Source organism: Salarias fasciatus, chromosome 15 (assembly GCF_902148845.1).
Source record: "Salarias fasciatus chromosome 15, fSalaFa1.1, whole genome shotgun sequence".
NCBI classification, from domain to species: domain Eukaryota; kingdom Metazoa; phylum Chordata; class Actinopteri; order Blenniiformes; family Blenniidae; genus Salarias; species Salarias fasciatus.
In genome coordinates, this window is record NC_043759.1 from 8,540,603 (window position 1) to 8,684,781 (window position 144,179).

The following is a 144,179-nucleotide window of genomic DNA, read 5'->3' on the forward strand; positions in this document are numbered from 1 at the left end:
TCAGCAATGCATTAAACTAAAGTGGATGGATTCACGAGCAACAGTATTGGTGTGATATATGTTATAGCATCTAAAATTAATTATTTCAAACTTTTCAATTGCTCAGATCCCAAATTCTTCAGGAGAAATGTTTTGACACAGTCCTTAACCAGCCATTTAGATCTTTCCATTTCACCTAGGCACTTAATCCGACTCCACCTTAGGGGTAGAATAAGTCAGGTGGGCCAAAACCCAGCATTTATTTAGAGAAAAAAAAAGGTGTGGGGGGGCGTTGGTAGCCTACTTCTTCTGCAACTTGTTGGCAACTCCTTTGACCAATCCCACTTCAAGCAATTGAAGCACTTACTGAAGGTTTCTTTCTTATGTCTGAATTCTTGCTTGTGTTGTACGTCGCTTTGGACAAAAGCGTCTGTAAATGAAATTGTGGAATTGTAGAAAGATATGTTGCTTTATTCTGAAGGCCCGGTGCTCACACCGGATATGCTCTCGCTGCTGGCGTAAAGACTCTTGACTGCCTTCCTTGGCGCTTCCGGTTTCTAAAACAATTTCCTTTTTCAGTTTCTGAAGCTCGCTGGAGATGTAGTTTTTAAGTCTGTTGTCCCCGAAATGAACACATGACAAGGTTCTGTCACTCTGTCTGTAAAACTGAGTTAAATCTCCATCCCATGAATTCCTGTCATGCACAATCTCCAGTGTTATACAAACACTGTATGTTTGTCTGTTTGTACTTCTATACAATATTACAATTAGAATATAATAACCACATTAAATACTGTTCATATATTATCTTACCCTTCAACTGTGCTCATATCTGAAAATGTGTTCTATTTTTTTTTTATCTCGAAATATCAAAAGGGACACACTTTAAATTGACTGGTGTGTGTGTGTGTGTGTGTGTGTGTGTGTGTGTGTGTGTGTGTGTGTGTGTGTGTGTGTGTGTGTGTGTGTGTGTGTGTTTGTAATTACCTAATTACTTAAGGAAATGTGAGAGACTAGCTTTAGTTTTCTGAAGCCTTCACCAGGTCTGTACAAATTTCACTTTAATGAGCAGATCAGGAGAACTGCAAAGGCTGAACAGTTCAGAGCTGAAGCTGGAGAGACTGAGATGGTTTGGGCTAAGCCATACAAGGATTTTGTTAAAGGAGCTGCGTGCCAGGCAGGTGGAGAAGAGGAAGATCCATGGAGTGATGGAGGAAGCAGGTCAGCATAGTAACAGCAGAGGATGCAGGGCAGGAAGGCAGGAAGGCAGGAAGGCAGGTGATTTGCTGTGGTCACCCCAGAATGCAGATTTACACTAAATGTATGGCCCCACACCAAAAAACAACAACAACAACAACAACAAATAAAACCAATAAGTCTTAAAAAAAAACTATTACATAATAAAAAAAACTGTGGGTACATTCTGGACAGGTTGACAGTCCATCAGGAAACATCTTCTTTAACAGCATAGATATCAGTAATGACGGACACTCTTAATTTCAGAAGGACTTGATTTATTTTCAAGGACAAACTGGCAGGTTAATTGGTCACCCTAAATTACCCCTAGGTATGAATGTGTGAGTGAATGGTTGTCTGTCTGTATATGTCAGCCCTGCGACAGACTGGCGACCTGTCTAGGGTCTACCCCGCCTTCGCCCACAGCATGCTGGGATTGGCTCCAGCCACCGGAGACCCCGAAAGGGAGAAGCGGCAGAAAATGAATGAATGAATGAATGACAAACTGGCAGTCTTTGAACAAACATGGAAACCTTTCATCACATTTCTGAAATGGTAACACCAATGGTTGGTCAATAAACTAAAAAACTGATTCTAAAATGATAGCACCCAGGAAAGGGGGTAGGGTGCGCCTTTTTTTTTTAATGAAGGTCTCATGTTTTTAAGATTTTAAGGGTCAGAGGTCTAGTCAAGACCAGAAGGGAGCAAGACCAAGTCAAGACAAAGACCAGAGCATCCCAGTACCAAGTACAGGACAAGACTTCAAGGGGTCTGAGTGAAGACCAAGACCTTGAAAATGTGATCTTGACTATACGCTATATAATATTATTAATAAGCTGTATTTCTATTTAGATTACTTAGATCTTAAAGATTCTAAAACGTTTAAAACGTTGGTTATGTTGTGTAATGAATGGAAATTCCATCGTGCTGTTTTGAAAACGTTCCTGTGTTTGGATGGAGAAAGCAGATGTGGCGCTCATATCTGGCAGCTGGATGTGAGAGCGCGCGAGGATGGACGGCAGTGTTTTTCAAGAGGCTGGCTGGGCATTTATGAATAGGAGATCCTGGAGAGTCTGCGTCATCCCATTGGCTCGCTCCTCCGCAGTGTGCCTCCCCTCAGGCCGCCGTGACGGGGGAAGGCTCTCCTCTCTCCTCTGCTCTCCTCCTCACCGCGGATCTCCTCCTCGCGCCTCCCGCAGGCACCGGGCAGGTCCTGACCTCCACAGCCACCCACCTCTGCAGCGTCTGTCGGCTCGGTCTGGTTTGTGTGCAGCAGTGAGGAGGAAGAGGAGGAGGACGAGGAGGAGGAGGAGGAGGAGGAGGATTTCTGTGCTACTGTTTGGTCCTGGATGGGGAGGAGCCAGTGCGCGCTTCTACGCTGCAAAGAGAAGGCGCCGTGCGGACAAGGTAAGATCCCGTTTACGTAATGTGAATTATTGTGTGTTTTATCTGCAGCTCGAAACAGACTTCAGATGCACAATCAGGCTGCTTTGTGCGCTCTATTTTTTTTCTTTTTCTTTTTTTTTTTATTGCTCTGTCCGTCTGGGATACGTGGAGGAGGTGAAGGTGAATGCGTATTAACCATGCCACTCCCTGCGATGGCACACTGATGCCCCGAGCAGACCTCTCACTGCAACAGCACGATGTGACAATCACTGTAAATTACCCTCAGAGATACATGGCAGAGGATCCGCGTGGCCTCGCTGTTTGATTCCTATTTTCCTCTGTGATGTGCCTGCCATGAAATCCCCGGGCCTGTGGTCGAGGTAAACACATGGATCAGTGCAGCGGACTTCAAAGGCTCGCCTGCTTTCCTACAACAATACAGGCAGAAGCGCGTGTCGTTTACAAGGTGACTGTTGAGCATCGCCGAGGCAGATTAAACGCCTCCAGAGGTCACCGACACCGCGCGTCACATGGCGGCCGCACAAAGTGGACGGACGTGTCGTTCGAAGGGGGGATGCCGGGGCGCAGGGCGCAGGTTGCGCGTGCAGGCTGAGGTCACTCTCATGCCTCCAAAGCCCGCATTGCTGCTGTGGGCATCTGTCCAGCGCTCGGATGTGTATCATCAGGTTTCCCCTCCAAACATCCAGCTGGAAACTGAATCTTTTTTTTTTTTTTTTTTTTTGCGCAGCAACAGCCTGGTAACAGGTGGCACACAATCATCCAAATGCTTCCATCCAAAGTGAGGCGCGCGCCGAAGAAATTCAGACAAAATGTTCCTATTTTTTTTTTTTTCTAATATGATTATTTTGGTTTTTAAAGGAGAGGAAGCTGCATTAGGGCAGAATCCGGATTGTGTAATAACCCCATCTGTCATTTCCATTTGATCTGTTATCATGATGCGGACTGTCCTCTTACTTCTAACCCATGGTGGCAAACATGCGACCCGCGGGCCAAAACTGGCCTCACAGCCAATCCGTTCAGGCCAGCGTGTCACTCTGCCTTACTGCTAGAAAAGAAACGTGAGTAGGCTACTGAAGGAACCCTGCGAAGGATAATTTATAAAAACATGAAAATATGAAGGTTGCAAAGCTGAAAATGTTGTTTGTGGACATTTCACTGAAATCTGCATGTTTAAAAATTAAGTATTGTTACATACAGTTAAATGTGTCACATTTTTTAAAGATATTTTAATAAACACATTCATGACATTTTGACTTAAGATAAATTAAATATTTTTTTGATTAATTTGCAGTAATTTTAATTGATTGCTGATTTGACCATATGTGTCCACTGAACTGAGGTTCTGTTTACACGTCAATGTTTTTAAGGAAAAACTGAAAAGTTTTGTTGAGTTTTGGGTGTCTGTTTACATTATAACTTTGCTTGAAGCCTGTGAAAATGCACCTTTTTGGAAACTGCTTCCAAGGCGGAACTTTTCAAAAACACTCCAACTCTGTCACTGTAGAAACGGGGGGGGGAACACAACGTTTTGATACGCTGCTACGGCTACATGCTGTGGTAAATTGTTTTTCTGCACACGCCTTTGCTCAAAGCCCAAGCTTGATGTTTAAATTGAGAGGCAGGAGTAGCTCATAGGGGCTCCAGCTCTGCTTTTGTTGTGCCAATGCAAGAAACATTTACGACCAAATGGCAACAAGAAGCAATTGACTTACCACAAGGAGTATTAAAAAGATTTGTACTTCTGTGTATGAGGTTGCAGGATTCAAAAAAGCTAACCTGAAGCACTCGCTGCCTGTTTCGAGTCTAAAAAAAAATACAGTCATCAATTTCTTTGACCTTTACTGCCTTGTAAACTTGATGTCTCAGTTTGTAACACAGGCTTTGTTTAAAGTCTCAAAGCCGATGAGAGCTTATGTGAGATAACTCTACCAGTGTTTTACAGTTTCTTTAAGGCTTTTTCAAAGCTTCGGAGCTTTGTGAACACAGAGCAGGATACTGATCGTTACCTGACCTGTCGGGGTTTAAGTCGTATTCAGGAGCCATCAGCTGTGTGATATAAACCAGCAGCTTCAGGTTATGAAAGTGTTTCCCTAACCTCAGGACGACCTCTGTCCTCACGGCCACAAAATTAACTGAGTTACCCTCTTTTTTTTTATTTTGCTAGTTTTGCAATTTTCATCGAAAACTGCTCGAGTGTGTGTTGATTTTGTTGTCGGATTAAAGCTGGTGTGAGTCAGCATGTTGAATCATGTCATTAGACAAGAGTACAAGACTCCAGCCAGTGCAATTATGTAATGATGTCCAGCCACACCGTTGGCTCAAGGCTCAGGTTTCTCTTTGCCTGTTGGAAATGAATTAAAAATGAGTGTGTGCTGCCGTGAATTAAGGCCAAGGTGTGTGGCTGAAGCGTTTGTTTCTGTGTCCTCTGGCATTTTGACGGCACGAGGAAGGAGAGCCTGGTGTCACTTTACTGCAGAGAAAGTGATGTTGTTAATAAACACATTTTGTTTCACATTAGATAAAATGTTTCTGCTGGATTATAAAGAGCAGAGAATCAATCTTTGCAGAATTTCATTTCACAAACAGAGGCAGGTTATTTTTCTTGTGAAAACTTCAGCGTATCGATGGACTGCCTCATGTGGGACTCTGTTCAACATGAGTTATTTTCTCCATTAGCCCTGTTATTCTCGGAGGAACACTGTTTTCCTAAATATGTCACTGCAGGTTATGATTCACTCTTCAGTTTTCTACTGTGCAAATACAAAATCCACAACTTTCTGAATACTTAGAGGTTCACTACAGATATTCAGGGTCTTTAAACTCTGATGTTTTGGTTGGATTTCCATGCAGAGGTTTGTTTTCTGGCACTGAGAAAAGTTCTTGGGGAGATTTTGTATTTATTCTTTAATTCTTTGTAATCCCTCAAAGTGCCTTAAGAATCTAAGTTCCTTGAAAGACTGTTTGAAAGACTTTTTGTAAGTACACTCATTCATTCACATTAAAACCTTCTCTTGTTCCTAATGCAAGTTAATCTGAGACTTACTCCACAATTAACCATGAATCCATATTTACACTAAAAGCTGTCCTCATATTACATGTTCTGAATCCCAGAAAGATCAGAAAATACAGAAACATTCTCAAGATGAAATGAATCATCATCTGAGGATGTACACATGGTGTAAAAGGACATTAAATCTAAGAGGATCCTGCTTTTCTCCTCACAGTCCGACAAGCTTTAATGTTTACACTTAATTTTTAAGGACATTTTCTTTGCATCAAATGCTGGAGTTTATCTTCAATTGTTTTGCTGTTAGATGGGCCGTTTTGTTTTACGCAGTATTCTTGGGTTACAGTAACCGGAGCCTGGCACCGCCGTGTTTCTGGACCTGTGAGTGTGAATGACACTGGCAGCATTGTGTCTCACTGTAGTAGCGCTTCCTTACGTAACTAAGCTAGATGTGGCGGCTTCTACCTTTTTCCATTGCACACAATTTGTTGTTGTGTATCAATTTTTTTTCCTTGATATCTGATGTCTGCAGCTGTGATGCTAAAAAGCAAATATTGGTGGACAGACATGAGTGTTCCTCTGTGGGGTTTGACATGAAAAGTCTTTAAAACAAGCCCTCAAGGATTTAGATTTTTAAGTTTTAAATTAGTTTTCTATTCCTATTTCTATTTCCGTTACCACCCTCACATTATCAGATCAATGCAGAGCTCACGATACTTCTATATGTGTGGGTTTGTTTTTGTCCTCAGGGTTCTTCGATTTTCTCCTATAGTCTTCAAAAGAAGTTGTTTGTGTTTGATTGGTGACTTGAAATCGCCTACAAGTGTGAATGTAAATATCTGTGACTCTGTGCGTCTCTTTGCATTTGATCATTGGTGACCTGTCCGGGCTGTACAGCGTCTTCACCCCCTCCCAGCCCCTGCAAGTCTTAAATTCTTTTTATTAAGCTGTATAAACGATGGTTGACTGGTTTTTACTGACTCCTCAACAGCAGCTCTCGTTCTGTTTGTATCATAGCCACTGATCACAGACGAGCAAACAGCATAATCTTTATCCAAGTGTGTGTGTGTATACTTCGTGATGTAGGGGAAATGTGTGTTTGCGTGCAGTTTCTGATGGTTGGATGATCTGATCAAAGCTCATTGTGAGGATTTAGAACAATTTAAAGATGCCCTGCGCAGACTTTCCCAAAGAGGAACGTTGTTTCGTCCTTCAGTACAAATCTTATTGTGTTTATATTTGGATGTGAATGATTTCCAGCTGGGATTTTTTTTTTTTTTTTAAATCATTTACCTTTGAAAATGTTTTATTTCCTGTTAAAACAATTGTTCGTACAATCTGACTGCATGTGTATGGTCTCAGTCACTACTTTCCAATCTCTTTATCTTCATTTCCTCACAGTGGCAATTTATCTACGTCGTTGGGCACCAAATTGTGTCGTCTAATTGCTTGGTTATCTTGTCTTGTCGAACAGATCTACAAGTCCTGGCTTGCAAACCACTGGGAGCTGTAATTTACCACCACAGTAGTTTGTGTCTGTGTCTTTTTTTAAAACGTATGCGTGTGAATATTCATATGTGAGTGCATATGCGCACGTTCAACATGGAATGCAAAGTGTCCCTGGTGTGCAAAATAATCTCTCACGTGCGTTATGTGTGTGCTTTTGATGTCTTCATGTGTGGGAATTATTTCTATAAATAGCGAGACGGATGCTTCTGCTGTGGTCAGACCTTGTTGTGCAGGGATGCTCAGCAAATTTAAGAGGAGGGTTAGAGCGGAACTGATATATAAAGACGTTGCAAATGTTTTCTTCCAGACGTGCAGTTTTTCCAGCATACAGGTTTTTCTTTCAGGTTTTTGAGGAAAGTTTTTTTTTTTCTTCTTCTGCTGAAAGAAAAGTGTGTTTTCAGACTCTTAAACAAACACACCTGAACTCCAAATGCATTCAACTCAGTTTTTGGAGAAGGTGCCCTTAAGTGAGCAGATAGTGCCAAAAGCCTGGAAGTCCTTTCAAGACCTGCAACTCTCCCGAATGAAAACATTTCTGACTGACATGCAAGCACTCGACAAAAAGGAAAAATAGAAAGAAAAAAAAGAGGAAAAAGCTGTCTGCGTTCTGTCTTGTACTTCTCAATCCTTATTTTTCTTTTAGGGTGCGTTGGTAAAACATACAATATTTTCAGCAAAACTACAGAGGACGAGGAAAAAAACTTGCATGTGAAATATAAACACTAATCATTATGTTTCGGTGCCAAGTTCTAAGTGGAAGAGAACGTCTTCTCCTCACTCTTAAATTATCTTATATAATGATGTGCTGCTGCAAGAGAAGACGCATGTCGATTTTAACATCTCCACATGACTGAATATAATACAACTCCAGCTCCCCGACTCCACACAAGACAGCAGGTTCGGCACTGCAGTGTTACATAAATCCAGACTCCCTGTGCGTCTCAGCTAAGAGTGATGAAGCATGGAGCCCCTCAACCTCGCGTTGCCTTCTGAACATCGAAAAATGATTTGATGAAGAATAGAAATACAAGAAACGTCTTTGAAAGATGGTAGATTTGCCTTATCTTTCATTCCCAAGTTACTTAACTAATATTGTGGATTTTTGAACTGAATAATAATCTGTATTTATTATGACACTTCACGCCATTTGCCATGGTCTGATTTGACAAAGTGCCACGGAGACAGCTATTTTAATTGGTCTGGGGTTTTGTGAATCACCTCATGCTCTCTTTGCTCTCTGGGCCTGATTATGAAAGCCCGCCGCTGCCTAATGGAGGCAGAATGAGTTGTCTGTGCTGTCCATCACCCCCGCTCCTCCGCCTCGCCCTCCCCCGCCTCCCCATCTTTTCTGTCAAACCAGTCAGGACTCTTTCATCTCCCTGCTCTTTGTGTCTCACGGCTGTGACCTTATTGCTCATGTCTGAGCGTACGAGACGGCCGGCCCATGTAGCAGAGATCCAAACCTCTTCCTTTCAGCCCGGAATGTAAATGACTCTCTGGGGATTTCAGGCGAAGCTTCAGGAACAAAATGACACAGTTAAGTTTTGTAATTCCTGCTTTGAGAGACTGTTGAAGGTCATATTTTAAAATTAGTTTCCGTTATTTTGTCTGTCTCCTTGTTCAAAGCTGGAACTTCTGAATGTATGGAGAGATTTTTTGTAGGAAAACTGTTGAAAGATTTCTAATAGCGACAGGCAAAGGTTTGTCCATAACATGCATTAATGTGGAGTTAGAAATCTGTGTAACAGATCGGGTTTTTCTACATTAAATATGTATTTGGATGCCAGGCTTAGCTGAATGAGGGAGATTTTCTACAAGAACCCCGTTGAAAATGACTCTGTTTCTTATACTTCTCAAAGATTCTACATTAATATATTATGACATTTAATGTCTCTGCCTTCAGTTTTTTCTGTAGTTTGCAATGTGTGGGTTGAAAGAGCATCGATATCTGAAATGTGGCAAGTGGGATGAGAAAATGATTCTAAATTAATTTTGTAGTTATCTGATTGGTGTTTAAGTTGTGTCTCTAACATGTAAATTTTTTTTTGAATATGCCTGTAGCTAAGGTTGAGGTTGTAACGTCCTTGTATTGTTACACGATTGATGTATTGTTCTGTGCTGTTTGTGGCAGAGCTTGCCTTTAAAGCATTAAAAATGTTCAAAATTGAAAGATAAATATCATCCATACTTTGTCTTGGAGCATATTAAGTGCTGTAATATTATTTATTTAAGCAGTTTACATTGTATTTTTGTGCTCTGACAAATTAATGTAAGATCAGAAAACCAAAAGGCCATTATTTCCTTCCCTTTTGGTTTAAAAGAGAAAGAAACTCAAAGGCACAGTTTGTAGAAATGTTTATTTACATCAGGGGTGTCAAACATAAGGCTTGGGGCCCAAAAAAAAATGACACGGACAGCATACTGTGGAGCTGCTGTTACAACACAAAGTCCACTTCAGCTACATTTGGTCCTGGACCTTATTTGGTCCGTGGACCTTATAGCTCAAAGACACTTTAAGAAGCTACTACTCACTTCTCCTATTCTTCTACTGTCTACTCGAGCCTCAAGCTGAGCTGCACTTTGGGATGACACACTCCCAAATGAGTCAAATCAATCAGGGTGAAAAGGATGCTGTTGATATGTCACTCAAAGCATGCTACCAATAAAAATGGCCTGATGTGTTTCCTCTAAAACATTTACAAGTGCCTCACAATGTGTGTTTTGAAGCCTTATTGCATTGCTGAAAGTCTACTGAGGTTGAAAAATCGCTGATATGTCTATTCTTTTGTGGCTTTAATATTCATGTAGTTATAATTTATTACTTTGAATAATATGAAAGTGTTCCTCTAGGAAGGGTTGATAAGAAATGCTTCAAAGTTTAGAGAAGGTTTGATTTTGGTTTCATAACATGATGTGCTTCTGCTTCCAGGGTAAACTGCTCGGCTCGCAGAGGAGGCTCGAAATGACGGACAGCGGGACGGCTCAGGACTAATTCACTGTGTGAGCTACTGCAGAGAGGCGTATGAGAAAGAAGTCTGAAGACGGACCGAGCAAATCACATGATCAGACCTCGGAAAGGCTCCAAATTAGTGATGTTCCCTTCAGGCCGGGATTACCTCCTCCCCGTCTCTCCCGCTCTTCCTCCCTTCCGCAGCAGAGCAGCCGTCCAACGCCAGGAGTCTGAGCCCTGAGAGCTCTGCCTGCGCTCACCCACCCACACAAACACACACACATACACAAGCACACACACACACACACACACACACACACACGCACGCACACACGAATACACTCAGACCCTCACGCTCTGGCATACTGCTCATGGTCGTTGGCCTGCCCCCCTCGGCTGCTGCTCCTGTCGTAGTGTCAGACCATGAAGAGGCCCAAGCAGCAGACAGGGCCGCTCAGCTTCCTCAACTTCTTCAGTCGGAAGCCCAAATCGGAGGCGAGGAGCGAGCGGCCCGTGGAAGCCCGACCCAAAGAGGAGGTGGCCATCACGCTGACCCCGAGCGAGCATCCAGAGCAGGTGAGGCAGACGCCCTCTTCCTTTCGTCGCAGTTATTCGTCATTGTGCTGCTGAGTGACGGTTAGAGGAACACGAACGGAGTCCGGGCTGTAGATCATTAACTCGGGGTGTATCGCTTCTCTCTGCTTGCTTTCACACACTGTTACAGCTCAAATCCATTAGAATGTTTATTCAATGAATTGGTAATTTCTAGAAAGGATGTTGCCAAGAAACCAATCAGAGAAGGCTCCACAGTGCAGTCCACCCATGCACGGTGCACACTCGCTTTGGCTTTAAGCAATGGGAGCTTTCCTTTCTCAAATCTGCCTCTCATCTTGTTCCTGCATGGATGATGTATTTTAGATGATTTTAAAGCACATGTTTGAGTGTGGTCTGTAATTGTTCTCAGGACCTCAGTCGCACAGCAGACGACGCTGGAGAATCCACAGTTTCTGGAGCAGAAAGAGGAGGAGGAGGAGGCCCGGCGGCGGCCGAGGCGTGCGAGAGCGGCGACGCCACGGCCGGCGGCGTGGGCGGGGTCGGCAGCGGCTCCACCGGCGTCCTGTCGCTCTCCTCCTCCAGCCAGGAGCAGCTCCTGGAGGAGCACCTGGAGGAATGCCCGCTGTGCCTGCTCAGCCAGCCGCGCTGCCACTTCCCGCGGCTCACCTCCTGCTCCCACCGGGCCTGCTCCGACTGCCTCCGGCAGTACCTGCGCATCGAGATATCGGAGAGCCGGGTGGGCATCGCGTGCCCACAGTGCCCGGAGACCCTGGCGCCGCTGGACGTCCGCGCCATTCTGGACGACAGGGCACTGCTGGAGCGGTTCGAGGAGTACCAGCTGAGGCGGTTTCTGGCTTCGGATCCAGACACGCGCTGGTGTCCTGCACCTGACTGCAGGTTAGAAATGAGCCCGAAGCCCCGCCCGGGTACAGAGTGGTTATTCAGTCCAGCGTGGAACAAACAGGAATTGAACACACACACACAACAAAAACACATCTTATCAGTTAAATTGTAACCTGGATCAGTTCTACAGTGTAATGGGATACTCCCCAGCCTGCACTACATCCACCCTTCTACCACACTCCCTTAAAATCAGGCCAGCATTCTTTTCTCTAATCCTACTGGGAGGCAAACAAACATACCCTCCCCGATGCAGGCAATAATTAAAGGCCTTTCTTTACATATGGGCAGTTTATTGCCCTCACAGTGAAAACATAATTAAATGTTGAAATGAAAATAAAGGCTGCTCTGGATCGTGTAAACGAGCAAAATACATTTTATTGACATTTTGGGCCACAGAGTAACAATTCAATGTCATGTAATTACTGCAGCGCCCAAATCCAACAAAACAACACGACAGGCTTCTCATCCCACCTCTGGCTGCACGATGTGATTTTTACTGTCAGAGCGGATTTGATTTTACTTGGAGACGATAAACTAGCCGTCATTATACCTGGTCTGACCCGGCTCACCCTGAGATCTGGGCCAACTTGTCCTTGGATATTAACAAAAATATGAAACAATTCAAGAAGACATCATGATTGAATGAAACTAAAGTGTTTTTACTCATTCTGTCTCCTGTATCGCTGTATCCTGCATGGGGGTCGCCTGGCGCTGGATCTAATTTCAAATGTAATAGAGGATGATTTAAATGATAGAATAAACTTCAGTTCATGAAAGGTGACACAAACATGACATTTCCCGCCTGGATATAAAAAAACCGACCAGAACATCCAACTACCATAAAAATCAGTGTACTTTCACTGCCTGTGGTTCTCAGCAACTGACAACGATTGTAATATATATATAATGTGGAAAATATCACAACAGTATTCATGCAAATGTGCTACTTGACCGGGGGTCGACTGATTTATTCCTGTCTCATCTAATGTTGGGGGCTGGGTAACAGGATAGTGCCGCTGATGGGAAATCACAAAGTGCACGTGGTGTGCATGTGTTTCGTGCACATATGAGGTCTTCATATATGCATGCGGGGTCAGGACTCAGCGGAAGACCGTCTCCCAGGACTGTCAGTGCTGTTCATGATGAGTGAACGGAGTAGAAATCAATACGCCACAGTAAATGAATACGATATAGTGAAAAAAAGCCTGTATTTTTATTGTGTTTGGAGTTTTAGGGAATAGGGTGTCGTGTTGTTTTCTTAAGTCATGAATTGTCCCCCACACTAGAGGAGCCTTTTGAAGTGTTTGTTCATTATGTAAACCAGTTATTAACCGTGAGGATGTGTGTGTATTCGCATGTTCCCAGCGTACAGGCATTCCTGGAGGTCTTAGTGACAGAAGCTTAGCAGGAGATTACTCTGGCTCTGAGGAAGTGTGACACTTTGTGTGTTTTTTTCCTGCTATTTTGTGCACACTCCAATATTTTTCGTTCTATAAAATCATATGTGACGCTCCAGGTGGTTTTGAACTAAAAGCAGACAAAAGATCTCATTTTGTTGCTGCAGAAACACAACCTGCAATGTGGATATTTTCAATGTTTTAAGTATTTCGATGCTTTCCCTATTGCTCTGCAGAAATATTTGGATGCTCGTTAATGTGAGTTTACACAATTTCAATCAAAAAGTTCTCTTGAAAAGATAACAGTGCAGAAAAACGGGTGGAAATATATTGACTCTCCCAGAGGTATTTATTGTGTCTTTAGTATTAGTTAACTAATATAAATGTTCTAAATTCGCTCCCTCACTGTACTCCAGCTACGTTTAATATTAGGTCGCCAAACATCTTGTTTTAAAGTTGTAATTATGACGACTAAGCAGTAAGAATATAGTAAATCCATCCATCTTTTATATAATTCTATTCTTTGTTGTTCAGCCAGAATGCTTTGACACAGTCAGACGCAGTCACTTAAGATGTGGTCTGACACAAATGTGAAATCACAGCAGCGGTGTAATTATCCTCTCACAGGAGTGTGTGTGGCCGTCGGCCTGCTCGGGTCTACCCTCCTGTCAAACCCGAAAACCCACACAGGGATGGAGATACCGGCGGTGGAGCCTTTTAAGCGCTCCTTCACAGGAGCGCTCGGATCACTCACGCTTACTTTCACATGCTTTTGATCATCAATCACGCAATCTTTAGAGTATTGAAATTTATGCTAATATCCCTTCAGAGGAGCGAGATTAGGTCCGCAGGCGTGCGGCTTCTTGTTCTCGTTATAATGAGTGGAGCATGTGTTGCTTTCTGGAAAGACAGTCGACAGAAGCACAGCTTCTGAGCGAAACAGACGCGAGGAGATAAAGCAATAAATGTGGAGAGAAGTAGAATTAAACGCACACACAGACATATAAGATGCACTTTGTGATAAACTGGAAAAATAGCATAAATATTAAAACAGTAAACAATTGACGGTACCCTTGGCTGTATTTTACATTATTTATCCATTTATTTTTGGTTTTTCCTCCTCTTCCTCAGTTATGCAGTGATTGCTTACGGCTGTGCAGAGTGTCCCAAGCTGAGCTGTGGCCGCGAGGGCTGCGAGACGGAGTTCTGCTACCACTGTCGGCAGCTGTGGCACCCCAACCAGACCTGCGACCAGGCGCGGCGGCAGCGAGCCCGCCACACTTCAGGCGGCAACGACCCCTCCACGCTGTACGTCTTCAATGAAGACCCGGGTGGAGGTACGACTGGGTTGACCCTACTAAATGGATGATCTGCAAACCGAAGTGAAACGGTGCAAACGACGCGGCGTCTCACGTATCGACGGTGTTGCAGATGCAGAGGAGATCAAGGCGTGTCCTCGCTGCGGTGCCTACATCATGAAGACCAACGATGGCAGCTGTAACCGAATGAACTGTACTGTGTGTGCCTGTCAGTTTTGCTGGCTGTGTATGCAGGAGATCACCGACGTGCACTACCTCAGGTATCCCGCTCGCACATAACAAACACGCCGAGCAACCTTCACATGCATCAATGAGACTGTTCTCAACTCGAAGAGCAGGCACTAAAGTGGCAAAACAACAGAAAATGTAGTCACGTGTTCATTCTTTGTTGGATGAAGTGGTGGAGGCTTCATTATCTATATTTTTTTTCCACATAATGAGGCTTTAGAAAAATGGTTATTGAGGGAAATGTTGTGGTGTGGGTGTAGAAAAGAACCAAGATGAAGACGCAGAGTATGAAACAAAGGCTGGAGCACAAACACTCTGAAGCATCGGTACGGCACAAACTGTACGTGAATACACAACGGGAATGAAGAGACAACAAGACACAGCTGACAACAGAGAGAGGGAGGCGGTAACACATTCACACAACTCTGGAGGCTGACATGAACTCCAACTAGAAACTAAAACTGAAATAAAAATGGATAAACTGAAAGAGTTCAAGCATGTTAAAGATTGTAATTGAGACAGTTTTCACCTCCAGTTGAAAATAGAAGCTCTATTGTTCATTTTCATGACTCATAAGCCAAAATGTTTAGTGTAAAACAAAAACGAAACAATTATTGAAATAATCTTAAATATACGGATGTTTTTCTGCACCTGAATTTTATTTGGCGGGCTTAAAAATACAAAAAAAGCATGAAAGCACCAGAGCTTGATCCCTGCGTCACAATAACACAACAAGGAATAACACACACAGGAGTAAAATGTAAAATGCTTCACTTCATCTTGAACGTCTTAAACTTCATAACAACCTGCAGTAAAACGTGCTTCTATACATTTACAGCACTCTCTTGGTCTGTAAAGCAATATCCATTCAGTGATGAAATAAAAAAAACTGTGGCGCTCAGCAGGATGTGCTCGTACATCACTGTTTCATGGCGACACCGGTTTAAACACTGCGTCTGGGCCTCTATTGATTTTTCCAGTCGTGGAGGAAAGTCGCTGCTGACTTGTCATCAGTTATTCTGCTCCGTCGGTCCTCCATATTTTCATGCAGCAGAATGCGCAGATCCGCAGAAATTCATTGAGTTTGATCGCTGCGCTGGCCGGGGTCCGTTTTTAGCGTGGCAGTGAATGAGATGTGCAGGTAGAGGGTGAAATATTTATGAATGCTTTGTCATATCATGAGGCACATTGACCGTCTCCTCCGATTCCCTGGTGTCCCTGCTCCTCTCTCCTCGCCTCTGTCTGCCTTTCGTACCGCAAATTACGGCGAAGGCTCCACAGAAGGGCAAAGCTTTTAGCATCTCACTGCAGATCTGTCAGTTCAAAGCAACAGAACACAGTCATTTCACTTCACCATAAACCTCCCACACTCAGGACCGTACAACCCCCAAAGTACCTGCTGCAACACAAATTCATTCTTTATATGAATAAAATAAACGTTATGCGGTTTGTGTACTTAATATTTTCTTTCTGCCCCATTACATTTAATCTTTGCCGTATTCGTAACAGGAGTGTTGGCTCCTGAATAACAGATTTTCCTTTGTCTCGCAAATTCTTAGGTGAATATATAAATGAAATGAGTGTATGAATAGGACCAACACAACAGAAATGACAAATTATCACCTCTACATGAAAATTCAGGGCAGAAGAATCCATTTATTTTATTTTCTTCCGACCTTTTCAATCTAAATTTGCTCTGCTGTGTCCGTCAGTCCCTCAGGTTGCACATTCTGGGGGAAGAAGCCATGGTCTCAAACCCGCAAGGTCCTGTGGCAGGTGGGCATGTTGCTGGGAGCGCCGGTGGTCATCTCCCTCATAGCGGGCATCGCCATCCCAGTCATCATTGTAGGCATACCAATCTACATGGGCCGCAAGGTCAGTAACCGCCGTACGGCCTGGCGGCCCACATGTGGCCCTTCGGTTCTTCTTGAAAGGCCTCTGATCTCCTCCCACAGCCGTGCAAAACATGCACGTGCAGTTACGTGTTCACTGGTGGTCGAGGCTTCTGTCTGAATGCACATTTTAGAAGACTTGCATAAGTGGTTGTAAAAAATGAGAAACGGCATCGAGCAACGAATAGTGTTTACCGTGTGTAATTATTGCTTCATTTATGGCCCCCGCAGGTCCATGGCCGTTGTAAGAAAAACAATATCTCAGGAAGCAAGCACTACTTGACGGTGGCGAGCGGGGTCATGATGTCAGTGTTTGTGTCGCCGGTCATAGCAGCTGTCACTGTGGGTAAGGAACAAACAGAAAACACCGCATCTCCCGTCCTGCACAACACACTGTGATTCGATGCACTTTATCACATTCATCCATGCAGCGTACGACCAACCTAACCATGGGGGCATGATCTGATGCACTCCCTGCTTACAGTTGAAAAAAAAACAACAAGGTCAGACAAAGACGAGTCTCTGACTCTCTGCTTTCTGACAGACTGTTGTGTTACGTTGTGTGCAATCAGGAAAAGTTGCACATTTCACCTCCTGAAACATCGCAGCGTGCAATTTTCACACCTCCTATTTTCACAAATGAGTGTGACTTTTTAACAAAAGAGCTGGGAGGTGCGAGTTGCTTTTGTTACCTGCTCTCAACGCCGTTTCATCCCCGTTTGTGTTAATTTTCAGATGTCGAAGCTGAATTGATCTTTACAGAATTCAGGTTTAGTTTGCGGACAGTCAAACTACAAGCCCTAGCAAGGCCATTTCTGAGGTGACAACACAAATTTCTGAGCCATAAGTTTCCCCCATCGCCATGGTTAGCGTGCCATCATGCTCACCAGTGTAGAAGAAGGAATTAAACACACACCACACCACTTTGATGACTCATGGGTGCTGTTGGTCCGTGTATCTAACATTCACAGCTGTGACAGGAAATCCTGGAGGCTTCAGCAGTTCCCAGATTTACCACAGCCATCAGTGTGTAGTTCAGCTCACACTGCCTTTAGCCAGCAGCTCGCTCTCACCTCCCACCCTGCCTCCATACTCTGTCACTACGCAGTTTTAACTTTGAAGCTCAGCTTCTCTTCCGCCATATTCTTTATCTTCTACTTTGTGCACTCACTGATCGGTATATGAGTATTTTTTTTGTCTGGCATGTCGTTTCTCATCTTGCAGTCACGGCTCCCTTCCTTGCCGTGCACGCACTCGCGCACGCGCTCCATCATTCTGTGTGAACCGTGGACGGGCTGGCAGACTCATCTCCTGCCCTGATTTCCACCCGCAGTGTGGTCCCGCTGTGTTACTGATGTCCCTTTTGTTCGGTTGGCGCTCGGCTTTGTGCTCCCGAATTCCTATCTTGGCGACAAGTTGCATAATCACACAGCTCAGAGAGACTGCTGATGAACAAGATGTAGGTGTTCACTGCACTTTAGTCAGGGTTAGAAAGGAAAACTAGTGGGACATCGAAGATAGAAAAATCCCATGTGAATTTTGTTGTGATGATCCACTTGATTTGCTGAAATAATTTTATTTGAAGATACAGATGGGACTTTTAGAATGATGTGACATAATAACGGCTGTTGCAGAACTGCTTCTTCAGTTCTGATAGTAAAAAGGTTTAGATTTGAACCTGAACAGAACTGAAAAAAACTACAAGATGTGTTTTGTTTAAGACTCTGCTAATTTGGACTTTCCTGGTATAAAATTATGCTTAATGTAACAAGAGTTTAGATAAAGATTTCGATTAAAATGCAAATGGAGCTTTCCAGATTCACATCATGTGCAGCTCCTTACAGCCATAATGAAGCAGGAAGAGCTCCCTCTTGTGTTAGTTTTGGAATACTGTACTGTACTCTTAATAGTGTAGAATTTACTATCCAAACAGATGTTTATCTTAAAAGTGACTGAACACGTGACTGAGAGAATTGATAAATATCTCTTATTGAATGTGTAATGTGATTATCTGTGACTCATTTTACTTATGACCCGTGCTGATGCATGGTTGTCTTTATTTATTTTATTTATTTAAAAAAAGCACTTCATCTGCCCTGGTGCATCAACCTCCCACAAATTCTCATACCCACTGTCACCCTGATTTTCGTGGACAGAAACACATCTTGCTATGTTGTTTACAAAAAAGTGGTGTAGAGGGATAAGTGTTCTCTCTGCATGCTTTTCAAGTGGACAGGCCAAACTATGTGTGTTGGCAGTCTGACGCAGTTAACCAGGTTTGCAATGTATAGTTGGACTTTATGCAGGTGCTTTTCTGGTTATTCTTTCAGGTGTGGGTGTGCCGTTAATGCTGACTTATGTCTATGGGGTCGTCCCCATGTCGCTCTGTAGAACGGGTGGTGTCGGCCGCAGAGTGAACCTCCTGAAACACAGAAAATCCAACTGGAAGACTTAGCCAGCTGTGAGTGCTCACATCCTGTGGTTCATGTTGCGCTTTCGTTGTGTTCTATAAAAAAAAACTTGCTTGATTGTGATTTTTGGTCCAGTTTTCCACCCGATCTGATTGAATTTCAACTTCTCTTATAGATCTTCTATTCTCTCATGTAGTCAGTGATCACTGGACGGTCAGAAACAACTCCACGCTCAGCGACACCAGTGTTAGGAGGTCAGAGTCAGTGTGCAGGAAGTGGGCGTCCTTCCCCAGCATAGCACCACTCCTCCGGAGCTGGAGAGCTAAGTGGCTCTGGACGAAGCCACTAAACGCCACGGATACACCCAGCAGGACAGCCAGTCTGACTGCGAGTGGTTTATAGTGCCTGACAGCAAGCCGAAAGACACACAAGTGCTTCCGTTGAGGTAAATGACGCCTCGGGGGGTTAAAATCTCACTTCCGCTATTATTCCCTTCAATTTAATTCTGATTTTGCTTAATAATCGTACCAAACATACTCTATCGCTCTGGTCAGTGGATAGCAGAAAACCTAAATATGAACTCACTCAAAGACAAGCGCTCTGTTTGTGGGTAGGGTCTCCTTAAGGTACCAACAAAAGTGAAATGAGGTTGTAATTTTTTCCTAATAATAAAAAAAAGTCCTGTTGAATTCAAAAATCCTTGAGTGATTTCTTCTGTGACTAACTCAGTGCTACTTTTTAGCCATTTTTAATAGTGTTTTTTCAATCAGTTATTATAAATTGGTTTTACCTGCATGAAAAAACCATTTGCAGTTTATGCAAGTATAGAAATATCATATATGGCAGCTTTTTTTGGAAGCATTGGACAGGAATTTTCTCTGTTAAGCGACATGCAAATAGGAGGGTTGAACTGATTTAAAATGTTGACATAATTTCAGAAAATCTTATGATTTTACTGAATGAAGTAGATCTCAAAGTTCAATTGTGGGGCGAAAAAAATACATAAGTGAATGTAGCCAAAATTACATATCAGTTACAGTACATTCATCCATGAACACTCACTTCATGCAAAGGAGAGTGAGAAAATAAACTTAATCAGGGATCCAATAATTAGTGAGCCAATGTTATTTTAGTGGTTTTTTTTACAGTTGTCAACCAAGAGATGTAAGTGGCCATGAGTTAAGTTGTTGTGTGTGTTTTTGTTTCTCAAGTCAATAAAGTTACTCATCTCTGTTATGTAATTTGAATCATGGATCCTGTAAATATAAACTCAGTCAAATCCAGTTAAGATCATGGAGAACACCTTGCTCCCAGTATCTTTTTATGTTTTTTTTTTTTCATTTTAATACTTTAGCTGTATGCTTGAGTTTATGTTTCACAAGGATCCTGGGATATACTGTATTTTGCACAGCTGTTGTATATTAATGCAAGCCTTACATGTCTGTTGTTGCCACAGGGAAGGAACTAATATCGAGGTCCGCGTTGAGATTGAGACTCATCACAGAGGCGCCCGCCAGTCCAGCCTCAGTAGCATCCTGTCTAGCCGGAGCTTGTCGGTGGAGTCGCTGGACACTCGCAGTCCCAGTCCAAGACTACCTGTGTGCCTCAGAACTGGAGGAGAGGAGAGAGGGCGGAGGAGAGAGGCAGGAAGGGAGGGAGAAGCCAGGCGGGGAAGACGAGGGGACGGTCTACCCAGTCTTCGAAATAGACGGTGTATGAGGTCCTTCAGGGCAGGTTTTTGTACTTGGTTGGAGATCACGCCAGGCTTCATGGAAACGGACTCGCTGGATCAAGACCAAGGCCTCCTCCTGCTTCAACATGGGCCCCCTCTCACCAGATGCCTTCTAACTCCACCCTCTTAGGAAGATGCGGGTTTAAGAGAGCAAATGATGAAGATAAGCGCGAGTGTGTGTGAATGAGACAAACAGCATGACCTGAAACACCGGAGGGCTGAAGGTCAGGCAGGAGAGCTGACTGGTTCGGTCGTCTCTCTGTCCATGTTATCCTCTCTGAAACCACTTCACGCTCCCTCCATTATGAATCTTTTAATCAAGTCCTCTCTTTATCTGGCTGTTCTTTTTTTTTTAAGTGACCCCCCCCCATCAATTATCCTTTAAAAATAATGAGATCGCAACAAGCATGATTTGTTTCTGGGTGGGAATAAAAATTTTAACTGTCTTATCAATGAGAGACAAAAAGTTTCCTAAGCCATGCTGTAAGACGGGAAACTTTTTTTTTTTTACCTGAAGGAGTATGTTCAGTATTTTAAAATGCAGTGTACACACCTGAGTTTGGTCATTTGACCCAGATGATGCATGCTGCACTTCTTGATTACTCTTTTGTGAAAGAAGTCAGGTGGACATCTAAAATCTGGAAAGGTTCTCGCCTGTACCTGCTGTTCTTCGCTGGAGTCGAAGGTGCTCTGTGACTATGTGGCAGCGATTGTTTGAATTAATCCGAGGGCTTACAAATACCACGAATCCTAACCTGTACACAGATACACAGTCTTCCATAGGAACACTTTGGGGCCGGAGTCATTGTCGCATTGTTTTAGAGCAGCTTCTAGCCTTAACAGACTTTTCCCTTTTAATCCGAGGAGGACATCATATCCTCGTTTTTATGAAAAACAGTTATCTTCAATATAGGAGAAGGTGGCTGCAACACTCCACTGTTTTCTGAGGAGTTCTGACTTCTGAAAGCATGAATCTACAAATCGTCGCGTATCCAGAGTAACACATAAGAACCTACAGACACATCCAACCTTCCACAGCAGTCAGTGTAGTTGCAGTAGCGTGTGCTGCCAAAAGCATTAAACATAAACTAAAGATGCCCTCGAAATGATCACAGAGCACCAAAATGACAACAGCAGCATGCCACTCACAGGCTAAAACTGAAATAACCCCTCCCTGAGGATTTGTGAGAACTACATGGCTTTTACAGTACATGCACTGCTTAGCTTCCTGAGTGTGAAATATTTGAGATGTGAACTTGGACTTGACATGGTGACCTGTAAAGGGGTTGTGGACAATAATGAATAAAGATTTCACCATGAAGGACAGAACTTACTTCCCTCTGTGTCTCAGAAATGATTATTTATATGGCAAAGAACAGCAGATCTCTGTCTTCTCATATTCTGCATTTAAATTCTTCAGTGAACAGTGGATGATGCATCCTCAGCAGGTCAATATGGTTAATACACACACACACACACACACACACACACACACACACACACAAAGTCAACATATATAGACCCCTCATATGTGGAAAGAAAGTACACAGGCACACAGGTTGAAACTACTGGAGAGGGTCGATCATATACTTTATTAAATGTCGGGGTTAAGCCTACGCTTGAAGCCCCTACGTGGTAAGTGGTCTCGGTCCTCTTCGCCACATCAGTAAAACAAGCCCTGAAGGCTCCCCTGACAGCTGTTGGAATGGTTGGAGCCCAGAGGCTAAACGCTGCCTGGCAGTTCAAGCTTAAATGTCTGGAGAACCTTTGGGAGCTGCAGATATTTTAGGGGCCACACACAGTTCAGCAGGAGCACACGGTGTGGGGAGCGCTGAGAGTTCAGGGGCCGCAGACAGTTTGGGGCCCCAGAGAGTTGTGTGAGTCCTCGTGCACAAAGGACAGAGTGTTCAGAGTGCTTCCATCCTCCAAGTCTAGCACTCCCCGTCCATTTTCAACGCTCGTTTCATGGAATCTGGGTATGAAATGGTGGATAATTCAAGAAGAATATGGCTATTTCAAGATATTGTATTTAGATATTGCTCTAGAACACATCAAAAAGTTAGGTTAACTCCTCCCATAGCCCATCCTCTTATTAATTATTAAGGGTACGAGTACAAGATGGAAGAGAAATAGTGATTATAAGAAGAATATTGATTTAGAACTTGTGTGTACTGGCACATACTTTGCATACCCGTGGTTTACTTCGTGCTCCCCCGAGGAGATCGATCAGTGTTCTACAGATAGAGTGGCGTGCGGGTTAATGAATGCATGCATCCTACCACTCAGCCACTTTGTCTACTGACGCCATGCAGAAAGGCAAAGACACAGGAGACTGATTGCAGAATCACCTGCCAATTATATTTCGACAATCCTTGGTAGGGCAGATTTTGTAGCCGTCTGCTGATTGGTCAATGACGATCGTCACTCTACAAGTCCGCCGTATCTACATAGCTCTTCAGTAGTATAAACCCTCTGTTGTGCACATATGCTGCTTTGCACCAGAAAACTGAGGATTGACTACCAGAGAGTGAAGGACCAGTACAGCCGGAGTATGGCCCAGGGGGAAAACTGGCATTGGTTTGACATGATGGATGCTATTTATGGCCATAAGCTGGCAAGTCAGGGGAGAGAAGGTGACCTCGACACTGCCACAGCCCTACCCGACTCTCTGGAGGGGGACAGAATGCTTCATGCTCTGAGCTGTGCTTAAAATCTGGTGTTGAATGCAGTGCAGCCATGCAATGGCCCACCACTGAAATACAACTATTTCTTTTAAAGCTGATGTTCAAAGCTTTGCAAGCTCTTGTTTTGATTTGCTCGTGCAGCCAGCTGTACGTCCTACTGTGTCTAGTTCCCCTTTGCTGTTGAGTTTTTGAAGCTGTCTGAGTTCACGAATGGTTTGTTACATTTCAGAAAGACGTTTTTCACTTACAAGCGAAACTGAATCCACCTCCCCTTCTTCCTGAGGATGAAACCTGGAGGTCCAGTACCATTAGATACTGCTAATTAATCCAGTACTTCAATGATATTCTTGTTGGCACTTTTATTTTTAAAACATTTTACAAAATAAGCAATATTTTGAGCAAATCACCTTTAACACTATTGCAATGATTACATTGAAGAACTATTTGAGACTAAGCTGTCTGTGGATCAGTTGGTTCCAGGCCGCAAAGAAAGTTGTACATTTAAATTTCCACTAATCTACATTGTTTTATTTTGGAAAAGACTTCTTTTCCATCAGCATTTGTTTCTTCACTGAACAGTTCATTTCCCCTCAATACACAGTTAAGCCCTCGACCACATGTTTTTATATAACATCCTGCAGAAAAATTAACAAACTTTTTATACCACAATTGCATTGATTGTACCTTTTAACACTGTAATATCAAATTGGTGATCAAATTAAAGGTGCATTAAGGAGTTATTCAACTTTAAAAATACTTATTTTCCACCATAAATATGTTACACATTTTTAATGATGTGTACAATGTGCCCTGACATATTCATTGCAAGTTCCGCTAACAGCGGTAAATTGTCACTTGAAAGTTGCAGTGCCGGTCCGGCACCAGAATTTTTTGGGGGAGAATTTGAAAGGAATGGCGTAATGCACACTCCGGCTGGCCTGATTGAGTTAAGTTTCGTTTTGGCCGCCATTACTCCGCCAGATGCTTAGTGAGCAACAACTGAGCAGGATCTTCCAGAAAGTAAGAAAAGACTGGCTTCTAGCACTGCCACAGCTCCAGCACAGACTTCACCAGGAAAAAGAAACTTAAATCTTACTCGAGCGCTACTAAAAGAGGGAGGAGTTCCCCTCTTCCGTGCACGCGAGCCACAGGCACGAGTTTTTCACTAAGCTGCATTACGCCCAAGGCCTGCAGGGGGCGCTGTTTCACATAAACCGTGCAAACTCCTTAATGCACCTTTAAAAAAACAAAACACATTTGCAACAATTTCAGGAGGCAGCCATTTTGTCCTAAAACCACTTCCGCCTGGTTTTCAACAGTGTCACAGAAAGGATGTACCAGTGTTTGTAAATAAAAGGTCAAACTGTTAAATTTTATTGTGTATTGGATAATCAGCTCAGTGCTTTCAAACCCAGAGATTACTACTCTGCTTCGGTAACCGACAGTTTACAAGCAATGCAGCAGAAGTCCCGCACACATCGACACACAGTGGTGATGCTGACTTGAAAGCGCTGGCCAATACTTTTGTAGGAGTTGTTGGTTGAAAGCTTCCACAAAGCAATGCCGACTCTGTTCCTCAGAGGGACAAACACACGGTAGTTTATATCCTGCTTCTCCATCGCAAGACGCACTTTGTTACAGAGGTCATGAAAACAGTGGGGGAATGAATCAACCAGAATGAATCTCTAAATACAACTGCAGTTAACTAACCCTTTGTTTCCTCCGGTAAATTTTAAAAAGTTGCATTCTTCTCCTGGCAGCAGCTCTCATTTCTGCTACAAGTGTTTGTCTGGCAGCAATAAACCAAGAGAGAAGAAGGCACAGAATGCTGAATACGTTTAAGTTCTCCATTACTTTCCCAGGTAGTACCTTGTGGAATATCACAACTCAGAGCCAGGGTTGCCAAATCCTCACGGTAGTTTCCAGCCCAAGCACTGCTGAAAACCCACCCATTTTTATAAAAACCAGCCCAATTTGGCCAAACCCATGAGATAGCGCCAAAACATTACACACACAACAGAAAACACTTCTTAAGCATACAAACCTTCATATAGTGACCATAACGAGGATAAACAACTGTAGACAATGCAAGTAACACCTGTCTGTTGCCACAATACAAAAAAAAATGCATTTAAAAACCAGCACCTGCTCTCTCTCATGTGCACAGCACGGCTCTCACATGCACGCACACACGCGCGCACACACGCGGACACACACGCACATCCTAATGAAATTATCTTACCTTCATGAAGAATCGGGCTGAAATTCCATTTCTTCCTTTTTCATTACTTTGAAGGTTGAACTCGCCAATTAATAGGGAAACCAGTTATTCCAAAACACCGGCTCTGCTCCGGGTTCTACACACTTCTCCTCCGCTAGTTTAGCTGCTGCGTTCAGGTGACTGGAGCGAGCTGCGGAAAACTGAAACTTGGTCGTCCACATGAAGGCAGCAGTGACAGCTGGACTCAGGAGGGACTCAGGAGACACGTGAAGGAAGCGTGGACTATTTGCACAAAGGAATGGCTCTCAGACAGCTGTGAACCGGCTCTCGTCGTTCACTGAAAAGAGCCGTTCGAACTGCTCGTTCATTGAATGTCACAGCACTAGTAACTGTCTGTGGAGGATGACAGTGGTTGCTGCAGACTACTGGTTTTTCGTATCTGCCGCCTTGCAGTCGTCTCAGCTTGGCAGGTACACAGTGGAGGGGGGCATGTCGCGTTTCTGCAACGGCCGCGGAAGAGCGGACAGACGTGATTTCGGTGAAAGATTTCGCTATAGCGGAACTTGGGCTCATGCCCAAGTCTGATTTTTCCAGCCCAAGGAGTTAAAACCAGCCCAATTTTTACATGGCCGCCCAAGGCTCTTTTTCCCAGCCCAATGACTTTTAAAGTAGCCCAATTGGGCGGAACCCGCCCAATCTGGCAACACTGCTCAGAGCAGCGATTGGTTCTTATATCTAAATACGGCGCCCACTGATGACGTATGTGTATTACGTATGACGCATTTCCGCTACGTGGCCGCGCACCTGGACGCGTTCATTTTGGGCTCGACACTGCCTCCGTCTGGTCTCAACATGATCACTCGAAACGCCGGTGTGCGGCTCCCAGCAAGGCGCACATTTACACCTAGAACCAAGCTTTAAATCACAGATTGATATCAGATGGATGTTTTTGGACTGGATAAATTCTGCACGTGTACAGGTACATTAAAATCCAGAAAGGGAAGAACTCTCAGCCTGGTCTCAAACAGAGGCTAACCTAGCTGGAAGGTAAGAGTGCAAACCACGACACTGAGTCTGAATGTAATTTTGTTTGCAAAAATAAGAAATGAACAAAAGTTGAAGCTGAATCAGTTAAGTGTCTTGTTCTGTTTTCTTTTTATACTGAAGTTCAGCTCCGTTCCCATGGTGAATATCGCTCAACAGCATGAATCTAACTGGTATATAAAAAATAAGCAAAAACAACCAGGAAATTAAAAAATGAGAACATTTAAATGAATAAGACAATATTGAAAGAACAACATTATCTATTATACGTGTAGTTCTGCCTTTACATGAACGAAAATGAGTAGAAAGAATATACAGTTAATTAAAAAAAAGTTTATGTGACTAAACTGAAGAATTGAGCATCTTTATTGAAGAATAGTGTAAGAATGAACTGCAATCGGCAGAGGGCGCCAACAGCCAAAACATGAGCAGCAACCCCCGTTTTCTAGTTCTTTTAATATTTTTAGAATAATGAATGTCAATAAATCATAGTTTGAATTTAATAATGTTTGATAGAGGAAAATTATAAGTCAATTCTGACAAGAATCTGATATGTCAACAAAGTCTTTGAGAGCCTTTGTTCCGGGCAAAAATCATAAATCCGTTAAAATGGATATGAGCAAATAATTAAGAAAAACAACAGTTTGGCTAACTGTGAATCTTCCAAAGGTCGATAAACACAATGAAAAAATAAATGTGAGGGGGAAAAAAAAGTCAAATTGCAGATGACAGTGCTTCCAGTCATTAAAATACTTTTACGCAGTGTTTGTTCTTCTTTCAGACTGGAGCAGTTTGAGAGAAGCTCGTGAGCCCGTGAAGGTTAGCGGGACACGCCCTTAACTTTGGAGACGGTGCAGTGGGGACGTGTGTGTCCTCCATCCACCGGGGACAGGAGAGAGGCGGAGAGGCGGAGGAGGAGAGGCTCCGGGTGGGAACTTATTCTCTCTCTCTCTCTCTCTCTCTCTCTCTCTCTCTCTCTCTCTCTCTCTCTCTCTCTCTCTCTCTCTCTCTCATTGGCGGCTCGTCGGGCGCAGCCTCCTGCCGTGTTTACCTCCCTGTGGTCCGGATTACTGGGGGAATCCACCTGCCGGAGAGAGAAGGACACACCTCGTGATGGATGCCCTGAAATCCGCCGGCAGAGCCATCATCAAGAGCCCCGGAGTCCCGCGGCACACCTGGGGAACTTCCAAGCACGAGAGTGAGTGGCACAATATGCGTGTGCGTAAATGCTGCGCGCAGATCATTTTTTGGTGGTGGTGCAGTGTTACCTCCAGGAGAGGGAGAGGAGGGCGATGTGTGTGTGTGTGTGTGTGTGCCTTTGGCCGTTTCTCAGAGAGCTGCTGGACTCTTTATTTGCAGGAGAGCATTTTTTTTTGGTCTGTCCAAATTTAGAGGAGGTGAATCTGCTGCAGAGGGGATTTCAGTGCCTTTACCTGCAGTCTTGATGGGTGGTTAAGTCTAAACTGCAGATTATGTGTAGCTGATCAAAATTACAAGTTAAACCCACTTTGCACAGTGAACTTAGTTAACACAGTTGTCACAGAGCTGTGATATTTCTTTTTTCATTCAGCCTGATTAATTGAGGTGGTCAAAGTGTTGGTTCTGTACCTTTCAGACAGTTGAATATTAACTGGACATCAGAAATGATAATTAATCTAAAAGGTTTAAGGTCATGCATGATTATGTAGTGGTTGGTACTGCTGCCTCACTACAGAAACACCCCTGGTTCAACTCCAAGCATGGTGATTTTTCTGTGCAGACTTTGCAGGCTGTGTGTGTGTGTGTGTGGGCTGTTTCCCAGTTCTTCATCTCTTTATTCAGTTTAAAAATGTCTATTGTAGGTTAATTGGAGGCTTTAAATCGCCTGTAAGCATGAGTTTGTGTGATTGGTTTGCCTGTGATGGACTGTGGGCCTGTCTGGATTATTACCTGCATTTATCCATAGCCAACTTGGATTGATTCAAGCAAGTGGAATAAGAAATGGGAGGATCATGGATGATCTTGGTGACTTGTTAACTGTGGACTCCAGATGTAGACTATTCTTAGTGATATGATTGTCTATTGTCAGGTTCTTTTCTTGTGAAATCATTAACAAAATACACAAAAAGTGACACGCTCAAGTGCTTATCATTTACTGTGATTTCCAAATAAATGACTTGTTTTAATGTAGGGAACATGTATAATTTGTAACTATGATTGTGGTTATGTTAGACCTCTGAAGCTACATAATTTCGTACTCGAGCTTGTGGACTTGCAGTCATCCTTAACTATGACAGAGAAGCTTTGTACAAAGAGACTTGTGAAGTTTTGGCGTGGCGTCAATAAGCAACAGTTCTCCAATATTTATAAAGTATGTTTGGATCAGCACACACATGTGAATCAAGTCTTTCTCTCATGAATTCAGTAAAAAGCAGCGTTCGCTGTTCCCTGGATGATATAACGCTTCATCAGTGTCCTTGAACTGCACTGACATCCTGATAGACCAAAAGTCATTGCTCTGTTCAGAATGAGTATCACTTTTCCCTTTGAGAAAATCACTGAGGTATATAAGGCATATGGTATTTATGGTTAGCAGCATTTCCTAATCACAAGCATGATTTTAAAAAAAACAAACTACTGTAGTGGGTGTGCTGTTTGTAGTTTCATTTATATTTGCGCAGTTAATTTTTTGACAGTTATTTTTTATTCAATTAAATTCACTTTATAATGTAGCAAGTTCAGGTATGCCAAATTGTTTTTATGCACTTTGATGACTGGGTAAAGATGTGGACCCAAATGATTAATAATAGAATTTGATTTTCATGTTTTATTTGTAGTTATTTTATTTTTCTAAACAGTGTTTTTCTTACTTCATTTTCTGGTCATTACAAGTTGTTTATTATATTGTGAGGATCTTTTTGATAGAACTTTGGCATGTTAGAGTATGACTGTTTGTTATGGTGTCCCAGACTTTTATCAATATCAACTTGAAATTTGTAGGAAAAAAACAGTGGCGAACACAAAAACCTACTACTGTAGTGGCAAATGACTGAATATTAAAATAATATATGGGTATTACATATTCTGTATCTCAAAGTATTCTACAGCCTCAGTGATTATTTCCACATTGCTTGTGTTTGTCATGGTGTTATATTGTAGTGGTGTTTAAACTGTTGCCACGTCTCCTCTGAATGGTATCAGAGAGCTTTAAGGTTGTACTGCAGAAACAGTTTGGTTGTGTGTGCGTTTTCTGAGCTTCAATGAATTTATTGTAATGTAGATTAATTAAAATGATAAAGTAAACTTTAGTGCAAAATAAGTATTATGACAGTCGCAGGCTGTATGTGAAGACTGTTGTTCAAAGCCACTTAAAATTAGACAAATATAAAACAAACAAATAATGTTTGCAGTTTTTCATTGTCCCATTGTTCAGTTATTGCCAGAGGTGGAGCAGGAGTGAAGTGTACACGGACTCATAAACACAATTTCTAGTCAGTTTATTTGCAGATAAGTTGTTTGGTTATTTGAAGAATTCCCCCCTCCCTTTCCCTTCCTGTCACCTACACCTTTACATATACAACCTTTGTCTGATTACCGTCAACAAATGTCCAGATAATGCAACAAAAAGGTCTCAGAGTAATATAAATTACCTGCCAGCAGTATGCATAATTGACTCCTATAAATTACACTCCGTCACTATTGGCTTTCTTTTAAAGTGATTCGTGGGGAAAGAAATCATCAAAATGTGCAGCGCTGCTCCCTGACTACTACAGCGTGAAGTCGAGGGGCTGAGAGTGAAGGGTCAGAGCAACTAGCCTTGTCACACCATCAGCGATGGGCTGCTTTCCTGCCTCCGGCCCTGCTGTCTCCCTCATGTGTCTGCGCTCGTCTTGAACGCTTGCAGCCGGCAGCTAACGCTGCCTGTTGCCACTCTCTCCACTATAAATGCCAGCATCCTGCTTTTTGCCTCGTTCTGAATTCCTGCTCGGTGAATAATGAGCTGCCCATGCCAGTTTTCATTAAACACGACTGATTAACTCCACGGCCCGGATGATGTCCTTTATGCTCTGGAGGAAATGTTTGACATGAATATTGAATATTGGATTGAAAATGTCCTTATTGGAATATTAATTATGTTTTTGTTGTCAGCCGAAGCACAATATGTCCATGTTAATGCCGTCTTAAATGTGTTTAATTGCTGTCTTCTCATGAATGCCGGGGATGAAACTCCAGATCCTGAAAGCCCTGATCAATAGGAGTTATTATTTTCCTCAGCGCGGCCAAAAGCACTGCTTTCTGCTATAACCATGGCGACTTAATCATAACAAAAGCTGCCAAACAAATCAATGACATGAAAATCCTGAAAGACATTGTGTGTGACACATCGCTGGCTGGAGCTTCTGCATTGTACTTTTCTTCCCTCATTGTTGCTGGCGCCAGGGAAAGCAGAGTGACACCGTCGAGAGCCGAATCCCGCTGGATTTCAGTCGCTGATTGGGGGTAAAAGAAAAAGAAATGGGACGGAAAAACATGAGGGTGACAGTTACAAACTCTACAGAGAGGGAAAAAAGCTGACTGTTTTAATGTCCAGAAGCCACTTAGCAGGGAATTTGGAGTGAGGACAGTGTCTGCATGCCAGCTTGTGGCGATGCGTCAGAGCCGGCTGTGGGAATGCAAATAAGGTAACGTTGCAGCTGCTTGGCTCAGTCGCACAAATGAGGCGTGATTAAAGTTTGAGAGACAGTGATGAATTATTAGTGTGCTGTCAAACGATTGAGAAAATTGCATGCATAATGTGAATATGAAGTCACCTTTGTTAAATAAATACCCAGTAAATGGTTTTTGAGCTATTTCATTTCCACCTTGTTTGCCCAGCTACGCTATGTTTTGTTATTGAGTAAAATGACTAAAAACTTGTGCGAACCAATGATCAATTCACTTAATTGCAAATTTTTCTGTAAATAGTTGCATTGGTTCAAAAATGAATTGACACACAGCAAGTGCAATACTTTTAATCAGCATTGTTGCTTTTGCTCAGAAGCAGTTCAAGCCCTTCAACTTACATTTCCTGCAGCAAGTGTCCCCAGTATTAATCTTCCTGCAGCTAGCAGCTGTCTACTTGTGTGTAGCATTTTTTTAGTTGTTGCATTGTTTATGTTTGGGGGATTTGCTGACGTCAATCAGGGCCCCTGGTCAATGGAGGCCCTTCAGCAAGCTAAAGAAACAAAACATTACGAAGCCCTCTTGTCCAGCAAAACAACTATTACTTAACTTGTGTTTTTTTTAAATAGGTTCATTAAAGCTAGAAAGCCTCTGTTCTGAAAACACATTGATCAGTTGTTGACTGTTACACATTAATAATAAAAAGCAGTAATAATGTGCGATAAAGCAATCGTACAGGAAAAAGAATGATGCAGAGTTCCTAAAGAAATGAACCAATCAGAAAAGAACAACATGATATTTTGTCAGTTCACAATGCAACAAATGAGGAATACCGGTAGCTAAAGTTATAGCCGTGTAAAGCTGGTATGTGCTGGGTCACGTGTAACCCTTTCACCATCCCTAACTAAGGCGTCGTAGAGAAAATGTCTAGTTAAAATAAATGAACATGATGCATGCAATCTCACTGCTTTGTGAAAGAAATACATAAGCTTGACAAGCGCCGAGTTGTGACAGTAGCTAGTAACACACTGCTTTATGAAAAGATGCTTCAGGGTTTCCTCTGTTCTTTAAAGGCATTGTGTGATTTTTTTTTTTTTTTTTTTTTATGGTTGTTCCAACCATCAGTGCATCTGAGTTTCTTTTGAAAGACATGAAAACATGGCAAGAGATCGTTATCAAAGCATTTCTATAGTGCTTTGTTTTAAACTAGGCTGCAGTGTAAAGGTTAGTTGCGATTGAAGTATTTAATTGAATGACGATGTGTTATTCAGACATTATTAGTTCGACAGCGCCCCTCTCCGATCTCCTAACACCACTGTAAAGGTGAACTTGGACTAAACTGGTGTGCCACATCACATTTACCTTAAAATATTGTCCGTAAAATGTTCTATTTCTGCTACCTGGCTGTGGGACTTCAACTAAAGCTGCTCTTCAGACATGTGCTGCAGTTTTTTTTTTTCTCTTTTTTTTCCCCCCTCTTCTTTGCCTTCTGTGGCTGCTCATTGTCATCTGTCGAGGTCAAAGCCACTGGCAGGATGGACGAGGACACAGCGTGTCGCAGGAGCACAAACCATCCCTTTGGATCACGTCACACAAAAGCGGCGCGGACATTTCCTGCGCCTCAGAAGTCAAACAGGCTCGCCCTTGGCATCAAGGATGTCCGTGCAGCGCAATCTGCACCAGTTCGAAACGGTGTAGCTGTGAGGCGAAGCAATCCTTTTAGCCCATGTCCTTAGTGTTGCTTTTAAATAAATCCTTTTTTTAAATTTGATACGGTTTGTGCTTCACAGCTTGGATGCAGAATAGGCAAACATTCCAGTTTTACTTCCAGGTTTGACTGTCTAAAAAACAGGAATATTGTTAAGTTGTGAAGTTTATGGATTCAGCAGTTGTTGAGTTCAGCCGTCAGGGCGCCGCGGCGGTGAACGCAGCTCGTGGCTCCATTAAACCCGACAGGAGCCTGACTGAGCGACGTGCAGGAGGCAGTGGTGTCAGTAAGCACTGCCCTGGAGGAGCAATTATCTCTCGATGGCTCGTTAAGACTCAGGAACTCCTCAGTGAAGGCGATACAAGTGAGGGGGAGGAGGAGGAGGAGGAGGAACAGCTGCCCCAACCCCCTCTTTGGAGACTGATGGAATCAGACTGGGGTTGGTGTGTAGAAAATTACTCTGGATTTCCAGCGCTTTGAATGCCTTGAATAGGCCGATGAGCTGATGGAGGCGGATGGAGCAGTTGGTTTTGTTATGATGCAGGATGAAGTTCCTCTAACCGACATCCTCGCTTGCATGTAAAAGCCATTACCAGAGTAAAAATATGTTTATATGTTTGTATTTTGTCTATGGTATTAAAACATAATTTATTGAAGTATAATCAATCTCGTAATAGCCAAACCACTTCCAGTTTGCGAGCGCTGCAAACTGTCCAAAACATTACGTTGTTTGGGCACGATTAATTTAGCATGACGTCTTTAGGAAAAGGTTGTATTAGCATACAGACCGTGACCTTTTTCAGCAGTGCAGGAATTACATCGTTTACAGAGAAGAAACACAAATAGAGCACAACTGAGAGCACAGACACAAGCCTGTTCATTTGAAATGCATTTGTACCTGATGAATTAGAATGGCATTTTAACTAAAAAAAAAAAAAAAAAAAAAAAAGGTGATGTTTAGGTGTGATATCCATAACATGTGGCTGAAATAAATTAATCCATCTATCTTCTTCAGTGTTTTTTCTAATATAGGGCTTGGAGAAACTGCAGCTCAGGGGTTTTGAACACATAAGGCAGACCAGTAAAATACTGCCGTAATAACTTTTAAATTAAAAGTTTAAAGTTTCTCTTTGTTGTGACACATAGTACACACAACAAAAATGTATGTTTTTGCAAAACCAATACTAATGAAAATGACCACAATCTCAACATAAAGCACCCTTACTGTCGCTGATCCCAGCTGACTAAGGATGAAGGCAGGATATCCCAGAGACAGGTCACTCGTCCATAAGAGGGCAAACACTGAGAAGCAGATAACCTTGTGCAAAAACAGCCTTTATGTGTGTTTATATGTTCTCCCTGTCTGAGTTTTGTCCAGTTACTCTGCTTTCTGCGCAATAACATGAGTTTGAAGGTAACTGATGAGTCTGTATTGCCTGTAGATGTGAGTATGAGTGTGTGTGTGTGTGTGTGTGTGTGTGTGTGTGTGTGTTTGTGTGTGTGTGTGTGTGTGCGTGCAAGGGAGTCTGTCTTTCTGTTTGCCCTGTGGTTGAATGATGGCCCGTCCAGTCTGTACTCTGCCTTCAGTCATTGTTATCTGCAATTGGCTCAAATGCCACATGACCCAGATGTGTGTGTCGATGGATGGAGAGATGACTTTTCCTAGAATTATGGGGGTGCAGGGAGAACATGCAAATAGCCCCTAAAATGCTAATTACCAAGCCACTGTGTGACCTTTCAGTGTTTCAGTTTGTGATAAAAGGAATAAAAATCCACATAAATTGTATTTTGCACTGACCAAGTGTCTGCACACAGCATTTATACATTTTATTTATTGAAAGACAGTGTACACAGATTTGGAGCCGCATGGGCTTCCTGAATCTTCTGAAAATATTTTCTTTTCATTAGTTTTACCTTGACTTTGGGGATACAAGCATTTACAGGAAAAATACTCTGTCGCAGTGTTTAGCACCACGACTGAGTGAACCTTATGTTCAGATGCAGTTTTATATATTTATATGAAAATTAGCGGAGGGGATTTTGCATGAGTTCACGACCTCTGGCCTTTTTCCATTCCAGAAGCAGAAGCTACATAAGCGTAATCCCCCCCAACAGTCTGATTAGTGGGATTATTGTCAAAAGCCACAGCCACCTCAGTGACAGTTCTGTGCAGACGTTTCCATTTTTTAGCTCTTTGCTCAACTATTTTCTTCTATTTCACTTCATGAGGAAAGTGATGATTAAACTGAGGTAAATTTCTCTTGAAAACAGCCCATTTTCAAGCTCAAGGCTGTGTGTATTGCAGTACCTCTCTGTTAGTCGACGTCCATCAGTATTTGCATTGTCATGATAATTCAGTCATTCCTATGAAACCCATCCTCAAGATTCTGATGCCATCAGTTTCTCATACATCGAAATATCCACGTTTTTTTTTAGCCACCCCCAGGATGAATTGATTTTCCACTAAGGTGCACTCTTGTCCTGCCTTTTTCTTGTAGAGAACATGAATTAATAAATGCATTTTAGAAGCCAACAGTCTGATTCTTCAGAGCAGGTGAGGGTTCGCACATCGCTTCACTACACTAAAAGCTTGTTACTTGCCCTCTGGCCATTCTGGATTTTAGCAAAGCCTCATTCTTTCACTCTCATAGGTCTAGGTTTAATGAAAGCTTAGTAGGAGCCCATCTGTCTTGTTCTTCAACTATCATTTATGTTTTAATGCCTTAAAAATCCCAACCGGACCCAGAATTAACACCTTAATTCTCTATTCTTAAAATCATGAAGGATATTTAAAGGTCTCATATAATTAAAAATTGACTTTATAATGGTTTTCTAACAGTAATCTGTGTCCTCATAGCCTGTGTATGAAGCCCGAGAGGTGAAGACAGTCTGTTATTTCCTTCACTTGCTTCAGTTTTTAGTGAGTGTGTGCTCATACAGGCGAATCTGAGCTTTTCCCTTCATGATGTCACGCAGGGAAATAACCACTCACTCTGGTTAGGTTCGCTCTGCCTTAATGATACACGTCATAAATCCAATGTTATATGAAAAACCTCAACTGTTAGCAGGCACTAGTGTTAGATACGTGGTAGTTTCTATGAGCCATAATCATAAATTCAATGTAAACATTCGCTCACGGTACTCGAAAGCCACATCCTCTCCAGGGTTGCCAGATCTGACTCACGGTTTTCATAAAACCTGCTCAAATGTCAACCTCTGTAGAAACTCTGGCTCTGTAGGACCTCTGACACCTGTGTGAAATTGTTGAAACACTGACCATGATGTTAAAGCAAAACGGTTTGTATGAGGTTGCTGGTAAAAACCTATTTAAACTGAAGGGTTCAACAATGGGTGTTTGCATGCAGTGTGTTACAGGACGAGCTGTTGTTTTTGTAAGAATTGATAATGATCTTATCAAAACACTTTAAAAATATCTTATTGTAACTTAAGCTTGAAAGCCACGCTGTAATTGAGATCAGCTCAGAATCTCTATTCCCCTGTTGTTGTTTTTTTTTTGCCTGTTATATTTGAAACACTACTTTTATTTCTGTCGGCGCTCCACTCTACAGATATCGATTTTCAGACGTCAGCTTCGTGTTATTAAAAACCGCTCGACATCATATTCGCTATTGATTTTCTTTGTGAGGCCCTTGAGAGTTGCATTATGGGAAGTGTATAACATTTTCTCATGGCTCCCGGTTTACATGTGCTGTGCAGGGGTTACGTTTTGGTCGCGCACGTTTTCAAGGCCTTTTCATTTTATCATCTGCTTCTTCCAAGTGAGCGTTTTTCTCTCCCACAGTTCAACGCACGCATGGCTCAGCCGCTCTTCCCCCTTCGTGAACACCACCATGTGCCATCGGACGGCTGTTTTAGCGCCTCGTGGAGTTCTTTGTTGTGCCGCTCAGTGCAGCTTCTCTCAGGAGCGTTTTTAGCAACAGCAAGGTCCTCTGGTCCTGAAGTGAAGTGAATTATGCAACAGAGGGAAACTGAAAGAACCTATCTTGAGAGAGGTGCTTGTTCAGTCGACTGCAGCAGCGAACATGTCTGCGTGCACACAAACACACGCACGTTTTGAGACAGCATAGTCTGGAGATCTGACGGCTTTGCTTGATGTCTGTGGCAGCTGTCGTTAAAATCAGATATGCTGTCACTCTGGTGTGAGTCTTTATGAGCATGAGTTTGATTGTTATTTCCCAGTTTTTATGTGTGAGAAAGAGAGGAAGTAGGATTCCCGAATGCGTGTGAACGCGTGTGTTTCGTATGTGCAGGCAGGTATCGGCTGAACGCCCTCCTCCACTGGAGAGGCGAATCCCATATCTGCCTCCTGTACCTCTGAAAAATTCAACTTCCCTCATCGTTCCTCACACTCATCCCATCTCGGCACCGAGAGTCGAGGAGCTCGCTCAAAATAACCCCGGGCCGTCAAATTTGGAAATGGAAAACATCAGCAGCTCAGGAGAAACTGCGTGCGTGCCGCTCCAGTTAAAACAAAACACCGTGGAAGTTTCCTCACGCGGCAAGTTGTCTTGATGTTTTGGTTGTCGAACTGAATTAAGATGAGCTGCTGGTGTTGATCCCAGCTGAGATAAACAAATGATCTTGTAGCTGATTTCACTGTTCAGTTTATCGAGTGTGAAACCAGGTCACCATGATTGACTTCAGCTGGTAAACATTGCCGGTGGTTTTTGTTCATCGTTTTTGTCTTGAATTGTTCACATCTGTGTAAAAATCGTAGTTACAGGCTGTCAGTCAGTCGGGGGTAAACGCAGTGACTTTATTTGTGGTCATGTAGAAGATCAGACCTCTGCTTGACCAGCTCTGAGGTTGTAATTGGGAAATCCTCAGTTAAATTCAAATTTACTGTTGTTATTGTCTTTATTAGATCTAAAATGGTCAGATTTTGATCTAGCACCTTGGATAGCAGAACTACCGATCGTTACCTCACAAAATTGTGTGTCTAGTCCGCTTACGTCTTCAATAACAGTGCTAATTTTGCATGCCCACCCCTGTAGCAGATTGTTGAGGAGGCGGGTTGGACCCGTCTTGGCTGTAAATTGTACTGTTGTTTTTACTGTCATCGCCTGTTCCCTGAAGCTGGGTTTCGATTCGGTGATATTTCTCTTGTTTGAGGTATTGAGAGCTTGTGTTTCTCTGTTTGCATTGTGATAAACTGCCAACCTGTCTGGGGTTCACACTGACGGATGAATAAATATTTTGCATGGAAAAAAAAAAAAAGGTTAGACCGTGGCAACCCCATATAGATGGATGGATCCTATTGGGACTTCGCTCATGTAAAACATGTTTGTCAGGGACTGAATGAAAAAAGGGGAGACTCACACACTCCAGATCCTCTTCAGAGTGTTTTATGTCAAAAGCTTCTTTGACAGAAATCAAGCCCCATGGCTACCGCTCTGAAGTGAATCCTTTGACCCGTCACTCCCCGAGAAACCTCAAACTGTCGTTTTTATATTCTGCACATTAGCTGGAGCCTCATATTTACTGCTCAGTGTTGTGTAGTTGTTTGCAGATGATCTGCTAAAATTAGTTAACCAATTTTACATGGGCGAGAGCAAAAAAAAAAATCATGTTACTGTGGTCATAAGAGCAGTCAATATATCTTCATGCCATTTATAACATGGTGTATTATTGGCTGTCAACCTCGGGTTTTGGGCACTCTTGAAATGGATTAAACAGATCACAGGGGACTCGATGCTTTTCCTTCTCTGAGGCTGACAGAATTTTATTTGCACATCTTATGACAACATGCTGTGTAGAATCTAAAACAGATGGGGGAAGCTGGGGGCATAGCTCGTATTTTGAAGGCTCTCTAGTTGTCCCTCACCAATAACTTTCACCAAAAAGGAGCTCTTCAACAGTAAACAGTTCTCTGGAGGATATTTGCACTATTCAGACTGTTCACTTTGTTGTTACCATCCACAGTCTTTCTTTATAGTGTATATTCGTGTCTTTCGTGCTCTTTCTAATATGTACATAGAGCAGACACAACACAGCACGGAGACCCGAGCTGAGATATTTGTGTTGCTGCCACGAAAACAAGCTTCCTCATAGCCAGATAGCCTCAAAGTGTTTGGTTTCATCGTAATTTTGTAGCCTTTCCTCAAGGTAATCTGCACTACAATCCAATCGGGGAGGAGTGATGTATATTTAAAAAAGCTCATTTAAGTATCGGCATGGTCTCTTCAATCAGTCAACTCTCATGGTTGAAATGCAGCCTGCTCTGCCAACCGAGCCGTGGCCTGTCCCCAATTTGAAAGAACCAAATCTAAATGCCACTTTGTGTAGATTTTCTGCTCTCATGAGAAGCCAAATTCAGCTCTGGGTCTTTTGAGTCGCGTGCCAATATTGAAGACAAGGCATGAAGTATCCCAAAATATTTCTCAGTCAGTTTTGGGTCCTTTCCAAATGCAGAGCTGAAGCACTCACATTGATTACTCTTTTATCTCGGTACCCCAGAGATGCGACACCTGTGAAGCAGAGGTATTTGTCAGACCAGCATCCATCACTCACCTAGAAGGGTCTGAAGTGCTCCACCGCATTAGAGAGGGTTCCTGTGGGGCGCCCTCATCTATTAGCGCTGTGGTGAGGTGGTGAGATACACTGTCGCAGATGAGATCAGCAAGTCTCAGAGGTGACTTGTTTTGCTTCGGAGTGATAATGGACGGCGCAGTTAATGACTGCCACGGCCTCGTTTCCCCAGAATATACCTTTATATGGAGATTTGGAGACACGGGGATTCTTGTTTTCCTTTGTTTTTATTTTATGAGTCACAGTCTTACCATTCAGGAGAAGACAAGACATTAAATATAAATCACATTTTCTATGAATAGCTTTTTATGAAGCTCTTTGTCATTGATGAAGATGCTGAAATGGGAGCCAGCAGACTCCTGGGGGAAAAGATTTGTATCAGTATAGAGGAAATCGTGCCCTGTTTGAATTGCTAATGAAAACAATCCTTGCTCGGTGCTTAGCGATTACACTTCATGAATAAATAGCCACGAGGAAAAATCCACAGTATTGAAGTGTCGGCTCTGGTAATGTCTCCGCTTTATTTTTACTCGATTCGGAAAATGTTTATTCTTCAGTCAGCTCCAATGTACCTGACAGAGCGTGTGTGAACGTCCCCCTCTCCTCATAGGAAGACTTGAACAGTTTAAGATAAACAGAGGCCATATTGAGTAGAAACTGATGTGGTACTTCATGTACTCGTTTAACAACAAAAGCAGCCTTTGAATTATAATTACTGCTGAGTCAGTCAAATTCAAGGCTCAGCTAATGGACAAACACAGTGCAAGTCACCTCTGGATCGGCTTCTCTTTACGCCATGATAAACGACGACTGTCAGGACACGGGAAGCACTCTGGATGACAAACAGTTGCTCTTCTGTGTTTGAATAATTAGCACATAGTCAGTCAGATAAACGAATGGATTTACATAAGCCCTCCCTGAATGTGCCCTCATTTAGCCGAGGACGCGCAGCAGGTTTGTATATCTAAGTGTTAAAATAATCTGTCTCAGAAGCTTCTGCGTTAACTCCCTGTTTACCCAGAGATTTTAGATTTATTTCCAGCAAAACCACCCACATGCACCCACATTACAATGTAAATATTTCATTTTCTTGACACTGCATTTGTTTGTTGTTGCGGCTCACAGTCTGTGGTGCAGCAGTGTCAAACTCTTTCTAGTTCAGGGGCCACATGCAGTCCAGTTTCATACAGCAATATCAACATAGATTGATGCAAAATACAGTGAAATGTCCAAAAACACGGTGTAGCTTCAAAAAAGCAAATTTTGTTGGAGAACCGCACTTGCGCAGAATACTTTGCTACTTGTTTGACCCTCTAAAGCTGAAGTTTCTCTTGGTTTTGATCAAATGTTTCTCCAAGGACATTCTAATAATGAGTTCTATGTATGAGTTTACAACATTAAACATGCATGTAGATGGAGATAACGCCACCAAACAAATAGGCTCACCCTGCTTCTTACATGAATAATGAATTATTGACTCACTGTATACAAGTGATTTTGAGTTATTTGTATTCAGTACATCATGAGCGCACAATTGTATGGTTGTGGTTCGAGCTACTCACTTATTCCACTGGATGTTTTGTAGCTTAAAGCTTTAACGCCACATGGACATGTTGCATCCATCAATCCACCGCTCCATCCTATTCAGGGCAGTGGGATGATGGAGCGGACTCCAGGTTTCTGTACTTGAGAGCAGGTTATACACTGGACAAGTCATCAATCTATCACAAGCAAACGCCAGAAAAACAGACACACACAAACTCACACACTCACTTTCACAACTACGAGTCACCAATTAGCCTCATGTGTTTTTCAACTACAGCAGGAAGCCTGCAGAAAACCCACGCAGACCTCCAACTGTGCTCAAATGTTCTCAGTCCATGGAGAGAAGGTTGAAAACGAGGTTATTTTAAAATGCTATTTCGGATTTCCACAAATTTCTGAGTAAAATATCTTTGAATGCTGTTGGCTGAGTGTATTAAATAGGAGTTTTAAGCAGCACTAAATCGCTGCTACAGTATACAGCAAGTTCTCTCTCGCTCACTCATCCTCCTTGGATGATGTTTTCATAATATCTGCAGTACCTGCAATATCTGCAGGCCCAACAAGATCACAAATGTGTATGAACTGTAGGATGAACATAATATCAAGTGACACTGTAAAAGTTTAGACAATGAAGTAATTGTCCCAAAAAGTGAATTATCCACGTACTGAACTGGATTATATAATCTCACCAGCAACGATTCCCCATCATTTCCTTCAGGAATATAAAAAAATAAATCTATTAACTTAGCCTTAAGCAGTTAAACACGACCAAATGTGATGTTTTGCTGGTAAGTTCACACTCATAGATCGGTTTCCTAGTGAATTAAATCTTTCGTTTCCATCTGCGCTGAGTAAAGGTTATCGCTGCTTTGTTGGTTTGTTACATAATGTTTCTCCCTCCTCTTCAGTAGATAGAAGTGCTGTTTTAAATTACAGATAAGCAGTCTGCATCATCTCCGGTTTTATTTGGCTCTCCTGGGAATACATGTTGGTTTTTTTGGGTTTTTTTTTTTCCCCAGCATTTCCTGTGCTGTTATAAACTCTGAATCGTGTGTCCTGGACTCGTGCCATGCAGCTAAAATGCATTGTCTCTGTCTGGCTCAGGCTTTCTGCTCAGCATCTTCCCAACCACACACCAACTGTCACTGTCTGCAGAGTAAATATTAGCTCACTTCTCACACTGGGCCACGAGCTATAAATAGGCTTTGGGAAACCATCCAGGAACAAAACCGTAACGTCTGTGTTGGCTTTTTAATTTGAGGCGTGTAATAATGCGTGCCCGCACAGTCACCTCGGCGCTAATCCCATTTCATTCTCAGGACAATACTGAGGACAAAACATGCTACTCAAAGAGGAGACGACAAGACCGATGTACAGCTAACGTGAGAACGCCAGTTTGATCCTCTCTAATTAATGATTCACCGAGCCTTTGGAGGTCGCTTTATGATGGGAAAGTTGAGGCCTATGTTTTGCATATTAAGTGCAGTCGAAAGCAATTAGTATTCATGACTTAATTTCATTTTTTTTATCAGCTGTTAGATGAGAAGATCAATAGCAACCTCCTATCTGCACACTGAAACCTTATCTTGAGTCGCTTAGCGAGCCAGATTTAGTGAGTTTTAAAGGTGTGAAGCTTTTTAACAGTTATGGCTCCTTTTAATACTGAGAAAACGAAGCGATATTAAGTGGCATTATTCATCGTGGCAGTTTTTCATCATATCTCTGTTTCTGATTACGACTAAGCAGTACATGGTATCAGGAATTGAACAGCCTTCAGTTATTCCTTTTATGTTCACAATCTGTGCCCAACACTTCACACCAGCTCTGTTTTCCTCAGCCATGATTATTTGAGGGAATTCACACCATCATTATTAATAGCATGTAGGGTTTGAAGTGAGAGTAATCAGTGGTGGTTATGGAAAAAAAAAAAAAAGAACCTATGCTAAAAAGAGTTACACTTGAATCACTCTTAAGACCTTCAGGGAAAGTATCTGATTTCCAAACCTCAGCCTTTTTTCTCCGGTAAATTATTTTTAGTCAGCATAAAAGAAACAAAACCTTCAAAGTAGGAGCTTTTATAAGCTTGTCGACAGCGCTGCAATCAAACACACGCATTTAAAAGTAGGCACAAGCCAAATTAAATCTTATTCCAAGCTGCTTGCTTTATTGGCCTTGCTTACATTTTCCTTTTCTGGGAGCTTTGTGGGAAGAACACAAAAAGCATCTCATCGAATGTGAATTGGAATGAAACTTTCTGGGCAAATTTTGTTCAAAGCATTAGGAGACGAGGCCACTGAAGTAAAGCAGAAGGAAAAATGTGACTGAGTTTGGATAGAAATCCGTCGTAATGAAAGCAGATTATCATCCCTCAGAGTCGACATGCTTTTCTACAAGACACCATTCGACAAATCTAACTGACCACCGAGTAAATGAAGCCTGTGGACATCCACAACTGGTGGACGTTACATTGATTCAGGTGAACCATATGATATGATTTAATGGCCTGAATTTGATGAGAAGAAGCAACAAACCAGGTCAACGTTTCGACCGAACAGCCGGGCTGTAATCTGGATTTCAGTATCAATACAACCACTTCAGTTCCTTTTCAACGTTATTAACATCCATCCAGCCATCCTTTTTATACTTTTATACATTTGTATAGACTTTTATGCCAATTTGGAAGTTAGTTTGTCATAGCCAAAATTAAAATGAATTAACATCAGAAATAACTCAAAGCATTAACTTAATTTGGCCGAATGTTTTAATCTAAATGTTTGACTTAATGTGTGAAAGCCTAAATAACTGGTGTGTTGCCAGTAGAGGTGTCCCCGACTAAGAATTTCCATAGTCGAATCTGATTCGTCCGATTCTGCCAATAGTCGACTGATAGTCGAATCTATCATCTTGTTTGGCGGAGCGGGGGGAGCGGGGGGAGCGGGGGGGGGGGGGGGGGGGGGGGGGGGGGCGCTGCAGAGCGTGCCACGGGGAGTCGGAGCAGCGCAGCAGAATGCAGAGCAGTGCTCACACAGCACACGGAGCGTCGGGGCGCCTATACCCACAGCCGGCCCTGATTGCACGATTGCACTAATAATAATAAAAAATGCAAATAATGAAAAAAAAAAAAAAAAAAAGGCAGTGCAGCCAGGTAAAACAACACTTATTTTTTTCCTACACACTGAAACACAGACTGGAACAAAGTGTCGGTAACTCTAAACATCAAACAAATGAAGTATAGTTCAAATGACCAGAAACAAACCCTCTTCTAACAAACGGGCTAAAGCATGTTATTTATTTGTATCTATCATCTCTGCAGATAAGCTCACATTTTTTGGCTAAACAGTTTCTCACATTATCTGCTCAAATTAAATGAAAGGCTTAATTGCACTGTGTCGGTCCGTTTCGCAGCGCAACATCCATGCAAAAACAAACACTAAATTAAATAGAATTAGCCTTTTAGACAAATAAAAATAATATTATAATAATAACCTAAAATATTACAATTAAACGAAATAAAAGTCAGCATTAAAAATGAGAATTGAGTAACAGAACCGTCTTTTAATAGCCCAATTATCTGGCTACTTACCCGTTTAATGTGGAAAGCCATGTTGTTGTGGAGTGATATGAAAGGACACAACTTGCATTTGACTTTTTTTGGATCATCTTTGACTTGGTCTGAAGTTCTGTTTTTTTCCGACATTGTAAGACTTTTAAAGTTCAGCCAAATCACCACCGAGATGCTGCTCTGTGACGGAGCTCTGCGCAAAATGGGATTGTGCCACTCACCATGGTGGTTGATTCACAAACACTAAATAGATAGAATATTGAATAAAACTACAACTTAAGTAAATTTTTCCGCAGTGTATTTGATAGGCTAACATGTATATCAAATAGGCTTTATATCATGTTTATTTGGGGAAAAAAACCAAGCAATTCTATGTAAAATCAGTCATTCAGCACCCCCATACAGCTGGAATGGAATGGTCCTCGTTTAATAATCACATTTTTTCGATGCTTCGACTGCGTGATTGGTAGTCGAATCAGGCCCCTTCGAACGAATCGTCGAATCGTCGACTATCTGAGGACAACCCTAGTTGCCAGTTGAAACAATCCATTCAAGTTTATTTCTGTGATATGTGTTGTAGTAGCAGCATAGTGACTGAATCTTTTTTTTTTCTTTTTTACTCCGGTGCTCTGATTTTGTGCAGTGCACTCCATCAGCGGAGCGCGCTGAGTAATCCCACTGTTGTTTGAACACTTGCTGTGGTTTGTAGACTTCTTTTGATTTCCAGCCAAAGCGTTTCAGGAATTTAATTACCGGCTCAGAGGTTCCACCTCTGCTGCTGCTGCTGCTGCTGCCTGTGGCTGCATAACCCAGTCCACGGTTGGACTCTGAGATTCTATCTTTTGAAGACCTTGACAAGATCAGCAACAGAAACTGGGACTGCAGGGACCTTCAATATAACCATCCTGCCGGAAAGTACAAGAAAGGAGAAAGTTTTTCATTCTGAGTTCAGTTGGAGGAAGTTAAGCTGCGCCGGGTCGAGGTGAGCTGAAGGAAAAGCTTTACAAAAATGGTGAGAGGAATGAAATCTTCAAGAGAAAGACTTAGCTTGACTCGCTTCCCCCTCAAGGCAGAGTCAGGAAACCAGTTATACCCCAACCCCTCCCACACACATCCACACCATCCCAGCCCACCATCTTCCCTGATTGTGTGTCCTATTTTTCCTGTCAAGGTGGTGTCCTAGATTCAAAGTTTCATCAGACGAGTAAAAAACAGTGAGGCGAAGAGAGATCCGATCAAGACGTGTGGAGGATGGGGTGTCAGCGAGGTCTTAAAAGCAAGCTGAATGCTTCTCTGCTGGTTTAATCTATCCACAGGAGTCAAGTAAAAAATAGTGTGGAGAAATCACCCAAAAATAAACCAGTGTGTTCTGGAAAAGGGAAAAAGAAAAAAACCAAGCAAACGCTGATCAGATTTAGTTCTTTTCTCCCGCCGCCGCCGCCTGCTTGTTGGTGCTATGCCCTCTCTTGCTCTACATTTCCTTTTACGCATGCCCGTTTGTCCTATTTGTGCTATTATTTAACCATCAGCATGAGTATTCCACTGTAGAAGAATTCTCCCGGGTGCGTTTTGTGCGTCTCTCACTCCAAATTAAATTACAGAGCGTGGAGCTGGGAGACAGCTGGTGATCGCCGCGTGTCGCTGAAGGCGTGCAGAGCACATGGTACCTATTATACTCCAATAACACTCCCTCTAGTCCTACCAGCTACTGTGAAATGCTACACTTGTCAGCTGTTAATTCAATACAGCGTCAATGTATAACTTAATACTTCATGGGAAATTGTTCATTTAGTGTGTGACCCAACCGTGAGGATTTATTTTATTTTATTTTATTTTTTTTATTTTTTTTTATTGTGAATATGATGGAATCAGCTCTGCAGTTTCCTGAGAGTGAACATGTTGGCAGGCTTCAGTTTATTAGAGATGCAAACCTCACCCTCATGCCTCACCCTCCCCACCTCCCTAATCTTATTTTGTGCTCTTTTGAATTAAATCACCTTGATGAGCGCCATCCCAGTCACGCCTTCCCTTACGAGCGTTCACCCACACCATCGAGCGAGCGCTTCATCTTCACACTGGCCTTCGAAAAAAAAAGTTCCAAATTTCCACGTTTCTCTTAGTCTTCTTGAGGATTTTCTTCAACATGTTGAAATCCAATTAGCCACCCTCTGCTTGTTCCTGTCACTCTTATCAGTCCCTCTCCCTCTGTAGGCTCATGCAGGATTTATTAAAAATTTAAGCGTTCCTCTTTTCGGGGGGGATAATGTATTGGAAACCCTGCAGCATCAACATAAAGCTCTTAAATAATTCATGCGTGCAGCTTGGTAAAGACCCAACATTTGAGCTTTGTAAGGCTGTGACAGATTCACGGGACCCGACTCCGCCGTCGGTGTGTTGACCAGGACTTGATGCACTGGACGACCTCCTGCTTGGCTGTAAAACTCCAGCAGCTGCCTGAGTCCAACCGTCAGGCTTCCTGACACGATGCACGCGCATTTCTCAGTCCCAACAAGTGTGGAAAACTGGATTAAAAGTCTTTTCTAAACAATGGGATTCCTAAAAGCAGACTCCACAGATCAGAAGGACTGACGACTGCTGAGCTGCAACTAACTAGTAGAGTTTTCCACCTCAGCTGGTTACAAACAGTTAATGGCTGAATGCATTTTGGACATGCACTCAAGTGCTAATGTGTGTTTTCTGTATATGCTGTGGTAATTAATGTCAGAGTGAAAGTGGAAAAAAAAATTCTAATGTCTGCCCAACACCCTAATGTTGGTGGAACTATGCTTAGTAGTGAGTAAAAATGGTTTTCCAGACATACTTGTTCTTACCTAATCACCCATTTCATCTCTTTGTACTGTCCTGAAAGTTTGTGGTATTCTGTGCCTGACCTCTGACCTCCCGTGGAGCAGAAACGGGAGGTATTTGCTCTTTCATTTCACGGCGTAACTTTCACGCACGACTCTTCAGCGCGCTCCACTGCTCCTCCGAAATGGTCCCAACAACAACCTGCGGTGTGTTCTCCGCCGTCCACTTGAGCATTTGCGTCGAACAATAGCAAACGCTCTCTCTGGTTTCAGACCAGCGCCCATGGAGTGATTGAAGATTTGTTAATAATTCAGAGCTGTTGGACGCAGTGTAACGGGGACGCTGTTCGTCTTCACAGCTGCATGAGGTCTGCCAGTGACAGATGGCTCAACCCATGTGGAGGACACAGTGCCAGTACAACCAGAGTGTGTGTGTGTGTGTGTGTGGACATGATTTTTTTCTATTTCACAACTGAGTGCAGAGAATTGGTGCTTATTTTTGATGAGCAGATGATTCCTTTATTGTATTTTTGTATTCTTTGATGTTGTTTGATGCCTTTCCATGATGTGTAACAAATAGTTATGTTTCCTTGTTCCCCTGTTTGGTTTATGGCAGAATGCGGTTTGTTGCAGCATTTCTGCGAGTTATTTCTCCCCAGCTGCTCATCTGCATGGCGCCCGGGAGTCGCTGACGGAGAGTTTCAGCTGCAGTCCCTCGTTCTCTTTCCTGGAGTCAGTCGCAGGACTTGTTGTTCTGCCTCGTTAGTTTCAGAATGGGGGTTTTGCATGCATGATGCATTTTCTCCGATTTGTGCTGTTTTCCAGTACAGAAGTTGTAGGTTTTTTGGTTAATAAATCTGGAAAAGGATCAGAGTTGCAAAAACTGTGCCGCTTTATCGTCCAGACAAATGAGCCAAGTCATGTGAATGTCTTCAGTCTCATTGCATGAAACAGAATTTTCCCGGTCAGGCTATCCATTCACACGACTGTCTGCTCAGCTGTGACGCCAACCTGCCAACTCCCGTGTTTTCTGAGGAGAGAACTGAAAATAGTCTGCTTGACAAACGGTGCAGTCATCTGGAAAACTCCCAAACATTAAAGACCAATTTTCAGAACTCTATTGAAGGAACTGTTTTCACTGGTTTATGAATATTTTTTCAAGGATACCTCATGCCTCGATTAAGGGCTTATGTGTTCAATAATATGCAAGAATCAATCCAGGAATGCCTCAGAAAGGTCACTTTTAATTGTATTCTCTCCTTCAGTCATATCAGAACATTTCAATATTGAGCTGTCTCTTTTTTTTTTGTCCAAACAGAACTGCCAGAGAACTGGACGGACACGAAGGAGACCCTGCTGGAGGGCATGGTGTTCAACGTGAAGTACCTGGGCATGACTCTCGTGGGCCAGCCGAAAGGAGAGGACATGGCATCGGCCGCCATTCGCAGAATTGTCACCACGGTGAGTGCCAGCTCCCCATACGGCTCCAGCAGCCTCGTGAAGCAGCCATGACATGTTAGGCTTAATGAACCTCGGATTTCATCGCCCCGTGTTGCTTGAAATGAGCCTGGCAAACAGCGTTTCTTCAGAAATGTCAAGGTTTATTCAGCACCTTCATTTGAAAAACTGGATTTCATGGACAATACGGTGAAGATTACCACTGAACTGGTTCTTTTTTTTCTTTTTTAAATAAAAAGATTCTCCGTTTGTAAAGGAAGGCATGCATTGTATACACACGATGTCTCAACTTTATTCGTCTCTTCATAACAAAAGCCATGTTGTTTTGTGAGAAACGATGCTCTATTTGATAATGAGCCACGTGAACAACAAAGCTTGTGCAAAAATACAGAATGTAATTTCCAAATACCTAGTGCATCCATGAGGTGTTTCTTTAAATAGTTTCTTAATCGTTCATGATACTTGAGCACAGTAGTAATCACTCTTGCATGTGTCAAATATAATTGTGTAACTTCCCTGGGCCAAAAATCTTTTTTTGGGTGTGCATCATTAATGTTCATCAGCACAACCTCTCTCAGCAGATTCAGTGCTGATGTTGCATGCCTCTGCGTTTTCTCCCCAGACAGTACGCAGGCCAAAAAGCGTGTTTACTCAGGAAAACATTTAAAATCAGATGTTGTGTGAAATATTTAACTTTCCTTCTGGCATCACTTTCAAACTGAATAATCACTCGGTGTCATCTGCCTCCAACTTTCAGTGCTTTTCTTGCTGCGCAGCTTCACGTGGGTTATGTTTGTGCCAAGGTCACTACGTCTGCCTGCAAATACAGCTGCTAATCCCGGATTATCTGGGGTTTCACATGCGCTTCAGCCAAATCACTGTTGTGTTTACTTAACAAGAATGAGCCACTCGGAGGATTTCTGAGTGAGGTATTCACAAGACTGTTGCAAAGAAATTTGTAAATAACATGTCAAATTTATATCTCAAAGACCATAATTGCTGGTACATGTATTAATGTTTTCTTCTTATCGTCTGTCATTTTCACACACATGCATCACACACACCCCGTAACACCCCTGACAACGGGAACGTCTAATCTGTTGAAGTTTTTCTCTGAAGGATGAACAGCCCAGCACGCCAAGCCTAATCACAAACCCCCCGCCTCTCAATTAGAGGTTGAACCGAATCTAATGGCAGGATTAAGATGTAATTGATTTACACCAAGACAGAAAGAGAATCTCTGTTGTCCCAGCGTGTTTCCCTTGGAAACCAATCAAGCTGAATGGGATTACTCAATAACTGTATGACTTTCCCATTTGCTTGCATGCCTCAGTCAGACATGATAAGACAAGACGGAGGGACCAGACGCACACTGTAGAGGCTGAACTTGGCATATCTCAGGCTGATAGATTGGGTTTTTGCCTGGTGGCGTGACACTTTAAATATGACAGTAGAAACTATAGATGTTAGCACTTCCGACATGATGGCGCGTCCGGAGTCTGCGGCAGCACTATTTACACTTCGGATTGTAATTTTCCTCGTGTTTAAAGTGTCTCTGCAGAATCTGCTGTTGAGTTTTGTTTTCTACATGAAGAAATGGCACCAATTGTCTTTTTGTTTCTTTAATTATCTTCCATTGCTTCGTGCCTAATTTGACCTTCAAATCATCTATTGTGAAACTAAACTTCTTCCAGGGTGTGAATGTTTTTACACCTCAGCTCATTTATACTCAACCTGGTGTGGATTTAGCTGCTTTCGTGTGCTTTTTAACTGCACGTTAAGGGGGTCGTTGTCATTGTCGTTGTCAACCGGCGCTCTCAAAGACCACGAGCTCGGCACTATGGCGATATTTTCTGACTCTCCAGATGGCGCGGAGCGGCAGGGGGAGTCGATGGCTGCCAGCCCGACCTCCAGTTCGCATTCTGGGCTACACATTACAGCTTCTCTCCCCCCTCTCTCTCTCCCGCCTTTTATAATTTCCTTGCATCTCTGAGACAAAGCGCGCTGCTTAATTTTTTTTTTTTTTTTTGCTCATCAGAGCACTCCCTTAGTGGGGGTTTGGTTTGTTTACTGACAGTTAAGGTTGTTTTGCACTCATGTCAGACTGTCAGCGTCACTCCGCCTGTACCTGAGGCAAGACATCCTCCGTCGGATTTTAACGTCCATCTGTGTGTGCTTTTCCACGTCATGTCCACAGGCCAGAGCCAGCGCTAAGAAGTTTCGGAAAGTAACACTGACGGTGTCACCTAAAGGCATCGTCATCACCGACACCGAGACGGCAGACCTCGTAGAGAATGTCTCCATATACAGGTGCGTTTCCCTCCGCGCCATCAGCGTAGCGCCGGGTGTTGTGATCGTGGCGTAAAAGCAGTGGGCGAAGAAGGGATTTCTGTGAAAACGTGAGGAAAGTGGGCCATTTTCATCATTTGCTCATTGCTCGGGCTCCTCTTGCAGAATCAAATGAAGCAGTATCGTGCTTGGAGCTATTGTGACTCCCATGTTCGATCAATTCACCCGAAAACCAATAATGAGTGTCCAGAGGCGAACGGCTGCCTCAGTGTGTTCATGAAATCCAACCGTCTTTTCATTCTGACAAGTCTGCCTGTGCGTGTGTGTGTGTGTGTGCATGTGTGCGTGTGTGTGTGTGTAGCCAGCTCCCCCTCTCTGGATAGGTTTCTGTGATATAGATTGGGCTTCATGTCATCAAGGATTACAGTCTAAAGATCTTATGCCTGGACTGAGATTATAGAGCAAGCTGCGATAAAGACAGCCCCGTTTCTGTGTGTGTGTTTGCGCGTGTGCGCGCGCGCTTCCGTTCACACACTGGTCGGCATCCCTTTCTGATCCACCTTATCAGTGCAAACAGACCACCAGCCAGGGGAGCCTTGTCTTTGATCTCCTCCTCTCTTCCTTCCCCCCTTTCCTTTATGCTGTCTGGTCATAAATCTATTTTCTGTCCATATTATCTTAAACGGAGCTCTGACTGCAGGAACAGTGACAGCTAATTGCTCACTTTGCTTCTGGTCTTTGAGAATACTTTGGCACAATGGCATCGGAGAGAGTAAAAGGCCACATACGGCGCCGGGGTTGACTGAGGATGCATTTATCCATCCTTACGAGACCCCACCCCCACTCTCCTCCTTCTCCTCTGCCTCCTCCCCTTTTATCTTATTTCTTGCACATAATCCATTTGTTGGCCAAGAAAGCAAGTGGAGGGTGAAAGAAGCAGAAGAGTGGATCAAATCAGAGCTGTGTTTATTGAGCATAACGTGTGTATGTGTGTGTGTGTGTGTGTGTGTGTGCAGTGTGTATGGAAATATCTGCATATTGAACGTAAACAGAAGGAACAAGGATAGAAGAATAAGTTCTACTTGGCTAATGACATTAAAGGCATTCTCTCTGATGTATTGTTCTATCTTGCTTGCAGAATAAGGACAAGGTCTATAACACACGGGGGAGCTGATGTTTCTCCACTATATTCAGTTTCTGTTTACATTTATGCAATTCTGACATAGAAAACAAACTGCAATGATTGAATGTTGAGGAAAACCTTTCCTATTTGCTTCCCACAGCTGAGGAAGTCGAGAGATGTTCCAAATGGGTCATCTTGAGTGGGGCAGTCTAATAAAAAAGTGCTATATTAACCTTTAAATTTAAACTTTAAAAATGTTCTTGGTTCTGAAACAGACCATACGTGATAAAAATGTCCATATTTTCACAAAAGCAAACAATTACTACTGAAAATGACTCGAATATCAGCATAAAACCAGTTTTAATGAAAGCCTCTGATGCAAAATACAGAGAAATACCAAAAAAAATATCTCCTATAGCTGTTGCATTATGCATGTTAATCCAAACTCACCCTGACAGCGTGGTTTTGACGCTAATGCAAGCAATCTTTCATGAAAGTATCACCGGTATCTCAGCTCACGTCTCAGTGTTTTATGTCTGCTACTCTTAAGAAATGTGTTAAAAAGTCAATTATTTAGATAAAACCTTTACAATGTGTTTTTTATGGACCAGATTGGAGCCTCTTACAGGCCTGTTTTGGCTGACGGGCCTTATGTTGGACACCCCTGAGTTAAATTTTGTCTGCACAAAAATTGAATTGAACTGCAGATCTTACTGAGCAATAGTAACTCTGCATGCATGCATGAGTCTGCATGTAAACATTTCACCTTGGTTACAGATTCATTTCCCAACATGGCGTCAGTCTGTACCAGCAACATAACAATGGGCTTGTTTAAAAGACTGGAACTACTTCTTCTTCCAAAGAAATGCTTTTTGAACTAGTGGAGTTTGAATCATATATTGTGATCTCAAAGGTCTGGAGAACAGTGGCAGAGAAACAGAGTGTGTTCAGTGGTCTGATCGTGTCTGAATCCGATCTATCATAACAGTATGTGTGAATGTGTGTGTGATGTGGGAGTTTGATGAATGCAGCCACTTACTGGATCGGTAGACAAGTGTCTGGTTTGCTGTGCAGCATTGACGTTTTGGAGAGGCGTTCGAGCTCTCAGGGCTGTCCAAACCTGGTCTGAATCCAGATGTGGAATACTAATAATGTCCTTTCTGTTGTTTACCCTTTTTTAAAAATCAGCCTTTATTTAAAGCATGCAGACAGCGATCCTCTCTGTGAGCAGAACGCTACGAGGGCGTTCTGCCTCCATCTGGGCGAGTGTTACTGATTCATATTCTGACAAGAGCTCTCGGTGGCCAAGCAGCATATCAATCGGTGAAACGCAGGTCAGAAAACGACAGATGAAGCATTGATTGATGCCTCACCTGGAAGTGATGCCCGTTGTTCTGACCGGCCTTTAGATTTGTCAGATGCGTCTGCAGGAAGGAACTTAGAATAACGCAGGACACGACTGAGCTCATAAACATTTGTGAAAATGCAGAACAGAGAGCTCACCCATTCATTTTACAATACATGTTTGTTTTTCCGATTGTTTTTTCATCAGCGAGCGGAAAGTTGAACCAAAGTGTTTCATTTTTCTGTTCAACATCACACCTTTTTATTCAGTATATAAAAAAAGAGAATATGAGGCTTTGATGTATGAAGGTCTATTGAAGCTTTGTACTGTAAATATTTAAATATTTCCAATGATATTCCCTCCTCGCCTCACAAATGGCGGTGCAGCGCGCGGCGAGCAGATCAAAGGCTGGTGGTCCTGAGAGCCTCTTTGGAGATATGATGCCGACTGACAGCTCGCCTCCTGTTGTTCAAGCTCAGTGAAAACTCCTGTCATGCTGTCAATTATTTCTCTCCCTGTTGTTGTTTTAGGCTGAAAGCCTACAGTGTGAAAATGATGCATTGTTTGAAGCGCAGGTGACAGTAAATGAGTAATCATTGCATAATGTTTGGAGGATTTTTTTTAATAAGCTGTAAAAATATTATATATAGTGTTCTATAGTGAGCATTTATCATTATTATTGCTATTATGAGGAAAGTTATAGGATGCATTGCATTTTTTTCCACCAAAATCTTAAATTGTATCTACATAAATGAAGATACTATGAAATATATACATTGTGTAGTTTCGATATAGCGACTGTATATAATACAACATCATTCCAAAATAACTTATGCTCAACCACAGATTTATAGTTTATAGAATGTCAGCGTCGGTCGTCCTGCTGGTGACGTTACAGTCCAGTTAATATGGATGCTCCCGCAGTGTTTTGGGGGCACATGCTCGTCAGACATGTATGTACTGACCTATTTTCTCATTTCGCTCAAAGCATAATGTTCTTGGAAAGCTCGCATGATGGAAAATGAACAGATTTTCTTGTTGGATGGCATTTATAAACCTGTTGTATGAGTTCTTTAAAAAAAGGTCATCAACACACAAAGTAAAGACTTAATTAGTAACAGCTGTTGGGCTGTCATGAAAAGGAGTCGTGAAGATTATTTGTTGACTATTAGTCCTTTTTGCTGCTATAAAAGGTTTACTATTGCCACACAGATTGGCATGTGATTGCAGTAAAAATCATCTCAGATTCAACGATCCTCTGAAATGTTTATTGATGATTGGTTTTTCACAGAAATCTTTTTTTGTTGCTGAAAATGCATCAGACACTTCAACAGGACAGTGAAACTGCTTGCACGCAGCATATTTTGAAACATCATCATAATTTACGGGCCGCGTTTTACAGTGCAGAGGAGAACAATACTTTTTTTTTTTTTTTTTTGCATGTCTTGCACCATTCATGCTGAAGCAGAAGCATCAGCCCTCTCTGCACAGCCTCATTTGGCCAAATAACGCTGGCAAAGTATCACAATTTGATCAGCGACAAGCAAGAGTCACTGGAGCCGAGCTGCATGTTCACACGTGATGCTGTTTTCAGTCTTATTGTGTAGTTTAGGAGCAGAATTGTGTGCAACATTAGTGGCAATTTAGATCACGTGTCACTGCTGATAAAAGAAGCAGTTAGATCAGATGAATAAATACATACATAATAACATAAATAAATGCATACGTGAGTCCAAACAGCATTTGTTTGGGTGAAAATGAGGTTTCGCTCCTGCGGTGGACGGTTGGGCTGGCAGCACAGCGAGGTGGACGATGGTGCATGTTGATGCGTGTATTTGAAGAAGATGTGAGGGCTGCAGCTCGGCCGGCAAGTTGTGGATGACCTTGAAAGTCAGAAGCCAAATCTTCGGGTGAATGTTTTTCAACTCGGCGCTGCAGGAGCGCTGATGTGAATACACCGCTATCCCTGAAAACATTCACATCCAGAGTGAGGAAGGAGTGAAATATGTGAGGACCTAAACTGTCAAATCCACAGATATGAGTTAATTTGAAGTTGTGCAAGTCTTAGGGACTCAGCTGAAAGAAAAGATTGCATTTACTCTGAGGAGTGTTGGTACTGTCCTTACATTCTGCATGTTTTCTAATCCTAAATAGGCCATGCCTTTCAACTTTTTTCCCTTTTATGCAATTATAGCCCAAATGTAAGTTAGAGCATGGTGGAGAGGGGGGTGAAACGCAGAGCTGGGTGTCCTGGGCATTTCTATGTGGGTCATGCATCGTTGGTGCAAAGCCAGCAAACAATCCGAGCGGGTTACGAGAGAGCTGATGATTTCATGCTCGTTATTTGATCCAGTAAATTACTCCATTTTGGTGCCCTCCCTTTGAAGCGGGGCAGCAAATTAGTGTCAGCCTTCGACAGATCCCCCCCCCCCTTTACATACAGTTCATAAATACACTGTAATGATGTCTGATTACACAGTGTGAGCTGAATGCTCTGGAATGGTGACGATAATGACGTCCTGTTGAGAAAGAAACGACAATCTCATGAATCTGGACTTTATCCACAGCCAAAATTAAAGAGGAAGCACCTGTTCTTGCCCCTCCCATTAAAGAATGCGATTTTAATGACGGCGACAAAGGTCAAGTGCATCGCTCTCCGTGGCTCATTTCCATTTCTATTTAAAGCAACAAACAGGACGGAGCCCGATGATCCAGGCAGCAGCCGCGGACGGACACACAGGATCGATATGGCTTCTAATAGCCTGCATGAAATCTGACAAAGCAAATCTATCGGCTTTGTGTCCGTCGCCTCGCTGAACCCGAACAAGCTGTTGTGGAGGAACGGAGCGGCTCGGTGGTCTTTGTCTGGATTGGTTTTACAGATAACCGTTGGAAAATCAGCGAGCTGGCTGTGACTGGATTTGCAGACAATTGGATTTCTTGAAAACCAGATATTAGATCCAGGAGGGAGGGAGGGCGGCCGCTGGAAATGAGGTCCCAAGTCCAATATAGTCGCAGGGGAGATCAATTTATAGTCTCGCACTTTCAATTTTGCACTGACAGGAAGGAATTCCGATATTCCAACAAAGCTCACCTTTGGCTGATACAAAGTTGTCACAGTCGAGGAAGAAAACGGTTTTCCTACAACTGATTTCCTGCTGTCACATGTGCTTAACTGCCTTTACTATTTCGTTCAGTAACAATTTAATTCTTGGATGCAGTGAATACTTGGTAAAGCCCATAACTTCCTGTCTTTTTATGCCGTTTATCTCCTTTGCAGAATCATAACATCACTCAACCGGGCTGTTTGGAAAACCGTCGATTCAGAAAGCGGTGTTTTACTCAACAATTGCGCTTTGCATAAAACATGTTTTTATCCAAAATATAAAGCACCTCCAGTTTCAAGCATCTCTTATGCTTCACCATCGCCAGCTTGTGGGAGTTAATCAACATATTATTCATAGCCACTGCTCTCATCGTGCCGTGATTGGCGACCTGATGCATATGCATAAAAATCAGCCTGAAAGCAAAGGTAATACATATGCAGAGTAGATTACCTCGCTACCAGTCCTAATGAACATCGGCTGGATGAGTTTTCATGTGTCTTTCTTCACTTCATTAAAAAATGTGTTTTCCTTGAGGTTGGGGGGAGTTTTTTATTATGAATATTTTAATCTGAATGTTTCGCTTCCACAGTTATATTAAGAGGAGTTTGGTTCAAAAGGTCATGACATGATGAACGTATGGCCATATAGATACGATTGATGCTGTACTGTCACATTTATGTTAATATAGGTTAATCAGAAAGCATCATGTTGTCTCTTTTAATTACATCTTAAATTCAGATACATTGGTAATCAGTTTAATTTACGTCTTGGAATAATTGCATTGGAATTTTTAGTGTTTTTACAACACACTGGTGTAATTTTGATTATGTATTTGTCTTCCTACCCCATGTAAAGCACGTTGATTCATGATCGATGCACCTTTTTTAAATTTACATATACATTTCTCTGACTTCACTGCTTCACACAATTTTCTTTCAAAATAATGATCTCAATCACTCAGCACCAATGAAACAAGCTGGCTTCTGTGTGCTGCAGTTGCCAGTTTATCATTGTAAATTTCATAACTCATTTTAAATGGAAAATATGTGTGTCTTTGCCATTTCTCTTTCAGAATCTCGTACTGCACTGCAGATAAAACTCAGGATAAGGTCTTTGCATACGTATCTCAGAGTCAGTTCAACGAGACCCTGGAGTGTCACGCCTTTCTCTGCCAAAAGAAGAAAATTGTAAGTGTGCAACAGTTCTGACTTTGCTGTATGAAGTATCTCGAAAAGTGAGCATTCACATAGATCTGTTAAATGCATGTTGTTTGACTTTATCTGGATGATTGAGAGAAGCTGCACTCGTGATTGTAGACGTTGTTTGGCTCCATCTTGTGGCAGCAAGGTGAATGACACCTGACGTGATTCAAATAACTTCTATAAACTCTGCAATGAAAACTCTTTTGTTGACATCTAAAAATGGGAAAACACAGTTTAAATGAACTATTTCTGGGTTTATTTTTCATGACTTTGCTGTCCTCCTGTATTTGAACCCCCCTCCAGGCTCAGGCGGTGACACTAACCGTTGCCCAGGCCTTTAAAGTAGCCCTCGATCTCTGGGAGATCGCTCAGGAAGGTAAGGCAAGACGACACCAAGACACTTTTGCTATCACTATTGAGAAATGTTTTTTAATGTGTAATTATATCTATAAAATTTTGTATTGATTTGTGATTTTCACACCAAACCTCCACATATATGCTTTTTTTTTTTCAAATTATAAACATCAACCACACAATTTTTATTTGCAGACAAAAGCAAGAAGGCCAGGACCTGCTGTTCCTGCGCAGCCAGCAACAGACAGACGGAGACACCAGACACTCCGTGTGCACCAGCAGGTAAATTCATTCAGTTGTGCGTCTGTGCATACCCGACCGGGCTCACAGGCAAACAACAACAGGGAGGATTTCATTAGTGAAGCGTTGCACTGCTGAACCGAACACACCAGGAGATTACTGCAGGAAAAAAAAAAACACTGAACACAACCACTGTAAAGAAATACTATCCTATAAAGTTTTAAGATGATGCCACAGCCGGAAAACAGACTAAAAAATAAAGCTAATCTTCATTTAGATGGGTATTTATTCTTATTTTTCTTGTTAAATGTGACACAGAAGCAAAGTGAAAATAATGAAATGACTTTTAGCTCAATCACTAATGCTTTCATTCACAGGAAATTTCAGGTCCCCCTTATGAGTTTTACATGCTTTACAGTCTCTGGGCTGTTTTAGGAAGCTACAGAAAGGAAAAAGAAAACCTCTTCATCCCCAGGGAGATCATAAATGTGACACCCAGACGCGCCTGCATAGATCTCTGCAGTATTCAGGGTGCATCATGGGATTTGATAGATGGTTAGAGAGCCTGACATGAACAAATATGACACTTAACCCCCGTGTTTGTTTCTTAAAATATGTACATTTTGTTGCTTGGATTCAGGAGGTAGAAATCTGCCCACGGCGCAGTCAGCAGTTTCCGCCCGTCCCCACATTTTAAGCTGAGCTCAGAAAACTTCCCCCAGAATTCTGCTCGGTACCTCACTGCAGCGTTCCCTGTTGTGATGTGACGGCTGGAGCAAGGCTCTCATGTAACACCGTGTAAGAACGCTGACGAGGGTGTTTTCTGAAATGCTAAACTAGTCTGTTAAAAAGAAAACATGTCTTTTGTTTGCTTTTTATCTTTTTTCCTTTCTTATCCTGGCAGCACTTGATAAACTTTATCATTTAATACTGTCTTTTCTTGATGCACATGTTTGAATAATGTTTTAATCCTCTCAGGATTAAAGCATCCGATTGGCATGCTGAGGATAAAATCTGCTTCTTGCTGACAAAATTCCAAATACTTAAAGTATTACAGTGGAAAAACAGCTAGAATATGTTACAATTGCTAAACTAAGGCAGTAATTAAGTGGAGATTTGCGGTATTTGTATCCTCAGAAGAGTGTATACGCACATTCTGGCTTGAGGTTCAGTTTATTTTTGACTCACATTTCACAGCATCTCATCAGTATTAAGTAAATGTCACTATATTTGGTCAGATTATGACCTTCAATGACCTTTCTTCTTGTTACGTGTCCACTACCTTCAGACTTTCAGAGTTCCCCCAAAAAAAGTAACTGACGTCGGCCCCAAGCTGAGGACAAATCATCTAATTATGTCCTCTTCATTAGTCATTCCAGGGAGCAGCGGATTTTAAGGACTTTCCGATGGCTGTGACATTTATAGGTCAAATGTTTTCCCCTCCTCAGAGGGAGGAGAGGAGCGGCAAAATGGCTCCGAACTATCGACCCGCTGGGTCGGTAGTTTTAGGTAGCTTTCCAGATTCTTTCAATTAAAAGTTGCTCCACTCTCAGTGACCCAAGGACGTGGAGGGGGGCTGAGGTGGAAACCTCGAGGACAGTCGGAGTAACTAACACACAGCGAGGCAGGAAAAAACAAGCCGTGCCCTCTTCTGTATTCAGACTGCTTTCCTCACATCTCTCTTCCTCTTTCTTGTGTTTGTTGCTTTTCTGTTGCTCACTCACAAATCAACTCCCCTTTTCACTACTACTGTATCTTTTAAAAAGGAGTCTCGGCTCAGGCCTCACTGTTGTGTTGTGTTGTGTTGCTGCTATTAAGAGATATGTAAAAAAAGAGAAAAAAAATCTGTTTTCGTTGATATTTTGGTGGTTTGGTGGGTCCGATTGGAGTGTCTTGTAGGCCAGTTTTGGTCCACAGGTCTTATTTTATGTGATCCAGTTATTTTTTATTCTTTTCAAAAGAACATGCCCAATTTTTGGTTTATTTCTTCTTAATTTCAACACATTTTTTATAAATGAAAACATTGCAAAATAATTCATAGATTCAGATATTTGACTGGTTTTGTTTTCTTCAGGCCATAATAAAATAAACAAAATCACAAATGCTTGAAGCTTGTTGTTGGTGTGGAAATAGCTGTCTAAGCAATAACTTTTAAAATATTTCCTATGAGAGCCTTTTTACTTTTACCTGACGTTTGAAATCCTCCTGTCGCCACGCTGGTCTCCCACAGATCCAGCGGCTCATCAGCCCCTCGGCATGGAGAAGCTGCAGAGGCCCTTCTTCTCAGCCTCGCTCAGTTCGCCCTCACCCCGCAGTAACCCCACCCGACGGCGGCCAATCAAACACGACTCATGGGTAGGCTGCACAGCTAACTTTACACTCTTAATTGCTGCGACAGCGTTTTCAATCAACTCTGAGATGTATTTACTTCACTGCGAGAAAGTTGCTGCGGAACCAAAGTTAGGACTGTTTGCTCCATCTTGCATATAAATGCGCAGTAATCAGCACCCGTCTGTGATGCTGAACAGATTTTCATGCATTTTTACCCTGCAGATATTTTCAGATGCACTAAAATATGCGGTCGAGCTTCAGCCTCATCCAATCACACAATGTCACCTTTCATTCTCTGCAAAGCAATGCAGGGCAAACACTGACATCCTCTATGCTGCTTTTACTAACAATTCTATTTATTATGAGCTAATTTTTACACATCTGTCACGTCCTAATGTTCAGTAGCGGACGTTGGCCACTAGGTGTCAGCACACCCATTTGAATATCTTATAAGTTCATGCAGTCATATCTCTATCTTCATCGTTTTGACATTTTCCCCTCACCACATTTCCCTCTAATCATGCGAAATTAAAGCTTATCAGTCAGTTAATTAAAATTTTCCATACCAAAAGATTGTTGGATGTGATAACCTTTCCTTTTTTCCACTTCAGCTGGAACACTGCGTTATTTATTAGATATGATCTGTTAATATCAATATTGAGCTAAAGCCATTGAAACAAGAAGATATTATTTACAGTGGGGTTTGACGGGTGGCCGGTAAATTAATTTATATCTCATTTGTACAGAACAGCTGACTCGGTGGAGGTGTGCAGAGGCTTCGCGGCGCAGAAGCAGCTATCATTTGTAGCACTTAATGTTCCGTATTGATTTATTTTTTGTGTGTCACCACAGGATGTGGAGGATGGGCTCGACGACGCTTTCTCAAGGTAACCTTCGCCTCCCGAATGCAAGCCTGCTAAACACTGAGCAAATATTGTCTGACTTATAAAAACAAAAGTAGTTTTATGGGAGAAAGAAAAAAACTTCTATTAAGCTAATGAATAAAGAGCAGACAGAAAAAGGAAGTAATTTTCCTTTTGCTTTGACTTTTATTATGAGACTTGATTTTAAGCACCTTAGAAGCTGAAACAAAGAAAAACTGCTTGGTGGCTCATCCCACAAATGCATGTTCCTCATGAAAATGACATGGTTTAGAACATTATTATGATTTCCAGCGCTATAAAAGCTACTGAATTTGTAATTCTGAAGCAGACAAATATTCCCTTCTGGATACATTTTCTCACAGCTGCAGTGAGTTGGATGCTCTACTGTCAGTCTTTACAACAAGGAACAATTAAGATGGCTTCACAAAGAAGCAGACAGGAAGAGAAACATTGAATAAATCTCATTTTCACAGGTTGGAAGAAGAAGGATAATAAAAAGAGCCTTGTTTATGGAGGTTTCCTGATATTCAGTAAAACGGATTCACATGAAAACAACTGTCTCTAAATATGTAAAGCCTTCGCTGTTAGCGCACAAACACAAATTGGCACGGCTCCTGTTGATTTTCACAGCATGCTCAGTATTTAAGCTGGCCTGGAGGACTTCCCCGCAACCTCGTGGAACAAATGAGCTCTGAGACCAGAATAGAAACGGTTCGGTTTAGCAGTCAAACAGATGCCGGCCCTAATTAATGAAAAGGAATTGCTATTTTAAGTCGTTGTTAATTGACTTGCTTTACTTTGTGCCGCACTAGTTTCACATTGTGGATTCAAATAACCTAGTTTTCATGTCTGAATGGAAATGTGAGCCAAACTTCAAAGGACAAAAAAAAAAAAATAGTAAAAAGATGCTGTTATAATAATAGCAGGAAGTCCTTAATAATTAAAATATGCTTTTTATATACAGGTTGGATTTATTGTAATATATATCATATATTTGAAGTGGCTGTCTTGTCGTTTGAAAACATTGTGATTGTTTGTTGAGGACTGAATGCAGACCACTCAGTTTATTTATCGAGTCTATTTTCCTCTGCGTGGAGATCGTGCCTGCGCCACACGCACCACCCTGCACCGACTCCCTTTCTGCTTGCGGTGAATACCCACCGCCCAGAAAACGGCGTGTAAACACCGACTTTCTTGAATTCCTGCGAGGCCGGCGTGCTGCCACTGAAGCGCCGTGCACAACACAAACGAGTGCCGCTCCTTTTATTGCTGTTGTGAATGCCACTCTCCTCCCAGAGCTGTCACACACAGCGGGCGTGCGCAGGAAGTGAGCGCCGCGATGTGAAAGCGTTTCATCACGCAAGTTTCAGCTGTGAAGAGAGTGACACGCTGCGGGAGCAGACATTTTAAGGGGTTGGAGGTATCAAAATGTAGAGTGTACAACTCGACAGGCACTGAAGGCGCAATCACTCACACTGGCCTCTGTTTTAATAACCTTATACTTTACACCAAGTGGAACTGAACCTTTAACTGATCTCCATTGCATTCATAATAAATTCTGTTCTGAAAAAACACTTTTATTCAAACATTTTTAACATGACTTCTTGTTTTGTGGGAATGAAATCCCTTTGAGCACCAGATTTTTCTAAATTCAAATTGGAAACCACTTATTTATAACAATATCCTAATTTTAATGGTCAAACCCATAAAAAAAAAACACTGCCTCTCATATTTCTACAACTCCAAATAATGCCCCTAGATAGGAATTGATTCAGGACGTAGGCAAACTATTCCAGGGTATTCGTGCTCGGCTTTTCATTTCTTCATATCTGATCTTGTACGTGACAGTGTGGCTGTCGTCATATCCTTTGAAGGGAGAAGTTCCCCACGCATTAAAAACAGAGAAGCTCATTAAGCGTGGTCGCCTGCAGGTGACAGACCTGTTTCTGCTTAAAGACTTAAAGAGCGCCATGCAAAGCAGAGGCGGAGAGTACACGAGGACGCGTCTGGAAAACGGCTGTTTGTTTGTGGGTGAGATCAGGAAAGGAAGGCCGATCGCAGCAGGGAGGAGGAAGTTCTGACCTCCAGTCTCACAGAGGAAGGAGGAACTCAAGAAAAACATTCAAACGTGACATCCTGGAGGAAGCACGGGAGGTTTTGAAAGTGTTAAAGCCGACGTCCTCCGCTCAGCCAGGATGTCGAGATCTGTGTCAGCTGTGCAGCAGAGGAGGATAAGATCTGAACTGAAACGCTGAAAACTCTAAATCAGACCGTGGGCCCATGGATTTTATGCAGGGAATGCTGGGAGGGAAATGCTTTCCATGATTCCAGGAGCACATTCTGCTGCACCTTGACTCTTGCAGTTTTAATGTTCAGGTCAGCAGGGTTTTGAGCTGTATTGATTTTCAGAGTTACATTTTTTTTTTTTCCATTAAAACATGAGATTGTAACTGCTCTTCAATAAACCATAAATTATAATCATAATCACCTCATAAAAATGTAATATTGTTAAAGTAAGGCGACATACAACAAGCAGAGGCAAATTTTTATAGTAGCCAAAAATAAATGATAAATGATTTTAGCCCTCAGATGAGCTTTAACAGCCGATATTGTTGAACAGGGATGAGCTGTTGACTTGTTTGTGATGGATTGGTCTCACCAGCCTCGCCTGAGGTGCAGCAGAGCAACTCCCAACGGCTTCTGTTGTTGCTTCAGCTTCAATTAAAGAGTGTTTGCATTAAAACATTGCCATTAATGTATATTGATCAGTGTGAAGATGCTTTTCCATTAGACCTGTTTAACTTTACCGGGGGTTTGGCAGCTGCTACATTACACTTTCACAGCTTCAGCCGTGGCTGTTTCAGCTTAACCAACTTTTAGTGGGATTATTTTAATTAACAGAGGTCAGGATTTAGTGCTCCGTAAGAAAAACCAAATCTATTTTTAGACGATTATAAAAGTGACTCCGCTGAAGTGAGTGTGACGGGAGCAAATGGCGCCCGACGCCTTTGACATCCGCTCCGGTTCAGATGGGTTAATTGAATGATTCAATTTGTTTTTCAAGTTTTCCTCAAATGAATTTTTGAACTTGTGTAACTGCCGGAAAAGCACCGAGGCACTTAAATAATTAAACCTCATCTAATTTTGATGGGCTCTTTTTTTTCTGTGTAATCGAGGCCTCTTTGACTGTTGCCTCACATTGTGCATGTCAAAGCAGAGGCGGCTGATGGTGTGCACGTAGCACATGCACGCTCTCTGTGTGTCCTCTATGAGTGCAGGATTTGAGAAGAGTCTGTGTTTTTTCGCCTTTATTAACCTTTACCCATGAGTCACATCTTTATAATTTGTTCTGTCTTCTATCCGGCATGCAGCAATATGGAGGTAGAGGAGACAGACTCAGGTAAGGGATGACGCGTCTGTAATGTCACGACGGTATGTGATTTCCATCGCTGGCCATTACTAAGCATTCGTGCACATCAACTTTCTGTTTTTGCATTCCACACACCACCTAGTCTGTGTAACCATTTGAATAGTGGATCATTTATCATAGCAGGTTGGGAAAGGCTCCTTGACTTTTCCTTTGGACATGCATTATTGAAAAATAGTGTTTCAGAAATCTAATTTCCAAGAGTTAATGCAAACTTTTGAGCACAATTTAATACATTTGAAATATAAAATATTGGATACTTGTCAGCATCGTGCTGTTTCTGTGCTTTGTGCTCGCCGATCGCCACAGCGCCATAAAGTCAACTTTAGAAAACACTCGAGCGATAATATAGGAACAACAACAAAACGCACCTCCACTGCTGAAGATCGCTACTGGAAATGGTCTGAGCCGCCCGAACGCTTACCATCATTAAATATACACTCGGGTCATGACCTCCTCTCAACCGATCAGAAAAAGGCGTTCTATTTATACCGCCTAAAAGCCGAGAACGGAGTGCGACGGGCAAGGCCAGAGCGAACGAAAAGAAAAGGAAAGAAGTGATTTTAGCTGATATTATACTACCATTCTAACTGAACAACAAATGGTCAATGCTGAGGGTGAGTAGAGTGAAAAGAAGGTAAACTGGGCTTTATATTATTATATTTTAGCAGTCTTAAAGTTTTTATCCTGGACATTTTTTAGGCCGGTTCGTGGCCTCTTGTGGCTCACCACATGCAAATATGATTCACCCCTTTCATCGCCATCTGCCTTTTTCTAACAAAAATGGGGTAAAAATAACATTAATTAACATTAATCCAGGAAATTTGTGGATGTATTCTGCTCAATTTCCTTAAGGCAGAGCCACAGTGACTATGCATTAAAATTTCCTAATAATTATAATTTCTTGCTCAACCTGTCTGGAAAAACTTTCCAGATCATTGAATTCAGGTGTTCTCAATCAAGCAGCTCACCATGCAGACTGTTTGGCTCGCTCTCAGGAGCTCTGTGAATTCCAGCGTGGCAAAGTGATATGACGACACCTGTGCAGTAAATCCAGCTCCGAAAAATCCTCACAATCAGCTGTTAGCAGCACTGTAACAAAGAACCACAGCAACTCAGCCATGAAAACTCCCCGAGCGGGGTCGTCGGATGCTGAGGCTCACAGCGCGCAGAGGTCGCCAAATTTCTGCAGAGTCAATAACTGCAGACCTTCAAGCTCCATGCGGTCTTCAGCTTAGCTCGAGAACAGTGCGTAGAGAGAGTTGAAGCATCGCCTGAGAGTCGGGCCTTCTCGTCACACATCAGTGTCTGACCTCGTAAATGTCCCTCTGGAAGAATGAGGGAAAATCTCCCATAAGCACTCTCCTGGCAAGCGATCCGTAAGTCCTGAAAGAGCGGGGGAAAGCAAATTTAGGTCCTAAAATCACATGAAATATTATTCCAGCAGTTCTCAAAATGCTGAGAGAAGAAGCCTTAGAGGTCAGTGTTTAGTGGTTTTACCACAATCCCACTTTTAAATTTGTTTTTAATGAAAAGGTTTTGTCAGAAAACTACACATGTACAACCAAAGACAGTCATCAGAACCTTCTTTATTGAAGCGTCTGATAATCTAAGGCCATTAATGTCAAACGGTATACTAAGTTGTGTTATCAGACTGAGTTGCATCTTGTTCACTTATTTATTCTTGGTAGCAGCTGAATATCCTCAGGAAGATTTTTTTTTTCTTTTTCAGTCTGTCCTCCATTAATGTCCCGTCATGTTGCTTTCAGCCATTTCAATTAGTCAAATCAGCCTCCACTGTGTGCCTTTGCTACATTCAATCTCTTCTTCTCGTATCAGCTCTTTAATCTCATTAAGCGACTTCATATTTCTGTATAAATATTTGATGCGTCTGACCTCTCCAGCGACGCTCCGTCTTCTCTCTCTCTCTCTCTCTGTGTCTGTCTTTCTCTTTGTGGTTTTTGTCAGACTGGCCGAGTCCCGCTCCGAATCCGGCCCTCACCATGCAGCTCTGAGCCCCCAGGAGGTCGACACAGAGAATCTGTGGCCTCGCCACAACAAAGAGTCTGAATAACACACACAGCTACACACACACACACACACACACACACACACACACACACACACACAAGCAATAGCTGCGGAACGTGCAGAACTGCAGAGATCAGACGGAGAGCAGACTCCAGCCCCGCCGGGACCAAAAGAACACAACACGCTTCAATGGATCGCACAGAAAAAACATACAAATCAACCAGTCAAAAAGGCGACGCAACGCTCCACTTAGAGTGAAGAACCGTCTCTTTCACATGACACACGGCGTAACACGGTGCTCCCAGGATGTATCGACTCCAATTCAAAGCAAATAAAAATAACATTTTCCAACAATAAGTAAAAAAATCATCATCTTTCAAATGTATGAACCGCTTCATTCTATATGATTTAGTTTGAAGGTTTACTTTCTATTACATTCCAGCGGTACGTGTACATAAGTCGGTCATCTCCCTCCGGAAATGTGAGAGCTGTCTGATCTCCTCGTTTGTTTGTTTTAGTGGAATAGCGGCTGCAGTTACTGGAAGCAGTCCAGAGTTAGAAGTGATCCTCACACGCCGCTGTCCTCTTGTCGTGCCACTGTATCGGTTCGACGGACAGCATCTGATTTGTCATGCTCATCCAACCCTGTTTTCCAAACTAAAACAATGTGTGATGTTGGAATGAGACAAACAGACATGGTCTGCACAGCTATAGGATGTGGAAAAACCATGTGAGACATAGAGAGCAGGAGGAGCCAGTGTGATATGATCATGTTAATTTCTTCATTTGGGAGGATTTTATTATAACACAGTGTAACGGCTGGTGTCATGTTGCAGGTCAGAGACTGGGATCCGTTTCATAACAAAAGTAGTTGATGTACGTTTCTCTTCCAACAGCTCGAATCAATCTCATTCTGCTGTGAACAGCCTCAGTATTCAGGCGAAAACCTCAACCTGACTTTGTATTGAGACTGCATTTTTACCAAGGTCAGAGAAGAGCCTTCGTAGCTCAGTGTTGCTTTATAATACGTGCAGTCTCATCTGCAGTGCCGGCCGCTCGGTTTTTCCTCACGGAGTCTAATTACAAGGAGTCAAAGTTGAGCTCTCACCGACATGAAAACATTGTACCCAACACTGCCGATGACTTATCATTCAAAGAAGCACCTCAGTGATTTATTGTGACATTTCAGAATCTCAGAAAAGGTCGGTTAATAAAAGGAACGATCGGAATATAAATGGAAAGAGAATAGAAACATTGTGGCTTTTGTGTCTTTAGCATTGATCCAAGCTTAAAAAAACTTGGATTGTAATCATGATTACGTAATGCAAATGTATAAGGTCCTGTCTGCTTTATCTGTCCACAACTTCTTTCGTCACCCAAATTATCAATACAGTGTGGATTTCAAGTTGAAGAACATTCGTGTGCTTTGCCCTGTCTGATCTGGATGTCTTGTAATCCTGTCTTGTAAGTTAATTTCTCACTGCTGATATTGTCTAAAACTGAACGAGGTTCAGGATCCTTACGATTACACAGAAATACAATTGAAAAGCAAATTCAAATTCAACCTCACTGTTCAATTCTATCACACATCAAAATATCTATTATTTTCTAACCACTGGATTTTGACATCAGTTGCTTTTGTGATGGAAAGAAAACGCAGCCGCAGACTGTGGACTTGTGTGCGAGTGTCAGCTCCGTCACGCTCATAACGGCTGTTTTATATTCAGTATTCAGCATCTATTCAGCCACTGTCACTGTACATAAGGAAAAGGGATGATGTTGGGTCATGAGAATCGTCCTTCAAGGCCAGACCGCCAGAGTAAAGAAACTTATTTCGATACGCTGTATTTTTTCATGGTGCAAGCTGTATGTATTATTGTATGTATGCATACTTTACCATTGTAAATGAAGTAGAACCACTAGAGTCACAAGGGACTTATTTTGTTTGCGTTTGTTTATATTTATCACTCTATTGTTTGGATGTGAATGTGATGCTCGTCTGCTTTTGCATTAGATTAGACTGTACATACTCACTGATATGTGAAGTTTACTACTGCAGGAATTTATTTTTTATTTTCCAGAATAGCCACGCGCCACATTATTAAGACCATGTTATAAAAAGTCCCTCATCTCATGTCGGAGATAACTTGCTGAATTGATCTGCAGTGGGTCAGTGGGATGTCTTTTCCCAGCATGATCCAGTTTTTTGGAACCTCATGCAGCCCCTAGTTTGAAAATCCCTGGATTAAATTATTTGTACAGATTCAGTTTTGTCTTACAGCAATCGCTGGATTTGTTTAGAATAGCGTCATGATGCACCATAAAAATCCCAGCGATCACCTGTTGCGTCGGCCTGTACAGTTCACACCTTCCTCTTTTAGCTGCAGCCAGAATGCGACAGCGTCCTTCCTTCTCACACATCCTCTCGATCGGGAACGGTTTGTCCCAAATCCCGTTTTGGGTTAATCATTTTCCAGCATTGACGTTTCAGATTATCTTCATCCTCCTCCCAGATGATTTTAAATGTCAAGAGGGTCATGTAATTTGTCCCAGTCAGGCTGAAGTGGTCCTCCTCTATGCATTCGTGGCGCCGGGGCTGAATATGAGCGAGGCGATCGGAGGCAGGCGCTGGCGGGGGCTCTGTGTTGTTGTCATGACACCCGCTGCATTATAATTGCATCGCTTATGAAGCTTAATCCATGCATTGTTTCATCACTGGGGGAAATTCCAGCTCCACTGCCTTTCTTAAAGAAAGCGTGATGGTTTAAATGTCACGGCCACATTGTCAAATGATGAAAAAAAAAACATTTTTTTAGGCATCTAAATCTTATTTCAGCAAGAGAGTAGAGAGTAGTAGTACTTTATCCACAGTTCGAGAGACAGTCCCACCTGACCGATCACCAGTCCGTCACAGGTTAAACATCTTTCCACATGAGTAGGAATATCTACTTAACTTTTCAGCCCCATCACTCACTGATCCTCGCGTGTCTGCTGGTTCAGTACCACTGACTGATATTTTGCGAAATCGCTTCTGAGTCAGTTTTCAGTGCTTCAGCATTGAGTCTGTTTTCTGCACAGTGTTATTATTATCATGATAATAAATTTGGGAATGACTGATGACTGGCTGCCATTAGATATTACACTGAAGGGAGTCTTTGTCTATTTTAAAAGTTGTTTTGTTTTTTTTTTTAATGAAAAGGCAATGCATTTCCTTTGATCTTGCAGCGAAGCCTCTCACGTTCTTTTTTGAACCATCAATTAGAATTGAACTCTTGTAGAAACGATATCAGAGCACAGATCAATAGAGCATCCTCTTCAAACGTTGCGTTTCATGCAACCAAGACACTGTATACAGCACATCAATGCGGGCCGATTCCCAGCATGTCTTTCTTGAATGGATGCAGTTTTTTTTATTTTTTTTTATTTTGGCGCTGCGATGAATTTGCTGTGTGGGAGGAGGGACGAGACCAGCGTTTGGAGGTAGAACTGAAACCTGAGTGCACTGAATACAAATCGGACTGAGAGAGCTTCAACTTCAGAAAACATTCGAAGGGTTGTTTAAAAAGAAAAAGAAAAAAAAAATGGGAAAGCTGAGGATTTTCAGATAAGCTATTCCGACCTAACAAAACTTTGACGTTTACAATTCTGGTTTACTTTAACACGGTGCTTATTTTCTATCTATGCAATGAGTGGGTTTCCAACAGTGTTGTGATGATATGATAATAGCGGTTGTCCTAATCTGTGTGAGGGTTTGTACAGAACTGGAGATTGTTCCAGTTTGTTACATATTTATGCATAATAAAGGACTTTGTACAAATGTTTGATCGCACTGAATTGTCTTTTTTTTTTTACAGAATGGTGATTTATTTCACACAATGCTACAAAAATACCAGATAAGTCTGTCTTTTTGGAGCTTTTTTCATTTGATTTCTGCAATTTATTAATAAACAAACGCTGTTCAATATGCGGAAAGCAGACCGAAACCCGCCGTCTGCATGCGGGAATTCTTTGTGTGCTTTGTTCTTCCTGCTGAGCGGTGCAGAAGATTTACATTTGAATGTAAACTGTAATTTTCTGCCGAGCATGTCTCCGCTTGCTGTGGTCTAGGTGGGGGCACATTTTTCTGTTTGGCTTGTCTGATGGACACAGCGCCGTCGTCGTCGATATATCTGCTCGCTCAGGCCACTCCTCAAGATGGGATGAAAATAGAATTACATACTCTCAGTGCAGACACCAGTGTCTGTGGTGTTTAATGTTCTGACCGATTTACATAATAACAGGCTCGAGCACTGTGTCGTGGCATTATTGGGATTTATCATTTGCACCATGTTCAGTGCGTGAGGCCAGATTACTGCATGCAGTCCAATCAGAGCATCCAGTTTCAGATCCATTTGATATGATTTACGGTCATTAGAGGCCTGCATGATGGTGCTGAATTTCTTCTGCCATCATATGGTTTTTATCTCATACAGACTTACAGAAAAAATAGATTCCTATTTTATAAAATGGATTTTCTCGGTGTATTTTTTTTATTGCTCCGTATTTGACTGTGAATGGGACAGTTTGTCTCTTCTTCTCAGCAGGGATGGTTTTTGGGATTCTAACGTGTGTAATATTTGGGATGATCTCAACCTGTAAATGAAAATGTGTTTATAAAACAGTCTCCTTGTCCTTGAAAACTTCACAAAACAGCACATTTGTTCAAAAAAATCAAAGCCAGGAGTTGAATGACTTCCTCAGGCACCAGAACACGTCTCACAAATAGATATTTATTTGTATTAGCGCCTGGAGGACCTCACAAGAACAATCACTGCATGAGACAGACAGTTTTTCCTGCGCGTATTTAGTCTTTTATGAAACCAAATCGCATCAGCTTCTTGAACACATTTCTGTAATCTGTCTGTGTTGGTTCAGACTGACGAGTGTTTATATAAATATGCAAATATAATTATAATGTAAGAGGTTTCATTGCGGGGTGCCTCACCATCGCTTTGTGAGAGGGAAATGAGAACAAATATAGCTGATTCGAAAAGCATCTGGAAGAATATCTGTGGCCTCACAGTGCAGACGTCAGAAATTGAATCCAGAAACTTTGCACCAAACGTTACAAATTATTAATCAAAGCAGGTAATCCCAAAATGTGATGTGTTATGGATCGAGTCTGGCTGCGCGGCGGAAGATGATGAGATAAAAGTCAAAGGTTTGATTGCCTGAGCCGCAAGGACTTGACTATCATGAAAACTCAATCTGACAACGCCGTCCTCCATCAGAAGCCTTTGTGCTGCAGATGAAGCGTCGCTCTCTGGAGCACCGGGCCTGCCGTCAGAAAACACAGCAGTCTGATGTGAATGCCAGTGCAGGCCCGAAACAAAAAACAAACTGCACTTTGATATCCTCAGCGCGCTAAACAAACACTAGAAGACACTGGATGTTATTTTATGTGCTGCACCGTCGTTCCTGCAGATCGGCTGTGATGTTATATTTATGTGGCGAGAACAATTTGCAATTTCAGGCTGATACGCGCTATGTTTGGACGTGTTTACTGAAGTGCAGGGGCCTGAATATTTCTGCTCCCCCCCCCCTCACCATCTTCGACTCCTCTCTCTGCTCTGCCTGCTGATCTTGGCGCTCTGAAAACACACCCCGGTTCTCTGCCGCCCTGTCGTCTTCCCGCTGCTGCAGCCCACTAACGTGAGCTGTGAGAGCAAATGACCGCGATTAAAAATAGCTTTATTTACTGTGATTATTAAACAGCAGTCAGAACAATTAGCTGGGATAGCAGTTTTTTTTTTTTATTATGACAGCAGTAAATAAAAATGCTTTGTCACCGTCTGGCTCACTGAGCAGTGATCCACACCTCCTCTGAGCGCAGCCACGATGTTTAGGTTGTTGAACTTTAGGGTGATGTGTTCACATTATCAATGTCAGATTTGTCCTTGGTGTCCCGGGAGGTGCAAATCGATCAATTTAGCATCCATAAGATTGTAATTGATTGTTAATTGGCTATTTCACTCAATTTAGAAGCGGCTAATTAGTGAGTGATAAGGTGTTGGACGCTGCGTTGATGGTGTAATATTGTGCTGGTGATGCTCGATGCTGAGAAGCGACTGAGACTGGATGGTGACAGTCGTACACGCCGCAGCTGTAGCCCAGAATGTCAAACTCATTTCACTTCAGAAGGTCACAAAAAGTCCCTTTTTGATCCCAGCAGCTGCGTTTACACGGCCACGGCTGTGTCAGTCTGACATAACTGTGTCCCACTGAGAAATCAGATTTTGCCATTTACATGCTCTCTTTTTTTATTCACTTCACACTTACTTCCATCTGCCCTTTCAAGTATTTTAAAGTATTTTAATCTATTTAAGTGCAGCATCAGTCAGTTCTGATGCTTTTCTCAAAACAGCTTACATGAAGTATCATGTGGCGACATTTCATGACAGATCATCAATAATCCAATGCGCCATTTATTTGGGATCTGTTTTTTTACTATAAATAGGATCATACCACTTCCTCATATTCAATCATAACTTTATTTGGATAGGGCCATTTTAAAGTGTTTACTTCAAATTATGTCAATCAGTTCAAATGTAATTGGATTACCTGGTGTGAATGAGTAAGTATCTGGGAGCACAACACCTGCCATATTGCATAGTTATCATCAGTTACACTTAAACACATGTTATTCAGAACATGCTGTCGAATCCAGTACAGCAGTTCTTGTTATTTCTGTTTGCTTTATAAATGTGCGCCGCAGGAACAGTACTGATAGAAATATACTCCCAAAACAAAACAGTAGCAGCAGGTACAAACAAACCTGAAAAACAGCTTGACAACCCCACGGAGGCTTCATTATACAGTCCACACCTCATAATAACGTCAAGATGAATCTACACTCCCGTTTGAGTTTTTGGCCCCCGTTTGTCCACCTGTTTCTGCTTCGGCTCGACAAATTGTGACAGGAAACTGAGGAGAGGACGAATATTGGGAAGACGCTGCCAAGTTATGCAATAATGAAAGCAGACTTCAGTGCAAAATTTGATATTTATAGATCGATATATTTATGCAGACGTGATGCACATGGATATCTGGATCACATCTACAATCTAACCGAGGCTCATCTTGGCCGTAACAGCCCATAAATCACCCCAACAGCTGATGGGAATCGTCTGCTGTGCCGCACTGAGGTTTTGGAGGGAATGCAGTTTTATCAGTTAATTCCTCGGACGATGTAATCGCCTTCTATTTTAAGATGAGCTGTATTCCTGGATGCTTACCGTGTAATTACATTCCTGATCAGGGAACGGCTTATTGAATTTGTTCTGTGAAACAGTGCAGTCTTGTCTCATACCTCACAGATCATTATGGATGAAGGTAGCAGCTGTGTGGGAGGCAACCAGCTGCTGTGAGCTAATCTAAGATTTGATAGTGATCACGCTCATCATCTTGGAGAGGTGTGTGTGTGTGTGTGTGGGGGGGGGGGGGGGGGGGGGGGTTGGTTTATTTATCACTGCAGAAAATAAAGGTGCAGGGAGGCTGGACCGTTGTCACATCAGTCAGGTTGATGCCCTCTGAACAGCCTCATGCTGCCTGATTAGAAAATCCTCATTTGGGCCTCAAAGTATTTTTCATTTTAACTTAACCTCTGTCTGATCCCCAGTAAATAATAACATTATTACAAATAAATCAGTAGAACTGAACTTATGTTATGTGCGGACCACAGTGGATTTTTATTACACAGTTTACATCTTCACAGGCTTATAGTGTTTGGCCTCATGTAGCTGGAAGTCAGAAATATAGTAGACTAATTCATATTATGATGATAACTTGTCAAATTCTTGAAATGACGAATCTGTGTGGTGATCCTCATCACCTCAACCGACTCACCACATGATTCAGGCTGAAGTGCGCCCCTGGTGGACAAATGAATACATTGCAGTTCATGTCATAATTCCTCACAGCTGGTAAATTTCATCTTGCAGGTGGTATCGGAGTCTCTCTCTCCAGTTCTGGCCCTCGGACTGTGCGTTTGACACTCCTGAGTTTACTTTAGGACGAGCCGTGTCCCTGCAGCAGGAGTGTGTGTTCGGGTTAGCGAGCGTAACTCGTGTCCTGCATTCCCAACGATGCCACATTGGTCTTATCTGCTAATTAACTTGGTGAGACAAACAAGCATATTTCTGTTCACTTGGATGTTGAAGCTTGTGCTCATTTGGATGTCTTGTCTTGTTTTTTTATGCTAAAATGTCAGCTGGGCCTCAGAGTAACGATGCCTGATGGATGGTTACTTGACATGCATGACTAATATAACAATTAAAGCTTCAAACTCTGTTCAAACTCGATCCATCCTTTTCTTTCCAGACATTAAGATTTGATGCTGGATGAAACAGTAACTTAAAGCACAAAGCATAAATATCACTACTTTTTTATCACATTTTTTTTACAAGTTAGAAATAAAAACAGTATCCGGCTGTACCTTAAAGAAGTCTGACATCTTGACAGAAACATTCCTCGTGTCCCTGGCCTCCTGCAGGGTTACTTCATGTTTGCATTGTAGAGATGTCCTATAAAATCTGATGCTGTGACCTGAATCAATCCAAAGCTTTCTGTCACGCTCTCCCCCTTTGTAACATCGCAGAGCGGCATTGGCTCGGCGTCTTTACCCCTTTGTCACGCTGAGTCGAGAGCCGGCACTTACAGAGCTTTAACAAGATGTGAATCTTTAGCTGATGTCCCTTGAAAGGCTTCGTTTCCCCGCGTGAATCCGCTGACCTTTTCCGCTGGTGTCAAGCCCATCACTTTCAAAATCCTGTCAATTAGCTTCCCGCTGGTCAGAAAACAAGATGGAACTAATCTTAACCCGTTCGCAGCCTGCCGCTTTTAGCTGGATCCAACTTTGAGCCTCTAATTTCTTACTGTGAAATTAATGAGACCTCAATTAGCAAGAGTGTAACTGCTCTGCTGTTCATTTGGATTCACATGAAAACACTTTTTGACTTCAATTTGCTCTAAATCTATGAATAATGTAAAGAAATGTGTTTCCATTGCTTTCTTTTTAGTGAGCCTGCAAAACGGTTTAAGCTGATGTAAGATAACTTAAAAAACTGAAAGTTAAGTTGAAGTTGCTTACTGCAGCAGTCTGGCGAGCTGCACATGTACAGTTAAATCTCAGGAGTAAAAACAACATTAGGTTCTTTGGTGATGATTTTTAAAACACATATTCCTGTTTCTGCAGTACTCTGTTTAAACAGATACGGAAAAACTTACAAAAGTTTTACTTTTAGGCTCTTTACTGAAAAAAATGTGCACTTTAGAGTCTACATTTTTAAAAGTGCCTCTTTCAAACTCTATGGCTGATTGAGTTACAGTGAAAGGATCAATGCAGTTGATGTGAGCAGATATCGATATTAAAGCTGTAGACTTTGCCAAATGTGACATTAATGTCAATTATGACTGAAAGCTAAGACTTCCTGCTTCCTTGAAACCAAGTTCTTCTGCAATGTATCCAGTTTTATTTCCAAGTTCAAACCAGTTCACTGTGTAGAAAATAATTCAGTTTCTCATTCAAACGATGATGATAAAAGTTGAATCAGTATCTGTGGTATTACTAATAATTAATTGTTGTTTGTTTTGTATAACAGTGACAAGATTTATAATTTGTGTGTGCAAAAAGATACATCCCCACCTCCACCTCCACTTCTAATCTGATCAAGAACCAAGCAAGACCTCAGAAATCCCTGAAGTGCACAGAAGTACACAGTAAAGAAACCCTGTACGTGGAAAAGAAAAGCAGTTTGTGAAATGTATTCAAATAAATCTGAAAAAAAAATCTTGTCTTTTTAAATCAAAAAATACAATTCTAAAGATTTTAAGCTCAATTAATCCTTAAAAAAGACTGGACTCAAACATCTTACAATAAAACAAGCTGAGAAGTGACGATAGACGACGTCAACTCAAGCGTCTGATCGAGATTCTTACACCAGACAAGATTTTTGATGGATCATGACTTGACTGGACACTAACTGAACCATCAGCCTCCTACAGAACGATAACGAACTGTATTTTGTATTGAACTAATTAATTTGCCCCTCCTGAAGAGTCTGAAACAGAGACTTTCCAAACACTTTGTGCGTGAGTTGCACTTTCCTCGTGTGAGCACTGGCGAGCGCTTACTGCACACCGTGCACCTTTGTGGCATCTGAAGAGCATTTTATGTGCAAAAGTGCCTTTTGTGCCCAGTGGAAGTGATTTATGCTTTTCAGAGAGAGAGAAGCGTCGCTGCGTTAGCTTTAATTTAGTAATGGGGTGTTAAAGCTTTATTTTCCACCACAGGAAGCACAATTATCTGGAAATGTGCAGGAAAGAAACACCGGATGATAAAAAGCACATAAAGCAGAAGAATTAAAAAAAAAAAAAAAAAAAAAAAAGAATTACAATCAGGCTGTATCGTACTGCAATCAACTTTATTTCTCCTTTTTGTGGCATCTAAGATGGAGTGCACATCAAATGCTATTCTACACGCGAATAACCTGCATGCAACTTTACTTCGTAAATGAATGAATTATGTACAGAGAAGTTATTCATGTAGGAAATATGAAAAAATACAATGCGAACCAGAAAATGGCATTCATGTTGGACTAATAGGAAAAACTAAGAAATGCAGTGACTGTATTTACTTACAGATGGATTCTGGATGGGTGTTATTTGCTTTCTCTCCTTATTAACAATCTACTCAGCAGTCAGACAGCATCACGCCGTTATGATCCGACATGTATGTTCATGTGATTTATTCGGAGCTTGCTATAACAAATGAGGGCGGTGTTCTACCGTAACTGCACATGCCAATATCAAAAATACACTGCGGATTTTAAAGTCACAAAGACACGCTTCCCAGAGATGATAAGTTGTGTGTTTTGTATTGCAATAACATACCAAGCACCTGGCAAAGACATCAATGTTAACTGCACCATGGGTTAACATTAAGTTTTACACTATCGACCTGCAGGAGAAGGTTTCTGTTCCTACGGTGACTGAGAGAGAGTAAGAGTGTGTAGATGTGTACAGGGCTGCTGGATTAGTTTGGAGTTCGGTGTCGTATTTTCCCCACAGATACCGGGTGCATGCATTTGTTTCTTCCATAAGTGCTTCTCCTCCGATGACGCCCGACAGAAAACTCACTTTATTCTGTGCGTTGACTCTCCCGTCGGCGAGGAAGGTCAACAATGAACTGATGTCGGACAGAGAGAGAGAGAGACGGATCTAACGTCGGCTTTCCCGCTTCTCACACTTCGATGATGTTGATTGATGGTACAGACGGATGAAACTGCAGAAAGACGAGTGAAACAAAAGTCACCTTTACTGTGTCTGTTATTCTTGTACAGCAAAGAAATGCTTTGATCAATCAGACAGCGTCTGTTGGATTAACAGACACTGCTTTAAGAGAAAGGTTCGACTTCAGATATGAACCCTACATGATGTGTTTTTGATATGAAAAGAAAAACTCTGAACAAGTAGTTGAGAGTAAAGATGTTGCAGCATTACTTTAACTATTAAAATTCTATTTTCATGTTTTTTTTCAAAATAATAATCGGGCTGACTTGATTTATTTTTTTTTAGTGGCTGCATGATGGCCGATAGAACCTTTTAAGATGAAAGCAACCCTTAATATCTCTCTGTTTTTCAATATTACTGAGTGTGTTGCAAATGTGTGATCCACAGACTAACACTGACTTGAGAATTTTCTTGATGTCATAAATGGTACAGAAATCACAATTCTAAAAAAAAAAAAATATGCAAATAAAATCCTTGGAAACAAATAGGAAGAATTGTATTGTTTGTATTTTAAAGTAATGAACATTTAAAGAAAATAATATTTCAAAAGTTGAACATGTACTTATCTGTAATATTACAAAGAATGCAATACAACTTGAACACGGTCCTGAATTGGCATTTTCTAGTCACAAATATCCTGTCAGTATATATATTTTTGGAGTGTATTGCACAGCGGGACTCTTTTAGAGTCCTGTGATTGCATCTTCAGCAGGATAACGCTTCTATTTGGAGCTCAGCTTCGCGGCGGGACGGCAGGATTCCCCACCGTTTGTAACCCCAGAGTTACTGACTCATTGTTTTATGGTTGTTTTATTACTTTCCGTCCAGACTGAAAGTAATTTCACAAATGTAACATTAGTAGGATGTTTTTTCCCCCCCCCCACAAATCTCATCCTGTTTTGATGATATAAATAAGTAAACATTACATATTCCAGCATTTTTTTCTGAAGTTGAACACAGTTAAATGAGCCTCACAGTTGTGTTTTAGCCACTTCCTGGGCTGGAATCTGTTTCAGAACATGGCGGAGCTGATGCAAAATTTAACAAATAAGCTTTGTGTGGCTGAAATGTGAGATGTATCAGCGGCAACAATGAGGACAGCGAAGAGATAAATTCTGACATTGACTCGATGAGTGTGACCTGAATTCAGCACTCAGGCTGAGCAGGAGCTATATTGCTGTTTTATTCTCCAGAGTGCAGGATTGCACTTATGGGATGCCATTTTCCAGGACTGTTACTCTGGGCCTATTATAGTTTTACCTGCTGTGTGTTTTATTACCTCGGTCAGAGCAGGTTTTGTTATAATTGATATAACACTGAGTGAGATGGGCGTGGCTTTGAGTGCTGAGTTTCAACATTTCAAGCATCCATTTATTGTTTTCTCCAAGGTCCTTGTCAACTATTTCAATTTAAACTTGATCTCAGTTTCATACAGGATGTGATTTTATGTAGAAAACTAAAATATCACACCAATTATTTGATATAAACACCGTCTGAATGAAGCCCAGTAAATAGTGAATATTTTTTCCAGTTCTGTTTCTGTTTCTACACAGAGTATTTATCTGTGTGGAAATTCAGCACCTTGAGAGAAGGAGAAAGCCAGTGTCGCTTAATAGATGCATGAATCGGACTAGTGCCCGTGAAGAAATCCATTCAGGATAAACTTTCTGAAGTGTGTGTGTGTGTGTGTGTGTGTGTGTGTGTGTGTGTGTGTGTGTGTGTGTGTGTGTCATAGGGCTTGCGTTGAAGTGTGGGGTGCTCACCTTGCTCCTCAGCAGCCCTCCACTGTGGTGCTCCGGCGTGCTCCTCTCCGACGAAGGCTTGGCCTTCTCCTTATTGTTGCTGGAGTCGTTGTCCTTGATAATGTCATACTGCCGGCAGAAGAGGGCAATAACAGCTGGCGGGAGGTGAGAGATGGGCACATGTGCAGCACACACACACACACACACACACACACACACACACAAACACACACAGGAACAAAAGGGAGGGTTGGAATGCAGTCAGCAGCCGTCACTCAGCAACATGTCACCACCGTCTCTAACTGAACATGCTGAAATGCCATGTGGATAATGGGATTTCATTCCCACGGGACCGCGATGGCTCTGCCTTTATCTGAAAGCTTGGAAGACGAGAATTCTCCACGGGCTTTCATTTTTATGCATTTTGCAATCTGCCGGATGCAGTCCTGCCTCCGGTCCGGATAAATGCTGTACGCTCTCGATTACCTTCTCCCATCGCCGAGGTTATGGATTTCCACGAGAACGCCATCGTTAAAATATTCCGAATCTGACGCGCAGCCCTCGTAATGAGGCCCACGAAGCTGGGAGTGCCACTCAGGAGCATAACCGAATCCATTTAATTACCAAACAATTATACATGCATCATGTAAGTGTTCTTCAGCGGCGCAACAAATTACTATTGTTTTTACTGCAGATGGAGACGTATAATTTGATGATGGCGGTCATCACTGTGCGTGTGCGATCCAGCAGAGCACAAGATATTGCAGTGTTTGACACTGGAGTGATGGCAAAGAGAAGAGGATTTGATAAATGGAGAATAAATTACAATAATTTCCAATTGGGCAGATGAAAAGAAGACGGTTCTGGAAATCTGACTCGAGTTCATTTACGCAGCCCATTATGAATGTGCCACATGGGAACTTTTTAGCTTTTCACTCCCACTCCTCGCAGCCCTTCGTGATACTTTGGTTTCCCTCATTAGTATTATTTAACATCTCACTCTGGTCCTCGGGGGTGGGAAGCCCCGCTCCTGGCAGCCTGTCAGACGTGCCACTTCGCGTTGTGCCTCAACACTTCATTAATCAGCACACATCCTCAGAGGAGCAGGAAGTCAGAGCTGAACGGAGACCGTGCTCAGGGAGCCGTGATGCTGGTCCAGCTCTGTGTTTGCGGGCAAATCTAAAAGGGATGGGATGTTGTGCGATGTGACATTTTACTTCTCTTTCTTTTTTTTCCAACCGGACTGAAGGGTGCGTGACTTTTGGCTTCTTTTTTTTTTTTTTTTTCACTTCACAGGTCTTGTTTCCACTGATCAGTGTCTTGTTGTTGCCACAGAAATAACCTGTAGTCATAAACTACAGTCATAGTAATATTAATTTCCTTGAGGGTTTTGTCCCAAAGGGATCGATAATGTTCTGTCTAATCTAATGTAAATATGTGTTTGGATTGTCTTGTCATCCTTGATCACTGAGACTGACAACAAATTGAAACAAGCTGCAAATGGACAGAAAAAGTCAGAGGTGTATCTGTGACACTTTTGAGATCAGGTGGACTGATCAGTGACATCTGATGCCTCATTTTGGATTTTAATGCATTTCTCAATGCCTTATGTAAGTTATTTGACATGGAAAGCACTGCAGTAAATGTGTGTGTGTGTGTGTGAGTGTGTGTGTGTGTGTTCAGTCACTGTGCTTCATTTCTCCATTCGGACTGTTTAATCAGAGCTGATTGACAGCGGCCTGAGACTGTAAGGTCACAGCTGTTATCAGATTTTCATTTCGATTTATTTATGTCTTAAGTGATTGGCACTTGGAACTACGTGAAAACACTTCCCACCACATCAGTCCTGCAGGTTCAACCGGCTGGAGCTGACATATAAAAAAAATATTACCCAAAAATCATATTTTCACCCACAATAAGGGACACACAGAGAGGTGGTTATGGCTTCTCTTTAGTTCGGTCCTTGTTAATGACTGTTTTGAGTGAAATATTATTACACATCTGTCCAAACTTACCTGCCCACATGACCAGGACCACCACTATTATGATCATCTCTCCTGTCTGTAGATGCCGAGACTTGTCCAGGCCCTGGACAGTGGGGTCATCTGGAGGAGGGACAGACAGGACAGTTCAGTCACACTAAATACTGTTTTGTTTTTGACACTTTAGCACAAATACAGGGTCATGCCTACGAAACAGAATGGGCATTTTGCCTGTTTTCTTCCTCTGGGCCAGCACTGCTCACATTAGAACAATTCTGTAATGCCAATTAGGAAAAAAAAGGCCTGTAGTGGTAAGAAAAAATAGAACAGGGGAGCAATACCACATATTAGTCTTATAGCATTAATCCTCCTTTAAGTGGATTGACTATGAGCCTATTTCCGCTTTCCAAACTATCTCTTAACTTGCATGGATGGAACTCATCCAGAACGCCACTCTTCCCAATTGCCTCTTTTAGTGAATCAAGTTGTCAAGAAACTGGCCCCGAATGCCCGACTGCTCGCTCGCTTCACATGATGGGATTTACAGAGTCAGGCCCGGTTTACAGCCGCGTTTTTGGTCTGGGTTTTCATCTGTCGGGGCGTGTGAGTGGAAAGAGGGAAGTTCTGCATCATGACACACCCGATGGTACATTATCTTTAATTCTGCTGGATAACATCAGGCAGGCACTTTATGTAAACTTGAAAAAAGATAAGAGACATTATAAATGTAATTATTCCAATACCATTCATTCTTTTAACCTGCATGTAGCTTCATTTTAATTGTCCCATCGATTTGAGGAACTGCTCATGCTGATGGTAAAATGCTGTTGATGATGAGAGTGTTTTCTGTGAGAAAAGCAGGGAGAGGCTCCTGCTGGTCGTGTTCGGATGACGAAAGCATCGGAAAGACAGCTTTGGTCTTATATTGATCATCGGCGAGATTTCTATGCTTTATAAAACCTGCTTGTTTACAGTTTTCTGGTTGCTTTTTGAAACTCTTTGAACCGATTCCACTTTCAGCCCTGGCCAGCTCATGAGGGATCAAAGAGCAAAATGTAAATATAAAGCATGGAATACAACTTCTTTCAATCTTCGAGATGTAAACTGAAGCTAATCGAAACCCTGCAGAGCACTGCTTTTCAGCCCTCTGCTGGGCAGAGGACCATATTTGTTGACTTTCGCAGTTTATATTCCTTAACAGTTGTCAACACAATTAAGATCTGTGTGTATCCTGAACATCTGAGAAAACTTGACACAATGGGTTTCATACCACAGAGTGAAAGAGCAGAGTTTCCACATGACCTGAATATCGTGTCCTGCTGCTGTTTCATCCATATTTGATGCTGGCAGAGCACTCACACATGCTGTGTGATTCTGTGCAAGGGCAGAATGAGTGGATTGTGGTTCCTCTGGTGCACAAAAGAGTTTGTGCCGGGATAATTAGTTGACCTTCCTCCTGCTCTCCCCCAATCCCACGATGTTGATCGCAGCTGCGAACTGTGTCAGGAAACTGTGTAACAACACGCCGGGGGATTCTGTACTTGTGTCGCCACGATGCATCATCTGATTTACTCTTTCAAGATGGCTCCTTGACACAAAGCAGATGTTTTTTGTTTTTAGTTTCATTACTCTGTGGAACCATTAAACCTTAGTTTCAGTCTGGATTCTAACAGCTGAATTCAACAATCGATACAAATACTGTACATGTATCGGTCCGTCTGGAACATCTGGATATCTGCTTTATCCAACCAAATTGTGAATTTGCATGTTCTCACTGTTTCCTCTTGGGCTGGTGACCTGTCCAGGGTGTATCCTGCCCTCACTTATCGTAACCTGGGAATTACTGCAGTGGCTCTGCACAGGATTGAGCAGCGTAGAAGACACATGGATCGTATCAGCAAGTTATATCATGCAAACAGCGTTATATAAAGACAAAGATTACCCTGCTTTTCCACTCAGCTGTTTGATTCTCCTGACTGTGTGTAGCTCAGGTTTGTCTCGTTGCTCCTGACTCAGACAGCCGAGCATCTCTTTGAAGCATCCTGCAGTAATTGCGTCTAAGGGGACCACCCCACCTGGTTAGGTCTGACTGCTCAAGGCATCCACCCTTTGAAAATGATCTTTTATTGCTCTTCTGTGTGAAGTGGATTGGCAGCACAATAGCAGCACGTAACACTGTCAGCGGTATCATGTCTTCCTTGGAGGAATGATTTACTGTATGCAACAATAACTCCAGCATCGCTGGCTCATGAGCGAGTTGTTCATTTCCTTATTTGTGCCTTTTAATATGAATCTCAGCAGATTGGAATTTAAACGTGGCAAGCTTTGTTTTTCAGATGCTTTCTTTTCCTTTGCAAATGTCGAACTGTGTCGCGGATGTCAACAAACTGTGTCAACAACATCCTGCAAACTAAGTTTTTAATTTTCTTCTGAGCTGAAGTTGATTGAAAGGCAGAGCTGCAAAGGAGCATGCTCCAATCCTGAAGGACAGGCAACACGAATAATGACATACTCAGAATAAAAGCTTTCCTTGGAGCTAATGAAATTGAAATAGACTTTGGAAAGACATATTGATCCCTTGAAAGAAAGAAAAAAAGAAAACAGAGGCTGATTTAATTTTGAATCCTGCAGCAATAGATTGGCAGGACATGCCTTATATGAAATATATCACTAATCTGACCTGCACAGGTAAACATCAGAGGATGCATGCATTACTGTGAAATCTTATTATTGGATAGAATTGCTTTTAAAGATAAAAAAAAAGGAAAGCTCCTTATTGATTTATGAGTATCATACCAGCAGTGCCTGAGAATATATACATATACTGCAAATCAATGAAGTTTCAATAGGAGGCGCTTGGCTATGGCAGAGCATCGCTCTAATGGCTCTGTGACGGTGGAGCCAGGTACATTAAAAAGGCTTTTTAGGGCACAATGGTCAACATCAACGTCAGCAACCCAAACAAAAAGCAAAAAGACAATGTCTTATTATGTTATTCTGCACTCAGGCACATGTCTTTTAGTTTTAGATGGAGACTTTAAGATCATGTTGTATAAGCTTGATGTACCAGTGAAGATTTAGTTTCTCCTTTTGAAGCATCGAGTCTGTTATCTTTTACGATTCTCGGGCTCTCTCGTAGTTATCAGATGTCTCTGTGGGTCTGTTCTGAACATATTGTAATATTGAGAAATTCACACCCCGAGTGTGAAAAGAAGAAAAAAAAAAAATCTGCTTTGCACTGAACTGCATTCTATCGGCAGACACCCAGACGACCTAATTCTGTTCTTAAGTTGTGGGTGAAAATGGGTCAGTGTGCAGCCCTGCAGTTCATGCAGTGAATTTAAGACGAGTTTGAGAACTCTTTCTCATAAATATCTCTGATTCCTGTCACCAAAGTGAGAGAACAGGTTATCCTGAGGAGATTTCAGCACCTTAGTTTTAAAGTTAAATAAGTGAAGATGCCTACTGGATGATTTGCATTTTATTCACGGAGGTCACGGCTTCATTATGTAACCGCATTTTGTCTTTGAAGGTACTCAACCTTGAATGAAGTTCGTTCTTTTACTGTGGTCAGCCCAGTGGAACAGCTGTCTTCATCACGAGACGTCTCCCTGTTCAAACCCCGGGCGCAGGGCGTCACGTCTCTCTGTCTGTTTTGCCCTGTGATGGACTGGCGACTCGTTCAGTTTGTACCCAGCCTTCACCGTTCATTGTTTAATAAAACCATTCCCAATCATCCGTTTTACAGAGACGAGTGTACTCTGTCATGTCATGTCAAAACGATCGTGGCCTCATCAATCCACCTGCCATATCGTATTATTGTACCTGTCTGAACTGACGTCGGTGAGCAGCCCTGAGACGTGCATGTTTGCTCAATTATTTATCATAATTTGAACATAAATTGTACATTTTCAGTTTTAGAACTGCAGATGCGTAGTCTGTTTTTTTTCCCCCAATGTCAGCTGATCTAAACTTGAGCTTTCTGTCAACAACAGAGCCAAACAAAGGGAAGCAAAGCCTGAAGTTTGCGAAAGTTCCATTGAGGAAGTTGATTAGTTAAACTTTAAAAGTGGGGCAGGAGGAGTCAGCTGTAAGATTAATGGGAGGCTGATGCTGATTGCTTCAACACACCAAAACAAACTTTACAAATGAAGCTCATCCACTGAATGGGCTGTTTTTTTTTTTTCTTTTTGACCCAGTTGGATGACAAACCCTGATTAATGTTGCATAGTCAATCTCTTCCAAAATCTCCGCTGGCCTACACTGACCATGGGGTTTTCTCTAATTTTCAGACATCAAAAGGTCAGTTTGATTTTCAAACTCATCTCTGTTAAGTAAATAAAACTTGGATTTTTCATGTGACGCAATGGGAGATTGGTTTATTTACAGCATATATTAGCTAATGGACGGTCTCTCATGAGCTTGAGTTTGAATCCGTTTCTTTCTTTTCCACTTTGGTCAGTCCTGCCAGCTTAGCTAATGGTGCCCAAACTGAGTCAGCTGAACAGAAAGATGTATGGCTCACTTGCGTCAGCGCTTGTCGCCATGACCTGGACGCCACTGCTAAACCCCACAGTGGAGGAAATAGTTCATTTTACAAGTATCAAATACTTTGGACTCCTGAACTAAAGCAGACATGACCAGAAAAGAAACTTTAAAGTAAAATGTAAAATATTTCCACTCACAACAACTAACAGTAAAAAGCTGACAGATGCTGAATCCATTCTGTGTTGGTCACAGTCTTCATACACCCCCCCCCCCCCCCCCCCCCCCCCCCCCCCCCCTCCCGAGTGTGTGAGCTCAGCCCCATACACTGAATCTGAAGTATTTTAGAAGCAGAATCACCCAGAGTGATATAAAGTTGCATAAATTCGCAGGAGCTCGCCTGCAGCCATGCTTGAAGAGTCTGTCAATAATGTATTGGAGTCTAAGAGAAAATAAAAGCGCAAGAAGCACACGGAAACCCCCCCCACCCCACCCCCCTCCACCCCCCTCCACCCCCCACCCCCCAGAGAGAAGCTGTGAAAGGAGGCTTCCAGTTCCTCTCACACCAGCCTCCTCTGTATCGCTTCCTCAATGTCAGGGCGCTTTAAAAGCATTCAACAGCAAGAGGAGGCTTTAGCACAACAGCAAGAAAATGGAAAAAGTGTCTGCAACGGGTTACCTCAGTGTCCGCCGTGGGGAGAAAAAAGCCTGCAGCAGATCATGTAGACTAAAGAGCAAAGCATTATGTTACGTAACAGCTGGTGCTGAAGAGCACCGAGGAAAAAGAAAAAAAAACAGCGGATGATTTGTTGTGACCTTATCGCTGGTATTGCAATTTGACAAACTTTGCTGCTTTTAGTTGAGGAGAAATTCCAAACGGAAGCAACAGAAGACACAAAACGAGTAGATTGTTCTGCCTAATGCACAGCTATTCTCACTACAATGTGAGTTCAATGCAGAAAAACTGAAGAAGTGATTATAGACACAAACCTCCGAGCAGGGCAAATGATTCTTGTTTTACATAAAAGCCCCTCTGCAGCTGTATTTTATGTATTATTACAAAAGAATCCAAAATCCAGCAAACAAGCTATAAGACACTAAACTCATTTGATATTACAAATAATATATGTTGTGATCAGAAGACTGCAGGGTAGTGACTCATGTGGCATGAAGCCATAGCTTTGCATTTCTAGTTTTTTTTTTGTACTGCACCAATTTTTTACATCATGTATCAGAAAGTAAGCCCATAATGCAAATGGATCCACCATTTACCACCATTTCATGTTGGTAAAGTACAAAATCAGCTTCTTTTATGAATGTCATCAACAATCAAACATTTTTTTTCAACTTGTCTATGTGAAAATCTTCAGACCTATTGCATCATATCACCCATGAGCATATGCTTCCTTGTCTGAAAGTTTCTTCCATTCTCTTTACAGCATTAAAACAATCTGTTAGATCAGTTTCCCTTGTCTCTGGTCCATTGTAACCTGACCCTTCCTCCTGGACACTCATTAACTAACCTTGCCGGCAAGCTGAATTCTCGCGGTATTTGTTCTCACAGACCACGAGAATCCATCTTGTACCGCTCGAGCCTTATGTGCTCGGGATCAGACTTTTTTCGGCCGGACTACTCACGCTCGGAGTTTTTCCGGTCGGACCAATCACGCGTCGTTTACGGCAGGACATGAAACTTTGACGGAAGCAGGAAACGACAGACTGCTAATAATATTAGCATGGCTAGCAAAAACAGTGGACATCCCGACAGCGATTAAATCTGTTTTGGATGAATCCTCTATTGCGTCTTTGAAAAACGATCAGAGGTTTTTTCTTTGCAGTGATTGGCTGAAACCAAACATGGTTAGGCGGGTGCACTGTGTCCTTCCGTCCAATGAACGCAAAGAATTCTACAGCAAGTCCCTCCTTCCCCGAACGGATTTGCCGAGTGAAATCCCGGAATGACATGTGAAGCAATTCGTTGCTGCACATGTCAATATGGCTTTTGCCAGGTTTCTCTTTAACCTCAAATGTGTGTTTTTGCACTCAGAAACCTAGAAAAGCCAAAGAACGTCAGGGAAAACATGCAAAGTCTGTAAGGCCCAGATCACTCAAACCACCAGTGATAACCTCTACTGCACCACGTCGCAGAAGTCTCATTATTTTACTGTCTGGTAATATTGTGTGCTCTGGTAAGAAAAAAAAACACAAAGACTTCAGGTTTCTGTCTTCTTCAAATTAAGAAATGGCTGATAATAAAAAAAAAAGAAGACTCCTCTGATACCGTTCGAACATAAAAATCCCTTTTAAAGTATCACTGCAGTCCAGTGATTTATCACCGTTCCTAAGGAAAATCAATAATTTTGTTTTGGCTATTCGTGTGAGGATATGTAACAACTCTCACGGCAAGACAAGTCCAGGCAGCAACGCGTGACGTGAGCAGTTTTGTGCCTTTTTTAACCTAATAATTACATTTGACTCTGATGACAAATGTTTTGTCGTAGCAGTAAATACATCTCATATTCCTGTCTGAACACGATACCTTGATTGGAGCTGTTGGAAGGGAAGCGGTCTGTTTTCTTGAGTGTGCGAAAGTGAACTTTCTTGCTGGCTTGGCTCTCCCCGTACAGACCGATCGACTGGACCTGGATGATGTAGTCCGTCTCCTCCTCCAGGTCCCAGAGAACGCAGGAGCGGCTGGTCGTGTTGACCTCCCGAATGAAGCGCTGCATGTGTCCGTCCTGCCTCTGGGTGGTGAAAGAGTGTTAGAGCTCCCTGGATTAAAATATCGAATGGGTCACATGATCAATACAGAGGGCAAGGAGGTGATGGATGCTGCCGCGCAGAAACAGAAGCCTCTAAAATTGGGTTTCAGTAACACTCAAGGCGAGTTCGTTCCCATGTAAAACAGAGGTGACCAACCAGAAAATATTCAGGCTTCTGGATAACGGCATGCTGAGTCCTTTATTATATTAACAGTTGGCGCATTATTTTCTCCATACGGGGTCTTGACTATAAATTGGTTTGTGGAGGAATCCGATTTCACATTATTTCAGCCTTGAAGCACTTTGAGAGACGAGCTCTCATAATCGAAGCCTTTCTGTTTGACCTTTCGCAAAGTTACTTTCGAAACTGTCTCAAACTCGTCTGCACTTGGAGGATCTCCAGATGTTGTTTTTTTTTTGTGTGTGTGTGTGCGTGTGTGTTTTTAATGGCCTTGCCTGAATAAGACATCTCATGCAAACAATGACTAATGCAACGATTAAACTTCCACACACACTCAAGGCAATTAGTAGGAGTGTTAAGCTGCGGTTGTATAACATGCGGAGAAGGCCAATGTCATATTCAGCTCATCAGTCACGTTGACTTTAAAAAAAAACAGTCAAATTACTGTGTGATTAAGCACAAGACTGATTACAGCTGGATGATACGTTCTTTTATTCAGTCACAGCGTTTCCCCCTATGTTAAGCCTTTAAAATCTTTTTTGTCCTCTGTGAAAAGTTAAATGCTGTTTATCAGACTTGCGCGCTTCACGCTATACTTTTGTTTTCTGCTGATTCATCGGTCATGACACATTTCATTCTCACTTCAGGCTTGAGGAGAAGCTTCTGTCAGTATTTTTCTGTTAAGTGAGGGGTAAATCGTTCAAACTCATCCAATTTTTTTCTAATACAGTAACACTCACGGGCAGTCAGGCCTGAGATACAGCAGGAAAAAAAGGATTCCTTATTAAACCTCTTGGATTGTTGGAAAATCAAAACTTTTTCAACAGTTCCAAACCAAATACTCAGTTTTAAACCACAACAGAAAAAAAAAGGACATTTTCTATATTTGAAGACTCTCTTTTGACCTTTCCGTGGCTCTCCTGATTTGTGTCAGAAGTTTAGAAATTACCTGTTGTGAGATGGAGAAGCCAATTATTATGTCTCCCTCCGGAACCTCCCAGGACACGGTTGCGGAGTCGGCTCGCAGGTGCATCACAGACACATTGACCGGCGCTGGTGGCCGATCTGCAAGAAAGTAAACAATGAGACGGAGATCTGTTAAGCCGCACGCTTTTATTGATCTTAAACTTGGACGCATACCATCTGTGTCTCAGAAGTCTCGAGCACATTTATTCATCGATCTCATCACAGGTGTTTCTGCAACTTATTATCAATGTGATTTAATGTTTCAAGGTTCATTAAGTGAATAAATATGAAAATCCCTTTAGAGCAGCAGCTGTGATCTGTAATCTTATGTGTAGTTTTAGTTGGATTTCTGCCATGTTTGGAAACAACTTCACTGTCTTCTGCTCTCAAGCTAATTAACCTTTAGGTTCATCATTCAACTGCAGTAATGTCACCATAATTACCTCACCAGGCCGGTGCTACTGGATTACTTGAAATCATTGCTGTTGTCCCCATAGGTACATGGCACATGCTGCATAAGGTCAGGCCTTCGACCGTCTCCACAGACAAGCCCAGTGAAAACAGATCATTAGTACATGCTGGGTGGCTTTTGTGTCATTTGTACTGTGTTGACAACAGCGTGTTTCTGTTTCCTCTGACAAAACAACACCTTTCCTAGACTTCCTTTTGAGCTTGAGCTGTTTACATCGAGTCTTGACACATTAAATTCACGGATAACATACGAGCGTTTCCCTTTTTTCATTCCGTCCTGCCAACAGCTCCGAGTGTCGACCCGACACAGTTTCGCGATCGCCCCACACAGACGCGCTTACGTTTCCTCACCTTGTCGCTTTGCAGCCATCGATCATGATTTGGTTGCCGGCTGACGGGCTGATTGCAAAGCGAGAACAAAGGCCCGAGAAGCAAAAAGGCAGCAGAAACAGTGGGTGACAGGTCTAATAGAGGGACCCGCACAGAGATACAGTCCGCAGGCATTCGCTCAGGTCAGATAGATGGGAAAGATGGGATTGGCTGGACAATTGGGTACCTGGAGACTTTCCTTTGGGCTTTTGTCATTAGCAAAGCTCTGATGGACTTTATGTTGTCACATACAGTAAGGGATGCTGTGTGATGAAGGTCAAGTGAGAGGGAATTGTGCTTTGTCAGGTATGAAAGGATGACAAAAAAAATCTTCCAGGAGAAAAACATGAAAGAATAGAATCCAAAACTTGTACATACATCCAATAAATATGGATTCATCCGTCCTCTTGACTGCTTTTTTCCCCACTTCTAGTCATGGAAAGCTGAAGTCACACATGAGTAGGGAAATCTGAATTGGGTTATTCATTAAAACCTTACAAAGTCGCATCAATGTAGATAGGTGCAAAGAGATTTGACACCGTCAGAAAAGATTCGCCTTGGGTAAAACTCGCACTCAGCTCTGCAGCTCATCCCACAAATGCATGTTCCTTACAAGATTTATTACCAAGAAACAACTAAGAAATAATTTCCCACTCAGTATTTCTTCTAGTTATTTATCTTCTTACAATTACTTGCAAATGCGCGTTAATGACTCAAAAAATATTACATTTCAGCAGCAATAATTATTTTCTTAAATAATGTGTTAAATACACCTCATTTTAAACTCACATACTAACATATTACTTTGAGTAATAAGGGATCATCTTTAGTTGCTCCTTTTTATGCAATGTGAAAATATATAAGGACAGATAAGAAAACTAAAGAGTATGCAAGACAGACAGTGGGATGGGAGACCTGCATTTACCTGTAATACAACTGGCAATACTTGAATGTGTTGGGAAAGAAGCATTGAGTAGGAAGGATTGACCCTGACACCTTTTTTTTTTTAAAGTTTTTTGCATGTTCGCCTCACATTGACACTGATTGGGATTTCATGTTCTCTCAGTTCTCCCTTCGGTTTCCTCTCACAGTCCAAAAAACCTTAACTCGTGACTCTGAAGTTCTCATAAGTTTGACTGTGATTATGCGTGTCTGTGGTGAACACAGCTTGTTTTGGCCCTGAGTTGAATGAAAACAATTCTAAAAATCATAATACAACAAATGCAGCTGTTCAAATGAAATTACAGCTTTCTGTTGCGTTTTGCCCCAAACTGGGCTTTATTTTGTCAGTCAGTTTGTATTTTATGTATTTCGGTGACATAAATTAGATGACAGCTCAAGGCGTGTGCTGTACCAGGACAACATTTCATCCTAAAAATGCAGTTGAGAAAATAACTCGAGACAAAAATGATGAAACTGCGAGCCATTTCAGTTGATTTGTGGTTTTCCCTCCACAGTTCCTCTTATCCCTCTCTCCTCTCCGTACATCTGTTTTGTCTCTATTCCGCTCTGTCTCTCTCACTCCTCCTTTCCTCTCTTGTGTTTCTGTCTGTTTTATCTGCTCTGCAGTCAGCGGCGGCCCGGGTGCTCGGTGCAAACGGAGGCGCTGGAGGAGATCTGGAGACCCCCGGGTCAGGCCGGGCTATCAGTCTCTGTGTGTCACCCTCATGTTCCCTATGAGACGTATGGGGTCAGGGTCAATCGCTCACGAGAAGCTCGGCTTCCCGTGGCTCCAAGAACACTCAGATTGTTTTATGGAGGGCGAGAAGAGAAGCTGAATGAGTGGACGGATTAATTTTTTTTTTTTTTTTTTTTTTTTTAAGTCTGTGACAGAAAATTAATGTTCCAGCTGTGGAGATGGTGCAGGCCTGGCTGTGGCTAACACTGGTATCAAGAGGTGGAGAAGTCATGCCTGCCTCATTTTATCCTTTTAATGAGTTTTTTTTTTTTATTATTATTATTATTTAACGGGAGCGAGTGTTGTAATGTGTTAAGATGGATGTGAAGGAGGTTAAGAGAGAGAAAGTCAAGTCTGCTTTAAGTTGTCCTTGAACTTTGGAAAGCTTTGAGTAAGTCATACATACTGTATAGTACAGCAGTAATAGCGCCACTGTCCTTCTGCTCTGACAGTATTTATATGGCCACTCATTTTGTACTTGAATTATGAACAGGCCTCTCCTACACAGTTTTTTAATAAAATCCATGATAAGAATAAGAAAAATAAAGCATCTAGGAGTGGAGGATTCCTTTCTTTTTGTAAATAATTGTTTTTTCATATTCGTAATGGAGGCAAATGAAAAAGATAAAATAAACTTGAGTACAAACAACTTAATTGATGACTGCAGACAATTTTTATAACATTATTATTTTAGAATAGGGCAAAATGATGGAGGCCAACTGTCAAACAAAAGTGCTTGTTGTGAGTGTAGAAAGGTGTGTTCATGTGCTTGCGTGTGTTTGTGTATAAATTATATATTTGATACCTGTAAAATATAAATATTTATGTCATTTTTTTGTATGCATCCATGCATACATAAATAACTCTTTAAGTGTGTCTATGCTGTGTGCATTAGCAAGTAATTAAGAAACGTGGAGAAGCAAAGCGTGATGAATAATCAAAAGGCATGGAGGGAAAAATTGAAGGAGTTGAAAAGGGTAACAGGCTTCACTGTATGCTAATATCACTGACATTCAGCATCATTACATAACTGCAGTAGCAAGTAAGAAAATTATTAAAAGTACTGCCACTAGCGTTCAATATATATTAAAATGTCAATGATATGAATAAAACATAATTTGTTGCAGCAAATACACATACTATTTTGTCTGTGTGTGCATGTATTCATGCATGCAAAAATCATTATTTTTTCCTATTTAAATTGTAAAGTGTGTCTGCGCTGTGTGCTGTGTATCGAGTAATTGCAAAGTGTCCAAAAAAAAATGCTTTGAGATGAATAATCCAAAGGCGTGGAGAGCAAAGTTGAAGGATTTGGGATGAAGAGGTAACAGGCTGTATTATGTGCTAATGTTGTTGACATTCAGCATCATTACATAATTGCAGAGGCAAGTCATTCAGTAATCCCTCCAAAATTACTTGCGTGCGTGCGTGTGTGCATGTGCACGTGCATTATTACTTGAATGTCACATTTGTCAAATTTTAATGAAATCTTGTCTTTAGCTGACAAAAGAAAAGCATGAAGCTCCGTTACATTTGCACTGTAGTTGCAGAAAACTCTCACAGAGACACAATAGTTAACATCAGTTGTGCAAATCTAATTGTTAAATGAATATATCTAATTCAAAGGACTGCATTTGACTTGATTTCCTCCTCCAGTGAATGTTCCGGTTCAAAATCAGATGCAACATTTATCTACGACAGGACACGCTCGTCGCTCTTGCAGCTCATTGTCCTTTAGGTAATGGGGGTTACAGGCAGACATGCATGGACAAAAAAGCCGCCAGTATCTGTGATGCATCGTCTGCGGATCATTTAGCGGTGATGGAGCAAGTGACAGCTCAGTTAAATCCGGCCATGAATCATCGCTAATGTATAAGTGTCCTCTTCCTATATGATGCTGTTTCCATTAGAGGCAGTTGAGTGGGACAAGTCTATTTTGAAACTGAAGTGCACGAGTAGAGCGACTACACAAAATAAAGGATCGCACAATGCGGCGTTCACTCGTTTACAATGCGTAGAAGCTCGTGTCGAGGAATAAAAAGTGGTTCTCGTGCTTTCAAAGCTCAATCAGACTCCAGATGTGGTTTTCAAACAGTCCAATCACTTTCTTGCTGCTCTTCTCCGGCTTGTTTGACGTTCCCTTCTGCAGTAATAATCATCACTGCAGACACTCCAGTATTTGTCATGTGCCACGCTTCTTGAGTGAAGCCCCACTTCGCACAATGCATGATGCAAGATTGGAAATCAAACAGGTCGCAGCCACTCAGGCGCGTGTCGGTGCAAACAAATGGTGAGCCTCCTCTCGGGATGCGGGAGCACTGCCAGCATGAATGATAGCATGTAGCCAAGAGCCACGCGCATTAGCTCCTCCCAATCTAACCCGAGTGCACGCTGAGAAATAGTGCTGCTGGATCTCTGAATGGCTGACGAGCCACGTGGAAAAGAGCCCAGCTTGAAATCACCGGAGTGTGTGAAGGGCTGTGGCATCCTTTATTTTGACCTCTATATTTGCTTGTGCGGCACAATTGCCTCTTTGTTTATTGGCTGCCTTCACAATTCACAGTGCAAGAAGACAAGAGTGATTGAAGATGTTTTTATGGTCAAATAAAAATTGTTGATTTATCGCACTGAGTCAGCCTCTGCGGCGTTTGATCAGAGACTACCTTGTGTAAAAGTGACACACTGATTAAACAAAAATGTAGAAGTGAGAGGTGAATAAGTAGAAAATAAGGCATCACTGCCTCTGTCAGATTCACCAGGAGAGTGATTTGATGTTCAACACGCCAGTTCTCTTTTCCTGTTCCCTGAGACATTTCTGTGCTCAGGCTGTGTTTCTTTTTTTCTTTCGTACGCCTCTTGAAGGTTTCGAGTAACTGCGCTCAAAAGCAAGCCAGCAAGTTGTCACTTCTGCATCGTGGAGCTTCAGTTAATTCACCAAATGAAAGTCCTTCAAACCTGTAATTATGTTATTTAAACTTGTTGAAGTGACGGAGCAATGTGGACGTCAGACATCGTGAGTCTGAGACTTGATCATGTGATCATCTGGTTTGATTCGACAGAAGGATTAAAATGGATGCCCCTTATTCCTGATACAACCTGAGCAGCTGGGGGCAATCAAAATCCGCCCTGCACGCTTTAAAAGGCGGCAAAATCCAGCTTATTCATTTATTCATTTTCTTTCATTTCTTTTGAAGTCATCTTAATTGAGTTCATGTCAGACATTTTTGCCATCTCGGCTATAGAGATGCATTCTGAATAAGGAAATCGGGTCTTTTCTGGAGTTAATTGGGGAAATCAATTACACTGTGCCACCATCATTCATTCCACACGATTCACATGGAACAGATAAACTCTTCTTTGAGGCCAGTCGTGCAATAAACTGTAGTTTTAACATCATCTTTCAGTAATAAAGACACTTTTTTCTTGGTTACAATTCAAAACCTCCATTTGAAGACAGGACCTGGTGCATGAAACTGTGATTTGACTTTATTCATTTAGAGGACAGAAGCTGCAAGTGGTTGATCGGTTGGCCTAGCAACACAGTAATAATCTCAGAGGTGCATATTTTGTGATTCCTCAAGCATATAAGTGAAAGGCGAAGTGATGATTTACTCGAGATGGTCTTTTTTTCTCAGTATTTTTAGTCATGTTTCAATTACCTCTGAGCTAGTGACAGTTTGACTGGATAAAATAATCCCTTTTTAATACTTAGAATGTCTTAAACCCACATGATGTAATATATTTAGACACATTTCCTTTGTAAAATTAACTCTTCATGTCCCTTAAATTTTGATTTGTTGTCCAGTTGATCTTCTAAAAGCTTCATCTGAATCTCTCATCCTCTGTGGTTTAAAATTTCAATGTTTTACTCTGCGCAGCAGGATGTTGTCTGTGCCTGAATGCCCCCGTCATCCTGATTTCACAATCTCGCTCGCCCTCGTATTGCCTTGGAACGCCAACTTGTTTGAACCCTGAATCTATTCCCCACTGCGTACGTCTGCTTCACATGTGATGCCACGTGCGATGAATGACGATCAAATGCAGCACGGCGAAGGAGCCGCGTTGCAGATGGAGGTTATCCATCCAGGCGTGGTTTTACTCGTATGCTTTCCCCCCACATATTCCAGATCGTCCTGGCAATTACACGGGCTCTCACTGTCCCTTTCTTTAGATACACTCGCACTTATCTCTCACAGAGGCCGTGGAGCAGTGGAGACACCAGATGGGACTAGGTGCCTGTGTGAAGTTAATCATTTTATAGACCAGACCTCAAAGCTTTTCAGTTACAAGCTAATAATACTTCCCAAAACTATATAACTACCAAATGCATGAGTGGATTTAAGAACTCTTTACAAGGTTTTTAGCCTTCGTTTTTATCATCTTCTGTGGGTGTTCATTGGCCACACACAAATCCAAACAAGACACCAACAAGTGTGAGTCACTGAAAAATACTCAAAGCACTGAATTTAAAAAGAATATGCCCCCTCTACACACACACACATGTACACACACACGCACGCCGAGCCAGTTGTGTGTGCATGAATCTTGTTTTTCAGCACACTCTATGTGACAGCATATGAAATTATGTTGACGTGAGCAAATATTTGCTATCACTTTAATGGATCCAGCTGTAATGCAGAACATCTATTTGTCAAGAATGTGTCAGCAGGTTTACGAACAGCATATTGCCAATTTGAGGAATGATATGAGTCTTGCCATACACTAAATCCAATAAATCTTAATTTATGTTTATGTCTGAAGCTCTGCTTGGGCCTCACGCAGGGTTCACTTTGTATTCAGGAGGTATCTGAATATAAATGTAGAGACCCAGCATTTTGGTATTTCTTGTTAACCTGTCCACAAACATGATGGAAATATGCAATCAGATGCCACATGAGAGCTTTTGCCTTCTAGTTTAGAGAGGGCGCATCATATTTCTGATTGAAAATCATTAAGTAAGAAGATATTCTCACTGGTAATCTGTGTTTATTAAAATCTCAATGAAACCTATAAAACATAATTCAGCGCAGCAAATGTTTATCCTATTTTGTTTGTGTGTGCATGCATCCGTGGATTCATAAATCAATTATTTTTTCAATTTCAATTTGAAAGGCTGTCTGTGCCGTGCACTTCAGCGAGTAATTATGAAACACGTGGAAAAGCATGCTTTAAGATGAATAATCCAAAGGCGTGGAGTGCAAAGTTGAAGGATTTGGAATGAAAAGGTAACAGGCTTCATTATACGCTAATGTTGGTGACATTCAGCATCATTACATAATTGCAGAGGCAAGTCATTCAATAACCCCACCTAAGATACTAGTGTGTGCGTGTGTGTGCGCGCGTGTGTGAAAATTTAAAGGACAATCTCGCCACGAGGCAACACAATTCATTAAAAACCTCTTCTGAATGACATGTCATTGCAAATCCCACAGTCTCATAGCACGCATGGCTCTGGCATTAATTTGACATTTATTTTCCTTCCCTTTGAAGCTCATCGCAACAGCCAAATTTATATTTATGAGTGCCATGTGTATTATTATAATTGAGGCTGTTCCTGCTCTTGACAGCCTCATACCAAACTCCACTGACATCGGAGATGCCTCTTGCATCTCCCATGTCAGTGGGGAACATTAAAAAGCTCTGAATATTTATCTCAGGCAGACAGAACACACACCCGCAGAAAAAGTGAAGTGCCAATCTGATTCTTTCAAGGCGCTATCACATGTAGGACTCAGTTCCCTTGAGAGATGAGGGTGGAAGTGATAGAGGTAGACAGCCCGATAAAGAGACAGCAGCACTGAGGGTGCATGAATGCAGAAGTACAGGAGGCTTCCTTTGCTGGTCTTGTTAATCAAGCAATGAAAAGGCTGTATAAATATTGCATTTGCATTCACGCAGATGAGAAAACTAAAGCAAATGAGAGCTGATTTCTTACTTGAGCTTACTGAAAGCAGTGTTTGCCCCGCAACTAGTGTTTCTGGCACATATTGATTTAATGACATAAAAACTGCATTCTAAAATCAACAAAAATAACTTCACTGGTAGGCTGATTAAACTTCCCAAACATTTAAATACAATGTGTTTGCTAAACCTGCATTAAGGTCAGTTATTTAGTTAACTTTTCATTTTTTTTAATGGAAAAACAGGGGGGAAAAAAACAAACAAAACCAGCAAATGAACCAGAGTGAGCTGCAACCAAATTATTTTAATCTGCCAGTTCCAAACAATGGCAGCCTGAAACAAAAGTGGGGTCATGTGATGCATGAACAAATGTTTGTAATTGCTTTGAAATACCCCAATTGTGTAAGATTCTATCAATAAATAGCCTTTTAAAACAGACTTCACTTCTCTTATTCTAGATGATTCTAAGAAGCAGCCACACATGGTGGAGGAAATATTTTTTTTTGCCCATTTCAACATATTTTCAGTCTTCACAGTGTTCAAACAAGTGTTAATGGGTGTGTGTGTGTGTGTGTGTGTGCTGAAAATGCAAAGCACCTCTGAGCATTAGGAAATATCTTCAGTTCATCCCATGCATAAAATCCTAAACAATAGTTTGCCTAATGGCGCATTTAATAGAGGTACAAAATGCACAATTGGTTTGACTCCTGTGCAGGAGAGGTTCATACTTACTTGCTCCAACCAAGAACATGTCGCTGCCAAAAAGCAACAGGACGACGGAGTTGACCAAAACAAGCAGTCGAGCCATGCCTTGGTGGATATGTTCGTTCTTCTTATATTGAAACAGAAAAAAAAGGAAACCCCACAAAGATCTTAATCTTGAAAGCAGTTCATTTCTTTTAATAGTCCCGGAATTCCTCTCATGAATGAATGGAATGATGAATGAAGGGTTTTTGCTCAGTCAGAGGGTAAAATACGGTACGAACGATGTCTTCAGAAACATTTCGTCTCGCTCAGAGGGTTTAATAAATCCACAAGTCCTTCATCCATGCTCGGCCGCGGACCGGGTGTCCGTCTTTTTAGACGCGTCGGCTGAGATCGCGGACCTCCATCGTCCCCGGGATCAGTGGTCGTCTGGCAGGTCGAAGGGAAGGTGAGGCTCACAGCAGCAGCCGCAGCGGCGGCGGCGGCAGCGGCAGCGCGGTGCTCGGTCCCCTCGCGGGCAGCGGGGACGCCGTGAGGCGGTTCAGCACCATGGACAGCGCCGCAAGTTTCCACACTGACGCTCCGCTCACTGCTCACCGCCTCCCATGTCTTCATTCACGGGGTTGGTCATCCTGCGGTGCTTCCCGGCAGCAGCAGCCCCTCTCACACACACTCACACACTCAGAGAGAGAGAGAGAGAGCTCCCGGGTTCCTGACACTTCAGATTAATCATCCACGTGTCATGAAAGCAGAGCTGCGGCCAGACGCGCCTACCTGAGCCGCCAACCACTGCGCGCGCGTCTGAGCGTGCTTCTCTTTCAGCCGGCAGCGCGTGTTTACCGCAATAGGCGAGAGAGGATTGCTGTCAGTTCACCTTGTGTTTTGATGGCAGGTAAACCGTTTGTCAGATATGCTCAAAGTCTGGCTCCCTGGGCAGTCACAGCCCAAGGTCAGCTTGTGTACGGGCCACACTCAGCCTGCGCGACAGATCTCAAATTTATCCTCATCCTGATGTCAACATCATTTTTTTTATTATTTTTTTTAATCTCTAAACTACCATTAAAAATGATTCCGTGCACTGTACATTTTGACATTTTTGCCTTGCATTGTATCTGGTGCTCACAAACCACAAATTGAACATCAAACAAACATCATGAAAATGATTTGCTTCTGAAAAGGTGTTGTGGGAGCTACCAGGCAACACGCCCGGGTCCAAAAAGACACAACTACCATCCTTTGGAAAGACATCAATTTGACCATTTATTCATCTTGTATTGAATTGGCCATATTTGACAACCATGTTTTTCTTACTGCACCTCCTCTGATGGCATAATCATTGGATTCAGGTGTTTTAATGAAGAGAGAAATCCAGCCATCCAAAACTAGGGTTGCATAATACATAGAAATTGTGATTCAGCCTTTGCTGTTTGAATCGTACTCAGTTCTGTGCTATGCGAATGGAATGACGTCAGGAAGAGCAGAGTTTGGTCACCTGTGGATAGCTTTGTACAGAAACTCAAGAGGGTGGAAGGCACCAATTACCTTCACATGCATGTTTTTGGACTGTGGTAGGAAACCGGAGGAAACTGTGTGGCAAGATTGCCAAACGACTGCGCCGCTTCTATTCAGTTAGTATCATTCCAAAAATGTAAACAGGCTCTCAAATGTAGCCCCTGAGAACAGCTTGAACAAGTCTGCCTTACATCATACATACACAAATTATAGCCTGTCATATCTGCTGCCGCCTCCTCCGTTCACTAAACTGAATGCAAAATGATTAGCATGGAGAGTTTTATTCCACCGGTGCCCCTGTGGTCTGTACACAACCCCAGCAGCGGCAGGTCGATGTGCCTCTCACCCATCATACACTGTGCAGCGCCCCTAAGACACACCATGTAATCAGGAAGATGAATCATGCTGATAAGCTGAGTGCACTGCCTCATGGGACAAGCGTTTCAGGGCAGATTGCTTGTCTGTGGAGAATCTGCCAGCACTGTCAGGCCACTGCAGTCTTAAACAAAGCCAACAAATGTTTGGAGGGGCTACTTCTAAAAATCATTCAGAATAATGGACATATGATCATGTAGCGTCGACAAGAAAATGCAATAAAAAAATAACACTTTTAGGAATTTAACATTTCTTTATTTTGTCTCAGCTCTCCTAAGTTAATCACATGCTCACAACCTGATTCATGGTCAGGAACAGATTGTTTTACCCCTTTCTGAGGTGTTGCCATGGCTTCTGTGTGCTCACCAGTTCTCAGCGAGCCAGAGCAAAGAGAGGAGAATGAAAAATGACGTTTAAACCTGATATTAGAGTTACCATGACAGCTGTCTATTTAGAGCTGACATTTCTGTGGCATTTATTTGAGCGTTTTCTTGACAAAGACACTGAAATATGGTTCGGTGGAATGCCTGGGTTTATGTACAAGCCCGCTCCTGTCAAAAGTCAATATAAATATAGAAGTTTAACTGTGATATGAAGGTCGCTGTAAACTTCTTTAGTTGTTATAAACAAATGAAGTCAATGTCAATGTTAGGATCCTTTCAGTCATTTATGAAGCTCGGCTGTCTGTCTCTTTTTCTTCAGGCTCTCGTCACTTTAAGCTGGATTGTAAATGGACAAATAAGAATATAGGAAGACATCGTTGGCTAAGAGTAGAAGTAGATTTGTGCTCAGAGGTCTGCAGGTTTAAATCCCACTACTGACCAGTCACCACTGTGAGTCCCTGAACAGCACCCTTAACCCACAGTAGTCCTTTAGATGTGATGGGTTGAGAAATAATAACAATAAAGGACAAAAAATAACAATTTGGCAAAAAAAACATGATCATTTTCAAATTGTGACGTGTTTATATAAGTGAAATATACAATATCCGATCAACTACAGCTGTCACTTCCTGGAATATACTCAGTATTTCACCTCATAGAACATGAGTCAACAGCTGAGTCTATTCATTTGTGTTTGTAATATTTCTGTGCTTTTCTTTTCAGTGTTCCATGCTGTACAGTTTTACCTCGTGAGTCATGATGCAATTCATTGCTCACCAGGCTTTCAAGCTACACAGTTTTCCCAAACAATTTAAAGTTACACTCTGCACTGGAGAAGACATGGACAAGGCAACTAGCTACCCTGATGCCCACACTTTTGTTTGTTCTCTCATGTTGTGATGGGGCAATGTTAATTTCAGGGACGTTTGAACCAGGTGTCAATTAAAATGAAAATGCAGGGACATACGCAGTCATTTTCATTAAATTAGATGCCACGAAACCTTCCGTTAGATGCATTTGGGCATAATTTTCACTTCCGGTAGTGAGCATTAAATTTTTGCCACCTTCACAATGACCAAAGTTGCATGAATGCCACCCATTGTGAGTTCAGTCAAACAGTCACATTTGTGGACAACAACATTATTTGTCAGAATTTAGGAAAGAAAACACAAAAAGAAAGGTTATTATAGATATTGTTAAATCAAATGACGTGCTTTTGCCTCACTAATATTTTAGGATTGCAGGATTTTAGGATGACATCTCAATAATAAGCTAATAAAGTTAGTTAAACACTAAAGCAATCCCAGCTCCAATTAGAAAAGTAAGTTGGAATGAAAGATGCTAGAAAAGTAACATCGGCTTTTAAGTTCAGAGATTGAAATATAGAACTTGGAGTGGAGAAATAAAATGGTACACTGTGCGCACTGAAAGTGTAACTCAAACCGGCGTGCCTTTATGTTTGCATAGCAGCACACAACATGCTTTTTAGATGCAGTGGCTGTAATTCATTCGGATTTTGTACTGTGTTGTTTGTTTGTTTGTTTTTTTAGCATAATTACCTAACAGCACCAGTGGTTCCCCTGCTGATCTACTGTTCATTCCCTCGGAGAGAGGCTTCCTTTATTCTGTGCATAGCCATGGTAAAATCCTGCTAAATGAATTCAAGCTGCGTGCCTGAAATATGCAGTTCACTACAATAAATGGATTTCTTTCCGTCAGTGTGACAGCAGTGTTCGTGACTCTTTATTAAGAGCCACCGGCAACACAGATGCTTTTTTTCTAGAATATTGAAACACGAGCGAAGTACTTTATACTTTACAGGGAAATGTGGCTGTGTTTCTCGTGGCATCAGGTTGCCTCAGTCTCTCATATTGAGTGTTCTCACTAGTTGCAGTTTTCCATTCCTGTGATTTGGAAAAAAAAACAAAAAAAACATAATAGCTCTTCAAATCTTTGAACTAATGTCTTTTATTTCTTCACATTATATTCAACTGATTTTTTCCCGCAGCCACATTCTCTAATGAGCCCAAACACCCACTGACATGCTGCTCTGAATATGTAAATTTCACCAGCCTTCAAGCAAGATGTTGCTTATCGGTTTTCATTATTGCAACTGACTCCCCCACGGTAAAGCGGCCTCTTTTTTCCCCCAGTATGTTTGCCCAAGCTTGCAGAGTCAAAAGCCGCTGATTTAGACCCTGCGACCCCCCTCTCCTGTCTCTGATTTGCCTAAAGATTATAGCAACGCTTTAAAAATAAAAGCTTGGGGCAGGTTTGTTGTAGTTTTCCCAGGTCTAAATTGCAGAAAGTGTTTGATAATGGTTTTATGTGACACGTCAAAGTGCAGCCCAAACACCGCATGTGATTGTTTATGCATATAAATGATCCCATCTTGTCTCTGTGTTTTACTGCAGTTAGTTTATTGCAAAGGATGCTATTTCCAGTGCAATTATTGGCGACTCCGGCACAGAATAGATGTGTCTGACTCCTCCAGTTTGCAGGTAATCCTGTCTGAGTGTTAATACACAGGAGTTTGGTGCAGCTGCGGATCCGATGGCAGGTGGGCGGCTGGTCTTTACATCGCAGGAGCCGCGGTTTGATCCTCGCCTCTGCATGTACATGGGCTGAGCTGTCATAGGGTAAGACTGAATGCCGTATCTCTCTTAATGGCCGGTGAAGACCTTCATGTTACCGCTGGTGTGCGAGGGGGTGAACGGCTGTGAAAATGTAAAGTGCTTCGAGACCACTAGGGCGAAATAAAAAGGAATGTATGTAGAGAGTCCTCCATTTGAAATCACACCAAAACAGCAGCGACATTTATACTGTGGTTGTTAAACACGTCTTCACATACACCGCCTGCTGCTATACTGTAAATCTTCCTATGGACGGCACCAGCCGTCCTGTTCAAACCATAAACACGTCAAAAATTCAAAGAAAAGACAAATCTGCTGTAAAACTGATGGAAAATCAATGGGGCTCATTCCTCCTTCACGCTCTCAGAAGAAGAGGCTTTACACATCTATAACCGTGTCACCTTCACAGTATCTTACCGATTCAGTTATCTTAAAGACGATGTTTTATACAGGTGGAGCCTTAAAAAGCTTGTGTTAATTTATCCTTGAACGAAGTGAAAGAGCAGAGGATCTTTTAAAAAGCAGAAGGTCATTTACAACCTCCGAGGGCTTCACACCTCTATTACCCCACCTGCAGTCTGTACAACGCCAGCACCAGTTAGTTTAAAAACTTCGACAAGTTCCCCTGAAGGGTCAAATGACCAGAAATAGCTTCAAGTGGCATTAAGATTCAGGATGTTAATTGCTTGGCGTTATGTGCCAAATTAAAAATTATATATATAAATAAGGAGAAGATAGAAATATGGCAAGAATTTAACAAGCGGGCTGCAGAGGCGTATTTCTTTATGGTTCATTTGGTCCATTCTCCTGATGACTCCCAAGCACTTACACTCAAGTATTAAAACTGGCTGAATTATATTGGATAACTCTATCCAAACTCCAAAAAGCTTTCCTGCTTGTGTATAGTATATAAGTGTGAAGAGTAACTGATCAATAAGTGAAATGAAGTTGGGAAGAAAAACACTCTGCAAGCCAAGACAGAGCTGCTTAGTTTTTATTGGACTTTTCAGAAATAAGGCAGCACTAAGTGCTTTTACACAAGATGGCAGGGCGAGAAAGCGGTTTGCACTTTCACCTGACAGGAAGACTGTTCCTGGTGTGAACCCACACGTTTGGGCTGTGATTAGATGCAGTTCTGCTGGTGCTTAGACTGTCTGAATTAACTGTAGGCTTGATTAAGAGACAGGCGATCTGTCCTGGATGCATCCCGCTGTTTGCCCCTAATCTGGAAAAAGCTGTCAAAGAAACTGATAAAATACTACTTTCAACATAATACAGGATATGAGAGTCAAGGTGCCGTGCAGCATCTATCCATTCACCTTCTAAACCAAACTGCGTAATCTTATTCAGGTCTCAAGGTGCTGGAGCCACTCAAGGCTTTGGGTGAAATCCATCACAGGTCAAATACTGAAAAACAGACAATTTAGAGTCACAATTTGACCTCAAATGTCCTAGAAAACTTTAGAAACTCCAGTATAATTCCTTACAGACATGCTTAAATAATCACATCCAGTTTTATATTACACATTTACACCATGGAAGCATAATCTCTGCACTTTTTTTAATACGCTTTATTCTTGTTGTTCCAATTTTTGTGAGAGAATGTCAAAAAAAAAAACAAACAAAAATAAACTAAAGTAGGAAGAAAGTGTCAGCCTCCCAAGGTCAAAGCCACATATATGAATATTTACATTGCCACCAGGTCCATGTACCACTGTGAGAACAGACATGGTGACAGAAGGGATGTAAAAGTAGGCGGGGGCGCGGCGCCGCATACTGATCAGGGATGATGAGCGCTTTCTGTTAGTGAGCTGACAAAAGATTTGTATTTGCACGACATGGGATGTCATGTGTTACGCAAGCCTGCAGCTGTGTTTTACCGCCCAGTGAAAGGTTCATGTGATTACACGGCGTTCATTTCGCTGCGAGATGAATGCTCCCACTCATAAGAGAAATAATGAATTAATCTTATTTCTTCATGATCGACTGTTCACAGAAGCGATGCCGCGGTGCAGACAGATAGTCTGAGCGGTTGCATTTCAGCGTAGGCCTGCGGTATCCTTCAGTACTTTGTACTGCACCAGTGCACCTATGATTACATTTCTCCGTAGTTACCGGCGGTGCCCTTGACTTATCAATGGGGGGACGACCACGGTGGTCTATTACCAGATACCTTTGGAGGCGGTGGTGTTGCAGCGGCTGCTGCCTTTCTATTTCACGCAATAAAATAATGGACAGGGTCTCATCAGTCAAAAGAGAATATCAGTCTAGTAGATGGTTTCTTAAATCCTTCCAAATCAAGCCAACGGAAGAGCTTGCAGAAATTTCCCTGTCTTGGTGTAAAGATTTCTTTTGTATTGGCTTCATCAAAGACGATTTCATCAACACTCAGGGTTGCAGCTTGATGCTGCTCATTGATCAGAAAATAAATTCAGTCAATCATTTCAGTCTAATATACCAAGTCTCCCTCTCTCTCTCTCTCTCTCTCTCTCTCCCTCTCTCTCCCTCCCTCTCTCTCTCTCCACTAAGCCCTCACTCTTCCTAATTAGTCCACCTCCTCAAGGACGTTGATTTCAGCTCAAACGTGTGTGTACTCCCCACAGTTATCGATGTGCATGACAGTATTCTCACTCATTCAGTAACATAAAAAAAAAAAAAAGGTTTCTTTGATCCAGAAGGGCTGACTGGCTTTTTTTTTTTTTAAACAAGAGACTTGCCGCCGTCATCATGAATTTATTCCTCAGGGAGTAAACCAACAACGCAGATGTGTTGATTTCATCCTATCCTCCATTTACATGCATCCAAGTCTTGTGACAAGAGCGATTATTTATTCTGTCCCGTTTATTTTTTTTCTAATCGCAATGAACTATGCGTTCATATTTTGTTACTCCGTCACTTTCAGCATGACGGTCCCTCTGCAAATCACTGGCATCACTTTGTGGCCAGTGCTTCAACAAACAGATCCATAATGATCCCATTTAGGAGCATTATTATTCTGCAGACGTGTGCCATGCCAGATATTCACACAAACATATGACTTTATGGTGGCTTAATGTTACAGTATGTTCACAAGTTCAATGGAAACTTTGCCCACCGTTTGTCGCTGACAGCCTGGGCTCGGTGGATTTATTAGACCTCTTAAGTTCCGCTGCCTGTTGAGTCTGAATTCAATAAAGCAATAAAATAGCATGCCGTAAAACCAAAACAAGATGCTAACACTCTGCCCACAGCTGATAGAGTCCTGCAGAGTGAGGAGGCAGTTTGCTCCGGGTATGTCATGATGACCAAAACTCCGTTCGTGCACACAGCCATTTGATGGGCTTTTATTATTAAAAATAGATGAGAGCAGCTTTGAGGAAGCATGAGGGATAAAACACAGCCGTCGCGGGCAGTCTCCGTTTGTCATCCCCCCCCGCCCCCCGATGGGCCCTGAATAACATAGAGCAGTTTTTACACACAAGCCTTCATTTTATGGAGTTCAGGAATAAATTTCAGCTCAAATAACAATTATAAAACCATGCAAAACCCATCATGCAAACAAAAAGAGAAAAATGACTCCAAGTTATCGCTCTTTGCTTACGGATGCTCATTTTGCAGTGCGTTATGTGAGCGTCTGTCATCGTTGGAGAGCCCTCATATCTACTGCAGCAAACACTTGTGATTGATTAACTCCATTAAATCAATGACATCAAAGCCCAAGAGGAGGATGGGTGGAAAAAAAAAAAAAAAAACATGTTCATATGGAGCATTATGCCAAGTGAGCGCCATTGAAAACATCATTGGAAGATCAAAGTGCATCTCTTTTCATCAGCGGAGATGCGCGAGTTGTCTTCCCAGAGGACAGTGCGGGGTTATCGTCAACAAAGGCTAATGATGTGTTGCTTTCTGCAGGGATCACTCATTAATCTGTGTGGGAGCCGCCGTCTCTTGTCATGATTCCTCTGAGGCGCCGGCGTTGCGCAGGAGGCGGAGAAGAGGACGGTTTGGCCTTCGCAACCTTTACCCCGCGTGTCTTATCGTTTGACGGCGGGGTGTCTTAACGCTGTGGGTTAATGATGTTTCTTTAACTTCATCTGCTGACCCGTCCTGTGCATGTGCTGCTGAAATCTGGTCTCTTGTTTGCTGGTAACTTGTTAACGGGTTCGGTAATGTGAGCTGAACTCCATCATCTTCTATACTCCATCTGATCTGAAGGTCATGGGGCACTGAAGCTGACAAAAGGCTAAGACACCCTGAGCAGGTCATTAATCCGTCACAGGGTGAACAGAGAGACGGACAAAACATTTTTTATCCTAATAAAATCACAGATTTGGCCTGATCTGATTGCATCCAATTATAATAAAACATCTGATTGAGTGTTTGGATTCTATTAGGGAACATATATCCTCAAACAAATAATAGTACATTTAAGACTAGTACATAATACACAATTCAACCATTGAATTTAGCAACTGCTGGTATGTTTCCCAGCCTTACTCTTGTCAAACAAATTAACCTTTCCTTTCTTTCAGTTCACACACAGACTGTGTTAAAGCGCCCATAAGCAAAGTACTGTGCACATAAAACTAGTCTGTAAAGTTAGAAGGTCATATTTCCGATACTTATTGGAAAACAACATTTTATATGGTGGAGCCTGCCATCGTCCACAGCCGTCCGTCTCTCCGTGGCCGCCCTGCGACGAACTGGTGACCTGTCCAGGATGCACCCTGCCTTCACCCAGCCGGTGGTCGACTTAGCGCCCTGCAGACCTGAGTTTGATAAAACACTTCAGAAGAAGAACGGATGCAGTAACAGCATGACTCTTGATTTCATAGTTAAATGTTCTTTTTTTTTAAATTTCAAGCTTCTTGGAGGTTGACAATAAAGATCTGCGTCTCCTAAATGATGAAGAATTACTTCAAGATATATTGAAAGTTAAACAATTAGGGTGATAAAGGCTGGATGCATCCAGATTAGTGTGATACAATCAGTGCGTGACAGGCTGGCTAGCAGTCTGAAACATCTGATTTCCGTGTAATTACTCAGACCACCATGCATGCAATCTGCGGGGTTGCACACAGTTGGAAACTTCATTGCTTTAACAGCAGGATTGATGGTTGACCACAGTCAGATTAATGAGTTTGTGGTCAAAGCTGCAATCAAGAAATAAAAGTGTGATGAGAAAAAGATTTCATCCTTCTCTATTATTCCAAGGAAAAAGTATTACACAAAATAACCAGTGTACTGACATTGTTTCAGCACAGTCTGATGTTTCATTGTATGTTTATATTTTTATGAAGTGTCCTGCAGTATAATTCACATTACAGCTCCTCTTGCAGTTCATGCTCTATCACAGAATGTAATGCAGTGTGACACTGACCTCTGCAGGATGGCTGCAGTATAAAAGCATCTGCGGCACAGTGCAGCTCAGCTTTAATGTTCATATATTGATCTGCATCCAGATATATCCACAGAACAGCGTAAATATATGGAGTAATGAATGAAACTATCAAAACTTCCTGTTTGGTGTATTGCATTAAAGAGTTTGGGTCAATGAATCGCCTCTTCTTGTTGGGTCTGTTAAAAATTCTCCAAAGTTGAATTTCAGTATCGATGAATAACGTTGATACAACAGTATTTCTGTATATTGTTAAGATTCCACAGTTTTGATAATCCAACAGGAAAACCTATCCACACAATCATCCTGAAGTTCTTTGTCATATTAAACATAGTTTTGATTTATTTCTGTGATGCAAATGATTGATTTGTATTCACCCCCAACCAAAATAAAAAAAGAAATAATTTTACATTGTCATTTGATCAAAGCTTTTTTATTAATCAGAACAGAAAGGAAAGGCTTTCTTCAAAATTCCTTCAAAAGCCTTGAATACTAAACAAACATTTTCCCAGCAGACAGAAATATGTGAAAAAAATCCACCAATTTAGCATGTGAGGGTTTTTTTTTTTTCTGGCTCCTGTGGCATCCGAAGAACGCTGAATCACACTTCCTGTTTCCTGTCCATTTAGGAAATGGTGCGTTTTAACCCTGGCTGCTCTGGCTGTCCCTCTCTCTTATCTTAAAGACACTGTCTGGGCCCCCCGGGACGGTGGAGTTATAGGAATAGATAAACCTCTTTATTCTGTAGTTCTAGGTTTTGTCCTGCTTTTTTCTCTGAACTCATATAAATGTTCACATACAGAACATTTTAACTGGTCTCTTATTCATCACAGTGCTTATTATTATTATTATTATTATTATTATTATTATTATTATTATTGTTATTATTATTATTATTATTATTATTATTATTATTATCATTATCATTATTATTATTGTGATGTTTAAAAAATGGTAAAAGAAAAGTTTCTCAGTATATGTCCAACATTTTAACACGTTTGTATTTGTAACATTAAAAAGTTAAATTAAATTGATTAAAAAAAAATACAAAAAAGTGTAGCTTTTTCACAATAGCATAGCATGAATTCGGATTTCTTTTCTTTAAAGCATATTTCTCTAAATATTTGCCGCGTAATGGTTGACATCTTAAAAAAGAAGAAGAAAGTGCTAAATATTGTGCATGTATTTGTCAGGCTGCTCATTTCTGTACCGTGCAGACAGGTGTGTGTGTGTGTGTGTGTGTGTGTGTGTCACTGTACCTGTGCTGATTTTCCACCGTCATGCACGATCGGTATTTGTATTTCCGGAAGGTTTTATAACATGTCTCAACAAAGTTGATGGCTTCCACTTAAAAATTCTTAGCTGAAGTATCATCAGTCTCATTTATTTTTTTTAATCTCAGATTTTAATGCACGAGAGGAGAAATCCTAAATGGCTCTGTCCTTCTCAGTTATTGGAGGATTGATTTCATCGGTGGAGATGTTCGACCGCTCCTTCCTTCATTCAGGCGTGACACATCTCTTCCGATCGTCTTCGTGTCTCTGGGTTCATCAGCAGGAAACACTTCTTCGTGTGTAATCATGGCTGCATCTCATATTGTCCTTCCGTAGCAATGAAGAAGTCGTTGAGGATGTTCTGCAGGAAATCAAACGTGGGCCGGTCCTCGGGCTTCTCTTTCCAGCAGTTCAGCATGATTTCATAGAGTTCCTCAGGACAGCCGTCCGGACACGGCATCCTGTACGACCGGTCCAGGCTCCTGATCACCTCCGGGTTGGTCATTCCTGGTGAGACGACAGGAAATGCTCACATGTTGGACTCAATCCATGCAAAAAAAAACATTTCAATTATTAGCATGTGGAGGGCTGTACCTGGGTACGGTATTCTTCCATAAGTCACCACTTCTGTCAGGAGGATCCCGAAGGACCAGACGTCTGATTTGATGCTGAATGTGCCGAAGTTGATGGCCTCTGGAGCCGTCCACTTAATTGGAAATTTAGCACCTTTTCATCAGAGAGAGGGTGAAAAGGAGTGAAGAGAAATTATGCTTCCGTCAAGAAGATGTGGGAGGGTGCATGTCTGAGCGTGTCTGTTGTCTTTGTGAGGTCTAAAACTTGAAAGACGGCGGCACTTGTGAGCTCTGAACCGTTTTGTGCTTGTTTAATTGTGTGTTTTTGATCGTCAGGGTTTGCGTTGTTATTCTGAGGGACGTGGTTGTGATCGTCAGTGTAAAAGGCAAATCTGAAAGAGGTGAAATGGAAGAAAAAACATTTACAGAATAATTTTTCTAAAATTTAAAGTTATACACAATGTCAATAAATATCTGAACTCTTTCCATATGTTGGAAAGAGTATATATGTTGCTTCTTCCAGACCTCCTGAATACATGTTAGGATATATTTCCTGATCATAACCATATCGGCGCAGTGATGGCGCCGTACTACCCATACTGCACCTTCTTGGGCGGTGTATTCGGACTCGATGATCCTGGCCAGGCCGAAGTCTGCTATCTTGCAGTGCAGAGTCTCGCTGACCAGGATGTTGGCGGCACGCAGGTCACGGTGGATGTAGTTCTTCTTCTCGATGTACGCCATGCCTTCAGCGATCTGTCGGCACAGTCAGACAGAAGCTTCACGGCGCTCTGGATATTTGATCTACATTTCATGCGTCCATTTGAACTGCTTTTTCAAATTTAGGGTCACGTAGAGCTGGGAGTGAAGGGAAAAATACAAACTCCACAGAAAGGCGATCAGATCGGAGACATTCAGCTCTAACTTTTATTTCAGTCGTGCTTTATTTACTTTGTTTCCACTAATAACTTCACACACCATATAGTGCTGCTCCAGAGTGTGTGTGCACACATGCAGTGTCTGATAGTGGGTTTAACAGGATGTACCAACTTTCAGGAAGTCATTTCTGGGGGGTTAAAAAAAAAAAAAAAAAAAAGCGGTGGGGGGAGCTTACTGTGAATGGAAAAATAGCACGACTTCCTGTCCGGATGTTAATAATTGACGTAGGGTGAGGCTTTCCAACCAGACGAGCAGAAGCCGCGCCGCAGAAACCACACAGCCCCTGCTCACAGTTTCCATGTGTATTCACCCTGAGCCAGAGACTTTCACATGCTTCATGCGAAGACCACCCTTTCATTTTTGATTTTTGACAGAGCGTGCACAATTTGTTAGAAACGACAGCGGCAGCAGGGATTGAACTTTACAACAACAACAACAACAACAAAAAAGGAGTATTTTAAATCAGCAAAAGAAAAATACTATTTTCTGGTGAAGATGCCACAGAATATATATTAATATCTTGCTTTATAAAGACGATGTTATGGTACGCCTCCTACCTGTGCTGACATGTCGATCAGCTTACGTAGCGTCTGCTTTCGTCCTTCGTCTGTTTTTAGAAAGTCCAAAAGGCAACCTGCAAAAGAGAAAAATGAAGATTTTAATTCGTTTTTTTTAAATAAATAACTTCATACAACATTCACATTTTTAAATATGAGTAATAATACTTTAAACTCCTTTAATTGACTTTTGAGCTAAATGTACGCCTGGAATCACTTTGTTTCATACAGCTATGTAGACCGGGGTCAAATACAGCAAAGCACGTGATTCATGTGAAAATTCTTTTGTCCAGTCACAGTTGGTGACGCTTGAATTCTGAGTGAGGAGCTCATGGCGTTCACGGATGCTTCATTTGTGAAAACATTGTGGGCAAATCATGAAAACAACCCTTTTAATTCAATTTTTTTAACTGAATTCTTCCTTATTCAGCTGGAATGTGATATTCTCTACCGATCGCCTAGACGTTGTTCTCTCTCTGAAGTGATCTGGAGTGTGATGAATGTAGATAAACCAAGAAAGGTTCTGACGGTTTTGTAGTTTTGTTCATTTTTCCTTAAAGACGTAGTAATAAAGTAGATGAACTCATTTACACATAATTGACCTGCTACTGTTTGTATTCAACTTTTCTGCTTTTCTCTTTGACTGTTCTCGTTGAACTTTGATCTGTGACAAAAAACCAAAAGTATACAGATGACAAATTGCAAAAACATATACATGAAAAAGAACCTTCAGATCTGTGTAAATATGTTGTCAGTTCTGGCTTTTTTCACACTATATTTTAAATGGGACCGGTAGAGGTGTCACATTTGTGGTTTACCATTATTTCCTAATTTTAGCTTGCTCTCCATTACATATCTGATAAATTCTTTTGTAAAGTTGCAGGTTTTCATTTTTTTTTAATCATTAATTTTAATATACTTTTTAATATAGACAAAAAAAAATTCTATCATCCTGACAAAACACAGCATTTCACCAAATGTTAAACTGTATAAAACAAAGAAATATGGTCCCTTCTGTTTCTGGGGGGGGGGTCACAGTCTAAATGTTTTTTAATGTCCAGGACCGTCAACTCTGACTAACATTTGTTAATGTAAAATACATGCCAGGAAAATGTTACATATTTTGAATTTCTATTAAAAATGCAGTCAGTCGTCATCATGTTTGTGTGGACTTTAATCCTAAGTTAGAATAAATGATTCCCACCATTGACCATGAACTCTGTGACGATGAGGATGGGCTCCTTCGTGACCACGGCGTGCAGCCGGACGAGGCGCTCGTGCTGCAGCTGCTTCATCAGGTTGGCCTCCTGGAGGAACGCCTCCGGCGCCATCGTTCCCTCCTTCAGCGTCTTGATCGCAACTTTCTTGGTGTTTTTGTAGTAGCCTGCGGCGAGGATTCAGACGCGTTGCTGAAGTTCCTCTTCGACTCGAGGACGTTTGCGTCATCTCCTTTACATTTCGCTTCCCTCTTACCCATCCACACTTCTCCGAACTGCCCTGCGCCCAGCTTCTTCACCATCTTCAGGGTTTCTCGGGGAATCTCCCACTCATCGTGCGCCCATGGGTGCTGAGGGGCCTTCTGCTTGCAGGGAGCGTGTAAACGCTGACACAAACCATCTGCTGTGCCTGAACACAACCCACAATGTGTTTGAAGAAAAAAATCAGTCACTAAACAGTATACTTTTTATACTTTTTGTGTGTTTACACTGACACCCGTGATCAAAGTGACGACTTTCTTATCTTGTTCTTTTCTTAAAAAAGTGAGAAACTCACTCCTCTAACGCAGAAAGGTCTGACTTTACTCTTTCACTCAGTCATTTGCAGAAATCTCAACATGATTCACCGAAAACTTCATGACTATTGGATGCGTAGTTTGTAAATGCTGTGTGTTTTCGGTCATTACTTACGGCAGTAGTATTTCACCAGCTCCTGCAGCGATGGGAATGTATTGGATGGGGAGATGTAGTAACCACCTTTGTCCAGACAGCGGATCTTGTAGTGTTTCACCACGTCCCCTTGTTCTGACACATTATCTTTGACCGACAGTGAATAGGATCCTGAAGAGGATTAAACAGTGTTGGAGTGGTGCGTTCCTCCTTCAGACTGCAGATGTTTTTATGTCTGATGAACTCACCTTTGCAGGTCTCGCTCTCTCGAACCAGGAAAGCCCCTGGTTTATTTCCAGGAGCCATAAGCAGTCGTTCCGTCTCCCTCCGACTCAAATCCTTGAAAAACCACCTGCCGGAGGGAAAGAACCCACAAGACCACACCTCATGTTATCACTTCACAAAATATAGTAACACAAAAAACACGTAGGAATGTGAATGAGCATTCCTACATTTTTTTTTTTTGCTGATGTGTTGTTCTGTGTTATTCTTACTTTTCCACTTCCAGTGTGTCTGCTCGCACTACATAATTACATGGGATGAGCCCTTCCTGTCCAGTTATGAGCGATTTCGCCAGCCACCATTCTCCACTTCTAGAAACAAGACAAACGCAACGAGTCAGTGTGAAATGTTCAGGTTAATTCAAGACTGAACTGAATCATCTTCAGGGCCACAATGACAAGGAATTATGACTATTTTATAAAATTATAATTTTATTTATTTATCTAATTGAAGATTCTCACAAAAAACAAGTTCACATAACCATAATAAACAATTTGCAAATCTGTAAAAACACTAAATTAATTTAAAAAAAAAAACATACATTCATGCATTATATTCAACTTCAATATATATGTTAGTAATTCAGCAGTAATTTATTATTTCGCTGACAAAATATTAACAATTCAAAAGGGTTCCAATGTGGTTAATATTAATCCAATAAAGCAGAATTATTTCAGAATTAGCCTGAAGGCCACACAGATTAGCTTTGGGGTCACATGTCGCCGCTGCCTGGACGAGATTCAGACTTACTCTTGCAAAACTTTCAGTTTGTCTCCTTTCTTGAACGGTAGATCACTGTCATTCGTGGCTTTAAAGTCGTGCTGCGCCACAAACAGCGTATCATCTGCAAAGAAAAAAAGTCAAAAGTTAAGTTCTCCATACTGGTTCGCTCTGTTTTCAGAAAGTTTATGTTAAAGTTTGTCTGTGTTCTGTATATTCAGAATTTGTAAAACTGTTCCTCTTTTACTAATGTGCATCCTGTTTTGTTTTGTTTTTTCTTTCGTTCTCTGATGTTAAAATAACTTTCTTGGGTTTGTAATCTTCTTTTATCCTCAGTGGAGAACTGAGGAAATTGAAGTGAAGATACCGATCGGGGAGTGTAACCTCTTCTTACCGTGCAAATGTCTCCACACATCAACCGCCAACACCAGCTCCCCGTGTCGTTTAGGATCAATTTTAAGGTTATTCTAATGGTTGTTTTAAAACGTCTTCATGGTCTTGCGTCTTCTTATCTGACAGATTTAATTTTATCTTATGAAAGATCGCGAGCCCACAGATCCTCCTGCGGCCTGCAGAGAACTTTGGTGTTTTTGCAAAGCAGCCTCAAATCCTTCCTTTTTAATTTGGCTAATGTTTTAAATTCAATAATTCTTTATTTTTCATTTATTTATCTTCAATGTGTACATACAATGGCAGGGGGTGAGCGGACGAGTGGGTTTCACTGTATTTAAATTTGCATTTAAAAATTTGGGCTGAATTTTACTGTATGAAAAATGCAATATGACTAAAGTTTGATTTGATTTGAAGTGCATGACGAATTGCTGTTGTTGTTCAAGTTCGTTACAAGTACAAGGTGTCATAGAACGGAGAATATCGAGGGTTTGCGTTTGGTTTGCTCTGTGTGGTTTTTCTATGATTTCCATGTATGGTATTGAGCTATTTTGTACCCCACAGTCTAAAAATATGCACTTCGTGTCCGTGTCCCCCCGCCCCCAGTATACTAGAGAAAAGGATATGAAGACGGCTAAATGTTTACCGTTATCTGAGGAGATGTTTCCACTTCCCTATATTAGAAAAAGGAAAAAGAACAAAAGTTTCATTGTCATTGTGCAGCAAGTTAAGTCAACATTATGAGGTTCTTGTGACAGGGTTGATTTCAGATGTCCTGCAGAGCTTACGATGTGGTGCGAGTTGTAGGAGCCCTTTGAGATGTGCTTTCCTTTGTAGAATTGATCATCTTTTATCAGTTTCTCCCCACTGCATGTGCAGCCCATCCTGCAAGTGCGTTAGAAATTCTATTCACTGTAACGCATGTAATTCAAAAGAATCACTGTACGTAAAGTTATTTACCAGTGTAACGCGTTTTACATAATGCAGTGAAGTAGTTCCTGCCTGCAAGATGCTGATCTCTGAGCTCTTACCTGATAAAGCAGATGAGCTTCACTGAAGCTTTTTTTCAGTCGCCACTTCTCCTGCTGCAGGATCTGATCTTTGACTTCATGCCCACAGCGAACACGTGGATGAGAGATCCTGGAAATGAATCTTCAATGTCAGGTATACGCCTTTATAAAGAAAAAGACACTGAAACTGTTAAGAGGAAGTGGAATTTTTTTTCAGCTTCGTAAAGTGTTATTCTCATGTACTTTACGTTCACCTCAATAAATAAATAAAGTCTAACATTTATCAGATTGTCTTGCAAAATATTTCTGTTAAACCTTTAAAAAGTGAGGGACCTTGTAAATGTTTAAGACTTAGAGACTCATTTAACGCCACTTCAAATTTACCAGCATTTGAACCTTTTGGAGGTACATAGATTTAACATTTATCACAAAAGTTTAGCTTGGTGAGTCTGAATGACACAGGCAGAGTGAAAATATCCAACACAAACAAACCTCAAATGGTCACATAATCTCACTGTCCATGAAATAATGTGTGAAAGCAAAAATGCCAAGTGACCATAGCTCACCTTCAGAAAAACGACCAGTTCTATTATTTCAACCGTGTTATTTTCTTAGATATGATGGAAATATTAGAATTACCAGTGTCAATAAGCAATGAAACTTCACACCAGCTGAAATTTATATGCTAACTTAGTTCTGCTGCAGCCTTGAAAAATACATTTTACTTTAAATATATTTCTTATTAGTTTTCTTGTTCTTAATTAATCTGAGAGTGTGTAGCTGCATAATTTGATGATTATTGTCATTGGTCGGAAATGATCATCAATAAATTACTAAAACTTTTCCCACATTCACTTAAAGTGCATTTGATATTTTCCTTAATTTTGAAATTAATGAACTGTCCTAAGACTGAAATGCTAAAATTGACATACCACAGGTAAATACCTTCAAATTGTCCCTGGTTGTCTTCAGAGGTACTCCAGATGTAAAATGTCTTCAGTTTCCTTATTGAAAACTGGCGGCTTGTCAGGGTGAAACTCTCTCTCTCTCTCTCTCTCTCTCTCTCTCTCTCTCTCTCTCTCTCTCTCTCTCTCTCTCTCTCTCTCTCTCTCTCTCTTCACACACTCACACTCCCACACACACACACACACACACTTACACAGGCCTCCCCTGGGGAACCAAGTTGAGTTTACTGGAAACAGGCAGCAGTTTGTTTGTTTTGTCATGAGGCCCTCCTTCCCTCCCTCCCTCCCTCCCTCTGCTGCAGATCATCTCAAACAGCACTAAGATCACCTGCTGATTGAACCCCGATTCATTGTATTCCCCTTAAATGTTTTGTAAATAAATGGATGCACTTTATTTATCAGGTTTGTTCAGCTCTGGACAGTGCTGATGGAAGGTTTGGCTGATAATAAATGATGCCTGATGAGGGCAGTTGCAGGGTGTTGTGTAAAGAGATCAGGCTGGGCTGCTGGTGTGGTTGGGTGTTGCATGCCTCGATGTGAAGACACAGCTTCAAGTTTCCATAGCAAACTTCTCAGTTCCTCACGCGGTCTGCAGCACTGCTTATCTGATGGATTCTGGTTCTGCAGCCACGAGCAGCTGCAGTGCACATTCTTACCACCAGAGGGACCTCTTGGCCACAGTGAGATTTCTCTTCTTCGTTTCATAGAAATGGAGTCTGGGTAACTATTTCAACCCCATCAGAGCTATACATTTGTTTTTTGTTTGTTTTCTTTATTGTGATTAATTAATGTATTGTGAAATGAATGAAAAAATATGTTTTTATATTAAAATGTATGTAGTTTATGTGATGCTATAGCTGCAAAGAATCCAAACATTCATCCATCAATCCATCTTTGAAACTTATGTTTATCTGAGAATTTCATGGGGGTTTTCATTTACAAAATGTCTTATCCGAGCCTTAACTGTCAAAAGAAAACCGAATTATCACTCTGTTATACTAAAACCATATCTCAGTCTTTCATATATGTGAAACTAATGTATAGTATTAGTTAGCAATACAGATAAAGTGTGATGTGTGAATTTTGGTGTCTGGCATTTTGGTCCCACACGGTAGATCAGACACACACACACACACACACACAGACAGACACACACACACACACACACACACACAAAAATCTGTGTGTTTCCAGTTTTTTTTCTTCCACAGTATGATACAAAAAAAAAGAAATACAAGAACACACACATAAATATCAGTATGCTGCAAAGTGTCTCCCGGGTACGAATCTCTTACAAACAATACCTTTGATAAAGCAGTTTGGCTAACATTGTTTTTTTTCTCAGAATTTGACTCTGAGTTGGATAAGATGCTGTAGAAGATGGATGAACGGTATTAAGTATTTTTTTATTTTGTTGATGTTCCTCATTTCCAACACTAGAGGGAGTAAACATTCACATTTTATAGCTTGGCTGTCGTTGAACTGTATTCCTGAAGTCACCTCAAAAGTTTGTCCCAAAATGTTTTGGCCTTCCACTTCGTGATCAACCTTGAGATGACATCTTGACTCCGCAGTGTGGTGCTTTCTTCATTTTCAGTCACGACAACTTTTCGCCGCAGCGTTTGGTGTTGAGGCGTTGCAGACGGCAGAGGCGAAAGCAGAGTCAAAGGAGAAAAGTTGCGAGCCGGTGTGTGGTCAATCTATCAAAGTGCAACAATGCTTTAGTTTTCCACACCATGCGAGACGGTTAACCAGGTCCTTCCTATTCTCACCGCACAATGCACCGAGGAGGGAATTCACCCCTCTTCTTCACTGACAATAAAACAAAACACGTCCTTGAGATGGCTGTAATATGACCTTTCCGTACCCGCGTTGCATGCTAACTGTATTATTAAATATGGAGAATGAATCAAAGAAGTCAAAAGGAAGATATCAGTCACAACGTACTGTAACCTATAAGAGCGGGGAACAATAAATCTTACAGCACCGGAAGTGTTTGTTTCCTATGGGGGGCTTTATACAACACGCAACGTGGGGATATTACTCTCTGGGCAACACTTCACAGGTTTTTGTTTGGACCACCTGTGCTGTGTGTGGGGACTGTGCTGTGCTGTAGTTCTCTAAAGGAACAATCTCACTTCACACACACACACACTCACACACACGCACACACACAGACCCAGGCTGCAGGTGCATGGCGAGTGTTATTGAGTGCGTCCTGGTTACTAACTGCTGTTTCTCTTTATATTCCTTTCTTCTGGTTTTCCATCAGTCCTTGTTTTCTTCCCAGGGCTTAGCGGATGCTTGTGTACAGCTCTGCTGGGGTCCCCAGACATTGCATCCTGCCTGCAGAAGGGTCATAAGTGGCCCCACAGGATAACCTGAACAACAGTGGGAAAGAAAGGGAGCGTGGGTCTCCTTTAGTAATCCAGTGCCAGAAGCCTACATGCTTCCAACAGCCACTTTCAGCCCCCCCCCCATTATTAATGTGAGTGTGCTCTGCATGTGACTGACAAAATCTGTGCATGTGCCATGTGCTTCTTTTTTTTTTTTTTAGAAATGTGTGTGTTCTCTCACTCACTATACTGTGCAAAAAACTGAATATATAAAAAAAGCTGTGCAGTCAGTGTATTTGCACACACACACACACACACACACACACACACACACACACACACACACACCTTCCTCATTTTTGATCCCCCATCCCACATCACAGGAGGCCCCTCTTCTTTGACTTCCCGTCGGTGTGGGAACCTTTTGTGTCCTCTGTCACACATGCAGAGTGAGGGAAGGTCTCCCATCTACATTTTCCATTAAAAAAGACAAAGTAATTGTCAATAAACAAGAAACAATTGAGCTCCCTCGATCTATTCAACGGGCACTTTTGCTCTTCCTCCAGGATGTTCTTGAGTCTCACTTTTCACAGTGCTGTTTTCCTGAGTTGGACAGACACCAGCAACAGACATCAAGCACAACTTGAGCAAGTATATTGTATTATTGTTGGTTTCCCATACATTTAAGACAAGAGTTAAAACTATAAGTCTATTTTATTGTCTCATTGCATCAGTAAACATGGTGAAAATACTTTGTCATGATCTTCTGAAACTATCTTTAGAGGTATCCACCTCATTTTATTTGATAATCATGAAAACATGAACGCCGTGCAACGCCATAGCAGCAGGGCTGTGCAGCTGTTCCAGAAGCAAGATGCTCTGAGGTAAACATAGCGTCGGGAAAACCCCTCATTATTGTACTGTGGATGACGTTCTTCACTCTCCCAGTGTTTACTGTGAAAATCACTTTGTGCCAGCAGGCAGGTGCTTCCTCGAAAGAGATTTGAGGATTAAATTCTTTTCACGAAGTCAAACATTTCAGTGGAGAATGATAGAAATATCCTTTCACAGTTTGAAAACCTCGATTATTGTTTTTGTTATTGCTGATGTGGTTGATCTCTAGTGTAGATTCTGATTTTCTCCAGCTACTCTTACGTTACTCTTCGTATGAGACACATTATACAGCTGTCTGTGAAAGATGTCACAGTATCTTAAGAAGTCTACTTTCATGTGAATGTTTTTTTTTTTAAACTGTGCTCAATAGACATAATACAGCCACATTTCAGAAACTTTGGTTCCGAGTGACTAACATAATCTACATATATTCACAACTTATTACACCCAAAGGGAAGAATGTCTCACCGTTGATCGTATAAGATCCTTGTGGTAATAACTCACCAAGCCAATGCCTTGCTCATGATTTCCTGAGAGCCTGAACCATAACCTTTAACCCCATCCTGGCCTGTGCAGGTGTTTATGCTGAGGGTGTAGTTTTGTAATTGGTGGGCTGATGTCACGTGACTCTGTACCCCTTTACTTTCACGCACGTGGACCGGTGTTTGAGTGTGGTTTCTTTGAATTCGGCCACCAGGGGGCAGTTACTTTGATACCATTTCTCTGGGAGCACAGAGGAGGGAATCACCACATTTTGGATTGTGGGTTTAGAGTGAAATGGCTCGGAAGATTTAAAGTCTGGGTAAGACAGAGGCTGCTTGAGTGTTTTCATTGTGGGTTGTAATTTTCATCACAATGTCAGCAGAGATCAACTATTTGGTTGGAAACAAAATAAGAGGCAGAAAATCATTTTCCACACTGAATGGAATCGCATACTGGATAATAGATGCGTTACACCAGGCAGACTCTGCTCTAACTTTGTTGTGAGTGCAGCCAGCTCGTTCATTTCAAAAGGAAAATAATGCAGTATGTGTTCAATTCCACAAGCTCTCTCTCTGGAGTTAATGAGTTAGTATTCCCAGACTGTTGGATGCATTTCCATTGTGGAGGACTTCGGAGGCCTCGTGTCATATTCTCATTTCAAAAAAAGGCAGTTTGAAAAGAGAGGCCTGCCTCTTAAGCAGTCGATCAGAGTGACACCAATTATGTATGCCACATGACCACAGGAGGCTGCAAATGGAAAGTCAGAGAGGGGCACATCCATCAGCTGTGTCTAATGGGACACTGCAGGAAGAGCCTGAAACAAGGCTCCACAGTCGCTGCTGGTCCTTTCTATCAGATGCTGATTTGAGCTGCATGAAGAATATTATATTTAAAGTGATACATAGACTGTGTCAGTTGTGACTGCAAACCAAAAAACTCTTCCAAAATGTTAAACACTGCCACGAATTCCAAAGTTGAGATAATTACTTTTGCCGACCTCAAAGCTATTGTGAATCAATCACGGCTCACGTTGAATGAAAGACTCGTTCTGTGAGAGTGGGGTCAGTATTAGGATAAAATAAAGACTGCTGCCTTCCCGGGTCATCACAGCGGTTCATGTGCATCGTATGTTTTCGATTTGCCACAACTATTATGCTGACCAGCCCAACCTGACCATTTAGTGGTGTACCTCAGGGCTCACTGCAGGGTCCTCTTGACAACAGCAATGTGACTGTTAATATTTGATAAGATTGTCTTAATATCAAGCAAGAAAAAACAATAGACAGAAGGATTTAAATGTACATTTAATATCAGATATAATGTGTGCAATACATTCAGCAAAGATCATGAACTCTGTACCACAGAGATTAATGTAGTTACTTACTTAAAAGCACAATTCAATAGTCTAATATACAGAAAATTGGGATGAAATTGTATCATACATAAATCCCTCAATTGACGTCTGCTACCTTTCAGAGATATTCATCTCCTACAGAAATCAGTTAAAGCTATAAATTCAGTTACCTGAAGGAACTGATACACGCATACAACGATCATCGTCCACCTTTCACACAACAATAAACCCTGTAGAAGACACCATTAAACATTCAAAAGGAATCCTTTTTTTGTTTGTTTGTTTTTTGGGTTTTTTTGTTTTTTTTCTCTTCGGGATTTCCAGAAAAGAATGACTCGTCCATTTTCTGCACCCAGGACATTGGGTAAAAGAGAACTATAAGCAAGAAAAGTATGTTACTTAGTATCAATTTAATTGTGGAAACAGAATCAAAATACAGTCATAAATCCTCTAAATTATGTAGATTATGAAGAAAAATGTGAGTGGTGCAAAATTGTTTAAAGACTTAGAGCACCAGGATTTGTGCATTTCACATTATTTCCATTATTATCGTTATTGTCATCAGAGCATTAAAGTTCTGTAGAGTGAGAGTTAATAGTAGCATTGTTTCATGTCTAAGGCTCAGAACTGCAGCACACAACAAATACTTAGTTACTCATCAGTTTTGCATTGCATGAAAACTAAACAAATATCCTTTATACAATAGATACATTCAAGTTTTTTAGGATTTCTTTTTTTTCCATACCGTTGTAAGAGCAGTACTTCTAGTGCAAGTGTTCAATTTCAGCATTAGACATGCCGGTGCAAAGTGCCTGTGATTCTTAGTGCATATTTATTAGGATCAAAATAAATACAACAAAATGATAATAGTCTGTGCGAATATTTCAGTTTCTTCAGAAAGTTTCAGTTGCCCACTACTTGTAACATGAGTATCAAGAAGTCTGTTGTTGCCATTTCAAATATACAATAAATATTTTTCTTTTTTTTTTTTGTCGCGCATCAGTTCGCCACTTCTCTCCAACTCTGGAGGAGTACCGTAGTAATCAGCTTTCAGCAAACTCTATTTCGAGTTCTTTGATTCAAGTCTTGTAGATTCGTCTTCGTTGTTTAGTTCAACATCAGAATCTTCGACGTCTGCATACGTGCCATCCTCAGACTCTGCGTTCATCTTGATTCTTCCATCAAGTGGCTTCAGTGTTGTTCTGTTGGCGTCGGTGGTGGGTCCATTCGGACTGTTTATCTTGAAAGGTTGCACCCTCGTCTCACTGTCCTCCACAAGCTGGTCTTCGTCTTCGTCTTCTTCGTCTTCTCCGTCGGCCGAATGTCCCTCGTTTTCACTCCAGTCGTCATTGACTGTCTCAGTTTCCTCGCCCTCTTTTCCAGAGGCTGCAGTCTCGTCATCTGCTTCCTCTTCTATAACATCCATACATTCACACTGTGAGACATCAGGACTGCCATCAACATCTTCTTTTGCTTTGTATTCCTCTTTGCTTTCTGATATTTCCTCCACATCCGAATTGTCCTCTGGTTTCAGTTCCACCACTTCATCTGCGCCTTCTGTTTCGCCATTGTCTTCTCCACTCTCATCACATGTGTGTTGAACTTCATCAGGATCAGTCTCAGACTCACTGACACCGTTCTCCACGATGTCCTGATCTTCTCCTTCGAGCCGTTCAACTTGCGTAGATTCATCTTCGGTGTCATCCGCCGACGCTTCCTCTTCTTGTTTAACTTCTCCGTCCTCTTCTCCTGCAGATGTACCGTCTGCCTCCGATTCTTCTCCACCATCTCTCTCAGTAGTCGTGGACTGTTGCTCTGATTCTGATTCTTCCTCTTCCCTTGAAGAGCCTCCTGATCCCCCTTGAGCTGTTTCATCGTCCTCACTCTTTTCTTCATCTTTAAAGTCTTCGACGGCACTGCTTTCTGCGTTTTTTTCCGATGCTTCTGTCTCCTCGTACTTCTCTGGCGACAACTCTTCAACAGGGTCTGCTTCACTTGGAGTCTGATTTTCATCTGTTGGTGCCTCTGTGGTCTCATCTTCCTCTGCAGAATCGTCTGTCATCTCATCTTCATACTTGACCTCTGAATGCTCGAATCCTGACTCATTGTCATTGGTAACTTCAGAAGTGTCTCCAAATCCTGTAGTTTCACTCAGGTCTGATGTTGCATCATTTACTGTTTCACTTCCTTCTGATTCAGATTCACTGCTCTCTTCCTCTGAATCATTTACAGGCACAACTTTGGAGCTTTCCTCTCTTGCAGATTCATCTTGACTAGCAGTTTCATCTCCATCCACATCTTCCGAGTCATTTTCATTTGTTCCGCTGCAACATTCACTGATTTCCTCTTCACTCGACTCTTCTTTTTCTGTGGCCTCCTCCTCTGTCTTTTCAATGGCCTCATCTGCACTCGTTGCTCCTTCAGATGTTTCCTTCTCCTCCACATCTTCAACTTTGGCCATGTCCTCAGGAACATCATCGTCAGATCCATGCTCAGCTATCTCCACCACGTCTTCTGTTCCGCTTTTCTCCTCAACCATTGAAGCTTCCTCCTCTTTTCCGCCATCATTTTCACCTTCAGTTGGTTCTTCAGAAGTCTCTTTCTCATCAGACTCAGATTCAGCATCACTGGTTTCTTGCACGCTGGATTGTGCCACATCTCCTTCTGCATTTTCCTCCTCAAGTTCAGTGTCTTTGCCTGCATCTCTTTCTGTTTCGTCTTCATCATCCCTTTCATTTTCTGTTGGCTCGTCGGCTGTTTCCTTCTCGTCTGACTCTGCGTCGTCCTCGTCTACTGCAGTGGTTTCATCTTCTTCCTTCAGTTCATCCTCGCTGGAGACAGCATTCTTCGATTCTCCAATCTTTTCATCTTCCGATGGTTCATCGTCTGAGCCCTTCTCATCTGACTCAGACTTAACGTCAGACGCTTCCACTTTTTCACATTCATGCTCTGTTGTTTCTGCCACGTCATCTGTGGCCTCTTCTTCCTCCACTAAAGTGTCTTCCCCATCAGTTTCCTCCTTTTGCTCGTCTTCACTCGTTGCACTGATATCTCTGTCATCAGCTGTCTCTTCCTCTGAATTCGACTCGTTTGCACTGGTGGCTTGCACAACATCCTCCTTGTCAGATTCATCTTCAGTCGCAGCTTCCTCATCTGCTGCACTGCTTTCTTCATCTACATCTGTAGTTGTGACAGCTACATCTTTCTCCACAACACTCTCATCTTCAGTCTGTTGTTCATTGTCAGCTGCTCCTGCCTCGACAGCCTCGTCCTCATCAGATTCGTGTTCACTTGTGGCAGCTGCAGTAGTTTCTGCTGCATTTAAATCTTCTGCAGTGTTGTCACAATCTTCTGCGCAATCGCCCAGAGAAACAGCCTCTTCTTTATCATCAACACTCCCCGTTTTCAAAGCCTCCTCATTTCCCATCTCTTCTGCTTCATTTTCATCAGCATCATCATCACTGCCTTCATCTTTTTCTATCATTTCTGTTTTTGCAGCCGTCTCATCTGATGAATCCTTAGCAGTTTCTTCATTATCGTCGTCACTTGTCGCAGTTATCTCTTTTTCGACAATCAGCTCGTCTTCGCTTGTTGCCTCTTCAGCATTCACGTCTGTGGTGTCTTCTTCATTTGTGGTTGCATCTAAATCTTTTCCAGATTCATCCACGCTAGCAGCATCAGTCTCTTCTTCATCGTCAACCTTTCCCACTTCCACACTTTCCTCATCAGACTCTTGATCATCTACAGTCAATTCAGCTGCCATCTCTTCATCAGATTCCTGCACACTTGTGGCAGCTGCCTGGCTTTGCAGTTCTGTTTCTTCTTCAGTTGTAGCTGCGTCACAGACCTCCAGTTCATCATCCTCTGTGTCAACAATCTCTTTTTCTGCAGCAATCTCATCTTCTGTTGCTTCTTCCTCCATCACTGAACCTTGATCTGAAACTTTGTCATCATTCTTGTCCTCAGATCCATCGGCACCAGAAGCTGAAATAGCCATTAAATTGTCAGCCAATTCACAAGTGAGAGTGCTCTCTTCCCTTGTAATATCTTCTTCTGCAGCATCTTCTCTGGATTCAGTTTGTTCCTGCTCTGAGATTGTAGCCTCTGTGTCTTCTCTTTGTGACGCTGCTCCATCCGTAATCATCTCTTCTGCAGGTAACTTCTCATCAACCTCAACTTCATTGTCTTTTTCATCTGCTGCCAAAGTGACGACATTTTCTTCTTGCATTTCCATTTCCTTTACGGCTTCAACAATAACGTGTTCAACAATCGATTCTGCTGCTTTTGATTCAGATAACACGTTTACCTTAATGCATGTTTGACATGGACAGTTGTCATCGTTGTTGTCGCTGCGCTGGTCACTGAAAGATGTGCCCGTTGCCGAATCATTACTTTTTCCTGCTTTTGAATCAGCTGAGAGTTTTAGCATAGCTCTTAGTTTCTGTTTTCTCTCCTCTGTTTGTGTTGTTGAAACATGGGACATTGCCTCTTCGGGAGGCTTTGGTAGGCCCGTTCTACTTTGAATTTTCCTGAGTTCTCTGTCTATACTGGCCTGGATCTTGTTGTGAACTCCAGTTTTAAGGTCATTTATCATTTCTTCAAGCTTTTCATTATCTCCCAAATTCCATCGAACTTGGAACTCTTTCATTGCGTTGACATAATGCTTCATGAACTGCTTTTTTATGTTAGTTAATAAGGATAAAACCCATATGGGATCAGGATCCTGAGAAATCTCTTTGATTAATTGTGTGCTTTGAAGCAGGAAGCTACTCTCAGATTGCATGTCTTCTTGATCTGCCATCTCAGCCTCTCCAGGAGATTTTTGGCCACTACTGTCATTTCCTGAACTCTTGTTTGTTGACGATGGTGTTTCAGGTATTTCTCTTTGACTGTCATCGCTTCTAATTGTCTCATCTGTTGCTGGGTCTTCTTCATTCAGTTTTTTCTCATCTGAATCTCTGTCAGAGGTCCACTGAGGTTCAGCTTCACAGATCTTTTGTGCTTCTTGCAGTGTATTCACACTGGTTTTCTTCACGCCATCGCTGCTCTTTCCCGAGCCTGTCGATCCACTGTTGACATCCACTCCTGAAGACGAGGTGTGGTTGAAGTCATCGTCCACAGAATGATGGTCGTCCTTTAACGTGTATTCATGTTTTGGAGGCTCACAGAGCCAGAGAGACTGCAGGATGTTCATCAGCTCTTTGTATCTCTCGTCCTTTTCATTCGCATTTTTAGGGTCATTATCAATTAATTGCAGTTTCACAAGGCTGTCCAGAAGCCCTCTGGCTGACGTGCTCAGCTTACGCCCATACACCGGGGAAATTTCTGGTAAACTGTTGCATCTGTCAACCTTTGGATTTAGAAGAACCTTCATTACTTGTATGGAGGAGTTGAATACTTTTGACTCATCATCTTGGTCAGTGCAGGTATTGTCATTTGGTGACTCTGAGTTAGTACAAACACTTTTTATCACCTCATCCTTGTTTTTGTCCTTTGAATTTATTGCTGTTGAGTCGTCACTGTCATCATTTTGTTCGCCTGTATTTATTTTCTCCGTTCCTGGAACTGTTTGTTGTTCTTCAGTGTCTTCATTAAATTCCTCCATGTCATAAGCATCATTCTCCGCAGGTAAAGTTTTCAGCCACTCGTTCACAACCTCGGTCGGAGATGCATTGGGTAGCCTCGATGGGACCAGGTCAAAGTCGTCAGCCTCGGCGCTTCTGTCACTTTTGTGATCAGGAACACTCACTGGACCATTTGTTAGTCGTGGAGACGCATCAATCGTCGCTTCTCCAGGTGCTGTGGTCTCACAGATTTCTTTAACAATATCTGAACTCGATAAAGTTTGAGACAAATCACTTTTGTTGGATTCATTATCACAAATGACATGATCAGCATTCCTTAAATCCTTCGGCGCACTCTGACGAGCTGCTGATGCCGCAGAATTTGAAGCGGACTTGGGTTTAGCGATACTTTCTGCAGGTGTATTTTCTATTTCTTTTCTTCTTGACTTGCTGGACTTAGAGTGACGACTGCTTTTATCACTTGTCTCCTGGTGTCCTTTCTCCTGCAGACAAGAGTCACTGTTTTGTTCAGGATTCAGAACTTTGCCTGTATTCACTGAAGACACGCTGGTTCTGTCGTCAGAATAAGCATCAGCAGTTTTCAACTTCTTCAGCTTGTCTTTAGTTTCTGTGTCTCCGTCTGTTGTAATATCAGTTACCTTGGATTTTTTAGATGTAACGGACAGATGTGACTTCACACTTAAGGAACTTTGAGTTGGGCCTTCACTTTTCAAAGAAATTACTGACTTTTTTGATCGAGCTGAACTCTTTGACCTTGAAGACATCGCTCTTGGTGCTTTGTCATCGCTTTCCTCTACTGTCACAGAAGGAACATCGGACTTGTTAAATGCATCAGATCGATTTGATCTTGTTGATGCGGGGCTCATTGTTCTTGCCTCTGTTTCGTTTGTATTTTCATCCGCAGGAGCATCAGAGTATTTGGATATTTTTGATCTCGCTGATCTGTTTGACTTTACTGACATGGAGCTTGGTACTCTCTCGGATGTCTCTTCAGTATTTTCATTTGGGGCCTCAGTACTTTCTGGAGTAGGATTCCTATGAGTTATTGATGGCTTTGACTTTGTTGAGTGGGATGATTTAGCTGATCTGGTTGACTTTGCTGTCTGGGGTCTTTCATCCACTTCATCATTTTTACCATTTTCACAAGGAGTTGCTGCAGACGTGTTTGATTTCAGTGATAAAACACTCGGGCTCCTCTCATTTTGACTAACTTCACAAGCTGCTTGTTCACTAACATTTGTTTTTTCTGATCGTTGCGTAGTGTGAGAGGCTCTTGATTTTCTAGAAACAGATGTTGCATTGGAGTTCTCTGATCTGGCAGACATTGGGCTCAGTGCTCTCTTCCCACTGTCATCTTCTTCATTGGTTTCGTTGCTCTCCTCCGTACCATTTTCAGGTTTTAATCCTGCTGTAGCATGTGAATTTTCTGAGTTTGCTGATTTTATGGAAGTACTACTTGGTGCACGCTCAACGTCAGCAACATTAGATGTTGCTGTCTGATCAGATTTAGCTGAAATGCTGGACCGTCTTGATTTTACCGATCTGGCTGATTTAACTGACAAGGTGCTTGATGGTCTCTGTGCAGCTTCCTCTTTTGCAGATACCCTTGAATTACTGGATCGGGAGGACTTTACTGACATTACACTGGGTACTCGCTCTTCAGTTTCTTTGGCTGAGTTAGCTGACATGCCAGTTTCAGAGGTAATTGTTTTTGCCGATTTAGCAGACAAGGAAGAAGGGGCCCTTCCTTCAGTGTTTTCATGCTCGTCCAAATCTTCAACTGTGACACCAGAGGCTTGTGTTCGCAAAGACTTCTCAGAAGCATGAGAGTGGCATGATTCAACCGACACGCAGCTTGCAGCTCTTTCCTCAGGCTGTTCATTTCCGTGCTCTTCACTGGGGCTTTCGCAGCTCTGTGCTGCTGAAAGAGCTGTAGATTTGGACTTCATCGATCGGGCAGAAGTACTCGACTTGATTGTCTGAGATGACATTGCACTCGCTCTTCCTTCATTCTGTGCGTCGCCAATTTCTGTGCTGTGTTCAGAGGGTACCTCTGAAACTTTTGATTTCTTAGATGATTTAGAAATATTCGACTTTGCTGATTTGACTGACATACTGCTGGCTGCTCTTTCCACATGATTAGAATCATTCACTATTTCTTCTACTGCAGAAGCACACTCAATCGACTTATTAGAGGTTCTCGAAACAGTTGACCTTACCGACACTGGACTCTCCAGTCTGTCCTGACTTTCTGCTTGTTCATTTCTCCCATCAGAAGCACATTTGGAAGCATCTGATTTAATAGATATTGTAGAAGCATGCGACTGAGGTCTTTCTTCAACGTGGACATCGGCTGAGAATTTTGACCGATTTGACCTCTCAGACTTGATCGACGAGACAGACATTGAACTCACTGACCTGCTTTCAATTTGCTCTTCTCTGCTTGCTATTTCATCACTGGGGTCAAACTCACTGACGGAAACCTTTGATTTCTTTGATACCGCTGAAATATTGGACTTTTGTGATTTATTTGACTTTAAAGACAAATTGCTGGGAGCTCTGTCTTCACGTTCCTCATGATCAAATGTTGGGTGTTCAACACGACAATCCAGTCCAGACTTTGCAGATTTTGTGGATATCGATGACTTGGCAGTTTTGGTTGAAACAGCGCTCTGTGCTCTTTCTTGAGGTTCGTACTCAACTGCTCCCTCATCAGTGCCTGACACATTTGATCTGGCCGATTTTGCAGACACGTTAGATTTCATTGATTTATTTGACAAAGCACTTGTTGTTCTCTCTGCAGACTTTATGGATATTTCTGACACACTTGATTGGACAGATTTGGCGGACGTGCAGCTCGGTGCTCTTTCTCCACTTTGCCCATTGTCATTTTCTTCTTCTGAGGTCACAGGAATTTCTTCTGCTGGAATTTCAGCAGAACATTTTGAATTGTCTGATCTTGAAGAAATGTTTGATTTAACTGACATCGAACTCACTGACCCCTCTGGGCTTTCATTTTCAGCAATTCCTTCTTCGGGGTTATTGGCATTGTCCTCAGAGCAAACCTTGGATACTTTAGATGCCCTAGAAGTGTTCGATTTTGCTGACCTGGCAGACAAATTGCTCTGAGGTCTTTCTGTCAGTTCCTCCTGATCATCTGTATTTTCTTCACCTGGATTGTTATATCCTTTTGATGTAGTAGACTTTGCAGAAATCGTCGATTTTGCAGTTTTGGCTGACATTGCACTCCCTGCTCTGTCTTGACTTTCATCCTCACCACCTTCCTGAACAGTATCAATATTTTCATCATGCTGTACTTCAGAAGTATCACATTTGCTCGACCTAGAAGAACGGTGTGACTTTACTGATTTATTTGACAAAGCACTTGGTGTTCTCTCTGCAGACTTTATGGATATTTCTGACACGGCAGATTTTCCAGATTTGGCTGACATGCAGCTTGAGGATCTTTCTTGAGTCTGTTCTTTGTCATTGTCTTCATCATCAATGCCTTCCTCAGCTGGTGCACCAGCTGAACGTTTGGATTTGCTCGATCTTCCAGAAAGATCTGACTTCGCTGATTTGACTGACAAACAGCTCATTGCCCTCTCCTCACTCTCGCCCTCAACAATCCTTTCCTCATTATTGTCCTCTACACCAGCTTCAGAGACCTTTGATCTTCTTGATTTTGTAGAAATATTTGACTTTGCTGATTTGACTGACAGGTTACTTGGAGCTCTTTCTGCAAGTTCTTCCTGATCCACTACATTTTCTGCTCCCGATGATTTGACAGACTTGGCAGAAACACTTGATTTTGCAGTTTTGTTTGACATTGAACTTGGTGTTCTCGCTGCAGACTTTGTAGACACGTCCGACACACCTGTCTTAGCAGATTTGGCTGACATGCAGCTTGGTGATCTTGCTTCACTTGTCTCTTCGTTGTCTTCTATCAGTGAGATCTCCGAGCCATCCTCATCTGGAACAGCAGTCGAACATTGGGATATGCTTGATCTTGCAGAAAGATTTGACTTCATTGACTGGACTGACATAGAGCTCAATGCTCTCCCTTCACTTTCACCTTCAACAATTCTTTCTTCAGGATTGTCGTCCAGACCGACTTCAGAAACTTTTGTTCTTCTGGAAGTTGTAGAAATATTTGATTTTGCTGATTTCACTGATGCGACTGACAGACTGCTTGGAGATCTTTTTGTGTTTTCCTCCTGCTCAGCTGTGTTTTCTTCCCCTGTATCATCCAATCTCCTTGATTTAGAAGACTTTGCAGAGATTGTTGATTTGGCCGTTCTGGCCGACATTGCACTCTCTGCTCTGTCCTGCTTTTCATTGTCATCCTCTGCTTCAACAGGAATACTGGTGGTTTTGCCAGATTGCACTTCAGAGGTGTTCGATTTGACAGATTTTGTGGAAATGTGTGATTTTGCTGATTTATTTGACAAAGCACTCGGTGTTCTCGCAGGGGACTTTATAGATATTTCTGACTCGCATGAGTGGGCAGATTTGTCTGAGATGCAGCTCGTTGGTCTTTCCTGAATTTGTTCATTGTTGTCTTCTTCATCTGCAATCTCAGAGACTTCGTCAGCTGGAACACCAGCAGAACATTTTGATCTACCTGATTTTGCAGAAATATTTGACTTCCCTGACTGGACCGACATGGCGCTCAATGCTCTTCCTTCACTTTCACCTTCAACAATTCTTTCCTCAGGATTGTCTTCCTGACCAGCTTCTGAAACTTTTGATCTTCTTGATGTTGCAGAAACATTGGATTTAGCTGATTTTACTGATCTGACTGACACGTTACTTGGTGCTCTCTCTATGTGTTCCTCGTCATTAGCAACATTTTCATCAGCTGGATCATCCAGTCTCGTAGATTTTTTAGATTTTGTGGAAATAGATGATTTGGCTGTTTTGGTTGACAGTGCACTTTCTGCTCTGTCTTGATTTTCATCTTCAGGAGTTTGAACCTCAGTAACATTTGACTTGAGAGATTTCATTGAGGCCTGTGACTTTGCTGACTTGATCGACAAAACTCCATCTGCAGAGTTTACAGATACCTTCGAGCTGTTCGACCGAGCTGATTTGGCTGAGACAGCGCTTGGTGCTCTCTCTGCAGATATTTCAGAAACGTGCGAGTGGACTGATGAGCTGCTTGGGGCTCTTTGTTCAGTTTCAGTGTCCTTTCCCTCACTTGTAGAATCAATTGACTCTATGGACATTGAGCTCACTGATCTCTCTTCAGTCTCTGCTTCAATAGCAATATCTTCAGTGACATTACTGCAGCCTTCAGAAGGAACTGCAGAATCTCTTGCGGAAGCATTTGACTTTGAGGACATGACCGATGTAGTTGACATACTGCTCGGAGCTCTTTCTTTAAGTTCAGAGTCACCTGCAGGACTTTCTTCAGCTGACACACGAGATTTGGCTGAAATATTTGATCGGGTTGATTTGGCTGACATGTTTGACCGCACAGATTTCACTGACAGTGCACTCGGTCCTCTCTCATTTGAATGGGTAGATTTAGCAGACATTACACTCTCTGCTCTCTCTGCAGCTCCCTCATCGTTGCTGTTTTCTGTCAACACCTCAGTAAAGGTTTTTGACTTACTTGATCTTGTAGATATCTTTGAATCAGCTGATTTTTCTGACATTGCACTAGATACTCTTTCCTCACATTGCTCTTCATCATTTACATCCTCACATGCATCACCACTTTTTTCAACTTTAACATCCGATGATTTAGATTTTGTTGAAATGTTTGACTTCACTGAAATCCCAGATTTCACAGAGATGTTGCTTTTAGGTCTCTCTTCGTTTTCCTCTTCAGTCATATTATCATTTTCTTCAGGTTGAGCAACAGGACTCTTTGATTTTGTAGATCTTGTAGATTTATTGGATTTAGTTTCCTCCTCAGAAACATCGTTTGATTCTTCATCACCTTTTGATTTTGTAGATTTTGCAGATAAACTTGACTTGATAGATCTTCCAGACATTGCACTTTGTGTGTCCCGTGCAGTTTCATTTTCTTCAGCTGAGAGTTGCATGCTTTCTTCCACAGATCCTTCCGATGTTTCTTGTTTCGATTCTGACATGGCACTCGGCGTTCTCTGCTCAATTTCATCCTCAGTTGTTTTTACATCTGGGATGGAAGATATCCTCGATCCCTTTGATTTATTGGAGGCTTTAGATTTTGACGACATGGAGCTCAGTGCTCTGTCTTCTCCCACGTCTGTCTCTGATTTAGACTCTTCAAGTGTTACCTCTGAGTTCACAGATTTCCCAGATTTCATTGAGGCATTTGAATGAACTGACATGGCACTTTTGGACCTTTCCTCCCCACCATCTTTGGACTCTGTTTCCTCTTTGTCTTCTGACTTATCTGATGTGCAAGAGGCATTTGTTTTCACAGAAATGGCACTTGACTGATCTTTTAGTATGTCTTCTTCTTCTTCTTCTTCTTCTTCTTCTTCTTCTGTTTGGGCATTCATTTGTTCATTTGTATCATCTTCATCCACGCCACAATGACACGTGTGCTGATTTTCAGAATCTTTTGGCTTGCTGGAAGACCCTGAAGCATTGGATGCTACATCTGTAGGGCTTGGAGATGAATGCTGTGATTCTGTTTGCATCTCACCACTCCCAGCGGTGTCTTCTTTTTCAGGTTCACTATTCTGAGAGGATGGTCTTGAAGCCCTTGGTTGGACATCGTCACCCTCATCAGCTTGATTCTCCTCATCACCTGCTGACTTTGTAGGAGAAGCACAAGTAACATCTTCTTCCTGATTTTCTTGTTCTGGTATTTGAGCCGTTGACAATGCAGCCGCATCAACCAGCTCCTTTGGGCAGCCGTGCAAACAATCAGCCTCACAGGCGTCATTTGTGGAGGACAGCACATTGCACTTTGGCGTCCCGCTCCTGATGGTACAGTACTCCACTGTTTCAGCAGACTCAATCGTCTGCCTTATGCAGGTTTCTCTCTCCACCACCTGTTCTGTGAACTCTTCGCTAGTCTGCCTGTCAACCACTGTCTTTCTAGAGACCACTGTACGCGAGGAGGCGCTGGAGCTGGAAGACTGAATGCAGCGACTTGCTCCATGCACTCCTGGGATATTTTTCCAGATGTCATACTCCCGACAGTGAGGACAGCACTGCGGACAGTGAGACTCTCGATGCCTTGCACGGCGAACAGTGCCATAAGAATCATCTTTATCACTCATCGAAATGTTTTCAGATCCTGAATAGCTTCCATCGCCAACCTGTGAAAAGTAGGGGCTATTGTATCCTCGGTGGTACTCGCAGGCCCTGCCTGCAGTCTTTGTCACTTCTGTGGACCAGTGCAATGTTTCGTCATTTTGTAATTTGAAGCGCACTTTCATTTCCATCGACAAGCTGCCGTCCTCGTTGACACGAACCCTCTTCTCGATATCGTCTTCTCCCAGCTGTTCGCAGGCGGGTGGGTTAGAGATGACTGGAGAGTCGGTCCCGTCAGGTGCTGACTTGTCAGAAGACACAGAGTGCCTGGTTTCTCTGTTGTCGCTTTCTAAGTTTGGACAGATGAAACTTTTCCTTGCAGTAAGTCCTTTGTTTGCATCTAACCAAGAAGAAAAATACAAAAAGAGACAAATATATAAATTAAATTAACTCATGTGTTGGACAATTCAGTTATTTGATGCTGATTCTAGATAAACTGCATTGATTTTTTTGATGGTTAGTTCAAAGTGATAATGCATCCTATATTGAGTTAATAAATCTGAGAACCCTAAATCAATAAGTTGTGTAAAAACTCTCGATTATTTTTTCTTCCTTACTTCCATGTTCTTCAGGGTGTCCACTCAGATGTGACTTATTCAGCTTTGGAAGTTTTTCATCAGATGTTTTGAGGAAATTCTCCGCAATCGAAGGGTGAGACGGCTCCCGTCCGACACAGACGAGCACATTGGGGCACTGCAGGAGACTCTGGACATTGTCAATCTGAAACACAATATGACAAATGTCCCTTAATGGTACATTTCTAGCAAATTATTTCTTTTTGTAACACTTTACACTGGCTAAGTAGTAAATTCTAGTGCAACATACAAACTCAAAGCCTTTATCTACCCTCACATAATAGAGTTCATATAATATCAATATGTTTCCATGTTGTCCAGTAATTAGAGATTCTTCTATTCTGATTCATCCAACTTAAAGTCATGTCCTAATCCCAGCTGAGGGTGAGTCCCTGGACAGACCACTAGCCCGCTGCTTAAGAGACAGACAGCCACACACACTCACACACATTCACACCTATTGGCAATTTAGAGTCAGTGATTAACCTCTGGGCTACAGAGTATCACATTAGTTAGCGCTGCCGCCTCAAAGTGAGAAGATCTGGGTTCAGTTATGGGTCAGGGCCTTTCTGCGTGGACTTTGCATGTTCTCCTCGTGTGTTTGGTGGGGTTTCCTCCCACTGTCCAAAACCACGCATGAGGTTAATTACAGTCCCTAAATTGTCCATAGGTATGAATGTGAGTGTGTCTAGTTGTTTGTCTCTGCGTGTTTGCCCTGTGATAGACTGGTGACCTTTCAAGTGTCAATTCTGCCCTCGCCCATCGTAAGCTGATTGGATTTAGCTTTCTGTGACCCTAAACAAGATAAGTGGTATAGAAGGATGGATGGATAATCACCTGTCATGCGGTACAGAAAAAAAAAACACACCAAGAGAATGAGTGAGTGCTGCACTGAAAGACCCAAACTCACAGCTGAGGTATTCTCACTGCGAGGCCATAGTGGTGACCACCTCACCACTATGTGGTTTCCCAAAGCACCGTTCACAGACAGGACAAAGCTTGTTTTCCCTTCAGATATGGAAGCGTACCAATAAATCATCTGCAAAAAGTCAGCATGTTTACATGTGCAGCTCATCACAGATGCATATATTTCCCTAAAGGAGGAGAATGCTCCGATCCATGTCCGCAGCAGAACTTCAGTCTTTTCTCTCTAATTATTTTAATGTATTTTACTTTGAGCTTTTGGGCAAGATTTATTTTGGTAATTGTCCTATCGCCAACAAATGTTCATTTGTTTATTTAATCAGTAGCGTAGCTGGTCTGACTTGTGCACCTTTTCATTATCTCATCACTAAGTGTATTTCTCTATACTTCATATTATTTTCTTAACACAGATTCTCCCCAAATATATTATTTACTGACTCCTATAAAATGCCGGTAAAACATTTCACCTAAAATATCGAGCGCTTTCTTGATTTTACTCCGTTCATGTGCAGTCAGTTTTGATGACAGTGCAGGTTTGAATTTTAAATCCGGTTAGTAACAGCAGATGAATGGCTTCATCTGTGGTCACACGAAGCCAGCGGGAAGATAATTAATTGCCCCCGTGGAAGACACATTTCTGAGACACCTCTGGTATCAAAGTAGGTAAGTTGCAAAGGTGACCTGTTTCTCTTCTCTCAAAAATAGCTCTGATTTGACCAAGATTAATGGGTTTTGAGGAGATATCCACAATCGCAATGTAACTGCGAGGGAACATCCCCATTTCATTCCCTTGATGCTCACGCTCAAAATATTTATCCTACTCAACTTGGGCTACAGCAGTACGTAGTGCAGACGATGTAAAAATGATATTTTATGAAACGTTTTGTATGAATTTCTCTTTCACAGCTTCTGCATGGACACACACTGGAGACGAAAGTCACCAATCAGTCCCACTAAAATGGGCCAGGAGACCGATGCCACAAGATGACTGAGCTTAAAACTCAGTTTGATTTTGATGTTTTAGAAAGGCTTTTCGCTGAAATAACAGGACTGTAGACTATTTTGGTTTCAGCTTTTTTTTTTTTTTTTTGCTAGAAACAGAATGTACCCTCACAACGTAAATGAAATACTTTTTCCTATCAATTTCTCACTTAAAAATGTGCATTTCACAAATCTCAGCTCTAATTTACGGCATCAGATTTGTCCTTATTGATCTCTTTATTACTCTGTTCCTCAGTCTCAGACTAAACAATAAAGATCGCAATATATAATAAAAAAACAAGCTTAAAAAATTGGCTTTAAATTCCAACTATTTTTCACTCAATCATTGCTTTTGTAGTTTTATAGAGTGTAAAGGATTCATTCTCTTGAAGTTTACCCCTAAAATAAAAACGTATAAAATCACAAGCTCCTCCATTTATCGATAAGAATATGTTGGGGGGGGGGGGGGGGGGACACCTGGATTCAGGTGTGTATGAGCTCACCTTGCGTCCCTCCAGAGTGTAGAACTTCCTAATGTGGTACTGCATGAGCTCAGAAACTTCCTCTAAGAACAGTGCGAAGCTGCGTAGCCCCCTGCGGTGCAGGACGATGGTCTTCCTGAGCGAGGGGTCGCTGTTCTTCACCAGGACCACCCTCTTTTTATGTCTGTGATGGTGAATGTGGCCGGAGGGAGCCCCTTCTGGCCTGCTTGGTCCTCTGAGAACATACTGGTGGGGGTGGTGGTGGTGGTGATGGGGGTGGTGGTAGGGCGTGTGATAGAAGGGCGTCAGGTGAGTGTCTACGGCCTCGAAGGTCTGAGCGTGTCTGTACTCAGAGCAGAGACAGCAATCGTTCACATGGTGGCCCACAATGCCGTGCTGCGGGATCCTGGGTAGGTGGTGGGAGTGGTGCTTGAAGGCGTGCGAAGGTCTGTGGTCGCCTTCAGCTCCGACGGCACTGAAGCACTGGAAGCTGCGTTTGTGGGAGGACATTTTTGTAGTGTCCGTCTCCACAACGGAGGGTGATCTCAGGTGAGCAGAAGAACCGGGCGGGTGAGGTCAGGAAAACGGCGGCCGGGGTTCGTCATGTTTCTCCTGAGCATCCACGAGGAAGGTGTCACGCCGCGAACCTGCATGGCCCCCACACACCCCGGTCTAAAAGAGTCGGGGAAAAAAAAAACTGGTTAAAAATAAGCTGCTCAGCCTGTAAAAGGAAAGGATAAACAAGAAAATCCATGTTTTCCTCACTTTCTAATCACCTGCACAAGCCCCTGCTGGATTTGAGCATCCTTCTAGACTTTCCCTTGCAACTCAGCATGAACGCTTCTCTAAACTGCTTAAGTCTAAAGATATACCTTAACTTGTCTGATGAGGTCTGGCACAGAGCTCGTCTGGAAAAAAAACAAAACAAAAAAAACAGAAGTCTTTTCAAGGTAAAACACCTGAGAGCATATAGTGAGTGAATGCTTTTTTTACTGCAAGGTTTGTATTAATTAATGTACATTTTGTGCCTCTGTAATCTTGTGAATAATTATGCCACACACTTAACCATTTTGTTAGTGGTTGATGTGGCTTAAATATTACAAACACATCCTAAATTAGATTTAATTTAGTGTGTTTAGCAGCTGTTGAGAATGTAACAATTCACACTTTAAAGTGGGATGAAAACGACAGCTGATGGATACGTTCAGACTGCTGTGAGGATCAAAGAGTAAATGAAGGCATGGATCATGATAGAGCCGCAAATAAATCCTCCAAGTGACTTTAAATAACGAGCTTAAGGCTCTGTGAGCGGTTGAAGTGGACGTTACCTCAGTGATCATCCGTCACTACAATAATACATCCGGAGCCAGCTGCCTCTGCAATCAAGATGCAGGGATGGCTCGTAAAAACAGAAATACCTGCAATAAGCAAAATGCATTCTCTCTGTGACAATACTCGAAACTAAAACCCGATCCCGCACTGCAGGATGGGAGGAGATGCATCCCAGCATCAAATGCAATTTCAAACGGTGTGAATTCTGTTAACAATAGAAATAGACTAAGCTTGACTGACGCTTGTAAAGAAAAGGTTTGCCTATTGTGCTTGTTCTTGCATTAGCAGTGTTGTAGACAAGCAAGTAAGAAGCAGGAAGTGTTCCCGGATGTTTCCTCCAAGGAAACTGCACTATTTGTTGCTGTAAATACTCTCACATGTTACACTGACAATCATAAGTAAGTCATAAGTATTATAAGTGGCCCCATTTATAGTCCAAAAAGACAGTCTCAGAGCTTATCTTCAGTAAAAAGGTTCTACACCATCCAAGATGTTAAAAGTAAAATCTATTTATGCCCATTATGGATACATTCTTTTAGATGGGTGTTTTATTAACACTGATGCTATGTTTTCACCTGCTGATTTGCCTTTAAGGCTCATCATGACCCTGAGATAAAAGATCAACTTGCTAGAGAACTATACTAACAAGAACATCAGGGTTATATACCGAGATATTGATTTATTTTTCTAATAATAAATAAAATAAATACTTTTGAGCTGTATGCTGATATTGTGATGTCTTATATCAGGAAATATGGACTGTAGTGATAAGGTAAATACGTAGAGATGACTCAGTAAACAACAGGAATGTACTGTCACTTTTAGTTTGCTAACAAGACAATTCAAGCAAACGGCACAAGGAGATTGCTAAATTTGTTTCTTTTGAACAAACTGGGTTCCTGTAACTCACTGAATCACAGATGCAAAAGATTATTTCTTGACCAGAACCAGGAAACATATGTGGCCTTGTATCCCAACAACAATGTAACACATCCCTGTGGTGTTGTATTGGCCAACCAAATGCTCCAGAAGGACTCCGAGCAAGGAAAATGAAAATTACATCCTGCATGCAGGCCAGTTGTTGCATCTTTTGAACAGCATTTCAACTTGCACAGCATGCAGCACAGTGACACTGCTAATACACACAGCACATATGCTCAGAACTGTGCATGCATTCAGAGGCAGCATACTCACAAGAGACGCAGCTATACTCCAGACAAGTAGAAACCCATAGCGAGAAAATATTCCAAAATCCACAGATGGAAGTCCTCCAAGAAACAGCGGAGCTATTGCGAGGAAAGACCCGGTAAAGTGGTGTAAAAGCCTCCCCGTCGACGCCGGGCCTACCTGCTAATCAGATGCATGGGAAGCTAAGGATAGACTGAAAAGCCTTGCTAATCACTCTGAGATTGGACTGAAATCTGCTGAGGCTTTGGACACATGACTTGGACTCCGCCGTTGCATAAAGGGAGTTAAACACATTTAGAAAGCAGCTGAAGCCTCAGTGACAGTTTATGACCAAGCATGATTCCTACAGCGATGCCTTACCTTTTGGTGTGTGTGTGTGTGTGTGTGTTTCATCACTGCAGCTACTGGTTCCTTCTTTCTGTGCCTCAGAGACACAGTAAGACCCTGCAGCATGTTGTACAGTATCATCATCATGCGCAGGGATTCATATCGCTGCAGCAGTGCTTTTTAAAAAGTCTAAACACGTTAAAATGTATGCATTCAGATGATGGACGTTAAAAACTAGTTTTTGCTTGTTTAGACAGGAAAGACGTTTCTTTTGTTTAGAGGGTTTTTTTCACTGTACTGTTTATATTTCTGTTTTGGTCTTTCTGTTGTTATCTTTTCACTGTGATTATATTTGACTGGATACATGTACTTTTTTTGTAATTTGCTTGCGTGTTTTAACATGTTCTGTTGGAAAAAAATCTCAATAAATGAAGTGTTAAATAAAAGAATACCTTAGTGTCATGATAACTGAAGCTATATGTGGTTATAAACAAACTACATCAATAACAAAACAAAAACACAGTAAATGTGTTTCAAAATGAAAATGAAGAAGATATTTAAAGCACACCTCGGCATGTTTTTCTTTTGTTTTCTTTTCATGGGTTTCTTACCTATCCCTAAAAATGCCTTTGCCTATTGCTATTACTAAATTTTGTTACTGAAGGGAAACAAAAAGGAATCATATGATTCTGTGAAAATACAGCAAAAGCACAGAGGCTAGAAAATAGGATTCAAAAACAAAAATGTAACATTGAATAGGAATTTCTCAGAGGTCATTAAGATAAACGCCTACAGCTAATTATCCTATTTCACAGCAAGCTGCCGGGCTGGCACACGTCTCCTCACACACACTGTCACAAGTGAACATGGTGAGCAGTCACAAAACCCTCTCACCATACATGTTACGGCTGATTTTGTAACCCGCGCGTGAAGCCAATTCAGATTAAATACAGTTTGTTCTTAACACCAAATGTGGAAAGTATTTGTCAAGGTTAAAAGAGTTGCCTCACAGTTCAAGAAGTCCTGCCCTCATCAGAGGCTCGGGAACAGCCTGAGGTGTCAGGACTGCTTAGTCACAGGAGAGCCCACTCCCACGAAGACTAGACTCACACAAACTGACAGGGGGGTGAGCCTTTTGCACTACCTGCCCTGAGACTTAAGGAGCTTGATGGGTCATAAATAGGTGGAGCTCAGCTGAGTCGATACGGACAGACGGAGTTCTGACTCAGGAGTGACTCAGGACCACTGCTGAGGACGGACGGTAGTTTGGACGGCTTGTTTTCCTGTGAGCCTCCCCTCCCTCCTCACTCAGAGAGGACACATCCAGCTTTTATTCTACACACAGCTAAATTTAAGCGATGATAAATTATTTTAATTTGGATTTTTTTTTTTTTTTTTTTTTTCCCCCATTCCATACTTATGACCGACATCTCGCTGCCCTGCCAGCTGTCGGGCTTCCACCTCCTCCTCGGATCACAGGCAGAGCAGGCTGTTCTGAAGCTCATCATCTGTCAGGCGCTCACGTGTCCACTGATGCTCGGGCTTAGCACTCCCCATTCCTGGCCGCAGGTAAAATGTCAGGGCTAATCACAGCGCAACCTGTTGTGCAGTCAGACTCCTGCTATACTGAGTGGTCAGGGTACGGGTAAAGCATACATCCAGGAAGCTGAACCCTGGATTATGAGTCCAGACGAGGGGCATTACGGAAACATTCGAGGCCGGAGCGAGGGTAGAGGCACCATTCTAATCAAAACATTAACACTGAGGTTAAACCCGTACTTAACTATTCCAAGAAAAAAGAATGTTTTCTTGAATACAAAAAACCTATCACCTGCATTTTTTTCTTTTTCTTCTTTGTCTCAAACTTTTAAATGTGCGGTGAATCACACATCGTACTCTGACCCTTTACTATAAGGTTCTTATTAAAATATTTTTG

General features: G+C 42.0%; 4 protein-coding genes and 1 long non-coding RNA gene across 7 annotated transcripts; 3 read left to right on the forward strand and 2 right to left on the reverse strand.

Moving 5' to 3' along the window:
- Nucleotides 1-10,122: 10,122 nt before the first annotated feature.
- On the forward strand, nt 10,123-20,641 carry LOC115402281 (E3 ubiquitin-protein ligase RNF19A). The gene is given in 12 exon segments (XM_030110796.1): nt 10,123-10,664; nt 11,053-11,540; nt 14,075-14,280; nt 14,375-14,522; nt 16,203-16,365; nt 16,614-16,728; nt 18,713-18,769; nt 18,772-18,843; nt 18,969-19,040; nt 19,043-19,238; nt 20,250-20,391; nt 20,588-20,641. Coding segments are annotated over 12 exon segments (1,866 nt in total). The 5' UTR covers nt 10,123-10,511.
- A 6,838-nt stretch (nt 20,642-27,479) lies between these two features.
- LOC115402229 (low density lipoprotein receptor adapter protein 1) lies at nt 27,480-67,202 on the forward strand. Its single transcript, XM_030110740.1, has 11 exons — nt 27,480-27,672; nt 48,605-48,747; nt 50,942-51,054; nt 57,681-57,795; nt 58,114-58,186; nt 58,360-58,446; nt 60,641-60,759; nt 61,588-61,622; nt 64,991-65,019; nt 67,015-67,119; nt 67,168-67,202. The coding sequence occupies exons 1-10, from the start codon at nt 27,588-27,590 to the stop codon at nt 67,059-67,061; spliced, it is 846 nt and encodes a 281-aa protein (XP_029966600.1). The 5' UTR covers nt 27,480-27,587; the 3' UTR covers nt 67,062-67,119; nt 67,168-67,202.
- Nucleotides 67,203-70,507: 3,305 nt separating this feature from the next.
- LOC115402231 (uncharacterized) lies at nt 70,508-90,416 on the forward strand. The gene is made up of 3 exons (XR_003933094.1): nt 70,508-70,808; nt 75,154-75,156; nt 90,404-90,416. It is a non-coding gene; the product is annotated as an uncharacterized LOC115402231 (long non-coding RNA).
- Nucleotides 78,200-99,812, reverse strand: fndc4a (fibronectin type III domain containing 4a). Its single transcript, XM_030110725.1, has 6 exons — nt 99,675-99,812; nt 90,507-90,622; nt 89,154-89,358; nt 82,163-82,252; nt 80,169-80,302; nt 78,200-78,397 (listed from the first exon to the last, which is right to left on the reverse strand). Exons 1-6 carry the CDS (start codon nt 99,748-99,750, stop codon nt 78,356-78,358), a joined length of 663 nt encoding a protein of 220 aa, XP_029966585.1. The 5' UTR covers nt 99,751-99,812; the 3' UTR covers nt 78,200-78,355.
- A 10,529-nt stretch (nt 99,813-110,341) lies between these two features.
- Nucleotides 110,342-118,607, reverse strand: blk (BLK proto-oncogene, Src family tyrosine kinase). 3 transcript variants are annotated; one of them, XM_030110703.1, is made up of 14 exons: nt 118,503-118,607; nt 117,579-117,687; nt 117,336-117,432; nt 117,194-117,221; nt 116,188-116,281; nt 115,650-115,748; nt 115,404-115,507; nt 115,177-115,326; nt 114,743-114,895; nt 114,474-114,653; nt 113,270-113,346; nt 112,379-112,529; nt 111,796-111,927; nt 110,342-111,708 (listed from the first exon to the last, which is right to left on the reverse strand). In XM_030110703.1, exons 3-14 carry the CDS (start codon nt 117,429-117,431, stop codon nt 111,506-111,508), a joined length of 1,467 nt encoding a protein of 488 aa, XP_029966563.1. In that variant the 5' UTR covers nt 117,432; nt 117,579-117,687; nt 118,503-118,607; the 3' UTR covers nt 110,342-111,505. The 3 variants fall into 3 exon arrangements, with proteins under 3 accessions (XP_029966563.1, XP_029966564.1, XP_029966566.1); XM_030110704.1 differs by having other exon boundaries at nt 117,579-117,719; nt 118,503-118,576; XM_030110706.1 differs by having other exon boundaries at nt 118,490-118,554.
- Between the last annotated feature and the right edge of the window lie 25,572 nt (nt 118,608-144,179).

Excerpts from the sequence above, each read along its gene's own strand:
- fndc4a (XM_030110725.1), bottom strand. The coding sequence starts at position 99,750 with ATGGCTCGACTGCTTGTTTTGGTCAACTCCGTCGTCCTGTTGCTTTTT. Across the intron at positions 90,623-99,674 it reads CATGTTCTTGGTTGGAGCAA|ATCGGCCACCAGCGCCGGTC; the intron begins GTAAGTATGAAC and ends ACTTTCTTGCAG. Across the intron at positions 78,398-80,168 it reads GAGGGCTGCTGAGGAGCAAG|TTTCATCCGTCTGTACCATC; the intron begins GTGAGCACCCCA and ends GTCTTTCTGCAG.
- LOC115402229 (XM_030110740.1), top strand. The coding sequence starts at position 27,588 with ATGGATGCCCTGAAATCCGCCGGCAGAGCCATCATCAAGAGCCCCGGA. Across the intron at positions 58,187-58,359 it reads CTGGGAGATCGCTCAGGAAG|ACAAAAGCAAGAAGGCCAGG; the intron begins GTAAGGCAAGAC and ends TTTTATTTGCAG. Across the intron at positions 65,020-67,014 it reads GGTAGAGGAGACAGACTCAG|ACTGGCCGAGTCCCGCTCCG; the intron begins GTAAGGGATGAC and ends GGTTTTTGTCAG.
- blk (XM_030110703.1), bottom strand. The coding sequence starts at position 117,431 with ATGGGCTGCACATGCAGTGGGGAGAAACTGATAAAAGATGATCAATTC. Across the intron at positions 117,222-117,335 it reads CCTACAACTCGCACCACATC|GGAAGTGGAAACATCTCCTC; the intron begins GTAAGCTCTGCA and ends TTTCTAATATAG. Across the intron at positions 115,508-115,649 it reads GACACACTGGAAGTGGAAAA|GTGGTTTTTCAAGGATTTGA; the intron begins GTAAGAATAACA and ends TCCCTCCGGCAG.